The sequence below is a fragment of the Semicossyphus pulcher genome, unplaced genomic scaffold, assembly GCF_022749685.1.
Source record: "Semicossyphus pulcher isolate SPU_LCO1_2020_fin unplaced genomic scaffold, fSemPul1.0.p SCAF_15, whole genome shotgun sequence".
Lineage (NCBI taxonomy): Eukaryota > Metazoa > Chordata > Actinopteri > Labriformes > Labridae > Semicossyphus > Semicossyphus pulcher.
The window spans coordinates 28,327,501-28,470,000 of record NW_027211659.1 but is presented as its reverse complement, the minus strand read 5'-3'; the positions used below and the strand labels follow the sequence as shown (position 1 = coordinate 28,470,000).

General features: G+C 44.8%; 1 protein-coding gene across 1 annotated transcript; it reads right to left on the bottom strand.

Annotated features, from left to right (window-relative positions):
• Positions 1–39,304: 39,304 nt before the first annotated feature.
• Positions 39,305–96,224, bottom strand: htr2aa (5-hydroxytryptamine (serotonin) receptor 2A, genome duplicate a). The gene is made up of 3 exons (XM_069663621.1): positions 95,795–96,224; positions 59,200–59,400; positions 39,305–40,146 (listed from the first exon to the last, which is right to left on the bottom strand). The coding sequence occupies exons 1-3, from the start codon at positions 96,222–96,224 to the stop codon at positions 39,305–39,307; spliced, it is 1,473 nt and encodes a 490-aa protein (XP_069519722.1).
• Positions 96,225–142,500: the final 46,276 nt, after the last annotated feature.

The following is a 142,500-nucleotide window of genomic DNA, read 5'->3' as shown; positions in this document are numbered from 1 at the left end:
AACAACAACATCCTCAGTGTCATCATCATCAATAGCATCTGTTATAAACAGACTGAAATTAATCCTGATGTCTAAACATGACTTACAAAAACAAACCAGAAGATGAGTTTTATATATTTATGTTTAACGTGTGTGAGCGCTGCCACCAGGTCGGTGTCGGACGAGCAGATTAACAGCTGCAGAAACGTTTGTTAAAGAAAGCAGGAGGAGATTTCACCACTTACACATGTACAGGACAAGATCAGCAGAGAGAGGAGATGCACCGTCACTTTGGACAAAAGCTGCTAAATCAAAGTGTAACATTGTACCGCTTTGTCCACAGGGGGCGCTATAACACACAACATGACAGTCCACACTGGAGCTTAAATAAACTACAAAACACTGTTGAGGAGGCTCGTCTCATGTCAGAACCGTCATGAGTTGTTGGTTTGTGTTTCACTTCCTGTTTTATTTTGTTGCCTTGTGATGGTCTACTTCCTGCCTTTGTGTGTTTTCACCTGCTCCTTGATTGTCTCACCTGTGTCTGATTACCCTCACCTTCACAGTGTATTTAGTCTGTTTCATGTCGTCCTCCCCGGTCTCTGTGCCAGCTAGGCGTTGGTCTCTCGTCTGACCCTTTGCTCCTTAATGGACATGTTCCTTGTGTTTCTTTCAGTGGTTTTGATGCAACCTTATTTTGTCCCTCCTTCCCGTGGACTCTCCAGCTGTAAGCTTTTTGTTTTTCCTGTTTGTGTTTAAATCAATTCTTTGGTAAATCTGCGAGTGCGTCCTCACCCTTCGTCTTGAAATGTAAACGTAACATGAACAAGATAAAAATGAAGAGAAGAGACGTCTCAGGTTAAAGTAATGTGTGCAACCTTCTTCTCCAACACTCTTTGATGTGAGCTGACGCTGAGGAGGCAGGTGGGACCACAGAGGCAGCATGACACCTGAAACATCTGCACAGACAGATGTTCTCACCTGTATGTGGTGTGTGAACAACCAGCAGCCTGGGGTGAACACACACACACACACACACACACACACACACACACACACACACACACACACACAAACACACACACACACCATTTCATGTGAAGATGACAGATGGGGAATCAGACTCTCAGGGCTTCTTTCATGTTACACAGATCCTCGAGGGGTCATACGGGGTCATGCAGGGTCATGCGGGGTCACAGATTTCCATATTAGTGTCTTTTTTTTGAGGATGGACAAACCGAGGGCGCTGATTGGCCGACGATCCTGTGGGTTCAACTTCATGACCTCAGATCTGCTGGATGTAGACTGCAAGGTGGGTGAAATTATTAATCAACATTCACGTTAGCTCTCTGAATATCTCGAAATGATCTATAAAAGTAAATATTGATATACAAAATAGATTTCAGACGGTGGTAACAGAGTAAGAAACGTATTTGTCCTGCAGTGACAGTGCAGCGTCCAGGCTCTAACGTCCTCACAGAGTAAAGTAAGATGACATTTCTACTGGCTGTTTCTGTGCTAAGCTAACTGAAGAACAACACAGTGAAAATAATGAACATTATCATGACTTTAACCCCGTGTGACCTGAGCAAACAAAATATTTCAGAAAATCGATGTGTCGTTGCCGCTGCACAGAGACAAACATGCCTGTCAAACAGCTGCAGACAGATCAGTTCTGTTTCAGATGTCGACGTGGAAACCTGCAAAACTAAACGGGAACAAGTCCGGGAGCGTTACGTCCGTGCACGGAGCAGACGGTGTGTTCTGTCCACGAACACACAGAAGCTGTTTCTGCTGTGACCTCAGAGTGAACATCACAGTAACCTCCTCGAGCGTCTCCATGTCTGTTTGTTTACATCCCGCACATACAGTAGCTGCATACAGCCTGAGCTCTCTGCTGCGCCCTCTAGAGGTATCCTCCAGTAACACACGCAGTGCAGAGACACGTATGAGAACAGTTACGTTCATGCTGCAGACGGGTGTGTTCGAGAACGCGACGTTAAAAAGGAAGTATAATGAATGTTCTTACCAAACACTAGTAAACTCAGATCTGTGGTTTCTAGTGTTGAATGTGAGATGCTCACACACGCCCTCATATCATCCAGCATTGACTGCTGTATCTCTCTCTTCTCCTCACCCAGCATGTCGGCCCTGAATCGCCGACAGTCGATACAGAACGCTGCCGCAAGACTTCTCACCAGGTCAAACAAACGGTCTCACATCGGGCTCCCCGCTGCTTACAGGATCAAGTTCTAAATTCTCACCCTCGCTTCCCGAGCCCGACACGGTCAGGCCCCAGAATATTGGCAGAACTCGTCCACCCATACTCATCAGCTCGTTCTCGGTCCAACACGCTTCACCTGCTGTCCGTTCCTCGAACACGCCTGAAGACTCGTGCTGATCGTGCTTTTGAGGCTGTAGCACCCAGCCTCTGGTGCTGCCTACATCGATACCATCTGATGTCCTCTGTTGCTGGTGCATTTTCAGCATGTATGTTAACATGCAGCAGTGTACCAAAGTGACATAAAGTAGTCCCAGTTGCGCTCGGTACAGCTCACTAAACACACTAACAGCTTTTGAACTACTTGTGTGTGCTGTAGTAAACTGAACGGCTCTTCACTCGGGGTCATTTCCTTTTTATTTGTCAGACGGTTTTATAAAGACTTCAGAGACTTCACAGATAAAGAAAGAGAACGGGTCCTTTGAAGGCGTGACTCATCCCTCGCCTCCCTGAAATAGTCTTTCTATATCAGTATTCATCGCTCACACGGTCGTGAACTTCAGAGAGTTGGCGCTCTCGATTACTTCCTCCACCGCGCCTCTGTCACAGCTCCTCAGCAGGCCGAGCGGCACGCCTTCATTTTGGACCATTTTAAATTCTTCCTTTTTTGGGGGGTTAGAGTTAAATTTAGCTCCTCGGCAGCCAGCGGCTCCTCATTCAGGAGTTATTACACCCTGAAGCCGCTCAGCCCAGCGAGTCGACAGAGAGTCAGGAGCAGAGCGATGGTGACACGGAGGATTTGTCACAGACCTGCTCAGAATAAAAACGTCATAAAAACCTGAAGCACAAACCACCTGAGCTGCGTGCGAGGTGACGGACGGGATGTGAGGGTTTTGTCAAGAGAAGTCTGAAGTAGAAACAGACTTCATAAAAACACTCGTGTGTGTCGGCTAAATTTAAACATGTGAACACAGCAGCTCTCCTCGCCTGATTGGTCGTCTACCTGTCAAAGATGCTGCTTCGTCTCACCTGGTCAGACACAGACTCTCACATCCTCCAAACATACAGCTGCTGAATCTTGTGGAAGAAGCGCAGGAATAAATCCAGATATAGTACGAGCGATGTCACGAGGAGAGAGAGAGAGATTTTTCCTTCTGCAAATAATTAATCTCTTCTGTAGGCTCAGAACCAGATGTGAGTCCGGTAAGTGTTCTGGTGTCTGTTTGTAGTCTAAGCAGTATTGACCAATCACGTATCAGCAATTACGCTCAAGAGAGGAAACGTTCTGACGAAAACGTAAAGACTCTTCATTGACTAAAAACTGAACTAAAATGTTTTAAATTGTCGTCGACTCAAACTTAAAAGAGTAAAAATAACTTTTGTCTAAAGATTAAGACAACATTTAAATTAGCTGCAGTACTAACACGGCATCACTCAGGAAGAGCTGGTCTCAACCAGAGGGCTGTACATCACTTTTAGAGATTTACTTGCTTTTAACTATGTGTTCCTGTGCGCATGATGGCGGGGATTATCTTACGACGCAGACGGATAGTCAGGTAGCACTCTCGGATCCCATCGATGACGATGCAGCCTCTGGGCACGCCTGTGAACATGCCGGGGCATGTTGCCAGCGGTTAGCGATGAACAACTTCCTTTTCCGCGTGCTGCAGCGTTTACAGAAACAGAAAGACATTTTCTTGTGATCGACTTTAATTAACGGCTCTTCAGTTTGCTGAAAGAAAAACATCATGATGCAGATTAGTAACAAGCTTTGTCAGGTCTGTCCTCAGGAGGAGAAGGAAACGACTTTAACATGAGAAGTTTGTTGAACGGAGGGCGGAGCCATCATTTATGATGCGTTCCAGGAAGTCGGGAAATCTGAACGCTAATGGGCTTGCGTGACACAGCGTGAAGGGAATTTATCTCAAGTTGAATTTGAGCTCTAGAACAGATTGTAACAGAAGCTAAATCAGGATGTTATTCGGTGCAATGCGTTCCGCCTGCTTTAATTCTCCTCACAGACTGTTTGTCCTGCGTACACCGCAGCCTGCTGATACCTGATTGGTCAGTATTACTCGAACTACAAGTGTACTGCAAACGGAAACCAGAACACTTGCCGTCCCATAAATCCGCGTCTCCGCCTACAGATTCTACATTTGTACAGAGATTATTCAGGTATCAACATTCAGGTATCAACATCTTGAGGGAGCCGCCATGCGACTCTCCCAGCCTCATTATTCTGATTATTCTGACACCATGTTAATGTAGGGTTAATCACGACTTGAATGTCAAGCATATTATGAACACGCTCTCTGTTTCGTCACCTCGAGCTAATGACTTCCATTTGCATGCAGAGTGGTGCCACATTACTGCTTCTTGCAGCTGGTGGCGATCCCTCGAGAGTTTCCGACATGACAGATGAAGAGTATAGATGGTGTATGAGCAACACTCAGAGGAGTCAGAGGTTTAAACTCCGGACTCTTAGAAATCATGTTACTTCCTGCCAGCTTTTCATCCGTCCTGCTGTATCTGGACTCTCTCTTATCTCTCCTCCTCTCCTCCATCTCCGCTGAATGAGACACAAGTGTAATCGTGCTATATCTATTTCCAGCGTCCGCCCTGTGACGTGAGATATCACAGTATAATAACCTGCGGCGCTCCGTCTGGTTCCCGCTCCTCTCAGCAGATTGGCGGCTGATGTTTAGGATCTCATGTTTGTGTTTATCGGGTCGGAAGCGTTGTTGTTTCTTTGTTGTGTCTGTGTGACCTCGTTTGTCTCGTGCACGTCTCCCTGTTTTCTCTATATTATAATAACTCCTCCTAAAGGTCAGAGTCGAACATGCATATTCTGTTTCAGCAGACACATCATTTAGACCTACACTGGCGTCCAAAGTCCTCCCAGATACCTCCAACCCTTCCAAGCAGAACTCACACTCCCAGAATCCCCTGGGGAGCTTGTTAGGTGGCATTAAGCTCACTTTCCTCCGCGCTGACCTTTACTTGTTTCCCTGCTGGATTCTCTCACTCCTCCACACGACACACCTCCAGTTACACCTCCTGCTCTCTGAGGATGTATGATCCTGTGACGAGGAGCTTTATTTTATGGTTATCTTTAACATAATGAGATGTAGCTCAGGTGACGTTCAGTCCACAGAGATGTATCTGTGTAAAAGCTCCACAAAAACTTTTATAACATGTGATTGGTTTAATTTAAGACGCTGATGACGGCTTTTAAAGACTCCTTATAGCCTGTTCCCGAATTATATGAAGACTTGTTCACCGACTCTCTGCTCGAACATCTCCTGTGTGTCCCACGGTCACGGATCAAACTCACAGGAGACAGAGGATTGGTGAAACTATCTGTGAGGTATTCATAATTTTTCTTTCTAAAGTTCTCTCTTTGTTGCTCTCTATCAACCACTGATGGCGATGTTTTTCTTAGTGCGTCCTACTTTTTATATTTACCGTAAAATCTGGAACATAAATCACAGCAGAGTATAAGTCGCAGTCTGTTTTTGGGGGTGTCCCAGAGCGAAAAAGGTTCATATAACTTTTCATTAATAAAAACATGTATACAACTTATTTCAACACTATTTCAATTAATTTTCATGTGAAACACAAATTACAGCCCGCCATCTGTTTCCGCCACGTCGAGTGTTTTTACAGATATAATATGACTCATCACTTCTGGGCCTCTGTACGTGTGTGTGTGTGTGTGAGTGTGTGTGCAGACCCTTGTGAGACCCTTCCCTCTGCATCTGTTCTGTTGTTCTGCTTTGCACGGGACGTTTTCAGGAGGGGCGCTGTCGTGGTTCCCTGAGCCAATCACAGCGTACAGGTGAGTGTGGGAGTGGTTCCAATTAGCACCTGGGCCCCATTCAGAGCGGCGGACATGGTGAAGAGCGATGCAGAGTTGGCCTTCTTTCTGTTGGACAGGTAGGTGCCTCAAACCGGGTAGGACAAGCTAACCGACGGTTAGCATGCTAGCGTAACGCTACTTGCACAAGAGAGTGAGAGTGAGCTCCTGGTGACGAGAAGCCCAGGAGGAGGGGCCCAGTTTGAAAGGAAAACTCCTCCTTAAACCTTTAAATGTTTGTACAGGATGAACGTTAATGGAGCGACGCCTGCGAGCTAGCTCAGGCAGGCACCTCGAGCTGCTCTGATTTCACACTAACATGCGTCACTCTCCACAATCACCTGACAAACCTTCGCTCTCTCCACTCTCTCCCTCTGCTCTGTCGGTGCCACCGCTCCCCTGCACCAGTACTGCTCTCATACTTTCAGCCCCACCACCAGCCAGCATCCACCTGCAGGCTCAGCTGAACCCTGAAAGACGTGGTAGCAACAATCACCCTGTCAGCAGCTCTCCGTCCTGTAAACAGTCTTTAGCGTCTGAGCTGCAGCTTTGTGACCAATATTTAAAGTTAAAACGTCTTTTTAAGCAGCAGCAGGACGGTTAACAGCTCAGTGAAGCTCTCTCATCCTGTCAGAGCTGCAGGACGGAGCGAGCAGAGCGAGAGAGAGAGAGAGAGAGAGAGAGAGAGAGAGAGAGAGAGAGAGAGAGGCTCTGAATGCTGCGTTTAACTGAACAAGTGAACATTTCTCAGCAATCAGCATCAAACCCTGAAGGAGTAAACGGCCGTGAGAGAAGGTGAAAAACAGCTGCTTCTTTCATCTCATCAGCAGGTTAATTGTGAACGCACTATTTCAGCTCTTACAGCCGATCATCGCACGTTTAGCCTCTCTTAGGCCCAACAGGTGAGACTTTAACTCTTTCAGTCCCAGGGTACAAGCTACGTTTTCCTCCTAGTTACCTGTTAGCTTCGAATGTGTATTTATGGCACGTCTTCTCTTTCAGACAAACACAAACCGGTGTAATAGACGTGAAATGACCATGACATTGTTATACTGCGTCACAGATGTCAATGTCAAAGCAAAGAGGTCGTAGAAAGAGACACCCAAAGATCTTGGTTTGGCTCAAGATGATAACTTACCTCTTACTGATGTACTACTCTTACATACTTATTTATGTATCGTATTACGTTACATACGTGACAGGACATGAAGCCAGCATTAACTCTTTGTCGCAACAAGACCCAAAGTAACGAAATAAAGAATCACTTGGTTTTTGCAGCGTTCATGTTGGCAGCTATTTTAGTCTTCAGATGAATTTTAGTCTTTTTAGCATGAATAGTTTTAGTGGACGGAAACTCAACACAGTTTAGACATTACTTTTAGTTTTCTCTCTTTAGTCTGAATAAGCCTCACACAGGTGTCAGAAACTGGTATCAAGGTGACGGGTCACACCGAGTGATCGGTGAGGCACCATTTCTCTTCCTTAGCTCAGATAATCCAGCCCAGACTCTCTCCTTATTCTTCCACCTCTGTAACCACAGGCCGTCTCTCCGTCTCCTGTTGCTGCAGTGCATCGTTGAATAAAAGTGTGTCCATCTGATCTTTTTCACCACCAAACCCGTTTACGAGGATGCCGTCATGTTGTTGTCAAGCTGCCTCTTTGGGACATCCTCACCTGTACGTCTGGGTCAGACTCAGGGGGATCTGCACGGCCCTCAAATCCACCAGTTACAGAAGGCATAGCTTGTATTTTGACAGATTAGACGCTCAGTGGGGGAAAATGTGGGATTTAAATAGGGATGCATGATATTATCAGCTGTTATGTCATATTTTCCGCTGATAAAACAACGTTTTAATTCTGCCTTATTGCTCAATGATTCTCTAAAAAAGCTCGACGTAATGCTACGACAGTAACTCAGCGTGTGTGCGCACTGCCTGCACCACGCCTCTTCCATCAGGTGTGAAGAAGGGTGCAAGATGTCTGCAGTATGTCAGATGTTTTGCATCCATCCTGAGCCAACAGTTTTTGTTCAGGAAGCGCTCCTTCCTCTGCATCATGTCTGTGATTTCGGTGTGTTGGTGTCTGTGTTTGACTGACGGCCGCTTGCAGGCTGAGCAGGCTGAGCACCTTCAGAGAACAAAGAGACAAACTCGTACTGTAGCGTCGAGCATTGGGCACACTCTAGTTTTAGCAGTGGTGAAGAAGCACCTACAGTAGATGGACCAAAGTACGCGAGAACAAACGTTCCTGTTTACCCTGAGAGCAGTGCGTCCTCAGAGCCTCATATCTGAACATCTACTTAGAGAGTTTGATGAAAATGAAACATGCGTCTGTTTGCCTGAGGGTCCTGGTATGAATGATAGAGGAGGGTGAGTGGAAGTGAATCAGGATATAAGATTGTCGTGGTGTGATTGATCACTAAGGCGTGTGACTGATTTCCTTCCTGATGCATCAAAACGACAAACAATCAGTTTAAAGACGAGCAACAAGACCAGAGAGGCTGGAGACAGATCTCTGTCCAGCAGGCTTCTTCTTCCTGTCGCATGTTCTCCTTGTATCCACATGGGTTTGTGTTCATGGATACACCTTTAGTTTCCATTTTCAGCATCACAGGTTGCAGATAATTACAGTAAACATAATGTAAAGGAGGAGCAACAGAAACAGAAACAATGTGTGTGTGAGGACGATCAGACTTTGCACTCAGAGCAGAAGAATAAAAAACACAGAAGATCCGTTTAATAAACAGGCTAAGAAAACTAAATCATTTAGCTACGGCTCAGTCATTTGAAAAGTCTAAATTGGGGATATGTGTGCTACAAAGACAGACAGACAGTGAGAGCACACAGAATATAAAGACGAGAGTGTGATGAGGGACAGGTGAGACTAACGAGACAGGTGAAGCTGATCAGGGCAAACACGAAGGCGGGAAACACGAGGGCAGGAAGTAAGAGGACAGATTTATTAGACAGAAGTGCTGAAAGGAGTTCATGCGTAAGAAATGAAAGAAGATAAATCTGAATTAAGATTTAAAAGACAGACTTTATTTTAATGAAACTTTAAAGATTGTTTACCTCAAATTTATTTAAAGAGACGTTCAAACTCTCCGTCAGGCGTGAAGAAGGGTGCAAGATGTCTGCGGTTTCTGGCCACTACAATAAGAGTCGGCATGATATCAACTCCTCTACAGGAGACTTGATGTTCTCTGCAGGTAGGTGGGAAAAGCATGCGCCTAATATATCGGTATCGAAATCGGCAAAAAGTGTTAGAAAATATCGGCATATCAGATATCACCGAACAATCCAATATGGTGCATCCCTAATTAATACATTACAATACAGCAGCTTAACGATCGGCCAGTGTCCATGGTGACACCCTCGCTGTGTTTCTATCCTCCGCTGTAATGCAGAGACATTAAGACTCACACAGAGTGACACACATGAGCAGGAGACGTCCTCCTCTGATCCACTGAAGCACAAAGTGACAGAGTCTGTCCTCTGAGTCCTCCTGTCTGTCCCTGAGACGTCAGACTGCGAGTGTGAACACCCTCCATCAGATCCAGATTCACTCTCTCTGTAACACGACTCATTTTTCTGACATCAGACCACAGGGATGTACGTCCGTGGGAGGATTACGGTGATCCGCTCTCTGTGGAGGTGGAGGTCTGTGACTCAGCCGTCACCGCTGCAGGTGTGTGCTGCGTTACGAAAGGTCGAAAACCCCGCAGTCTGGACTGATCCTCATATGATCCTTTATAACATGCAACAGTGATGAGAAAGTTTTTACTCTCAGGAAGAATTCAGCATCAGTAAATGAAATGTGATTATTTACCTGAAACAGGCTGAATATGTTGGATTTAAAACGTTAGTAGAAACAAGAACACGGTGAAGACGGTCCTGCATTCAGAACCGAACATGAGTAAAAGTAAGGATGTATCGAAATAGGACAAAGTACCAAATGTACTTATTGTGTTATTATATTAAAAACATTGATGCATTCATGTTTTCATCACAGTAATGTTGCAGCTAAAGGTGGAGTTATTCATCCAGCAACCCACTGGATCGATTACTGGTCATGACCAGCCTGTCCACTAACCGATCCAGTGGGCTGCTAGCTTCGGCGTGCCAGTGATTGGTCAGTATGACTCGGACTACAAACAGAAACTCCTCATGCCAAAGTCCGGTCCTGTGTACGGATACATTTTCATTTGTAACTAGAGATTACTCAGTTATTTCCTTCTGACACACGAGCTACTTTCTGTCCGACTCTGGGTCTCGAAACATTCTTCATGTTGTTCACAGTGAGCCGTGTCCTGAGTCATGCAGGTGATCAGTGACCTGCAGTCTGAGTCACCACAGTCGATGTGAAGTCGTTAAAACTGATGGCACCTGAATGAGTCGTTTAAAAACTGAGGCAATCTGCAGAAATGTTTGGAAACAGTTTAATAAATACACATCGTTATTTTATTATCATTAAACCGCAGCTCCAGGTCGCGTAAGTGCTTCAGTCTAATTAGATCCAGACATCGTTACCGAGTCGCCCGTGGACACGGAGCTGTTCATTAGACGGACTCTTTAATGTTAAGATTTAAACTGTGTGTGGGAGCTGTAATGATATCATCGTCTGTTCCAGCTGTAATTGTTTCTCAGGTTCGCCGGAGCTTCAGGTCACGGCAGCAGCTCCTGCAGCCCGTTACCGTGGAGACCTCTGAGGCTGTGACATCACGAGGCAGGTAACGTGTCCGGGAACAGAAAAAAAACAAGAGAAGAAGAAAAGGCAGAGCGTGGAGTCAAAGGTTGTTTACCGAAAACAAGGACACATGAATATAATTAATTCATCTTTATCGTCCAACAGAGAGATTAACTGGTTATCATGCTCCCTGTGAAGAAGCCTTAAACAGACTGATGGATCGTTCTTTGCATTACGTTTTATATCCTTAATGTTTCCATGTCAACAAACCTTTAAACCTGCTCAGACTGCGACCGCCTCTCCCAAGAAGGAGCGGCCGCGTGTTTGCTTCTTGCTTTCAGTCACAGTCAGTTTGAAGGATGGATGATGTTGAGGTGTGGAAAGAAAGACTCCAGTGTGTCCAACATTTCTCTTCCTCTGCTCATCAGGAGCCGTGTCAGGTTGGCAGCAGGCTGAGCACAGGGCAACACTTCCTCCTGGGGGATCCCGAGGCGTTCTCAGCCCGGGGGGGGGGGGGGGGGTGTATTCCCTGCAGCGAGCTCAGGTTCTGCCCCGGGGTCTCCTCCCAGTGGGACGTGTCCGGAGGCTCCACGGAGGATCCTGATCCGACGCCTGAAGCTCCTCAACTGGCTGCTATCGATGTGAAGGCTGTCTGATCTCCATAGCTTCTCCTTCAGGAAGGGTACGGTCCAGTCCGGCTCTTTTTGTGTCCCGAGGTAACTTTTGTTACGATTTGCCACCAAATTAAATTGATCGATTGATTCTCTCTAAAGGCTGTATTTTTCATATGCGTTTTTTTATCCGTCATCTGATAAAAATCATGAATGCACAGAAAACTAGAGTCCGATGCGGTTTATTATTCTAGGCGTTTTTATTTTCTATCTGAGGAGCAGGTGTCGGCCGGACCAGAACCAGGAGCGGCATCCTCTGGCCTAACAGGATCTGGACCCGACGAGACCTCGGCCACAGGAGGTGGCTGGGACGCCGATGGAGAACCAGGATGGGGAATCCTCCGCCTGAACAGGATCTGGACCCGACGAGACCTCTCGAGCAGGAGAGGCTCCTTCAGATGCGGCCAACGCCGCTCGGCTTGAACGGGGGCTGTGAGGTCAGGGGATTTAGGGTAAGAATCAGCCTGGACAGCTGACTGGAACACAGGAGTCGGCAGGGCCTCCGACTGAAACACGGGGGCAGGAAACACAGGGGCGCTGGGCAGCGGAGGCTCTTGGGCTCTGGGCAGGGGAGATGGGCGAGGAACACAGGAGCCATGATGGATGCGTCTTTTCCTTCGGCCTCCACGGGAACCGGTAAAGATGGCCAGGCGAGTCCCAGTCCGAGGAGATCCTGACTCCTCACTTCCCTCTCAAAATGTCCTGCATGAACTTAATCTTAGAGAATAAACCAAAAGGATCAAAGTGTGCTGGGTCCATACTGGCTAGTTGGTTCTGTCACGTGAGGAGGATTCAAACAAAAAGGGAGAGGACCCTGATGCAGACATAAAAAGTTTAATCAACAAAAGGCAAAATCCAAAAAGCTTACTGAGAACGATCCAGGGAATCAATCGTCCAACAGAAGGCCAAACAAAAAGGTACAACCAAAAATCCTACAGGAATGGGAAACACAGGGAGGCACGAGGAAGGTCCAGGTAACAGGTAGCAGAGTTTCACGGTGATAGACTCCGCCAGAGTCAGAATGCGCCGTGATGGAGAAATATAAATAAGCAGCAGTATTTTCTTTTATTTATTATTTAATTTACAATAAAATCGATAAAGTGGCAGCTCTGTGCTGATCAATGTGCAGACAATAAAAATGCAAATAAAAAGGATCAGTAATCATGATGACACTGATCTGAACATAAAGACAATTGAATTATTCAAATAATTAACAGAAGTGATGCCACTTATATTCAGCCGTCTTAAATAGTTTACCGTCCGTCCGTCCGTCCGTCTATCAAAGACACTTCAGGGTTTCAAATAGTAAAGGAGCGTTTCTGTGAACATCCCTAAAGGATTCTCTCCTGGACAATTTGCCTCCTCGGTACGCGAGGACACGAGTGAGGGACGCAGGATGCACAAAGTAATGTAACGAGAAAAACCCAAAGACTAAGTACACTGTGAGGCTAATCGGGCACAGGTGAGACAATCGAGGGAGCAGGTGAGAACAATAAGGGCAGGGCACACAATCAAACAAGCAGGAAGTCAAACAAGACAAGACATACACGCGCCAGAACTACAAAATAAAACAGGAAATGCTCTGAACAAAGTAAAACAGGTCAAAAACATAAACAACATAATCTCATGAACAAACTCCTGTAAAGTCTAAAGAAACAAATTAAAGAAAGTTGTTTTGTGTCTCTAATGTAGGTCAGCAGGATTATCTGTGGGTGATAAACAAACTCCTGATGCATCTTTTCTCTGAGAAGTTGTGACTGAATCCTGCGATGGTGCAGAGACACGACATCACATCCTGTCTGATTAAATCTAACACGACAAACAGTTGATCTCTGGGCGACGTGTCTGCTGTGAGCGATGTCGACGCTCGAGGTGATTAAACCTGATGAATGAAGGGCCGGTCGTTGTTAAAACACAAACTCATCCATCAGACTCCATATCTACATCCTGTTCAGACATCAGACCGGCTTCTGCTGTCGCTGTGTGTTAAATGTCACCGTGGGAACGAGGATAACCGGCTCACACACACACACATATTACACCAGGGTGTCCCTGAGCTGACATTTACTGCTGGCTGACTCACAGGCAGGTTCTGAACCGCACGACCAGGAGACCCCGCAGGTGAAAATAACTCTTATTTAACAAACAGACAAACTTTAGTTTGAACGCGTGACCTCTCGTCGACAGGCGAATCGTGAACTTGCTGAAATCGCTGAATTCTTCGCGCCTTCCAGTGAAGACGTGAGACCGACGTGAGGCTGGAGGAGCAGAAGTACTGAGAGGTGACACGGTGACGAGCACCTTCAGACAAACACCTCGGTGCTTCGGTCTGCTGACAGCTCGAATCTGTCGTCGTCGTGTGTGAAAAAGAGCCCGAGTGACTTTCCTGTCAGAGTCACAACAGCAATCTGTCTCAGCCGACCTCCTGACATTTCAAACTTCCAACGCAGCCTGAACTGAATGTCAGCACATTAACAGAAGCAGCACAAGGTTAAATACAAGCAACTGTTTCACCTTTTCAAAGAGCAATATATTAAATTTGTCATTTAATTATAACTTTGTGTGCAAAAGGATCAGTTACATAACAAACACCGTGAAGGAGCGCAGATCAGAAAGTATCACATGAATCATCTTTAAATCCAAACTTTGAGTGTAAATCTATAAAACACTTTTTAATGATGTCAGAGGAAAAAGGACGTCGTTGTTTTTACGTGATTTTAAGAGCAGCACTTGAAGTAAACAGAACGATGCCGCAGCACACAGCTGAGATAAAACTCCTCCGCATTCAGCCGCCCCTTCGGCCCGCTTAATTGACTCACACAGCAAAGGACGAGCCATGAAAGCTGGTTAGCTTCGACCAAATTGTCACTGAGTCATCTAATCAATGTGACCGCTTAAAGGTTGTCTGACATTTCATTGTGAGCGGAGCTGCTTCTCCACAAACAGACAGGCAGCTGACGGACAGGATGAGTCAGCGCGGCCGCGGGGACAGGCGGGATCAAATGTAGTCAACGGGAAAGTAGCTCATCCTGACAGGTGGAGAGTATCAATGAAAATGGAGTAATACCACTTTAAATGTATTTAATGTAAGGTAGCTCATCCTGACAGGTAGACTCATCAGCTCTTTCCATAAGTAAATATTAACATCAAGTTTTTTACTGTTTTGTTTTATTTTTGCGGCTCCAACAGCACAAACACGGCCCAGAGGTTACGTTCAGTGACTGAGTTAGCTGCGGGGACACCTAGCAGACAGCTAGCAGCTCCCAGCTGTCACTCAAAGAGGCCACGCCCCTAACGCTGCATCACTTTAAGCCTTAATATAATGTAAACAGGTGAGCTGTATAAAGATTCTCCCCGTACAGTTGTCATGAAGAGAGAAATGAGCTATAGAGACCCAAACTGTTTTTTGTACCAGGCTGTAAACATGTTTATTTCTGCTGTAAAGTTTAACATGGGGCTCTATGGGGACTGACTCACTGCTGGAGGCAGCCTCGAGTGGACACCAGAGGAACTGCAGCTGGTTTTGGACAAATCCAGCATTAGTCGGACGATATCATTTACGATAAATGTAGTGTGTTTTTGTTAGCAGACTTTTTATCCACTGAGGCTGCTGTTGGGAAACCACAACAACAGGTGGTGCACCTGTAGCTCTTATTGTAACATGTGAACATGATCTGACAGACCTTAGTAGCCCTGTTACAGTGTGTTTAAAATAGAACAGAACATGAAGCACCTTTACGAGAGAGAAACATGAAATACCACACACACACACACACACACACACACACACACACAAGAGTACTACAGCGATTGTATGGAACCATCCTCGTCTCTTGACCTTTGCTGAATGTCACAGCGTCTCTGTCTCTAACACACACAGACTGCATGAAACTCCTTTATCCTGCATTAAAGATGTTTCTGATATTCTGTCCAAAGTAAAACAGTTTTAAATATCACGCAGCACCAACGAACACCTCGAGATGACCACAGACAGCAGCTGCTCTGTGAAGGCGAGTTCAGATATGAAACAAGGTGTGTTCAGGATGTAAGGACGACTCTTTAACTGAAAGGTTGTGAAAGGTTTTATTTAAAGACAGTAAAAGCAACAAAAACAGGAGGTGTGTTTTAAGCTGCTGAACGATTAACACAGTACAAGTGATTCCAGCATTTGTTTATGAAGTTCTAATGATCTAGACCGTGTTGCTGTACATCTGACTCGGTCCAATAGACAAAGGTGAGCTAAGGCTGCTCCTCTGTTCTAAACGCTGCTTATAGTTCAGTTTCCTGATTCTCCAGCTGTGTCCCACTCGAAGGCTGTCCCAATTTAAAGCCTCCTTCAGATGTGGCCAACAAATGGTCCTCCTTCTACCGGGCCGCGAAGGATCCATTGGGTGCATCAGGTGTATCTTGAGATTCATTGAGACGGCGGACTCTCAAGCAGCCGAGGAAAACACTTCAAATGGAAACGTTTTTTATTTCAACTCAATCGAATAGCTGAGATACAAATGTTAAAAAACGAGGCCTTGAAACAAATGATCTTTAAAATAATCGTTTAAGTTACCTGACCTACCTTTTTATACAGTCTGTGGTAAATTCTAGCAGCTGTTTTAGATTAGGCCGTAGACTTTAGAATAAAAGGCTGTTTAGTTTTAATCTGAGTTATTTTATCCTTTAACAAGTTTAGGGTGAGGACAACGCGTACACTTTCAGTCCAGCTTTAGTCAAAATGTTTTCTCCTGAGAAAATTAGAACCCAGTCTCCCTCATCCTGAGAAAGTTTGTAACCACCTTGATGATACCTGTCATCTCTAACTGGTGCTTCAGGCTTTAAAACATCATAGATGTTAAATGTCCGACAGCCCGCCTCCCGTCTTGACTCGTCTTTTTTTCACCATCAACGATCTATTTTTAGCTCGTTAACGTCTCGTCTTCGTCATGAAAAAAAGATTGTTGACGAACATTTAGCATCATAATTTCCATTAACCAAATGAACACTGTTTTCTCTCCGGCTTGAGAGGGCGTTCACATGGATCTAATTTTCTAATTCTCCTGTCACCACATGAATGCAGCTCTTCTATTAACCTGTTAAAATGTTTCTGTGGATCAATGTGCAGCTGTTATTCGCTTTGCTAATAAATATTCTGTCGAGTTTTGAAACAAACCCCACGGAGAAGCTTGGAGCTGCTCGACATGCGTTGGCTGACTGATTGTACCAGAGTTACAAGGCTGAAAGAAGCCTGTGCAGCTGTCGACGTCTCTCTGAAGACAAGGAGGAAAAATATATAAAATCAAAACAATATCTCCCAGAATCCTCTTTGCTTCACCTTGTTGACCTTCTTTCAGCCTTTATTTGTCTGTTTGAGCTCTGGAGAGATGATGTCGTTTAGTTTCACACAACAACATCGTGTCCTGCGTATCTGTGCTGATTGTGTGTTCGGCTGAGAGGAAACTTTCATATCAGCCGAAGACGCCCGATGCTTCTCATGAGGTCACCGCGCCGCCGAGCTGGTAAACACATCCATCAAAGTGAGGCGGAGCACAGAGAGAGCGACCCGTCATCAGAGCACATCAACACCATGAATCCACTCGCGTCTGCAGCACAAACACACGTCTCAGTATAAATCTAGTGTATATTACATGCACTACACTCTGTGTGTGAATGTGAGTCTGAACAGACGCAGGGCGACACATGATGAAGGGCGCCTCGGCCTCTCTGCCAGCTGTGACAAACACCAGCGTGATGGATGGATTTCTCTGTCAATAAAGATGAAAGTGGACGTCAGTTTGTGTTTGGTCATGATGGGATTCACTGCTTTCTAATACAAAGCTGCGGCTGTGTCTGTAGTCTGAGCGAGAGTGAAACATCCCGAACACTATGTGATGGATCACCATGACAGTCACGGATCAAGAAGGAATCCTCCTGACTTGGTGATCGTCTGCTTGATGTTTCTTCTTCCCTATTTCTGCATTGATTGTTCTTTTATGTCAGTTAACAAAGGCAGAAATCACGGTGTGTCTTTTCTGTTAAATCTGCCTTCTTGTTGTCTTGAGATAACTGAATAGCTAACTAGTGATCCTGAGAAAGCAGTATAAAAAGTCCTCCTGTTCTTGCTTCACAGGTCATTGAACAGCCGGTGTGTACAAAGACTCCAGCAGGCCCAAACGGTGAAATCTGTCTCTGAACGTGTGGAGGGATGAGATGATACAGGAAGCTGATGGACGATAACGACCACGGCCATGTTCCCATCTCACATTGTCTCTCAACCTCGGCCCAACGCGACCAGCTCTGTCTGAAGGGATCCTCTGATTGGTTTAATCCTTAATATTCATCCACACTACTACCTTGTGTTTAAACTATGAGCTGTATATTATTCATGTTGCCGCTGCAGACGTGTGTGTAAATCAAAATACGAGCTTCGTACCTTCTCAGGTTCCCAGTGGACGTGATTTTCAGGCTCCAAATGTAGCGTCATCCTGAAGCTCTGTTTACATCTGTGGGGAATCAGGTTTTATAAATGACTGTCAGACGTTTTCACTCACACAGATCGGCCATTATCAGCCCATGTTAGTTTTTTATAACTAGTAATCAATACCTGTACAGTCCATGATGATCAAAGATATCGAGAGCAAACAGAAACAACACACCGACTGACTGTAAGTCATGCTAATAGCTCTTTAGCATTTAGCTGTAAACACAGGCACTGGTTGTTTCTGTTAGTATTTTTAATGTTCTGATCACTTTGAATCAGCAGTTGATAAGTTAATAAATAATATACACCCTGTAACATCATTCATTTTGATATTAGACTTTGTTTTGATCACTTGAAGGTTTGATCAGACTTCCTGTTTCCCCCCGTAGACTCCAACCATGAAGCTAGCACTGTTAGCTTCACAGATACATTCACCAGTCCTCAGTCTAACGTGCTTTTTGAGCATGATGTCTGCGTCATGTCTCCCATAAAAAGGTTGCACTTATTAAATATTCTCTCTGATAATTTGCCACCAGGTTGGAGAATGTTTCCAGCTCTAAAGAATAACAGTCTCCTCCTGTATCCTTCCACCTGCCAGAGTCGTTTTATTAATGAAGCTATTTTCCAATAACCTGTGTGTGAGTGTAAATCACTTTGGGTCTGACACACTGTGACCTCTGTCACTGCAGGTGTGACGTTGGTAATAAAGGTTAATTGACGGCATAATTAGGTTCCCCACACGGAGCTGGGACTCCTTCTTTTGCCCTTAACAAGGTGAAGACTTCAGAGCAATAAAGCAACATGATTTTTAATGTGTCACATTCAGGATTTCCTCCTGTATTGTTGTTCCATGGTCTTAAAATCTGGTAATATTTTATCGTGTGTTCGTTATGTTTTCAGCCTCTGCTTTGCTATGACAGCTGAGAGAAGTCTGGATGCACAGGTCTGAGTGTGGCAGTGATTTAACCAAGATGGAGACAAACCTATCCTATTATACGACTGGGTCAGAGCATCTCCTGCAGCTCTTGTGGGGTGTTCCCGGTGTGCAGAGGTCAGGACCAACCAAAAGAGGTCCAAGGAAGGAAAACCAGTGAACCAGCGACAGGGTCATTGATGCTCATTGGGGAGTGAAGGCTGGCCCGTGTGGTCCGATCCAACAGAAGAGCTACTGAAACAATTAATGCTGGTTCTGAGGTGTGAGAACACACAGAGCATCACAGCTTGTTGTGTATGAGGCTGTGTAGCTGCAGAACAGTCAGGGTGCCCATGCTGACCCCTGTCCACCACTGAAAGAGCCTACAGTGGACACGTGGCCATCAGAACTGGCCCACAGAGCGATGGAAGAAGGCGGCCTGATTAATCACGTTTTCTTTTACATCATGTGGATGGTCGGCTGCATGTGCGTCTCTTACCTGGGGAAGACATGGCACCAGGATGCACTATGGGAAGAAGGCGAGCCGGCAGAGGCAGTGTGATGCTTTGGACAATGTTCTGCTGGGAAACCTTGGGTCCTGCTGTTCATGTGGATGTTACTTTGACACGTACCACCTACCTGAACATTGTTGCACCAAGTTCATGGAAACAGTATTCCCTAATGGCAGTGGCCTCTCTCAGCAGGATGATGCGCCCGGCCACACTGCAGACATGGTTCAGGAGTTCAAGGTGTTGACTTGGCCTCCAGATTCCCCAGATCTCAACCCAACGGAGCGTCTGTGGGATGTGCTGGACAAACAAGTCCGACCCATGGAGGCCCCACCTCGCAGCTTACAGGACTTAAAGGATCTGCTGCTCACGTCTTGGTGCCAGATACCTCAGCACACCTTCAGAGGTCTGGTGGAGTCCATGCCTCGACGGGTCAGGGCTGTTTTGGTGGCAAAAGGGAGCTACACGATATTAGGTCATAATGTTATGGCTGATATAACCGCCGTAAGTAGTGCTAGTTCCACTTAATTTTAAGTTCACAGGTTAAGGCACAATGTGACCTCTCATGTCAAAACTTGCTGGTTGTCATTCTGAACTCGAGACTCTAACTGGTCTCCATCACTGAGCTGCTGTTTGCTGAAGCTTCAAAATGTTCCACAACATTTGTTCAACTCCTTCAGTGTTACCGTCTGCGAGCATGGCTGTAGCCTGAACTTTCTTATGGATTTGAGCGTGTCTGTTGGTCAGCAGGATATCTGTGTGTGTCCCTAATGAAACCTCACACAGCTGAAGCTCCCGTGTTGCCGTCTCATTAACACAACATGTCCTCAGCTAAAGGAAATCACCTTTACAGCCTGCGTGCTGTCAGACTGACAGACTGTCACTCACCGGGGCCTCACAACAGGAGGAGGAACACAGCATATACAGCAGGACATAAAACCCACAACGTTCTAGACTTGAGCATTCTTTATCAGCTAAAACTAAATGTTAAGTTAAACCTAAAACCAGGAATGTGTCGAAACTTTGGACACTTCTGTGCGCTTATTTCACAGCGGGTAGCGTTCCCTTTCCTTTCTGTATTCAGCTTTACTTCCTGTCTTTTTCTTTTCCTGCCGGTGTGATTATTGTCCTCACCTGTGCCTCGTTGGCTCACCTGTGTCTGATTGCCCTCTCCTTCGAAGTGTGTTCAGTCTTTGTCTTCCTCTGTCTCTGTGCCGGTTTGTTTTCGTCTCCCCTCTTTGTGTGAATGTTTCCTGTGGCTACCCGTGTTTGCACTTGTTTTTCTGGATCCTTTATTTGTGGATGTTTAATTCCCACCTGCTCCGAGGGACAATTCATTAAGCCTTCTTGTCTTTCCCTTTGTTACAGTGCATTCATCTGCTGCTGGGTCCTCTCTCTTTGATTACACCAGTATTGTGCACTTACTGGAAATAACAACAGCAAATGGTTACTCAGTTCTATAGACTGGTAGAAAAGTTTCAGGGAAAATTCTGCAAAAAAAGGCCAAAAAACAAAGACGATGATACCGGTTCTGTTTAGAGAGTTTAATTGTATAGCACGTGTCTAAACCAACGTTACAATGTGATTAACTAACCTTAAAAACCAACAATAAAATGCACAACAACGTCAGAATGAAACCGGAAGACATGCAGAATATAAGAGGGAGACAATAGTTCACTAATAAAGTAATGAGTCACAAAAAATAAATTAAACACCATGTTTAAAATATAAAATAAAGGAGCGACCGACCCGATTCCTCCCAAGTTCCTAAAAGTTCAGATTTGACAGAGTTGGAGTCGTCTGCTGATAAAACCCACCATGAGATGTTCTGTGTGTTTAGTTTCTCATCTATCTGTAATTATATTTAGTCTCAGCTGTTTGTGTTTTTCTTCTTTAATTTCTATTTGTAGTGTTTGATTCTGTTAATTACACTCATTAAACTCCTCCTTTGTTCGGCGGGGCGGCTCAGCAGACGTGCAGCCTGTTGATAAGATGCATATTAATGCTGTTTGTGTGACTTCCTGAGACGTATTTAATCATCAGCTGAAGAGAAACAGAGGCTGAGGAAACATTTACTCTGTTGATTAATTTGCACAACAGGCGGCCCATTCAAATAAATAACAGCTCATTACTGTACTCATTAAGCACAGAAACAATCCCTCTAAATATGGGTTATACTCATTATTTACTGCAAATCAGTTTTAGAAATAGAAACACAATAAGGTCACGACTGTCGTAAACCAAGAGCAGGATTTAAGAAGGAAAGGTCAGTTTAACACGTGTTTTATTTTGTGTCCTTTTTGTTGGAGCTTAATTTAGTTTAGATGAATTTAATGTGATGATTTCTCCGTCACCAATCTGTGAACACGTTTAACATTTTTTGCAGTTACTCCAACCTGTTGGCCTGCTGCTACTTTTTCTAAAAGTTAAGGCTAAGATAGAAAACAGGTTAAACCACTGACTGCAAATAAAGATGGCCGACATGTGTCCACCTGCACTTGTACAAAGTGAAGCCTAAACCCCCCCAGAGCTTATCTGTACCCAGAGTGTGTGCAGTAGAGATCGGCTGGTGGAGCTGCAGTATTGACGTCCCGCCCCTTCCTCTACCCGACACACACCTGCACCTTGTGTCCTTGCTGTGTCGGAGCCCTCAGGTGTCCTTGCCGTGTCGGAGCCCTCAGGTGTCCTTGGCGTGTTGGAGCCCTCAGGTTTCCTTGGCGTGTTGGAGCCCTCAGGTGTCCTTGGCATGTTGGAGCCCTCAGGTGTCCTTGGCGTGTTGGAGCCCTCAGGTGTCCTTGGCGTGTTGGAGCCCTCAGGTGTCCTTGGCGTGTTGGAGCCCTCAGGTGTCCTTGGCATGTTGGAGCCCTCAGGTGTCCTTGGCGTGTTGGAGCCCTCAGGTGTCCTTGCTGTGTCGGAGCCCTCAGGTGTCCTTGCCGTGTCGGAGCCCTCAGGTGTCCTTGGCGTGTTGGAGCCCTCAGGTTTCCTTGGCGTGTTGGAGCCCTCAGGTGTCCTTGGCATGTTGGAGCCCTCAGGTGTCCTTGGCGTGTTGGAGCCCTCAGGTGTCCTTGGTGTGTCGGAGCCCTCAGGTGTCCTTGGCGTGTTGGAGCCCTCAGGTGTCCTTGGCGTGTTGGAGCCCTCAGGTGTCCTTGGCGTGTTGGAGCCCTCAGGTGTCCTTGGCGTGTTGGAGCCCTCAGGTGGGCTCAGTCTGCAGCAGAACAGCTTCTTGTGTCGGTCTGAAGCAGATATTCACGCTGATGGAAACTTCAATGACTGTAGTGTTAGTGTTAGTTACGGCTCCTCTCGCCGTTCCTCCTCTACTCTGCTACTTGGGAACAGAACGCTGCAGGAGCCCCATTTGTCGAAAGAGCTGTCAATCATGAGGCCACGCCCCCTTTTTACAGCATCAAATAACTAATTATAAGTAAACTTGTCAGAAAAATGAACACTGGGACATAAATCAGCATGATAAGAACTAACTATAATGACAGAAACCATGTTGGAGAAAAATTTATTTGACGTGTATTTTGATTTTATAGTTTGACTCATGTCCCATCTGTTAACATGGAGGAGGCGGGCTTTATGAGCTATACTGCAGCCAGTCAGCAGGGGGCGACAGAGAGGGTTTGGCTTCACTTTTAGGAAGCTGTCATGTCGGCCATCTTTTTGTACAGGATATTATACAGTTAAACGTACTAGCTATAGATCTGCATGTTAGTATTAGCACTTTCAACATGTTAGCAAGCTGTCGTTAGCATTTAGCTCAAAACAGCGCCGTGTCTGCAGACTCACAAATCTGCTAGCATGGCCGCAGACTCTAACAGTGTCTCCATTTAAATCCCTCCGTTCTTGATATTTTGAGAACATATGTTTGTTTACATTGAGAATAATGTCAAAATAATCTGCTCACACTGTCTGAACACTATATGACAGTGTATGTGGGGAAGTATCAGCATTAGTCTCATTAAGTAAGAAAGCACTGCAAAAAAAGAAGCCAAAAGTTTAACATGTTATGTTGTGTGATATTATATTGTATTATTTTATATAATATCTAGATGAATATGAGCTACATGTAGAAATAGTCACACAGGAGAAGGCTACATGTTCTCACACCCAGGAGAGCAGACGCTTGAGTGTGTGTGTGTGTGTGTGTGTGTGTGTGCTGATGTATTGTTTTGATTGCCCTTTATTTACAAGGCCAATTATCCAGCGTTTCCCAGCAGCCATTGCAGCAGCAGACTGAAAGCAGGAGAGAGTCACCATGACAACATGTCTCTCCTCCTTCTATAGGACCAGTCACTGTATCATTAACAGCACACACACGGCACACAGACAGCTGCACCTTTTCTAATAAGTGGATTCATCTGTTTCCTCGTCAGTCACTGAATCTTTGAGTTTCTTTCAACTCTCAGGATGAATTTCACCTCCTCACTGCTTCAGTTATTTATTCTCTGAGGACAGTGGAGATTTATTCATGCTCTGAATATTTTGTCACTTTTCGTGTCAATTAACAAAAATCGGATGTTTCCTCTTTTCATTTGTTTTTGTTGTTTTCTCTTTGATTCCTTTCTTCTTCTTCTTCTTCTTCTTCTTTTCACAAACCTGTTGAGTCTCTTCCTCCTGTTTTGTTGTTGTTTAGTTAATTAGCTTTTGGTTCATTCCATCTTCCCCTCTTGCTTCCTTTCATCTTTCTTTTCTCTTTTAGCCTTTTCTTCTTCTGCATTTTTACCTCCTTTTTCTTAATTATTCCTTTTGTTCGTCTCTTCCTGTTTAAAACACAGAACAGTCGGTACAGTCGTCTGTTTATAATAAACACTGCATGTGGGCATGCTGGAGTTTACCAAGCATTTTTTATCTGGACAGTGTTGGAGAGACACAGGTGTGCGGTAATGCTGTGGATTGTGGGTAAACAGGGAGTAAACATGGCTGGATTCATGTTTTCTGGAGGTAAATGACAGCAGGGTTTCTGCAGGGAGGAGGAGGAGGAGGAGGAGGAGGAGTGAACCTGCACTTTGAATTAAACACAGATCAGTAACATTTGAGCCACATGGCAGAAGAAATGAAACCACACAACCTGTTACCTGGAGCACATCAGAGCGTGATACAGCACGAGCGTCATCGCTGATTTGTGATTGATGCAGCTGATATTTTTAGGCCGAGCGTCCAGGTTGAGCAATTACTTCCTCCCATCCGTGCTGGTCTGACAACAATGTGTGGTCAGCACATTGCTTTAATGACCCAGCAGAAAACAGCTCTGCCATTAACCAACAGAAACCTGGCTGATGTGTTTTTCTGCCTCATGATTTCATTGTTGAGGTTTAACACAAAATGACAGCAGGTCAGGATTCATGATCCTCCTGCAGGATCAGGATCCAAAGGGCGTTTTTAAAAGTCACACTCACTGGGTCATATCTCAACTTAAACCAGACATTTGAAAGCCTTATGTACTGAGAGCTAACTCATAACGGCTAACGTTGGCTTTCAAGTAAATTCTAGCTAACAAAACTGTTGGCTAGCAGGCTAGCTAACAGTGCAGTTAGCGTTCCTATCCTATTTTGTAACACTATCAAATGATAGTTTTAGCTCAGCCGTGGTTGAACACTAATGTTAGCTGATGTTAGCTGATGAGTTATCAAAATATGACATGCAAACCACCAAAATGAGAATTTCTTTGGGTGGTTATTTAAGTTGCATTCGGTATTACATCACACATTGTTCGTCATTATTTAATTTATTACACGTAATGGAGCTTTTATTTTGAAGTGGCATGTTAAGTGTTGTCGTGCTGCTCTCACGTGAGTAAGACTCACAACACTTTCAGGAACACATGCTCCAGTAAAAGTTTCTGCTGGACACACCTGAAGACTGTTCCCGTTATTGTAGCACGCAGGTCATTTGTTTTGTTTGTCTCTATTTAACTTTGGTTAAATGTTATCCATGAGCTGTGCATGCTATTATTTGTGCTAAGCTAACATTGTCTCTGTATTGTCCTGTTTGTCCTGTGTTTAGTTTTCACGGTGGATTCTAAGAAGCGTCCAATAAACCAACAAGAAGGCCACCTGTGTCTGCCTGTGCCTGGAGGGAGCAACATCCTAAATGATGACAAACGACAACAGTTTGTCCGTTTATCTTTGGCAGTGTGACATCATAACCTTATTTGAGCTCCCCACCCCGAGTGTGGCATCAGGAAAATGTGAATATGTTGAACGGGACTTTATCCCCAGTCTGCTGAGGGAAAGTCGTGTGTCTCCAGCCGCCATCTAAATGACTTCATTGCTCACCTGGTTACCTGACTCAGGACAATCCTAACTGACTTTGTGTCGATCTTGTTTCTTGAAATGTGAACACATTATTTGATGAAGTTCATGGAGGTCGCTTGCAATTCATGTATTTCCATGGGACCAGGTAGTACATGAGTTTTGTATGTTTTTGTTTGTTATGATGGTGATATTATTGTGAACGTGTATGAAAATATGGATCGAGGATGATGTGGAGCAGCTTCAGGTGTTGCTAAACAAACCTCTCCAACATGGAGACCTGGAAGAGGAAAATATACCCAACAGAGGCAAAACTCAAGTACAGCGTTCACACACAGAGGAGGAGGAAACAAAAGGAACATGAAGTCTGAACATGAAAGTGACAATCAATCAGACGTGTTGGTGATGAGGAGACGTGAAAATGAAGGAACAGCTTTGTCTTTGTGTTTCTGGCAGAGCTCAAGAAAACTTAACCAACACGTCCTCTTTCTGAAACTTTTGCCTGTATGTGTGTGTGTGTGTGTGTGTGTGTGCGTGTGTGTGTGAAGCCCTGCCTGTGGGTGTGTTAGCGTGGGTGTGAGAGATATAGTTAAGCAAAGCGAGCTCTTTTTTCTTTTCGTATTGATGAGTTGTTTTCTTTAAGCTCGTCCGTCAGTCTGTCCTCCTCCCCCGCCTCCTCCTCCTCCTCCTCCTCGTCCTTCTCCCTCTTCTTTCTTCTTCATCTTAATAATGTAAGTCGAGCCTTGTGAAGAGGAGTTGTCTCCGGGGAAGAGATTTTGTGATATAAAAATATGATAATCAACACTTAAAAATGTCCTTGAGCCTCTTCCAGAAGTCTGATTTCACCAAGGACCATTTCCCAGTTTGGATATTTTCATTAAGCAGTTCAGCACAAAGTCATTGGAAATATTAAAACCAGTCGAGCAGCAGCTACACAAGACTTCAGCTATACATCACATAAAGTTCAGTGTCCTGCACAAACTGGGACAATGGAAGAAGATGATTTACAGTAAAAGAAGATGCCCGGATAATTATTGAAAAGCAACCTGCAGAGGCTGCACACAGACTTCCTCCAGACTTTATTGCACCAACAAGTGTACATGCTGTCATATTTCACTTCATGTTTTCCAATGGAGAAACAAGTCATGAGAATTCATCATAAAGTGGACGCCGCTTATGGAGTTCAATGACTACTGTTAGTGTTAGTTACATCTCCTCTACTCTGCTACTCGGGAACAGAACGCTACAGAGCTGTCAATCATGGGGCCACGCCCCCTTTTTATAGCATCAAATAACTAATTAAAAGTACTTGTCAGAAAAATGAACACTTGGACATAAATCAGCAGGATAAGAACTAACTATAATGACAGAAACCATGTTTGAGAAAAATGTTTTTGACATGTATTTGGATTTTATAGTTTGACTCATGTCCCATCTGTTAACATGGAGGAGGCGGGCTTTATGAGCTATACTGCAGCCAGTCAGCAGGGGGCGATAGAGAGGGTCATGTCGGCCATCTTTTTGGTTCGTTGCTAAACTTTACAAACAAAGTATTTCAGGGCTGCGTTGCTGTTCTTGGTATCGATTCAAAGGGAGACAGTGTTGGCTGAATGTTTGTTATTAATGCAGATACAGAAGAGACGAGCTGACTCACACTGCTCTGCAGATGGCACTGAATTAATCTCTTGTAGTCACAGATCAATTCTGTATGAGCGATGGAGGAACTCTCTCCGATACGTCCACGTCACAATGATGAAGAGCCGCTCAGAGAAAGGAGTTTGGACCGAGGGAGAGGCTGCTCGTGGTGCTGAGAGTAAACAGTGTAAAACCACACATGCAGATGGTGATCGATAAGCAGAGCCTGAACTCTGAGAGTGAAAGATAAAGAATAATCCCTGTTAGATCTCCTTGGGGAGGAGACAGAGAGGAAGGCATCAGGAGATGGTAAATGAGTAAAATGGGAATCAATTCTGTGTTATCTTCTCCTGCCAACACGCCCTCTGGTTTATTTTCATATCTGCTCCTCCTCTCTGCTGTTTACTCAGAAACATAACCTCAGGAGATTCATCAGAGCTACCACGAGGAGTCAATACTAACCTTAAAAAGCTTTTGATAAACTCACGACTGCAGCTACAATATAAGATTCGGTGAGGTTGAATTTATTAGTTTCATTTGTGGCCTGAAGGAGGATTGAAATGTGAACAAAAGCTTCAGAAGATGTTAAAACCAATCGTGTGTCATCGGTGGAAGAGCTGTGAAAGATGTTTGTTTTGTTTGGAGAACGAGCCGACAGGAAGCTCACAAACCGCACAAACAAAAAGAGAAGAAGAAAATAATCTCTCTGCTTTCACACTTCTTAGTGACTGTGTGAGTTCAGGATGTAATAGCGGCCTGTCAGTCTGTCAGGAGGGGGGTAATCAGTGGACATAAAGTGCCGCCATGTTGGAACGCTGACGGCAAAGAACCGACTTAAATGTCAGAACTGCTTTCTCCTCCTGCCCCGAAAACAAAGAGGTTCAGTTATCTGTTGCAGTGTTTAGCGTCGTATTTAATGACGACATTAAAGCTGCAGTAATGAGATGAAGTCAGCGAAACCAAGAGTCTACAGTCAGCTGCTCCGTTCAGGGCCGTACCTGAGTCACACTGTCCCTGTTGTTTCTCACTTTTACTATTTAACCAGATAAAAGATTTTAGCTAGCTAGTGAGCTAAAGTTAGCAGCCCCTCAAGCCCCTCCAAAGAGCATGAAAAGAGTGATATTTATCATTAAACTGATTCATTCAGCGTCTTCACCTGTTTTAATCACAGGATGTGTTTGTTCTGAAGAGGAGGAGAGCTCTGTGAATGATTCAGCTCCCTGCAAAAACTTTATTTACAACAACACATAAAGGCAAACTAAAGATGGAGCTCATTCTCACCACTTTACTGCAGAGCTTTCAAATGTATCCCTGGGGATCAGTTAAGTTGTTGTAACCACAAAACATCATTATTTATTTGTTCATTATTATAACAATAACTCTGCAAAGTAAGAAAAGTTATCAATACATATAGCCTACATCGTGTTTCAGTACTGAGAAAATAAAAAGCTAAGAAGGTGTTACGGCTGACGAGTGCTAGCACGGGTTGCTAAGGTGTTAGCAGGTAGCTAGCTGATTGTGCAAATTCACGTGCATTCACCCAGTCACTGCACAGTTTTTTTTGATCTTGCAATTTTGGAAAGTTGACGCAACTCTTTCCACAAATTTGACCAATCATCTTATTTCTCCCAAGCAGTCGTCAGGTACGTCGCCCTGCAGGTACGTGCACTGTCGTAACGAGGCTCCTGTGACATCATTTCCTGTCATGAGCTTCCTAATCCTAAACTAGTCTTTAAGGAGACTCTCTGTGAATCCATGATAATAAATCCAACACTCGATGTCTTCTTGTTATCAATGTTTCTGTTAGCCGTCCACTTAGCCACCTCCTGTTGCCTTGTGTTGAGTCTGATGACCAATCAGAGGCTGTGTCACTGATGTGTGCGTCAGGTGAGCTGAGCTGCAGCAGCTGACATACTGAGTGAAACAGACTCAATGTAATAAATATCATGCAGATTATCAGGCACTGAATGTGTACCTGCTGGGCAAGTTTAGTGTCGTTCAGTTTTTACACATTTTATTTGGCAGTTTGATGCAGACACCAACAGGAAGTGATGTCAGAAGACAAACAGCTCGCTCAGCCAATAGATGGCTTTATAGTCGTCTTTAACACCAACATGTCTTTTCATCTCCTTGTGAATCTTTGAGTTGTTGCTCGTGTTGCTTGCTCGTGGTGGGGACGTCGGGTCTCTTCTGTTGTTAGGTGCTACATAAATAAATATATCAATACAATTGAGTTGACGTGTCTCACTCTGCAGGGAACGACAGAAAGCATCTGTCACATTCAGTTCATCTGCTGGGAGAGGAGAGATGGAGTGATGGAGCGGAGTGATACAGGAGGAAAGAGAGGGGCCGTAAATACTGTCAAACATCTTTCTGACAAACGTATTACGTCTTGTTTACCTCCTCCACCCTCCTCTTCTTGTTTTTGACACCACCTCTCCATCTTTGTCTCGGTTGTAAATCTTTTACTTTTATGCTCTCACGTCTTTCCTCCTTGACCTTACATGTCATCACCCTCTCACCTCTCCTCCCTCTCTTCCTTTTGTATCCTCACATACCTCCTCTTTCCCCTCCTCGGACTCCTTTTCCTGTCCTCCTGTCCCGTCCTTCCTTTTGCCTCTTATTTTGTTATTCATATTTTGCCTTATTTCTCCAAACCCCTCTCGTTTCATCTCTCTCCTCCCTTCCTGTTTTCTCCCTCCTTCTCCTCGCTCTGATTTGTAATTAATCCCCTCTTCTTCCTACGCTCGTCTCTGAAGGGATTTGCGATGAATCCTTTAATTACCCGGCGCTCGCTAACACCACTTAAAAACTAAACTTTTCACCCTCAATGACAACTTTTCCTCAGATGACCTCAGATTGAGTTTTTGGATGAAACTGTTAAAATGTCCTCAATTAGCTGGTTTAAGGCTTCGACATCTCCCAGGAAGTGAACTCTTCTCTTTGTCGGATTTTTCCTGTTTTGCATGAGCGGAGACGTGATCGCATGTTTGAATAATTTATGGCTCGGATGGAGCAGGCATAAAAAAGAGGAAATAAGTGTGTGTTAAAAGGGTGATGATGTGTTCCCTGTGTGTGTGTGTGTGTGTGTGTGTGCGTGTAGCAGCAGGTGCACCAATCAGAGCGTTCCTGCTGACTGACATTTCACGACCATAATTTGCACACAGAAAGCGGGCTGATGGATTATGACCCACCCAGAAGATTATAAATTCACAGCCTTCACACACACACACACACACACACACACACACACACACACACACACACACACACAATGCCATCAGTGAGGTTTCACAGGGTGGGGGGTTCATTTCAGAAAGGTTTATGTCGCACAAACAAATGTGTAACGAGCCATTTCAGTTGATTTATGTGGGTTTTAAAAACCTACCTGCCAAAGACTCATGTGTTCACTTCCTTTTGTCTGTAAGGAAATACTACCTGCCAGACTTTCAGGAAACTTGGTGGACAGTTGCAGCACGAGATCAGACTGTCACATGTTTCTTTGTTGTGAACAGCTGGACGGGTGAGGAATTGTTGACTGATGATTCTGCGAAGGCGGGGCAGTGATGGGGAGGTTGGGGGGTAGAGTCAGCAGCATGAAAGAACGGGGGGCAGATAATATCCATATGTAAAAGGAGAGCAGAAAGATGATAGGCTAACGATGTGGGTGAGACGTCGTGCTATTGGACGAGACCTATAAATGACTGCCCCAAACGAGAACAGCGGGAAATGTGAGTGAGCATGCGAGAGAGAGAGAAGGATGAGAAACAGCCTGAGACCAAGAAAGAATGATGGTCTTCAGTCTGAACTTACGCGAGAGCTTCGTTTCACCTGAGCATTTGATATATTTATACATTTGTAAATGTTATTCCGGTTTTTCCTGCTTTTACAACACAGAAATTAAATGACTTAAATTTTGGAGTCTGGAAAACTTCAATGTCTCCCTTTCCTAAAACATTGTCAGATTTTTACGCCTTGTTTTACCTTGTTTTACCTTGTTTACGTTGTTTAGATAAGTGCTATATAGTAGATAAAGTTATTACTACACGATGTCCCCACAAGGCCTAAATGTCCTCACTCAGCAGAAACCTGCGCACTGTCCTTTTGTTTTTAAATGTCATTTTTCAAAGAATATCCATCCATCATCTGTACCACTTATCCTGTTCAGGGTCACAGGGGGCTGGAGCCTTACCCAGCTTTCTTGGGCGAGAGGGTTACACCTGGACAGGTCGCCTGTCAATCACAGGCCTGACACAAAAGCTGGGTCTCAATTCAGACGCTGCATCCTTCGCAGCACACGGGCTATGGAGGACGAGTCATTGAGTCGCCTGTGTAGATGCTGAAGCTGAGCTGGAATGAGGCGGCCTGGTCCACCGAGGATTTCCTGTTTGCGTCACCAGCTGTTCCCGCCCTTACCCTTACGTCACCAAACGTGGCTTCTGTTGCCTAGCAACAGGTAGCTAGCGGGCTAACTAGCTTTCGTAACTAACGTCGCATAACTTAACCTAATATTTTAAACATAATTTGTTTCAAGGCCCCTTTCGTTTTCTTAACATTTGTATCGCTACCGATTCGATCGAGTTGAAACCAAAAACTTTTACAATCAAAGGCCGTTTAAGAATCCGTCATCTTGCGCCTGATGGATCCTTCGTGGCCAGGAAGAAGGAGGACGCATTTCTCCACCTTATCTGAAGGAACCTTCTAAATGGGACAGCCTTTTACGTGCCGCTGTGATGCACTCGGCAAATACGTCCTTCAAAGGATGCAGCCCCTGGATTGGGACACAGCCGAAGAAATAGACAACCTTTCCCACTCACATTCACACCGACGGGCAATTTAACGAGCATGTCTTTGGACTGTGGGAGTAAGCCGGAGTACCTGGAGGTAACCCACGCACGCACGGGGAGAACATGCAAACTCCACACAGAAAGGCCCACTACGTCTGAACCGGGATTCAAACCAGGAACCTTCCATCTGTGAGGCGACAGCGCTAACCACTTTACCACTGTGCACTCTAGAATATTCCCACATTTCTTCCCTTTTTTAAAATGTCCTGACTTTTAAAAAATGCCTTTTTCCTTTGTGTCCTTTCTCCAAAAATATCCTCACTTTCTAAACGGTCCACACACTCACACATGTCCTTTTCTAAAAATGTCAACACTTTCCAAAAATATCTCGACTTTCCGAAAGTGTCCTTGCTTCCAGAAATGTTCCCTTTAATAATAAACTTTTGTAAATGTCACTTTTCAAAGAATATCTTCAGTTGTCCTAAAACATCTCTTAACTTCTTAAAAGTTATAACTTTTCAAAAATGTCTTTCATATTTTACAAAGCTGCTTTTCAACGATGTCCTCTTAAGGTGTTCAACATCACAGCGTCCCCACGAAGATAGAAGAACAGGAACACACACACACACACTTGTTGCTTGTTGACCACAGACAGAAATGGATCATCGTGTTTAGGTAACAAATATTTTTATTGTGTCCTTCAGGCTCAGATGATGTGACTTTGTAATTACTGATACTGTGTGTGTGTGTGTGTGTGTGTGTGTGCGCGTGTGTGTGAACAGCTCTCGGCTTGTGCTATTTTCAACAGCAGAAGACAGATGGGGCAAAGATAAATTCTTCACAAAGATAAATTGGATGGTCGGGCAGAACTTGCTGCGGGCCAATCAGATTAGTACAATATGACTCTCTCTCTCTCTCTCAATCTCTCTCTCTCTCTCTCTCTCTCTCTCTCTCTCTCTCCCTGACATGAATCATTAGTAATGAAACAAAGAAGTAATTTGAGTAAAAAGCCGCGGTGTGGGGAGGCGGTGCTCTCTCTCTGTTATAGTTAGAAAAGGACATTTTGTTATTCGTGTTGCAGAAAATAATACAATCTGTCACAGCTAACTCCTTATTCTTCATGTTCTGTCATTTTCGCTCAGAGTCTGAATGAACTTTACATCTGTACTCTGAAATGTTTGGGCTGCTGACATTTACAGATTTAGAATAACATTAGTCTTTATGTCGTCCAACGTTGCATGCATCGCATTCAGGATCAGGCGGCTATACAACAACACGACCGCAGTGTGATTAACATCATAGATAAAAATGTTTATTTGATACATACTGTAAGTTTCTGTTGATGCTCCTGGTCAACTGTTAACAGTTAAGTGACAAGAACAACAGTTTAGCTAGCATACGACTGTCGACATGACAGCTCCCCAAACCCTCTCTGTCGCCCCCTGCTGACTGGCTGCAGTATAGCTCATAAAGCCCGCCTCCTCCATGTTAACAGATGGGACATGAGTCAAACTATAAAATCAAAATACACGTCAAGAACATTTTTCTCCAACATGGTTTCTGTCATTATAGTTAGTTCTTATCATGCTGATTTATGTCCAAGTGTTCATTTTTCTGACAAGTTTACTTTTAATTAGTTATTTGATGCTATAAAAAGGGACGTGGCCTCATGATTGACAGCTCTGTGGACAAATGGGGCTCCTGCAGCGTTCTGTTCCCGAGTAGCAGAGTAGAGGAGGAACGGCGAGAGGAGACGTCACTAACACTAACACTACAGTCAGGGCCGGCTCTTGGCATAGGCGATATAGGCGGTCGCCTAGAGCGCCATCTGCTGGAGGGGCGCCGCCAGGCACCCTTGGCCTTGAGGAAAAAAAAAAATAAAATTAAAAACAATAAAAATAAAAATAATTTTCTATGCCCAGTCGCCCTCCTTTGTGTGTTCTCTCTTGAAAATGATTAAAATATTAACAAATAAATAAACAATGATGTTCCTAAAATGTGGTGCTGTCACATGACGGGTCAGAGGGATCAGAGGTCAGGTCACAGACAGGTGATGATTTTGTTACGCGATGAAAAGGCCGTCCAAGCCCTCGGGTGCGCAGAACAAAAAGAAGAAAAAAGGAGGAGAAGAGGAAGTTACAATATAAAGGTAAAATTAGGCTGTACCATTTTTTAATCATGCCATTTTGTGTGAAGACGTTTTATTTATTTCTGCTTGCTAGCTACACCGTGTTTAATGTGAAATGTGCACTGCATCGGCGCTGTTTATGTTTGTGATGAGTTTTCATTAGTTTTCTACACAGTTATCATCTCTGCCTGTATGTCCGGTCTGATTTGGTATTTTATTTCAGTTTCATCACGTCATCATTATGTTTGGTCGAGTTGAAAATTAATTTTACCATAGTCATCACTAGTATATTAACAACTGACAACTTACCTGAAAGTTTGCTGTTCTTGTTCAAATTAAACTGTTGTGATTGTTCATTTGGCTGGTGTAATTTAATCGAGTGTGTGTGTGTGTGGGGGGGGGGGGGGGGGGGGGGGGGGGCGCCGGAGAGTAATCTCGCCTAGGGCACTAAATTAGGTAGAGCCGGCCCTGACTACAGTCATTGAACTTTCCATCAGCGTGAATATCTGCTTCAGACCGACACAAGAAGCTGTTCTGCTGCAGACTGAGCCCACCTGAGGGCTCCAACACGCCAAGGACACCTGAGGGCTCCGACATGGCAAGGACACCTGAGGGCTCCGACACAGCAAGGACACAAGGTGCAGGTGTGTGTCGGGTAGAGGAAGGGGGTCATTCTGGTCCAATGTCACATCCGCTGATAGCTCTTAGTTTCATCATTCATGCTTTTCCCTTCATTCATATAATATCATTATCTTCCCTCATTTTGATCGTCCTCCTGCTGAATAATCAAATAATCCACTTCACCTGGGATTACCTGTCTACTGAAACACCTGCAGCCCATCCCCCAATCAGTCCCTCTGTGTTCATACCTTTGTGTTCCAGTCAGTCCATTATTTCCAGACGTCTGATTCCCCTGCTGCTCCTCGTTGCATCTCTTTTGACTTCTACCTGCCTGACCTGAAGTCTGATAAACTTTGTTGGAGCTGATTGTTTTTGTCTAAATCTTCTGAACATTAAAACAACCCTGAACATTCACAGCATCAGATGAGAAAGCACACGATGTTCTGGAGAGCAGGCCAGTGCAGTCGTTTTAATTAGGAGGTCTTAAAAACATATTAAATAAATAACAGACAGGTGCTTAAATCAGCAGAGATGAGGCCTCTTCTTTGCATCTTTCACTTATTCATTTCCTCAGGTTCGTATTTTTATGATTGATTTTTTTATTGTTGATCTTTGCTTTGTAGTGAAACTGCTGCACAATAATTTCCCTCGGGATGAATCAGGTTCTGTTTTCTTCTGTCTTTATCTACACATAAATATATTCATGCGTTTGAGACTTGAATAAATAAAACACACACACGGTCAGCGCTTCATCTCCAGTTTTTCTTTTTACTTTCATTTAAAAACAAGGAAACAAAAAACTGCTCCACACAGCTGACAGAGAAAACAAACTTTCACCATCAAACATCAAACTCCAAAAGAGACACTAGTTTAAAAAACACCTTCGAACCAGAGATACGTCGGGGAGCCAAAGTCACGTCAGCAGGAAGGTGTCGATGTTCTTCATGTCAATGCAACAGAACAAACAGAGCAGCTGCATCATCTGAGGGGTCCGGATCGATTTAAAGAGCAGACCGGGCCTGTTAGAAACACAACGACTGCAGACAGGACGGTCCTCTACCTGCCGAGGCTGCACTCACACTGAAGCCTGCAGCCGTGAGTGTTTGTTCTCACATCTTTCGCTTTATTTTCTATTTTTTTATTGATAAAAATGAACAGCTGTAGTTCAGAAGAGAAGGAACCTGAGCCATCACATGACAGCAAAGGTGAGATCAGTAAGTTTTGAGTCCAAGTGACCAAAACGTGTAAAAACTTTTACTTTGCTTCATTTTAGTTTCAGTTTCAAGGACGGTAGCTAGAGATGGCTACAGCTGCCTTAAAGGAACAGTGCAACATTTTCAATACAAGTCTTCACTTACTTGGCCAGAATTAGATGTGCCGATTGATTCCACTTTCATTTCTGTACGGTAAATATAATGCTAAAGCAGCAGCTAATTAGCCTAGCTTAGCATAAAGACAGTTAACAGAGAGAAATGGCTAACTCTTTCTGAAGGTAACAAAATCTTGATATTAGCACCTAAAGAGCTCACGGATTAAACTCTTAAATCTGGTTAGTTTGAGTCGTGCGAATCCTCCCATAAGTCCTCAGACAAACAAAATATGACATGTTAGCTTTTTTAGCTCATTGTTCCAAAAGCTAGTCGATAACCATAACAAGTTTGTATAAACCTCGTTTGTTAATTCTGCACAAAAGCTGATTAAAAAGGGAAACACTTTCCCTGTTTCCTGCCTGGAAGCAAAGCTAAGCTAACGTGCTAAAGGCTCCAGCTTCATGATTTAACAAACGGGCATGAGAGAGTATGTGAAGCGTATAATTTGGATGTTTGGGTGAATGACTGTGTTTGATAAACTGAGCGATGACCTGTCGTCATTACACGATTTATTAGCTACTTAACTTTCACTTATTGGACAAAGGAGATGGTGTGGCTGCTCTCACATCTGGTCTGTGTTACTTATTCAATACTTAAATCGTTTATCTGAACAGACAGAAGCTGAAGACTTTTCTGTGTAATCACAGTTTGTGACTCAGCAGGTGGAGGAAAAACATCTGTGCTAAATGTTGCTGTGAAGCTAACAGCAGCCTCCTGCTAAGCTAATATTTCTCTTCCTTTAATTACTGCTGTTTGTGAGCAGCTTCATAGCTCTGTTGTCTGCATCCTGACAGCTTCCTGCTGAACACTTTGGCTTTCAAATAAAAAGCTTTCCTTCCATTAACAGACCTCACAGTCACAGCATGTAGTGCAGCAAGCATCATCTGTTTCTTTACCTCCTTTTCTCTACACCCTGAGCTAGCTTTACCTTCCTCCAACACAACTCCAAAAAGTGACACTTGTTGAATTTATAGTATAAAACTTTTACAAATGTCTTTACTGTTTAAAAAGGTTGTTATCACCTGGTGTAACTATAAACCCTTTACAAGCTTTCAGCTTAGAAATGAACTCCTCGTTACGTCCAAAGACCCGACAATCGGCCAACATCAGAGGAAATATAAGAGTAGAAATTTGCTTTAAATGTTCTTGTTCTCGCTCTTTACATTCTGCTTTGACTCCTCATTCATTTTCATGTCTGTCTTACTTCTTGCCATGTTTTAAGGCTTCTCAATATGTGGCAGTCCTTGACTGAACCATGGATGTATTAAAGGGGGAGTCTCTAACATATTTTGGGGTGTAAATAACGAATAGCTGCACAAAGCTTTGGGATGTCTCCAGTAGATGTGTTCATCCTGCAGCAGTGAAACAGGCTGTAATGGCTGCAACATAATCCTTGATGGGTCAAAGGTCGTCCACTAAAAGTTCTTGTTGTTTCCACTGACAGGCTCAGATTGTTCTTCTAAGTGTGTGACAACATGACAGAAAGGATCCCTACAGAGATAGACCTTTTTGTTACAGAGGAAGATGATTGTTTTTACCACACACAGACGTTACATCGCTCTCTGCACACACACCAGACTCCATTCATAAAAACACCGATTTTACCCTGCAGTAAATGGGAGTTACAGGTCTCCTGCTGACTCAATCGATGAGATTGTTCACGTTGTAGTGTGACTTAACGTTAAGTTTTGCTCCAACACAATATTTGTGTAAAAATAGCAACACAAACAAACTCAGAGATCGAGGCAGGGGTAGAACAGCAACTCCCAAGAACTGGGATGTAAAATAAGCATTTTGTCGATGGAGTCTGGTGCCGTAGGAAAGAGACATGTACCTTTGTCCTTTTATCTTAGAGAGCAACCCATGTAAGTCACAAGATTTACACACTGTCCAATAGAGGCAGTGGTTAACTAACAACTCCTGTGTTGTGCAAGGTTCAATTACTCGCACAGATGCTTTTGCCTTGATTTGCTTGACTCGTAGGATAAAATACTTTTAGGCCGAGTTTGTATCAAGCTTGGAATCTTAAGAGAGCGAGTCAGAGTCTACGGTTCTGGTCCGAACACGTCTCTATAATACATCCATGGTACAAGCCTGCCTTCATGTATGAGAGCAGCTGCTGTGCGTCATCAGGGTCTTCCTCTGTTCAGGCTGACACAGCAGATCCCTTTAAGCACATTTTAAAACAATATTTAAACATGTTGACCGTTTGTTACACGTAAAAACACCTCAAAGGGTCTGAAATCCCAGCCTGTGCACTGGTCCGACAGGAACACAATAAAAAGTGACTTTTACAATAAACACATCTGCAGTGAAATCCTCATCGTCTCCTGCTGACGTCTTCTCAGGTACAATCCTCGTACTGCATCGTGTCAGTGACAGTTATCCTCACTTCACTGGTGAATTACAAATCATTATAACCTCAACAATCATGAACATTTATTCACAAATATCTGCACAAAATACAAATATAGATTTATTTACGTGGTTTCTTTTGCTGTTTGTTTCAACAGAAAACACAGAAGCAGCAGGAACCTCTCCTTATTTATACCGTCCTCTGCAGGAGTCTGGAGTCTCGGCGCGTCAGCCTCATCCTGGATCCTCTTCCCCGACATCAGGATCTGATAAGGTGGCAGGAAATCCAGTCTAATCCGTCCTGATCCACCTAAACGGTGCGAGGGGAGGTAGAGGCCACCTGACTGAGGAGGTGAGGTGAGCTGAGGTCACTGCAGCCGAGCAGCGCAGCATCCGAGGAAAATGAAATGATGCGAAGAATCTACAAACAGTTTGTTATAGAAAGCGTCTCACATCGTTTGGCCTCTTTTATCTGTCTCACTCTCAGGCTGGGAGATACTGACTGACTCAGTGTCTAAGTGAAGAATAAACTGCATCAGAATCTGGGTAAACAGAAAGCTAAAGGCAGTTTTGTTGTAACAGGGAACTTGATTCAGCAGATCTGGATCCTGTTAATGAAGAACAGAACCTGACTGAATCTGTTCATCCATTTTAAGACTATATTTCAATTTCCTCATCAGTTTTAAAACTCCTGACCTCAGTGTTTCTAAAATCCTGACTGGGAGGCACTTTGTCTTTGGCACTTTGACTTTAAACCCCAAACGTTGTGGCCACAGAACTTCATATAATCCTTTAATTTCTCAGGACTGACCTGGAGAGCATGAAGAGTTTTATTCAGTGTCAGACAGGCTCACACGCAGCTCTCGTCCTTCTCTCCGTGGCTTTTGTCCGGCCCACACTTCTCTGTTTCCTGTCCAGGTAAAGAAAAGTCCTTCACTCCGTTTCGTAGCCTCCCGACGTCGCCCAGCGGCAGCTGTGTGGAGCTGTAAGCGAGTGGCGGGATGGTGTTCACCAGGATGAGCTGGAGAGGTTTTTTCTCCGGCGTGTACTGACAGCGAACGTATCTCAGGAACGCTGCTCTGTACGTTTTATTGAACAGTGTGTAGACCAGCGGATTGACCGCCGAGGACAAGTATCCCACCCACACGAAAACGTTCAGCAGGCCTCCCATGAGCCCTGCGTCGCACACGGCCGGGTCGCACACCACCACCAGCACGTTGGTGATGAAGAACGGGCACCACATGACCACGAAGAGGAAGAACACCACCCCGAGGACCTTGGACGCCTTCTGCTCGTTGCTGATGGACTGCATGGTGCGCCGTCCAAACAGCGAGCCGGTGACGCTCCCCCGGGCGGCGCTCAGACCGCCGCTGCTCCCTCTGCCGCCGGCCTCGCGGCTGATTGAGCGTCTGAAGAGTTTCTCAGAGGACAGCGACGTCTGCGGCAAGAAACTCAGGGTGAAGGTCGTGCTCCATTTGGGCCGCGGGACCAGCTGGTCCAAGCAGAGGGTGGCCTCGTTCTGCAGCGCGTTGATGGTCAGGAAGTAGGTGACGACCATGATGGTGAGCGGCACGAAGAACGCCACGAAGGAGCCGACCAGCACAAAGTTGTTATCTGTCAGCAGGCAGCTGCCATCTTTGAACACCTTGGAGTGATCTCTGAGGCCCAGCACGGGGATGGGCATGGAGATCCCTGCAGAGAGGAGGAGACACAGGTGAGGAGACAGGGACAGAAAAGTCTCAGGTTCAAACCAGCTGGTGACAAGAAATCAGCTGTTTCCTGCAGTGAAAGAGAAAATTAGCAACAACAATGTGAAAGTCCTTTATGACAGAAAAGAAAATGCTTTTCACTGAGAAAAGAGAGTCAGACACAAACACACTAAATCTAATAGAAGTACAAAACTCAGAGAGCATGACACTCACAGTACAAGCATGGAGACAGAATGCAGCCTCTGCTGACTAACAGCCATTTAACCTTGCTGTTGCTCGTCTGCTGCCTCCTGTGTGTCGTTGTGTGACTCAAAGCTCAGTTTGGATTCAACACAAAATTATAATAAAAATGAAACCACAAAGAAACACAGCGATCGAGGCGGGGGTAGAATCCAAAGTTTAAAGTGGGATATTGTCAGTGGAGTCTGGTGCCTTAGAGAAGAGAGATGAACCTTTTTGTGAAGGATGCATGTTGAAAACAGAAACAGCTGTTACATCACTCTCGTCAAAGCCACCAAACTCCACTGACAGAAACATTTTACTCAGTAAAACTTCAAACTCCACAGGTCAGTTTGCTCGTGTTATTGTGTGTGACTCAGATATTATGTTGATCCGAACAACCCATGAAAGAAACCAAATGTACACTACTTAGAACATTTAATCAGAGCTGGAGTGTCTCAGACTAAAACTACACTTTACAAGCGGGTCAGTAATTACAACAAGTGAATAATGAAATTCAAACAATCGACCCAACAGGTTTTTATTTCACTGAAGACCAAAAATGTCCTCTTAAACGTGGCTTTAGATAAAAAGGAGAATTTATCCTCTGTTCAAATTCAACTTGAGATGAATTCCCTTGACATCAATACAAAGCTTAATTTTTACTTCTTACAAATCTGCATCATGTTGAAGTTTGGGCGAAGGTAAGATCGTTAATAACGAGTACATCACAAGAGAACGTTTCTCTTTCTGTAACAACGCAGCACGCGGGAAAGGAAGTCTTGACGGGAAGTCGATTATCGCTGTCGTCCCCAGAGGCTGTATCGTCTCAGACTGTAGCCGATAGGATCCCAGATTGCCAGTGAACCTAACGAGCATGTCTTTGGACTGTGGGAGGAAGCCGGAGTACCTGGAGGACCCCCGGGCATGCACAGGGAGACTCCACACAGAAAGGCCCACTACGTCTGAACCGGGAATCTAACCAGGAACCCTCTAACTGTGAGGCAACAGCGCTAACCACTGCACCACAGTGCAGCCGACCATGAATGTCCATAAAAAAATTGTGCAAAACCATCAGCTGATGTTGATATACAGAATGTTACCTGTGACCTCTGAACTGCTGACGGCACAAAACTAGTGGAATCAAGAGGTCCGTCCTCTGGGGAACATAAATACATCTGTCCTGAATATGTGTGATAAGTTTAACAACAATCTGTGTTCTGAAGTTGAACAGCTTTCTCATTAAGGCTGAGCTGTTATAAACAAACAGATAATCACGTTATCGGCATAAAGTACATCACAAGTGTAACTCCCTGTTTGTTGCCCTGTGGTCTCCAGCAGGGGACAGCAGGCAGGGCAGGTCCAGTCTGTCACATATGTCAGCACACCGCCTCGACCCTTCACTTTCAATGTGTCACATTCTCCATTAATCTGAGGCTAAAGCTGTTTTTGCATTTGTCTGTCTGTCACCATGTGGGAGCAGAGTTTTCCTCCCCTTGTGTCAGCAGCGTCTGAGGGTTCAGTCTCAGGTGTGACTGTATGAACCTCCACCTGCCGTCACCCCACAGGTCCAGCTCTGATTGTTTTCTGTGTAGGTCAGACACCAGAGCCGCGCGGTCGTGATCTCCATGCTGGTGATGAACCGTGCTACTAATAATACAGAACATTCTTACTGTTGTTGCCTCTGCAGACACACGTCGAGATGAATCTAATAATAAATTGGCCAAAAAGTTTTGGACGAGGGTAGGACAGGTGTAGAAAGGAGCTGGGTAGGAGGTGATGAAGTCAGCAGTCTTCCTCACGCTGAGTTCTCATTACCTGCTCGTCACAAACAGGAGGGAAGTGAGAGAAGAGGAGGAGGAGGAGGAGGAGGAGGAGGAAGGAGAGGGCAGCAGGTCTGAGTTTGACAGACACAGCGAGGGTGGACAGAAATTGTCGCAGCCCGTCGGGAGCAGAGGAGGTCAAAGACGGATCATTCTCATTAAGTCCTGAAGGTTTGACAGAAAAGCTGCTGGAGCGCCTCAGGCTGAAGGTTTTTCAGGTTCCAGACTCATAAACAAATTTCCTCCTGGTCTTTGGCCTGTTCTTACTCTACATAAATACATCTCCTGTTTTCCTCGTGGACGCTGATTTGTTAACTTTTAACAGAGCGGGTGGCCCAACGGCAGCACCTCAACCAAACACCTAGGCCTACCGTAAACCCTGATGTGTTGTCATGTGTCCCCTGAAGGATGTATTTATAGCAGCACAGTCACTATGGAGTGATTGCAAAAGTAAAGGAATATAAGAGACTGTCTGAAGTCCGTCTCTTTGATCCTGACACCCTTCTGTGACTACACACTTCTTTTTGTCACTTACAACATGACGGTTACTTTAAAGAGAATATAGGCTCCAAAATGTTATAAAGTTTTGTATTTATTGTATAAAGTTTTGAGTATATTAAAGATCCAAGGCCAAACAAAATGCAATTGCAAATCCATCGTCTGCTACTTCAGCACCTCGGACAGCTCCTCAGATCTGTGCTGATATAGTACAGTCAGGCTGCTGATACTTCAGCATCATGGTTAGGGTCATAGATCCTGCACATCCATACATCCTGCACAAACATTAGTCAGGTAAAGGATCAATACAAAAGGTAAATAAACAACAACATCTCTGTCTCTGGCCTTTCACTGTTGTTAGGGGACGGGGGGGGTAACGAGGGGGTGTATTTTGGTCATATTGCTATGGGTGCTGTCCCTCTCAAAGCGCACACTGATAATAGATCAATAGTATAAAGAGAAGACGGGTCATATGGGGAAGCTTCACCTTTTGGCAGCAGGAGTGATGCATGACAAAACAAACAACTAACATATCTTCAATGTAGATCAATGTTCTACAGTGTACGCTTAGTGTCTGATAGTATACGTATTATAAATGATGTTTTAATTGTGCTCTGTAGGGAGAGCCCAATGCTAACAATGCTAAAAATGCTAACAATGCTACCTGAGCTGGGGAAACAACCACAAGCAAAGCCGTCTGACTGGATCTTTACCAAGTTCTCTTGTGACTGCCAAAGGTTGTCTGTCTCTGTGTGTCAGCCCTGTGATTGACTGCTGACCTGTCCAGGTGTAACCCCGCCTCTCGCCCAATGACAGTTAGGATAGGCTCCAGCCCCTCCCGTGACCCTGAACAGGATAAGCGGTGTGGATAGTGGATGGATGTTGGCACTTCCTCGTAGCTGGCAGAAGTCAGTACTTCTTTGAAAGACAATGATAACTGTGTTTAAAGATTTTTTCTTAGAGAATTACAGAACATGAAGGCAGCAGGATGCAGAGATAAGATCCAGCAGCAGAGCAACCTTGGCAGCATGCACTTACAGAGTGTTAGGAAGAAAGCTCACAGGTGATGAGCACAGGCATGTTATGATACGACACTGACTGCTTTGATATTGAATAAAACTTATAAACATGAAGATTGTCCGGCAGGTTCTGCAGGAGGATTCAGTGATTTCTAACTATGTTTTCTAACATGTCCTTGGAGCTGGATTTTAAAATGAATGCACCTGTGTGTTCAGATTTGACTGGTTCATGACTCAGAGAAGGAGTGTGCAGTTTGATCCAGATTACATCAGCAGGTGTCTCTGCTGCAGCGCCGCCTGCTAACCGTTGTTGAGCAGCAAAAAACAAAAAGCCAAACTTCTTTCTTAAATCTCTGTCTTCATCCTTCCTGCTCACATCAAAGCAGACTCCTCGTCAGGCAGGAGGATCGTACGTTTTTACTTCTCCTCCACATCGAACAGAGAACAGATCCAGACAGAAATGACTCCTTTCACAGAATGATTGCAGCATAATAAAGAGCATTTACCTTTGAGGGATTCTGTAAGAGCTGAGATTAAGTTTGCACTTTAAATTGAAGAGTGTGGATATTTGGGAACACTTCTCAGGCTGCAGAGGTTCTCTTTAAATTACAGCCTAAAAGCCTCCATCTCCTCTCTCCCTCCCTCCCCTTCATCTCTTTGTGTCTCCCTCCCTGTGTTCTCTCTCACTTGATCCCCTTTCATCCTCTCTCCCTCTTCTGTCAGGTTTTTCTCTTCCATATTGAGCCTGTGATTTCATGTATTTAGAGCAGAGAGTTTCCATCAGGGAGGAGAGAAGGAGGAAGAGAAGGATCCAGCTTTTGATACCCTGATTCTGTTGGAGTTGGAGCTGGTGGACTCTCAGGGGGCTTATGAAGAACAAACACTTGAATCAACAATGTCACTTTGACAAACAACATCTGATCAGCTCGATATGAAGCAGGCGGCAGTTTAAAGGGGATCCCTGGTATTTCAAACCTTTGCCCTGTTGTTAGATGCAGTGGGGTCCTAAAGACTTTGGTCAAAGGTCAAATAAAAGGTGAAGAAGCACAGGTTGAGTCTTTAACAAAGTGTTTTACAATCATACATACGAATCATTTAAATACAGCATCTAACTTTATATTATTACTTTTTATTACACGGCTGCATTAAATACTTGATTCTGATTGGTTAATCACAGCATTCTGAGGTGTGCTATTTCTTGATAACAGACCGTTGCTATGAAGAACAGACCGTTGCTAGGGATTTGGCTCTAATCACACTAAATGTGATCATATCAATCCGCCCAAAGCAGTCCAGTAGATTTGATGTTGCTAGAGTTAAGCATTGCTATGGACGCAGCTCTCACTGTGAGTGGAACAGATTGTTTTTAAATAAATAAAATCATTTCTTAATCAATAATTTGTCAAAGTATTGATTTCCTGATTAATTGCGATGTAATAAGCGGGATAATGTCAGCAGGTTGTTGTGGGCTCACTGTACACGACGCCTTACATTGAGTTTATGTTCGTCATCATCCCGACAGGTGACTGAATCACACCACCAGGCTACTTTTGTAATCCCCTTCAGATACATGGGTCACATGTGGGAAGTCATGATGACATCATTCTGTTTCCTGTGAGAAGAAGAAAATAAATTAACTTTAATTTTGCCGCCTCGATGTACAACAGAGCATCAAGTCTTCAGAAGCCTTCAGGCTTTGTGTACTTCTTCTTTAAAGTCAGGCTCAGGTAAATATCCTGATGAAACCTGATGTCTGCCACGTGTGCTCTGACCGCGCCGTCTGACGTCGAGTCCCCCCCGCCCTGATTTCAGCAGATATTCGCCTGTTTTACTCGTCGTGTCCCCTCCTGAAGGCCGACAGGTCGCAGAATGTTTTGCTACTTAAGTCCGACTGAGGGGGCGTGTTCAGGTGTGACAGGGGCGTGTTCAGGTGTGACAGGGACGTGTTCAGGTGTGACAGGGGCGTCAGCACATACGCTCTGTCTCTAAAAGGACAGTTAATGATAAAGTGTTTGTTTCACATCGCTGGACACAAACAAACTGATTCAATATAAAAACTCAGACAGAGTTAATGTCCAAAATATTTTAATGAGATTAATATGAAGCATCTGTTTGTGAGGCAGAGCAGACAGGCTGAGCTCATTACTGCGTGTGCGTGTGTGTGTGTGTGTGTGTGTCTGTGTGTGTTTGTGAAAGAAGCATTTTAGTTTTATACAAAAGTGTGTGTGTGTGTGTGTGTGTGTGTGTGTGTGTGTGTGTGTGTGTTGGTCTCTCTCCAGTGTCTTGATGAGCTACAGTAACGCTCCCACTGGGAAACACTGAGCCGTCTGTCTGCCTGCACACACACACACACACACACACACACACACACACACACACACACACACACACACACACACACACACACACACACACACACTGTTTTGGCTGCTTGGAGCACTGTGATGACCGTGGCGGCCGCTCTGTGTGTTTTGATGTTGTTATCGATCTGACTCTCTGCGCTGCTCCCTGCTGCCTCCATCAGCAGCTGGTGACATGAAACACACAGCTCTGATTCAGTCTTTGTACTGTGTTGTTAATGTAACTATCAGACATGCTGGATACACACGAGGAAAGGACACAATGACTTCAATCACAGTGTGAGTCTTTAGTTCCCTCTCCTCTCCTGATCACCTGTTCAGATGATCTCAGGTGAAACCCTCTGCAGGAAGTGAGACCTGAGACGTCACAGCGGACTGACGCAGGTGTTTCCTTCAGGCTTCATTGAGCGGAAAAGTGAAACGGAAACAGTTTGTAATGACGGCGCTTTGTGTTGGAAACGTTTCCTCTCCAGTGAATCGATGTGTGGAACAGTGTTTACACTCTGAGCTGCAGGAACAGACGGGCTCCAGAACCAGCGCTTCACACGAGAGCAGACCGAGTCACAGCTCAGTTAACATCTTTCTGCTCTGAGCCCCTCCTTTACTGCCCTCTGTCATCCATACTGCCTCTGCTTCCTGCATTTCTTCTTCTCTGGTTTTATTTCCTGTCTTCCTGTTCAAAAAGATGATTTTCCTTTTCCTACATTGATCCTGATACTTAAAGAGATAATCTGGAAGATGTTCATGTAAATAAATGTCTGTAAGTCTCTCTCTCTCTCTGAATGAGGTAACACATGGTGACTGACCCTATGGCCCACTGATGAAAGCCTTTGCATCTGCAGTATATAGTATTATTATGGGCTGGGTGTCTGTGGCGGCGCCCAGTTAGTGACGCGTTTTCCATCACCCAGCAGTGGTTGGTCTGCCAGAGAGGGTAGGCGGAGCTAAGCGGCTGCTTTTCCGCTCTCTGCAAGTGTTGCGAGTAAACAGTAATCTACTATGGCTGAACAAACAAAGAAAAGATGGATGACTACAGATACAACTTCAACAAGAAGTGAAAATCCAAAGAAGAAGAAACAAACTCGACGCTCAGATGAAGCAAACAGTCTGAAAAGGAAAGCGACCGTCAGCCAGGAAAATCAAGAGTTACAACCGGAGCCGACCGTGGACGTCACACATGCAGCACTGTCTGGATATCTGGGAAGTGTGCTCCTGCTGCCCTGCACCAGTACTGCACTCTTACTTTCAGCCCCACCACCACCCCAGCATCCACCTGCAGGTCCTTTAAGATATTATCTCATCACTCTTCAATTTCTGCATGTAAAATCAATCAGCAAGGAGTGATGAGGTCGGAGCCAGACACAAGCTATGTTCTGCTGCTGCAATAATCATTTCAAACTACAACAACGTGAGTCGCCTGACTGAACTACCGTCTATCGCCACAGGTGCCGCCAAAGAGAACGAAACAGATCTTTGAGATTACAACTTTAAGACAACATGAGACAGACCTGTAATAACCCAGAGGTGAAGTTGTTGTACGGTCGCTGCAGTATGAAGCACAAAATAAGACATTAAATATCAACGTACAAAAAAAATCCAAAATACACTTGATGCCAAAAACATAAACAAAGTTCACATCATGAGTCGTGTTTGGTTCTTTAAGTTTCAAGTTAAAGTTATTTATTCACCACTGAGACAAACGACCACATATGTTGTGTTACAGAGGTAAAATCAGTGTTTTTCTGAATGGAGTCTGGTGTGTGTGCAGAGAGCGATGTAACGTCTGTGTGTGGTTAAAACAATCATCTTCCTCTGTAACAAAAAGGTCTATCTCTGTAGGGATCCTTTCTGTCATGTTGTCACACACTTAGAATAACAATCTGAGCCTGTCAGTGGAAACAACAAGAACTTTTAGTGGACGACCTTTGACCCATCAAGGATTTTGTTGCAGCCATTACAGCCTGTTTCACTGCTGCAGGATGAACACATCCACTGGAGACACTCGGACACCATTTAGAGCCCAAGATCCCCTTTAAATAACTCAAGATAATTTATGCGTAACGAACCCTGACCCCCCCCAGCACTGACTATACACACATTTTTACACATAAAAAACGATGAAGAATTCATGTTTTCAACGTTTTCAACAGAGAAACATATTTATGAACATGTGTGAGAATGTTTCAGTCTGAATTATATAACTTTGGAGATGTTAACACACACACTCACACACACACACACACACACACACACACTATCATTATGCATTCATGCGTGTCTGTGCGTACTCCCTCTCTCCTCTGTGCAGCTATGTGTAAGTCCTGATGTTACGTCCAATCAGATCAGAGCAGAACCACAAACAGGCTTAACGGCAGCCATCACACTCCCACAGGAAGCATCCGCGCTCCTTCCTCCTCCTCCTCTGCTGACCCTGAGGACTAAACGAGGCGGCGTGTGTGTGAATAAAATGAAGAATTAACCCGAGTAGTAATCCCTGACATAATCTCATTGGGCTGGTGGGCGGCGGCGCAGCGTAGCGTGCTGCTGAGGAGTGTTTGGCCGGCTGTTACGCGCCTGAGGGCGGGACCTGCTGCTCTCCACGCTGACATCACATTATTCAACTCTCACCCTGCTGTCGACTTTGTGCAGCTTCAGCTCGGTTGCATCATGAATATTTTTTAGCTTTAGCCTCCAGTTATTTGCATATTCATGTTAAAAACTGCAAATACATGTAGAAAGATTCAGTGTGGGAGAGGTGAAGTAAACGCTCACATCTGAGCTCTTCAAGGGAGAAGATTAAAGTAACCTGTCAGTGAAAACATCAAACTTAACTCATTAAACTTTCTGTCTGCAGCCGACACAGAGAGTGAGAGCTGCCTCAGGAACCTACTGCTGATTCCACCCGCTCTCTGGTCAAGTGAAGAACACTTCACCTTTCAGATCGATGTCTCACCTTCCTGACAGACTCTCGTTTTAGTTTCTGTCTTCATTTTCAAGAGCTGTTTCTGCCAGGGCTGCACGCTGCTGCAGGGGTCAGCGCGAGAAGCCAGACAGTTCCTGGTTCAAGTCCCGGTTCAGACGTAGTGGGCCTTCCGGTGTGGAGTCTGCATTTTCTCCTCGTGCATGCGTGGGTTCCCTCCGCGTACTCCGGCTTCCTCCCACAGTCCAAACACGTTAGGTTCCTTAGTGAATGAACACATTTTAATGTTCAAAGAGAGCGTCGTACAGTTTTCCTGTGATTTGAAGTCCACTTGTATCCTGAACCAAAGAGCACCTCAAACTAGCTCTGTCTGCAAGCTGTGCTCATGTCAGTTATTTAATATGTTCTTTGTTTCTCCGAGTCTCCAAGAATTGGACGTAACCTCCTGGTTCTAAAGGTAAAGCCAGTGCGCAAGTGCCTCAAACCTGCATTCTATCTATACAATCAGACTCCAATGTCTGATCCTATAGAAGTCTATGAGAAAATGCTCCTCCTCCTCTCCTGATGTATTCCCTCAGTAAACATGTTCCTAATGAGTTTATGGTCTCAGTCTCTAGTTTCAAGTCTTCTTCAACACAGCATGATGTTCATTTAGTCACTGATGCTCCCATTGAGAGTCACACAGACCAGAGAGAGGGGAGGAGCTAGGGCGGGACTACCTGTGAGTGACAAGTCACTACCAAGGTTACCTAGCAACCAGAAAGGAACAAAGCTTATTCATCCTGCCGTCAATTTTGGCTCCAAAATGAGAGACAAATTGCCAAAGTTGAGGCTTAAGTTAACAAGACTGAGAGTCTTCTTTAGCATGCTAACATGCTAGTGACGATGGTAACACGTTGATATTTAGCAGGTGAAACAGCAGCTAATGTGTTAGCATGCTACTGTTTGCCTATAAGTAGGGATCCACGATATTATCGGCACATTATCTGTATCTGCAGATCACATTTTCTGCCCATAAAAGAACGCTTTAATTCTGCCTAAACGTCGATGATTCCTTAAAGAAGCCTGATGCAATGCTACGACATTAACTGGGTGCGAGTGTGCGCGCACTGCCTGCACGACAGTAAAAACGTGACTGTACCATGTCAACGTATTATTTATCATCTCTTGCATCCATCAGTGGAGCAGAGACGATGTAACCAAAACTACATCACATGTAAGACATGATCGATGAAGCAGTAAAAGATAACATGGTGCAGTTAGCCTGCACGCAGCGCTCCGGCTATAGCTCATCCTAATGATCACAGATATCCCAGCATGCATTAGTTAACTGAGAGCATGACGGAGGTCCCGGCTGAATGCTAAACTGTCTGATGTTACATCACCAGATCTCACTGTAACATCTCGAGTCGTTTCTCTGCAGGCTGAAGGAAGAACACCGTTTCCTGTCAGAGCGGAAGAGACGAGAAAAACAACAAGGAAATACAATGTGAACAGGGAGGACAGGCTGCAGAGAGACTGTCAGCATACGAGCGTTTATCTATCAGACGACACACGACAGCTAACTGACTGCAGAGTCTGTCGCGTGCATCCACAGTTTAACACTTTATTCATTAAAACCGGCTTTAATTACCGAGGGAGAGAGAGAGAGAGAGAGAGAGAGAGAGAGGGATATTCATGTGATGTGAAGAGTCAATCACAGTTTAAGGAACTTCCACATCATTATGTCTGATCAGTGATGTCAGAAAAATCAGAGACTCAAAGTTACAATTAAAAGTTGGACGTTAAAGTGACACAGAGACGACTCAGAGGGAGAGGATGCAGGAGCTCAACGACTTCCTGTAGTGATGGTTTGAAAAGAGAAAAACAAACTGAAGGTTGCCAAGAGTAATGCTGCCCTCCAGACAAACTGGGATCAGGTGAAAGCTCATCCTTGTGTCCAGCTCTCTCCAGGTGTCTTGTTTGAGCCTCGAGGTGCGTGCTGTGCTGCAGGTCCTTCCCACATGATGGCCGTGGTTTGGTGGAGTATGTAGTGTCGCGCTCTGACCCTGCTGCGGTCTCACAGTAATCATTCAGATTTTAATGTTGAAAATATGTTTGAACAGACTGATCTGTAAACTGCTCACATGACAGCCTGTGGAGGTGATCACAGTAATCAGCCGGAACCTTGGACCCGGCCTGGGGCTGCTTTCAGCCCCGATCTGTTCAGTTCTTCTCTTTGTTTTGGTACCTTTAATTGTAAATATATCAGAACTGCTCTTCCATTCGATCACTTCAGTTAAGTGCTTGATGCTGGAAGTAAAACCGTCTGCAGAGCAGCTGGACATTACTGTAAACCAGATCTGAGATAACAAAAGTGCATCAGCCTGTGAACGATGAGCGAGTCCGTCTATCTGATCTGGACGAGGAAGGAGGCTGAATTATCTCCGTGACACGCTCATTAGCAGCTCGCTGCAGAACGACGGAGCTGATGGAGTGAGGCGACAGGAAGCAGACGCAGACCTGGGGGCTGCAGGGCGGCTCAGAGGACGACTCTGTGTGAATGATTGAGGCCTGTTTTCAGTCAATAAAGTTTAGAAGAGAACTCAAAGAGAGGACGGAGGGCGAGACAGGAGGAGACAGGAGGAGGAGACGTGTTTCTTTTCTTTCCTTCTCTGGTTTGTTGCTTTCTTTTCCATCCTCACAGGGTGGACCTCAGCCTCCCACCTGACCCCCCTCTGACCCCCCTCTGACCCCCCTCTGACCCTCCTTTGAACCTCCCCTGACCCCCCCTCTGACTGTGAACAAACTAAAGAGCTGCTGTTTAACTCATTCTTTGATCTTCAGCTGGTCTTATTCTGACGTTGCTGTCCGTTCAGCAGACTTCAGCTGTTCTGTGAGTTTGTCTCAAACACTTTCCCCATGAACAGTTTGCATCATTTTCTCTTGTGATCCTCGTTTTGTTATATTTGGTTGTTTAGTTTTATATTTATCTTTGTATTTAATTCATTGCTTGTGTTGCTTTACCTCCTTTGTTTCGTTTCCCGCCTTTGTGATTGTGGCCCCGCCCTCATTGTTTTCACCTGTGTTGATTAGTCTCACCTGTCCCTGGTTTGACCTTCAGTTGGATTCTTCAGTAAGATTTTGTGTTCTGCCTTTTGAATCTGCCTTTTGGTTTGTAGCGTAAATCGATGAATTATTTAATAGTTCATTAGTGGCAGAACGCCTGCACTCTACACTGACGAGTGAAAGTTAAAGTTTAACTTTAATGAAAAGGATTTAACCTGTTGTAAATGTTGCACCACTCTATTTTGACAAAACAGGGAAAACTTATAATTAGTTACCTGCTTAAATAACTCATTAAGGAAGTGAGTTAGTTACGCAGCGTGCAGAGGTCAGAGCGCAGGATCGGAGCAAAAGGAGCTGCTGTCTTCAGCTCTTGTAACACAGGGCTGGAACAGCTGGAGTTCAATTGGAGCAATGTCTTCAGCGCTGAACAGCACACAAGGGCTTTAGGCCTCCTCGCGTGGCAAATATAATAAGGAAAGAAAATGATGAAGAGGACAAGAGAAGACAAGAGAAGACAAGAGAACAAGAGAGCGACCTCGGGGTGTTGTCTCTTTTTTAAAGGACCTCTCTTCCCGAGGGCAGTGTGCTAAGCAAACGGCGTGAAGCTGACCCCTCCTTTGTTTGAAACCTTCTCATTAATTAAACTATTTCTTCTTAAACTTAAAGTAGTAAATCTCATCTATATAACCCCCCACATCTGTGTAGCTTCACTCACACACATTACTCTCAGGCTCGTGCATGTAGTAAACGTTATTCTCTCTGACAGTTAGCCTTTATCACTCATCTTATTTTGCTCCACATCACTTGTGACAGCAGAACCTCTTTGCTTCCCGACAGATGATTCGGTCCCTGGACGGTTCACAAAGCTCATTCACAGCCTGCGAGCTCCAGCAGCTCCCAGAGGAGCTCCGGGAGCAGCTGTGTGCTTTAAAAACAACATTATGTAACAACCTGACCTTAAAATAACAGATTCAGACTTTTTAATGCCACACTGGCTCAAAACAGAGAGAATGGAACCGCTTTTATCTCCATTTCATCTCACATCACAAACCGAGCGTCTTCAGCTGTGAGAGGAGGCGAGCTCGGTGTTCTCATGTGAACATCGAGGCGGAGGAGACGAAGAGGACGTTTACAGAGACGGGGACGTCTCAGACTGGCTGTTAACTCATTGGTGAGAGCGTCACGACACGAAGTGTTGTGGGACGAGTGAGTGATCTTAGATATAAATAATATAAGCTGTATATTTGGATATTATCATGCTGCACAATCCATTAACATGTTTCTTTGGCTTCTGACGTCGTCTCTGCTGTTTTCAGATCCTGCAGCTTTCACACTCTGAATCTGTGGAGGCTACACGTCACAGAAACACTGGGAAATTAACCTGATTAACATTTGTAACCGCAGTTACATCGGTCTTTCGTCTTGCACAAGTATGTTTGAAATCACTTCTGATAAAACAGAAATTTCACCTTTGAAGCTCCCCTGTCTTGATGTCAGCTCGGCCTCTAACCACGGACCAAAGTGATGCCTGAGGAGCTTTTGGATAGTTCAGGTTTTTTGAAGTGTGGTTGTATGAGGTACTCATCAACACTAAGTGAACTACATACAGCAGATAACAGTCAGCACGGCTCCTGTTAGGAGAAGCTGGCCGGAGTTCCTACACGGCAGCTAAGCTAGTGCGGCTGCAGACGGGGTCAGGAGCACCACGAACTTTAGCCTCTTTAAAGAGTCCTTAATAAACACACATTTTAAGTGTGCGCTGTGTTTTAGTTTTTATCACTGCTTCACATCGACGTCAGACAGTCCTTTACCTCTGCACCGTGTCTCACTCTGCACTATGTCTCACTGTGCACTATGTCTCACTGCACCGTGTCTCACTCTGCACGATGTCACACTCTGCACTATGTCTCACTGCACCGTGTCTCACTCTGCACTATGTCTCACTCTGCACCGTGTCTCACTGCACCGTGTCTCACTCTGCACTATGTCTCACTCTGCACCGTGTCTCAATCTGCACTGTGTCTCAATCTACACCGTGTCTCACTCTGCACCGTGTCTCACTCTGCACTATGTCTCACTCTGCACTGTGTCTCACTCTGCACCATGTCTCACTCTGCACCGTGTCTCAATCTGCACGATGTCTCACTCTACTCTGTGTCTCACTCTGCGCAGCGGCCCTGTATACCTTCCCATGCAGCGCACGGGGTCAGGGAACTTTCCCTTTAAGCAGAGGAACTCTCCATGGCTGCTGTCACATGGTTACATGATCTTATATACATTTTTTTTCTGCAGCATGTGAAGAATATGAAGAAGAATATGAGCCAATCAGAGCGATTCCTACTCAGTAGCCTAGCGACATTAAGGCTAAATATAACCCATAATGCATCACTGTGAGCTACCTTACAGGCTTTGAAGTGTTTGTCTCTTTAAGGAGGATCACGATGAACCTCTGAATGGCTGATTATGAATGGAGTGCTGACCTTTACTGACCTCTGAGTAATGTGTCTGTGGAGCCTCCTTCACTTCAGCATCAGCTGCATTAAGGAGTCTTTATACGTTTGTTTCACTGAAAGGTCATAGAGACCGTCTCCCTTCTTTAATGCCTTCTCTCTTTCTTTGAGAGGTCCTTTGAACACTTCATGCATCTATACCTCATACTGTTCACAGATGACAGTTTGTTCCCTGACAGCAATAAGTGCTGGTGCAGGTGCTAAACCCTCTGAAAGTCAGGAAATATTCACTACATGTGGCAAACATGTGGAGGCATGGACACAAACCGTCTTCCTGTCGTGTCCTGGATTCACTGTTATCACTGTGTCCTCTGATAATGAAAACAACTACAAAACAAGGCGAGTAAAACACGAGACGGCTAAAGAGTGAAAGCACAGTTCAACTGTCAGACTGACTCTGAAGTGTTGCTAAATGTTTATGCGTGGATAATCTCTATTTACAGATTCTACATAGAAATGAAAGCAAATGTTCTGTTTGAGCTACGCTTGTAGACCGAGTAATATTGACCAATCACGTATCAGCAGGCTGCAGCGTATGCAGGCAAAACAGTCCGTGTGGAGAGCAAAAGCAGGCGGAACGTAATCCACACATCCCGGCTCCCATCAGTGTGATCTGACAGCGATTTAGCTTCTTATTAATCTCTATAAACAGACATCGGCATGCTAGCAGCTAACAGCTAACAATCTGTTCTAGATCTACAATTCAACGTGATTAATTCCCTGACGCTGTGTCACGTAAGCTGGTCACTGTTCAGATTTCCTGACTTACTCAAATGCATCATAAATGATGGCTCCGTGATTTTAAAGTAGTTTTCTTCCCCTCCTGAGGACAGACCTGACAAAGCTTCATGTTGACTTGTTCCTAATCTGCATCACGGTGTTGAAATTCGGCGAAGGTCAGAGCTGTTAATTAAAGTCAATCACAGGAAAAACAGGTTCTTTAAACGATGCAGCACGTGGAAAAGGAAGACGTTTATCGCTAACCGACGGCTACCTGCCCCAGCATGTTCATCGTTGTGCCCAGAGGCTGCATCGTTGTCAGACTGTAGCCGATGGGATCGGAGATCGTAGAGGGTTTGGACCTCCTTGTCTCACCACTCTCTGCCTCCTCTCCACAAAGGATCGTGGTGCTCTTATCCGCCCTCGTACAGAGCGTTTGATGAGAACATGGAAACAGTGTCATGTCTGCACACTAAAGGCTGGCATCGCGGGGACACAGCTTGACAAAGTTTGAACACTGATAACACTGTGGTTTATGAGGGGTTATGTGACCAGCTATCTTCATGGACTCTGTCCTTGCTGCTTGCAGTCATGTGATATAAACCAGACTCCAGGAAGCGACACAAGCTGAGGACATACTGTTGTTGTGTCCCTTTGGTTCATTCAGAGTTCATGAAGACGTTTAAATGTGTTTGTTGTCCTTTTTAGTCTCTCTGCAGTCGTGTTCCTGTCGACACGTTGAGCCTCCTTTTTCACTTCTCCAATTATTGTTACAGCACATTATCCTAAATGTTATTAAAGGAAACCATTCATCTCAACCTGAGGCGCTGGTTCTACCTCCCTCAAGCCAACACTGTTCTGTTGCTTTGATTTTAATTGCTTTTAACTAAAGAAATGATTGAGAGGGATTTGTCCAGCAGAGACACGATATCAAACAACAACAACAACAATTCGTGATGAAGACGTCCCTACTTTTAACGGACCCCCCGAGCACCTGGGCCTGTGCACGCTCGGCCCCACTCAGTGATCCGAGCACGCAGAAGTGATAATAATTCTTCATCTTTTTAATGCGATGAACTTGTTCTGTTGTTTTGGCATCTGCATCCCTCTCCTGAGCAAACAGCTGCTCGTCTTTTCATTAAGAAGGCCAAACAGCAGCGATGGTGAGCTCTAATGTTCCTGCCATCCATCCACCTGATCACCTGAGGTCTGAGCTCTCTGGCACCTGGAGAAAAATCATCATAACACCATTTCTCTTCTTAATGACCTCTCTGTGCAAACATGTCGAGCAATAACGAGAAAAACGAATCATCGGACAGAAAAGTTTTTATGAATTCTCCTCCAATCACAGCGAAGCCGTGTTTGCTGCAGAGATGAACCTGTGATGCATCATCGTCACCCTGCCAGTGTAAAGCGTCCTCTCAGATCTGATCTCTGCTCGTCCCGCCCTCCGCCTCCATCAGCGCGTCTGCAGCCCCGTCATTACATTTCCTGCTCATCAGCTTTGATGACCTGAGCAGCTGGAGACCGGCCAGGCAGGCAGGAGCCAATTATCAGCAGCTGATTGTCCCTCGCCTCCATCACCATCACACGCAGTCATAAACGTCACTCCGGTCCTCAGCACGGGGAAAATTACATGTCATGAGCGGCAGCCGGCCCTCCTGCCTGCACGTTAGTGCTGCTCTGCTCTGCTTTCATCAACTGTTGGGGGGTTAGCCGTGGCCTCTCACCACAACATTTCATATTTGAATCCTCAAAGAGCAGGACTTATATCACAAAAGCACTGCAGACGTTTGCAAGCTGCTCCACTTACAAAGAAGAGAGCGTGACAAAGAGCGAGGACGTTTCAGCCAGAGATGGACCGCATGATTTTCATCCTGACCGCAGAACACAGACTCTTTGTTCACAGCCTTGGACTGATGCATTCACAATGTGTGCTCATTTCGCTCTGATGAAACCTTCAAAGCCAAACAAACACACAAACCTTTTCTCAGCTCATGTTTTGAATCTCAAACCAAACTACAGATGGAAGTGTACAGCCAGTTCCTGCTCCCAGCTCATCAAATATGGCCGCTTGGTCAGTGGCTTCAGACTCTTCGGTATCCTCTCGTGACTTATGAACAATAAGATCCTCACAGGGAGAAGGCAGAGGGAGACGGAGGGTTAAAAAGGATTTAAGAAGTGAAACCAAACATCAACATTAGTTGTGTTTAAATGCACGGCTCTGGTGTTTACATGCACCGACAGATTGAATCAGAACAGCTGTATGACATAACCAGGCAGTCATCTTCCTCAAGGACTTCCTTTCAGCACCGACCCATTCAGCAGTCTGTCTTTGTCACACGTTTGATCAGCTCTGCTCAGGGCCGTAGCTACTCTTCTTGTGTTGCTCTTTACAAGCAGCAGCTCAGAACAACAGACATATTTCGATGTGAATGCAGCCAGGAAGTGATTTTATTAAATTCTTAACACGGTTACGTTTTTGTCTTTGGTTTATCACAAAGTTCAGAGTTTTATCAGGACGCCCCCAGGATTGCCCGGAGGAGCGAAATCTAAAAATCGGGCCAGTTATCCTCCAGTGTGCGGCCAATGTCACAAACCCTGAAAGCTAAAAACTTTAAAAGAAGAAACTTTAAACTCTTACTCTCCAACCTCTTAAAATTACAATAAGTTTGGCCTGTTTGTTCTGACTGAGGTGTTTATATGGAGCATTTTTAGCTTGCTTGTACGGTGGCCTATGAGGGCAATCACACTGCAACAGCCCAAACGGTTTCCATTAGAAGAAACAGGCTGCAAATTCAAACAATTCAATACATGCGTCCAAAACAAATTCATTAACATCAAACGCACTGCAAATACAGAAACACACAAACCCAGAAAACAAGCAAAGAAGAGTGCTCCAAGCCTGTAGGGGGCGCTCACAGGTTTATTTAATAAATATAATTTATTGATTATCAGACTTTGTAATGTTAGATGCTGCTGGAGCGGAGCGTCTCCTAACATCATTTCCCAAACCATGATCTTCTCTTGAACTGAACCAGAGACCGACAACCGTTTCTAAAACAAAGCCGTGTTTTAAATTTAAACAGTCCAACCACTTACATTTCAGAGGTGTAACTGGACGTTGACTGCAGAGTCCAGCACTTCATGTTTGACATTAGTCCATGTTTAGTGTAAACATTAACACATCATATACTATAGAACAGGGCTCTCCAACAGGTAGCTACTGGATTTTAGCTCGCCAAGAGGTTCACAGAATCTGTACAAAAAATCCTACGACAGTAAATGCACCTTGAAAGCCTCTTCCCACTTCAGTTCAATCACAGATGTCCCGCCCCCTCCAATACAACATAATAGGATAGGCCTATTAGCTGTCAATTAAACATGGTGATGCTCCTGGCAGGTTTGTAAATGTCTGAACATAACCAATCACAGCAACGTAGCATCCTCCATCGACAGGTCGGGTCAGTGATGCTGTACACTCAAAGTGAGGAGCTCGGTGCTGTTAGCCTGTTAGACAGATTTATGATGTGCAATGAGGCGCCCACAGCAAGAAAAGCTTAAAATATACGATTTCCACGGGGACTGGGAAAGCAAGTTGTTAATCACGCATGTGAAGGACAAGTGTGTGCGCCTCGTCTGTGCTACCAATGTGTCAGTTGACAAAAGAATCAACACGGGGCGCCACCAGCAGGTACAGCGATGTGATGCAAATAGCTCTTGGCCACTTTCATACTCCTGTGTTAGAACATGAGGAGAAGCATAACTGAGAAAACACATCAGTGACCACATGACACACAGACAAATCATGAGCTCTAATGACACCAGCAAGTCTTTCATTTCAACATGTACAGCAGGTCTATGTGTGTGTGTGTGTGTGTGTGTGTGTGTGTGTGTGTGTGTGTGTCTGCGTCCTCACCCACTGAGATGGTCCACACAGCCATGATCTTGAGTCGGGCCTTGGTGTGCGAGTTGAAGCGGCTGTGGTGGATGGGGTTTCTGATGCCGATGTATCGATCCAGAGAGATGGCGCACAGGTGCATGATGGACGCCGTGGAGAACAGCACGTCCAGGTAGATCCAGATGGGACAGAGTTCAGAGGGCAGCGGCCACCCGTAATCTGCAGCAGGGATGGAAAGGTAAGTCAGACACTGGTAGCTTCCTGGAGCCGACGTTTCCCACAAAACTTTCAACAAACTTCAAGAGGGTCAAAATATCTGACAAAGTGAACATGAGAGAGATCTGCTCGTCTGAACTCTTCTCTCTGTGCCATCATAACCCAGATCTCTGCTGCCCTCTGACCCCTCTCTCTCTCTCTCTCTCTCTCTCTGTCAAGTGCTCTTTTTAGTTTTTTTTTTCCCCACAGTGTCTGATGTGGCAAATGTGATGCTGGCCACAAGCTGAGAGTGTGAGTGTAGTGGAAGTGATGTAGAGACATGACCGCTTTGTGTTTCTCTTTATGATGTTTGGTTGGAGATGGTCTCTTTAAAGCCTGTCCCTGCTGTCCTGGAGCTGTCCATGGTTCTGAAACATTTTTCAGCTCCAAGGTCTGATGAGACCATCCATCCATCATCTGTACCACTTATCCTGTTTAGGGTCACGGGGGGCTGGAGTCTACCCCAGCTGTCATTGGGTGAGAGGCGGGGTTACACCTGGACTGGTCACCTGTCAATCACAGGGCTGACACACAGAGACAGACAATCTTTCACGCTCACACTCACACCTATGGGCAATTTAGAGTCACCAACGAGCATGTCTTTGTGGGAGGAAGCCGGAGTACCCGGAGGGAACCCACGCATGCACGGGTAGAACATGCTCCACACTGAAGGGCCCACTACGTCTGAACAGGGACTCGAACCAGGAACCTTCTGTGAGGCGAGAGCGCTAACCACTGCCCCACCGTGCACCCCAGCTTCCATTAAACCCTGTATTTTGATTATATCTTACTCTTTGTGTTAAACATTCTACAACACATGTAACACCAGGTAAGGAAGGCAACAACGAACTTTCACCGTGAGGACATTAAAGATTCAATCTCGAAGATTTCAGTGGCGTTATCTATGGCGATATACAGTAACTGTGGGAGTAAACTTTCTACTTTACCTCTGGCTCCCTTTGTCACGGCTGTAACTCTTGATTTTCCTGGCTGACGGTCGCTTTCCTTTTCAGACTGTTTGCTTCATCTGAGCGTCGAGTTTGTTTCTTCTTCTTTGGATTTTCACTTCTTGTTGAAGTTGTATCTGTAGTCATCCATCTTTTCTTTGTTTGTTCAGCCATAGTAGATTACTGTTTACTCGCAACACTTGCAGAGAGCGGAAAAGCAGCCGCTTAGCTCCGCCTACCCTCTCTGGCAGACCAACCACTGCTGGGTGATGGAAAACGCGTCACTAACTGGGCGCCGCCACAGACACCCAGCCCATAATAATACTATATACTGCAGATGTAAAGGCTTTCATCAGTGGGCCACAGGCTCAGTCACCATGTGTTACCTCATTCAGAGAGAGAGAGACTTACAGACATTTATTTACATACAAATCTTCCAGATTAAATCTTTAAAGACAGAAGCTTCAGCTTGTGTTGCTAAAATAAATGACTTCTTTAATAACTTAATTGTATTTAAGAAGATTAAACAGGATTCTGTGAACAACAGTTTCCCTTGGCCGGTTCACGACTCTAAGTCTTTTCATTGCACATAACATCATGAAATTACTTCAATAAAGATACAACGTGATGATCAACAATCTGGATGTCTTATTTATTAAACAGCAAAAACACCAAAAAGAGTTATTATAGTTTATTTTAGCTCCGTTTAAACAGGATGATGTGATATTCTGTTCAACCTGTTGTTTTCAATTGTTTTTTGTTCACTTCCTGTTTTATTTTGTAACGCTGGTGCTTGTGTATGTCTAGTTTTACTTCCTGTCATTGTCAGTTTCCCGCCTGTTTTTCTTCCTCGTGTTTGCCTGGCTTTAAACTCTGACTGGCTCACTGTGTGTGGCTATTAGGTCGAGAACGTTTAAGAACGTTTAGGTAGAACTTTTTCTGACTGAGCTGGACTCTGCGTCTGAGTCCCAGTTTTTGGTTCTGAATAAGGTTGTTGTTTCATGGAGGGATGGAGGTTTTAATAACATGAACACAGAGGTAGCAGAAGGGAAGAAGAATCATGTTACATTAGCATTTTTTTTACACCAGAAGACATAAATAAACTTCATATATTTTACTCCTCTTTGTTTGTCTGTCAAAACTGATCTGAGCTAAAATGCATGAGAACAAATAAAATCATTGACATAAAAAAGTTTAATTATTGTTAGCTGTGGTTTTTCGTTTCAAAGCTGCTCCCTTTATTATGAACACACACTAATCTAATCCTATCTATCCTATCTAATCTAATACTCTATAACAATGTTTTTGTCTGTACTAGTTCTGCTCTGCTTTCATAATGAAAAGCATGAGCTGCATCACAGCGATGTTTTCATGGACCTGTTGCCCATCTGTCGTCTGCAGGCTGATCACACAAACACAGTGAGTCACACACATGAAACATCCTTTAAAACCTGCTAAATATATCCACACTGTCTGCAGGGCTGCACACACATGTTCGCCACACACACACACACACACACACACACACACACACACACACAGCCCTGCAGCAGCGTCTCTAAAAATAGTCCCGTAAATTGATCCTGAAGGCACTCAGCTGACGACAGGTTATGATTTTATACAATATTCTGACTATGGACGTGAACGGGAGCAGAAAGGCTTTTATGATGTGTACATGACGGTGAGGTTATTTAGAGAGGTGATACTTACACAAAGCAGTTCAGAGGCAGAGAGCAGCACAAACCACAGAATAACACAATAACAAACAACAACAAACTGTTTTCTTTAGAAAGAGACTCTGAGAGTCTGAAGCACACCTGAGGACGAAGTGTTTACAGCACAAAGAAACAGGTGATCTTTATCACTAAAGGGACACAAATGTAAAGTTTGTCCTGAAAAAGGAAAGTTTACAGGAGGTAAGTCCTCTCTATGGTGGCCATTTAGGGAAATTTTATTCCAGGTTCGGGTGGCCTTTTGGTTTTAACAGGTAAGCCAACGCAGACGTGTCTTAAACCTGCATTCTGTCCTGCTGTATGTCCAGCAGGGGGCGACTCCACTGGTTACAAAAAGAAGTGTAATTGTACTGTCTTTGAATACATGGTCCTCCTTCCCTCCTGATTTATTCCCTCAGTAAACATGTTCCTAATGTCTAATCTTCAGCACAGCATGATGTTCATTTAGTCACTGATGCTCCCATTCAGAGTCACGCAGACAAGAAGCAGGGGAGGCTTTAGGGCGGGGCTACCTGTGATTGACAAGTCGATAAGACGTATACCCGCCCTCTCGTCCAAATATCAGATACCTCACATCTTCGGGGTTGGGCTGATGTCATGTAGTCTGATCTGCCGTTGTGCTCAAACTACTGAAGCTTTGTTCACAAAGCTTTTGCTCCATTGCTTGTCGACCTGGTTTTGTTGTCGTGGGTTACATGTGTTGATGGTCTCCGCAGGATAAAAGAGTTTGGGGAGCGGCCTTACTGATGCTGTGCAAAAACACAACTTAGCCTAGCTGTTATATTAGCTGAGGGATTCAGGGCTTATGTGTGGCCCAGGAACAGCTGTTACATCGCTCTCTCCAAAGTCACCAGACTCCATTGACAAAAACAGTCTTGCAGAGTTACTGGTCTACTGCTGCCTCTAGTTTATAGTTGGTTTATGTTATTGTGTGACTTTGTTGTTTTAATGGTTCATTTGGATCCAACACAATATTTGTGTAACACAATAACAAAAAGAAACTAACCTATAAAGGCAGCAGCAGAGCAGCAGCTCCTGTCCTGTGAGGTAAAATCACTGTTTTTATGAATGGAGTCTGGTGTGTGTGCAGAGAGCGATGTAACGTCTGTGTGTGGTTAAAACAATCATCTTCCTCTGTAACAAAAAGGTCTATCTCTGTAGGGATCCTTTCTGTCATGTTGTCACACACTTAGAATAACAATCTGAGCCTGTCAGTGGAAACAACAAGAACTTTTAGTGGACGACCTTTGACCCATCGAGGATTTTGTTGCAGCCATTACAGCCTGTTTCACTGCTGCAGGATGAACACATCTACTCCACACATTCTAAACGTCGTTAAAATTCGTCACTATTGTCTTCAGATCAGACGGTTGTAATCATACAGAAATGAATGTTATATTATTAAAACCTCAAAAGTCCGAGCAGGCAGATCAACAAAAAACTGAATCTGGGAGATTTTTCTGGAACCATGTCCTCCTCAGAATCTCCCCGAGGGAATGGACAAAAATAGACCCTGAGCCGAGGGGATTAAGGAGAGTTCATCGAGGGCGTCTAGGAAGCATTTACGCACCCTCCTCCTCCTCCTGCTGACTCTCACTCCTACCCTCCAAACGACAGGTGAGGGACGACCTGATCAAAGATTTTATTATTTCGGAGAAGATGACTCATCTGTTCTGCTCCATGTCACCATGGTCACCGCCACGCTCCTCAGCGTCATCGTCATCGTTCCTGTTCTGTGATTTCCTCTCTTTATTTTATCGTCCATCATGGCTCAGATAGTTTTTTTGTCCTTCTGTCTCCGTCTCTGTCACCTTCATTTGCGTGTGTGAATAACTTTCACTCAGTCACAAACACGCGCTCTCTTTTTTCTCTTCTTTGTCACCCTCCTCTTCTCCAGCACTTTTTAATCAGTCTGTTCAGTTTTTAGGAAACTAATCAGAAACTCACCTACTTTTCCTCGCTGTAAACAACCACAGTGACTCCAAATAAAATGGAACATGACTGATTTTCAAGCTGTAATAAGGAGGAACTGGGCCCCTCCTCCTCCTGGGCTCTTCATCACCAGAAGCTCACTGTCACTCTCTCGTGCGAGAACACGCCCACCACGAGCGAACACCGACAGCATCATGGTTACCTTTGCGCTAGCACCCGACCCTGCAGGGACTGGGGGATGAAGTACTGTCTCTGGTACTTCATTAAGACCCGTGTCCCTGCAGGAGAAACAGGAGTTCCTTTATAGGAACCAGAACCTGGGAAAGTTTCTGCAGTGGAAAAGTACTTTCAAACATTTCCAGTTAAAGGTAGAATCTGTGTTTCCTGAGGGAAGGGCAGCGCTGCACTCATTTTTTTTAATGCAAACTTCTGCTTATTGAAATACCTCGATGTAAATGCAATGAAATATCAGTTCCACTTTAAACTTTGATTGTCAGAGTGTGTCCACTTTGCTGGATTAAACGTGTGAGCGTAAGCAGGCCAGGAACAAAGTCTATCGGGAGATTAAGTCAGCGTTTGGCTGCGTGGACGAGAGGAGATTTTTAAAGCGCCCGCTCTGTGTTCACTCCACATGTTTCTGCTTTAAAACCTCCAGCAGGGAGGTTTCTCTGCGGCTGCTCCTCTGCTGTCTGTCCCCCCACAGAGAGCCACAAAGACACACGAGAATCTCCCCTCGGGGACTGATAAAGTGTCACATTATCGGCTGAACAACCTCTAATGGTGATGACCTGGAACCAGACTGGATCCTCGCTCACACAGAAATTCTTTCAGCCCGCACACAGGAAGAGAAAAGCCCCCAAAAAGCTCCCGGAGGACCTGCTGAGACGTCTCTGTGCCCTCTCCTGCTGCTGCAGACTCAGGCGTCTTTCTCGAACTGTCGCTGAAGTTTTACACTCCACATGTTCCCCTCAAAGAGCCGGAGACGATGTCTCTGCTGCTCCGTCCTGTAGAAACCAGGACAGATTCAGAGCAGAGGGAGCAGAGAGGCAGCGACATCACTCTGACACCGTGTCTCAGGAGCCGACACCAATTAGAGGCAGTCAGCTGTGCAGCAGCTTCAATCTGAGGAAGACACTCGACCTTCTTCCTCTGCAGGTTCTGGAGCCATGTTCAAAGAAGAACTCGGTCCGGTCTCAAAGTCAGACACAAAATGGACCATTTACAGGATTATAGTTCAAACACTCAGCAGCTTTGAATTCTTGTGGACATCAGGTGTGGATGAAATCTGCCTGTCTGTGTTATCCTGCAGAGTGCCTGACAGTGTGTCCTGATGGGACTGAGAGGAAACACTCACAGCTGCTATATATTAATACACCTATAAACCAGCCTGTTTGCCGTCATGCTCACATTTCTTTGCTCACATTCAAACATAAATCTTTATGCCTGAAAACTGGAGGACGTACAAACTTTACCTGATGAAAACCGTGTGACGACAGACGTAAGAAGAAGTTTTACCTACTTTTAATATTTTAACTGTAAGAACCCACCAACCTGACAGTTCAGCCGAGACGCAGGACCGGACACTCTGCGTGTTTAGACTTCAGAGCGGTGATTCGAGGGACTAACCCAAACTTACATAATCAAACGTGACCTCAGGAAACGAGATGGAAGCGGACGTATCTGCAGCTCGTTGCCCCTCTGTGCGTGCGTGCTTTGTTTTGCACAAAGAAAGTAAAGAGAAGTTGTGTGTGAGAGGACAGACTCAGCGTGTCTTTCATGCAGCAGCGTGAGCCGGAGGTGAAGTGGAAACAACATCTGGTTGTTGAGACTCAGTCAGCTCAGATTAGAATCATTCTGATTGTAGATCTGTGGATGTTTACATGCTGTGGTCCGACACAGTCTGGTGTTTACATGCACGGATGCATTTAATAGGAACAGCTGTGTTACATGCACACAGTGACGAACACATGTGGAACTTTCTTCCTCAAGGACCAACAAGACGTGGCTCAGGAGGGGGGCGTCTGGGTCAACGTGCTTAGCCTGCTTCCAGCGACCCGGCCCCGGGTGAGTGGGAGAACATGGATGGGCAGAAGGACATGGATCCTGCTGTGTGAAACTACGGACTGAAATGAGATCGACTGCAGAGGAGTTTGAACTTTAACAGATCCAAATAAAGTTTGTACCGGATCACTTCCTGGCTTGTTCTTTCTGCTCAACATCTTTGTCTTGATGTATAATCTTTAAGATGTCGTTGGGAACAGAAGTTGTTTTACACTGCTGCTTGATTCAGAGCAGCACAATCACAGGACCTCCTGCCCTGAACAGACGATGGGAATCTTCACAGAGCTGATCAAAGACGATTATCAGCAACACATTTAGATCAATCAAAGAAACCCTGAAGGTTTACAGGTAAATGTGACGTTAAAATATCTTTAGGTTGGGTGCCTCTGCCTGTCTGCATGTGGCTCCTCAGTCTTGTCCCTTGTACGTATAAGACAGAGCCAGAGACCCAGTGAGGAGAAGCAGCACCATTCTGCCGTCCTCACTGTCAAACTCTGAGGTCAAACTCTGAGGTCAAACTCTGAGGTCAAACTCTGAGGTCCTCTTCAGGGATTTGATGTTTGCAGAGAGTCGTCCTGCAGCCGAACGGAGCAGAGTATCGATCAGCTGACGGATGAAGACACGTGCAGACGTTTGATCCCTGTGTGGAGGTTAAACGTGGGTGACTGCTCGCCTGCTCACTGTTAGCCTCAGCGAAGATTTCATGTGACACAGCCTGAACTCTGTCAGTCTGAAGGACCTCAGCTACCACAAAGCAGACAGGAAACGTTTCAGCTGACAGATACACAACAACACGTCTCCGTGAGGCTGCAGGTTACTGAGGATCTGCTGTCTCAAACTTAGAAGCACAGTGACTTTCAGTTTGAGCAGGTGCTAAGTGTTTGTCACACCTGACTTTATACAAACTGATCTGCATGAAACTTCACTGTTCACATCTTTAAACTGGTTGAACTCAAAGAAGCAAAGACGAGTCTGACGCTCAGACATTTATCTGTTACTCTCCTCAGTCCTAACCGTTCTGTGATTCATTGTTAAATGTCAAAGTGAAAAGGCAGAGATTTTATAAAAGGTTTGTTCGAAGATGATAATCCAACATGGAGAATGTGAAAGTACAAATTCAGTCTCAAACACAACTTCCTGTTCCTGTTTGTGCTCTCACAGTCACAGAGAAAGTCCACAGAGCTCACAGGACATGTGACTGAACAGGAAGAGCACAGGTTTTAGTAATAACATTCACACGGACAGGTGACAGCGAGCGGTCACAACATCAGGTTACTGCTTCTCCTCATGCACTTATAACAGGTCCTTTCCTCTTTATGTCAACACATGTGACTCATGTTAGTTAACTATCTAACTAACAACATCAACCCATGCATTCGCGTGCAGTCAGACTGTAGGTCTTAAAGTTTAAGTGCACAGTAAGCATCCTGCTGCTACGGGGACTCGACTCAGGCAGACAGTGCATGGACAAGGTCATCTCAGAACCCATCGGCTGTCATCTGACGACGATGTATCCTCTGGGAGAAACAGTGAGCATGTCGGGCGTGTCCGGTGTATCCAGCGTTTAGCGATAAACGACTTCCAGCCCAGACGTCCTCCTCTGTGCGCTGCATTGTTTACAGTCCAGTCAGCAGCTGTCATCTCTCGGTTCGTCCCATCCCCCGGAGGAGCGCCCGTTCATCTGTCTGTGCTGAGTCTCAGTCTCACTGTAAACAGGAAGTTACACAGAGGCTGCACTCTGGCTTACTGCAGCGGGATGAAGCCCAAACAGAAACAGATTTTCTTGTGATCGACTTTAATTAACGGCTCTTCAGTTTGCTGAAAGAACAACATCATGATGCAGATTAGGAACAACATGAAGCTTTGTCAGGTCTGTCCTCAGGAGGAGAAGAACACTACTTTAACATGAGACGGAGGGCGGAGCCATCGTTTATGATGATCCTTTCTGTCCGTTTATAGAGATTAATAAAAGATAAATCATCGTCAGATGAAGCTGAACTCCTGTACGCCTGTGTCTGCGTGCAGAGACTGGTCATCCTCCAGCACTGAATCAGAGCACCGAGCATGAGAACAAACTTCTTCTGTCTGCAGCCGAATGTGCAAAAAGTCTTCAGAAATGTTTGTTTGTGATGTTTGTGAAGAAGCTCGAGACCGCGGGGTTAATGCTGATGAAAAGGAGAAGAGAAGAACTGTTCATATTCGTCTTTCTAACACTGAGAGGAAACACAGCATGAAGGCTCAGGGCCCGGCGTGTGTGGCCGAGTGTGCGCACGCTTTGAAAAGTAAAGAAGAAACAAGAAAATAATTGATAGAAGAAGAGTGAGAAGAGAGAGAAAGAGAGAGAGAGGGAGAGGGAGAATGAGCTCCCAGGAGGGAAGAGGCGCTCGCAGAGAGGGAGGACGGCTTAATGAAAGAGAAGAAGAGAAAGGAGTGAAAAAGAGGAGGAAGGCAATCACACACACACACACACACACACACACACACACACAAACACACACACACTCTCTCTCTCTGCAGGCGGTCTACAAACAGTGACTCGCACATGAACAACATGAATCTGAATCACGGCACATTCGATTCCCAAACGCTCACACAGACTTGGCTCGGCTCGAGTCTCCTCAAACCTGACTTGTTTAACTCGTCAGAAAGGCTGCCAGGTGTCAGAAGATGGAGCCAAGAACACACACACGCACGCAAGCACGCGCACACACACACACACACACACACACACACACACACACAGACTTCAACAACATGATCAAGCATTCGTTGAACTCAATTATAGATCTGGAGTGTCCTTATTTAAGATGAAGTCAGATTTATCATTTATATATATTTATATTTTACGTGTCGTGATCAATAATTCAGACGCACAGACCTGACAGATCTGATATCAACACGTCACTGATCCAGATGAAATCCTGTGTGTGGTGATCTGACGTATTAAAACCCTCCTCTTCAGTGCATCGTAGGCTTCTTAATGTCTCACATGATTCTGGATCATTCCTGATCATGTTGATCAAACACACTGTTTGACTCTGGATCACCTCTATCTACACTCAAAGTAAACATGTTTTATCTGTTTGATTAAACCGAGCGTCACACGTCCTCCGGGCCTTTGCAGGCGCTCTGTCATCAGCTGAAGTCTCTCTGGGGTCAAGGTCAAAGTTCATGATCCCCATCAGAGTGGTTCTGGGGGCTGGGCCTCACTAGAGTTCTAAAGTTGCGTTGGTGAAACTGGATCATATTATGTGGATTTGTTTCCCTCTGATGTCTTCTGCTCTGTCTGAACTTTTACACATCGACAGATTGTTCATTTGTTCAGTTAGCTCAGTTAGCTCAGTCAGCTCAGTTAGCTCAGTCAGCTCAGTTAGCTCAGTTAGCTCAGTTAGCTCAGTCAGCTCAGTTAGCTCAGTCAGCTCAGTTAGCTCAGTTAGCGTCCGGACTTGAAGCTTCGAGCACCAGGGGAGTATTATACAGCTTTCCCACTGAAATAAGCGCGTTGTCGCAGGTTCTTCAGATCCGGGAAGACCCGCTTATAGATGCTGATTGTGTTCTTTCCCATTGCCAGTGAAGTATCTTCCTGTCGGTCTCTTTTCTGCTGCGTCACCGTCTGACGTCACAAACAGGAGACAGGGTTAGTAACCAGTGAGGATGTTACGGTGGTTAGGTCTTTATTGTATCTGTTACTCATTCAGTCTGTTCATCAAACTCTGCGCCTACAAATCTGGAACCATGTTCAAGTGCTGCTCGGACGGAGACAGGCGGAGTTTGTAGCTAACAAGGAGTCGCAGAAGTTACTGACGGAGCATAGCATCGCGATGGAAAGAGGGCGGAGATTAGCATGTCGACACGGGATATGTGTTCCCATCAATGCCGATCGGAGCCGAGGCGATAATTACCCGGGTTTGAATGCCGATTGTGACCTTTCCCACAAAGCAAAAAAGCCGGGTGTTAGCGGGTGTTAGCGGGTGTTAGCAGGTGTTAGCGGGTGTTAGCAGGTTTTTTGACCAGTTAAAAAGCTGCTTTAATGTTTTAACCGCCATCGCAGGAACTCTGGTCCTCCAGGAGTCTTAATTAGCAGCAGTACTGACAATATACTCAGAAGCCTCCAAGTGAACAATGCCAGGCAGGACCGACTGAGGCCAGTAAAGACAGCATCACCCTGATTCACAGTGGCTCTGAAGACAGCAGGTCAAAGGTCAGAGCGGAGGTTATGGTGGGGTCTGCCCCTCCTGGAGCGGGACTTTAAAGCTGCCACAGGTACTTTGTCACTCTGCGTGTGCTTCACGAGAAAGACGTCACAATCCAAAGGCAGTGGAGGGTCACTCTGAGTTTAGGTATAAGAGGATGTTTACAGTCTCCTCATCGCTCCGCACAGCTCTGATGTTTCCAGCTCTTCACTCTATGACTCTATGTTATTCACTAAGTCGTCTTAACATCGAGCTCTTACACACACGCAGCAGGTTTCATATCGCCTAACGAGTTTATTTCCATTGATTCACGTTTTTTAATGTGTCTCGGATTGTGCAGAACAAGAAGTGGATGGAAACACACCTGCTGTCAAACGTTGCAATGACAGGGAATGTTTTATTATAATGATGAACTCAACTTCTGCTCTGTGTGTCTGTTTGTTTGTTCGCCAGCCGCAAAAACAAACTGAGTGGAACTAATGAAACTTGGTGTACGGACACATCATGTGCCAAAGAATTATAATGATCTCATTGTGATGGAAAAATATCCTGACGATGGTTTCAGGTTCAAATATTAGACACAACCTGATGTCTGAGTTCCCTCACCTTTCTGTGAGTTCCACATCTGCTCCTGCGTTCTCCTCCGACAGAATCTGACACCAGAGACATGTTTATTTTTTAAATCTAAACTGGAAGAATGAAAACACTTTGTTAGTGCTGTGGCTGAAGCATCACTGGTTCAGGTTTGTATCTACAGTTACAGTCTGCTGACTGAGCTGCTGAACGTCTTCACATTCAGAAATCAGAGGGGAAGAAGCTGATCTGAAAATATATTTCCTAATTGTTCCCTCTCTGTAATCGACGGCGCCCTGCAGAGCTGAAAGATGCTCTGCAGGGTGCCAGTAATTATTGCTCAAGTGTGTTTTTTTGTCATGAAATCCGTTGTGTTGGATTTTGAAGCACGCTCGGGATGACACTGTGCAGACGACACAGGAGGGAAGGAGACAGGAAGAGCCGGTGTGCTGCTCTGTGAGTTAACATCACAACAGCTAGAGGATGAACACAAAAGATTAAAAGGTTTTAAACCATGCAGATTGTTTCTAAACTCAAACAATTCAAAGATTTTAGCCAGAAGAGAGGGACGAAGTGTTCGGCCTCTTATTAAAGGAGCACTCAGGTGTTTCATCTGAACTAATCCGAGGTTTGTGGGTCTCTCAGTGTTTTCTGACTTCCTGTTTGAGACGCTCAGCTTCAAGCACATTGGTTCCTACTTTAAAAACACCGCACAATAGATAGTGTGATTGTGAGCTGCCGGTCTGAAGGAGTCAGAACTGACATATAGCTCCCAGCTGTCACTCAAAGAGGCCACGCCCCCTAATGCTGCATCACTTTAAGCCTTAATATAATGTAAACAGGTGAGCTGTATAAAGATTCTCCCGTACAGTTGTCATGAAGAGAGAAATGAGCTATAGAGACCCAAACAGTTTTTTGTACCAGGCTGTAAACATGTTTATTTCTGCTGTAAAGTTTAACATGGGGCTCTATGGGGACTGACTCACTGCTGGAGGCAGCCTCAAGTGGACACCAGAGGAACTGCAGCTTTCAACACTTGTTTTTGATCAGGACAGCAGCAGAAACACAACCTACAGACCATAAAAGTACTTAATAAATATGCAAAATAATTATGAACTAACACTCAAAATTGTTTGAATATAGAGACAGCAGGAATAACATCCGCAGGCTAACAGGCTAATGAGCACCATGTGTCCTGTCTGAGCCCCGGAGTACAGAGCCTCCTCCTCTGTAATCTCGTGCACGCAGGACGCCTGTGGCCCGTTGAAGCTAACGTGTACAGGAGCTACAGTGTGTGTGTCTGCAGCTCTGGACTCAGCAGAGAGCATGTTCAATAACAGTAACACCTGAGGGAGCCACATGTATCAGTCAGTCACCAGCCGCACTGCTTTAAGCTGACCTTTTATCATTAAAGGCTGTTGCTGCACTTCACTGAGAACCTTCACTTCAATGAGCATGTTCTGCTCAGTCCAAGAAAACAGCTCGAGCTCAGGAGCAGAGAGGAATCAAAAGCTGCAGGTTGTTTTTATTTCTCAAACACAGCTTCCTCCTAATCTGATGACAAATGTGTGGAAGTTTGTTTTAATGCATGAAATGTAAAACACCAGACAGAACAGCTAGCTAATGATGTATAATGTATGCACAATGTTAAAATAGCTAGCATTAGCGTTAATCGTTCATCACAAGCGTTTGCTAACCCCTCGCTCCTCTCCAGCTTGAATCAGGTGTTGATTGCATCATTAGCATATTTCCCCAACGTGAACATTTAAACGTGGGTGACAGGTCTGTGTGAAGCTGTTTGTTAAAGCCTTTCAGCATCGAGGTTCTCCTGATGTCCCGATGTAGCATCAGAAACGCTCAAACCAAACTCCATTCAAAAAATGAGCATTTTAAAGTAATGTTCTTGTCGTCTTGCAGACAGACCTGACAAAACATGAACTCTGACCTTTTCCAAACCTGCATCCTGATGTAGTTCTCTCAGCATCCTCTCAGCCTGTTTATTGTCATTAAATCTCAGTAACATCTGTTTGTTTTGTGTTTGGTTTTCTGATGTTTCGCGGAGGACGAATATCCGGTTGTGTTTAACTAACACAAGTGATGTTCTGGTTAAACACGTCTTTGCTTTCAGTCTGAACACAGCTTCACTTTTCATCCTGACGGGAAAAACTTTGAACTTTCATCACAAACCATCCACAGCTGACGGATGGACCCCGCCCTCTCTAAAGCTACACCAGAGGCCGACAGCGACAGCATCCTCCTCTGCTGAACTTTAAACCACTCTGCCACGGAAAAGGAAACCCCGACTTTCCGGACACACCACCTTTTAATTTTCTTCTCTTCTTCTGAAACGTTGAAAGGTATCAGACAGGCTGTAAGAAGTCTGAGTGCAGAAGTGGAAATGATTCTCATTCCGCTCCTGTCCTGTTCGCCTCAGCGCTGACACTCAGGGATCAGTGTTTGACATGAGCACAGCGTGAGCCGGACAGACGCGTCATCGCCACGTTGAGTCGAGCTGCTCTGCGATATTAATCCCTGAGAACATCCAGATGAGCCTCTCAGGCTCCTGTCCTGCCGGCTCTTTGTGTGTCTGAGTCGCTCTCTGTGCGGATGTCTGACCCGCCCTCGCCTCTGTTTTCTTTCTGTGTGAAGCTGCTTCAAATCTCTTGTATCAAACGCACAATTTGTGTTGTTGCTCTCGACTTGAGCAGCTTCGACGGAGAACAAAAGGCTAAGACTCATGGGAAGTGCTGCTGCTGAATGCTAACACGCTCCAGTATGCAAATGACAGAGGAACAGAGGAATAAAAGAGTCTGTTCTTAGAAACAATCTGCAGTAAAACGTTTGTGTGTTCCTCGTCGTGTGAAACACTCGGAGCTGCCGGCTTTAATGGAGCAGTGCTGGAAAATATCTTGTTATATCACGGCTCATTGTTTGTTCTGGATTATTTAGTTTACTAGAAGATGTAACTTTGTAGTCCTCTACGGTGGCTCGAAAGGTCAAAACAAAAACATTTCAGCCAAAAACGACTTTAAAAAAGTTTTTTTCCTGAAATGTTTTCAGTTTAAAATGTCTTTTGTTTGTTGTTTCCTTTAATGTCGTGTTTTGTTGTTTAAAGTGAAGCATTTTGTTTTTGGAGATGTAGATTTTGACCATCAGGACCACGGCATCCGCGGCGTCCGCGGTGTCTGCGCAGCCTCGGCGTCTGCGCAGCCTCAGCGTCCGCGGCGTCCTCTGCGTCCTCAGATAAAGTCAGTCCCTCCAGGAAGTTGCAATTGACGCAAATTCAACCAATTGCCACAACTTTGCCACAAATTCCCGCGCATGTTTAGTCATTTACGTCACCGAACTCAAAGCCTGTGATCAATGCGTGGAGGACCGTAGCCTCTGTACGCGGGTCGCATCTGAGCTGAGCCAGCGCCCCATGTTTACATGGTGAAAACTTTTAGCCGTCCACTTAGCCACTTCCTGATGCCTTGTGTGGAGTCTTTGCACAGTAACATAGTAACCCCATCTCTAATCAACTATACTGCTGCAGCTGAAATAAAGGTAGCCTTGAATGTGCACATGCAGTGCTTAATGAGCATTTCATGACACAGATGTGACAGAATCTTGACACAGAAATCAACCGGCAGTGATGTCAGAAGTCAAACAGCTCGCTCAGCCAATCGTTGGCTTTTTTGGAGCGTCTGTCGCTCCCGGAGGATGTGTGACGTGTTACACAGAAAGAAAAGCCTCAAAACTCACAGCTTACATGCAACTTGTGAACACAGACATTTCAGGCTGCAACAATCACAGAACAAGCTGCAAAATCCTGGAGAAGCTGCACAATGTATGTTTTAGTTTTTGTGACAGAATGACTTCAGATGAGCTCCTCACTCCCTGATCGTCTTCCCTTCTTCCTGCATTATGAATAAGAGCTGCACTGGTACGCCTCGTACAACAGCGTACGCTCTAATGTGAGGAGAATCACGCTGTTCTTTCAGGTCGTTCTGTTCCCAAGAATAATGTGAAGAGGAAAACGGACAGTTGACAAAAATGAGACTCGTTATGATCCATGAGCCTGTCCTCCTGTGCACGGCGCACAGGTGCGGGCAGGTGCTCTGTGGCTCGTTAAAAGTTGTTTCCTCGTCCATGTGCAGAAAATGTTGAAATTAACAAACGATTTTAACGCTGATTTAAAAGCTGCTTTCATGTTGAAGTTCTGCAAATGAATTTTGCATTATAGCAACATATCTGTGACGCTGTCTGCACCACGACGGCTTCAATGGTGGTGACAAATAACGTGCGCGGACATCCCTCAGTGCTTCTGTTGTTCCTGTGAAACCAGGTAAACACTGATGCGTTATTTAAACCTGACCTTCTCTGAAACTTTACACAGTAGTTTTGGTGCCTTTCAAAAGTTTAATAATTTGGTTATTATTATTATTATTGTTTTGTGTTTGCCTTTATTTGATAGCAAGCTGAAGAGAGACAGGACATATGGGGAGCAGAGGGTGGAGGATGACATGCACCAAATGATCGGCCGTCAGTTAAACCTGCGATCAGTGCGTCGAGGACTGTCGCCTCTGTACGTGGGGCAGTTTGGCTATTTTTACACTTTTGGAGTGTAAAGACCTGAAAGACCTGTTCTCATCATCAGACTCCATGTAGACTCATCCAGCGGATGATATTTAACTTCCCCTCAGTTAATCTACCAAAACCACCATGTAAAAGAAGCACAGGCTGACGAACGTCTTCCGGAGGGCTTCCTCGTCGAGCATGACCTCACAGACGCTCTTTGGCTGAACACAAAGTCCCACACATTTAGAAACATAGTGAACTACATCCCAGGATGCTGCAGTCACGACCGCGCAGTGAGTCAGCGCTCAGTCAGCATCACACAGATTCGGTTTAAAGTTTTTCTCTTGATTTATCACAAAAACTGATCAGCACAGCTCTAATTAACCCGATTAGACGCAGAGATAACGACATGAGGCTGAAGTAATGGAGTTAAGAGTAAGAACATCTTCTTCAGCACACACTGACGCTGCTCTCGGCTCAGCTCCTCTGAGACCAGCGTGCTGGAAACAACGTTTAACTGCATTTTTCCTCCGTTTTCCTTTTAAAGTCATTCAGTAACTAAGTTGAGATTTGAACCACGGCAGTCCGTCACATGGAGACACCAGCTCTCTGTGACTCATTAACTTTCTGCCTCTCTGAACCTGAAGTTAAAGCGAGTGTGCTGAGAGTTCACTGCCCACTCTCTCTCTCTCTGTGTTAATGTAACTGCACACATCACGGCTCTGATGACTGTAATCAGGCCGAGCTGCGTCTGCAGACACAACAAAGACGTGCAGACACGAGGCGGCTGTGATGAATGTTTTCCTCCCACACTGACCGTGTACTGTACACACAAGCGCTGCAGCGTGCACTTTATTCATCACAGAGGACCGTCCTCTGAATGCTAATCAAGATAACATTTTGATTTGCTAAACAAATGTTTTGTTGTCATGGTGGATTTCTGTGAGCAGCTCAGGTTGGTGCATTTACTGTCTCAGTCTCACAGCTCGAGGAAGCAGCTACCTGATATCACACTTTATGATGAGTGCAGAACAAATTACAGAATTCGCACAAGGCTACTGAAATCGATGAGTCATTTTTATATTCGCTTGATTCGGAATTTTTAAACTTGTGTGAAAAGTTTGCGTGACCATGAGAGCAAAAGACTTTCAGTGTTAAGGTTCCTCTGATGTCACCGACACTCAGGAATGCAGGAAGAACTTTAGCAGGTAAACTTTCAAAGTTTCAACAAAATGAAGATGCTGATTGTAGGCGTCTGTGGGCATCCGTCTTTAACGTGCGGAGACAGAAACACAAAGAGCAAGGGAGACGGAGGAGTGAGAAACCACAGGAAAGATATAAAGCATGTGTCCTGGATTCCAGCTGTCAGCTGTACCTCACTATCAACAATGTTAGCTTAGCTCTAAAAGGACACAACATTAGACAGTAGAATCATGCTAATTCCAGCGTGCTAACATGCTAATAACGGTGGTGCTTAAATACAGTAGTTTCAGCTGAATCTGCAGCTCCCAGCGGCTTCACAGAGACCGAGTGAGTTTCAGCTCAACTCTACTGGTCTGGTTCACTTTCAGCTCTCGTAGCTTCATTTAGAGATCCATCTGTAAAAGGCCCAGCGCAGTGTGGCACCGAGCGCTTCTGATTGAAGCTGTGGTCTTCCATCTCTAACAGATTTCCCAACAAATTAAATGTGTTGCCTCAGAGTGAGGTTCATGTCATCCTCGGCCTTGTAACAACAGCAAACATTAGACAGACTTATTCTCCCACTGACATTTAGCGTGTTGACGCAGGTTTTTCAGACCCGGGAAGACCCGCTTATAGATGGCGATTGTCTCTTTTCCCATTGCCAGTGAAGTATCCTCCTGTCGGTCTCTTCGGCTGCGTCACCGTCTGACGTCACAAACGAGCCGGAGGCAGGGTTAGTAACCAGTGAAGATGTTACGGTGGTTAGGTCTTTGTTGTGTCTATCACTCATTCAGTCTGTTTATCAAACTCGACAAATCTGGAGCGATGTTCGAGCGCTGCTCGGACGGAGACGGGCGGAATTTGAAGCTGAGATGACGAGGAGTCGCAGAAGTTACAGACGGAGCATTGCATCGTGCTGGCAAGGGGGCGGAGATTAGCGTGTCGACACGGGTTTTGTGTTCCCATCGGAGCCGAGGCGATAATTACCCGGGTCTACTGCAGAGTCATGTGACCCGGGTCTGAATGCCGACTGGAGCCTTAAGCCTGAAAGCGGCTTAAGGTAGAGCCTCGATGGATTTAGCAGCTAAAGAACGTATTTCCTTCAGGAGGTGGAGCCCAAAAACAGAGCTAAAACAGTTTTAGACTCAGATTCATCAGTTGGACACAAACCTGACTCCACCTGAATGATTAAGTTGCTCCATGAAGCTTAACGAGGAACTGTTTGCTAACACGTTGGGTTTAAGACTTGCTAACGCTGCCCCCAGGTGGCCAAAACTTCAGGTATTGAACATTTAACCAGACTTTACAATAAACAATTAAACCGAGTAGAAGAGAGTAACAGAGATGCCAGCAGAGTTAAATATTCACATTAATCCTGCAGTGAAGCTCAGGTAGTTAAAGCTCTGTGTCTCTGTGACGTCCTGACAGCACGTCGTCTCTTCCTTTCATCACATCACTGGCTCCATAAAAGGCCGAGTCGTTGCTCTGTCAAGTATACGTCTCTTCTGATGACGTCAGTTTGGCTTTGTTTCAGCAGAGATAAAGACGATGAGGTGATGTGAAAGTCATTCAAGGATGAGAGGCTTCAGCAGGTATTTTTCTTCTTCTTGGAAACACCGCCGGAGCATTAACAGCTGGGTTAAGTGGCTCGATCGTTGGCACCATAACAGAGTCTGAAGGCGACTGACAGATGCAGTAGTGTTACAGTTTTGGGTAGGAGCCAGATATTTCCCTCCAGAGGTGCTGTTAACTAAACAGCATCCTCCAGGGCAGACTGTAAATCAGCAAATGTTTGCTAACGAGTGAGCGCTGCTAGCTGTTGATAATGTTGTCAATGTTAATCAGCTCGTGTTCTGCCTTAGTGACCGAACATCACATCATGCAGCTCAATAACTGCTCTCAGATCTTAAAGGCAGGGTGATCCTGCTGTTACATGATGACCTCTGTGCTGTGCAGGTTTTAAATCAGGAGACATTTGGAAGGTTAAACCAGGTGACTTCATCTCTTTCTTCCTCTCCCCCTTTGTTTCCTCCTGAAGCTGGAAAATGCATTTCCTCTCTGCAACATGACAGGCTTCACTATCGCCCATGGTAACGCCGCTCACTTCATACAGCTCTCACAACCTTCGTCTCTGTGGACCCCGGGCCTCGGCTGCAAACACGACCATGAGTCACACGGCTGCAGGGGCCACGTGACTCCTGCTCTCTGCTGCTCATGACACTGGATTCACCTGCATGTATGTACGCTCTGTGTGTTTAGATGGAACAGGTTAGAAGTGTAAACATGCAGTCATATAAAATGTGGTCCTTTAACTCAAGCTGATGATAACTGGACGACCAACAGAGGGAGGAATGTGTTCTGTAATCTTTTTGGACCCTGAAGGAGCCCAGAGATGGAGATGACATGTTTGTTCACACGCTGTCAGAGCCCAAAGTGACGCCTTCAAAGTGTTCTCTCTAACAGAACTGTGAACCGATCATCACATTAATTGTCTCTAATGACAATAAAGAAGCAACATGTACTAAGCTGCAAATACACACAGCTGCATGGCTAACTTAGACCTATAGCTAATGTAAGCTACACTTAGCTGTTCCACCGAGCGCCCCCTACAGGCCTGGAGCACTACCATTGTTCTGAGTGGATTTGCAGCGTTTTTCTTTTGCGTGTTTTTTCTGGGTTTTCATCGTTTCTGTATTTGCAGCGCGTCTCCGTCGCACACTTTCACGCTTGCTTTGCTGTCGACAACATCCGAACAGCGAGCTAACAGGTAAAACATGACGGTAAAGATGCTGCCCTTTCCTCTCCTTCCTCCTCCTTGTCTCTCTTCCTGTGTGTGTGTGTGTGTGTGTGTTTCTGTGGAGCTGCAGGAACTTTGTCATCATGGCGGCTGTAATTGTCTTTGCTGTCGAACATTACAGAACAAAACAGCCAAGATTTAAATAGACGTTTAATTAGGCGAAGGAAATGTGTTCTGCACATGAAAAGGTTTGGCAATGAACACACGGAGAGATCACACACACACACACACACACACACACACACACACACATAAACAGGAAGAGGAAATCAATGGTAAATATGAATAAAGACCCTCACACTGGAGGGCTGGTTCACCTGTGATAATAAATACTCAGATTGATCAGACGGTTCATTAAACTGCAGACAGGAAGAGACGCTCCGCTCTCCACATGCTGAGCAGAGAAGACGGACGGTTCACACACGGCAGCTGCTCAGGATTAAAGGCTGCGTCTTTAAACTGGGACTGATTTTACATATTGGCTCTCAGTGACTCACAGGTACACACAGTGTGTGAGTGCCTCCAGTAGATCTTTGATGGGTCAAAGGTCGTCAACTAAAAGTTCTTGTTGTTTCCACTGACAGGCTCAGATTGTTATTCTAAGTGTGTGACAACATTATCATCAAGCTTTAAGTGTTTAGTGACTGCCACATGACCAGAATTACAGGAAGAACATCTCAGTGATGTGAATAAGATGTCCCAGCTGTCATTGGGAGAGAGGCGGAGTTACACCTGAACAGGTCACCTGTCAATCACAGGGCTGTCACACAGAGACAGACGACCTTTCACACTCACACTCACACCTACGGGTGATTTAGAGTCACCAATGAAGCTAACAAGGATATTGACTGTGGGAGCAAGCCGGAGTACCCGGAGGGAACCCACGCATGCACGGGGAGAACACGCAGACTCCACACAGAAGGTGTGCCCACTACGTCTGAACCGGGATTCGAACCAGGAACCTTCTAGCTGTGAGGCGTCAGCGCTAACCACTGCACCATCATGCAGCCCGATTATTAAAGAGAAATACAGACATGTGATTTATTTGTGTTCATAATGAGCTTTAAGAAGCAGCTTTAGAAAGAAGTGGAACGAAACATTACGAAGGCATGAATGAACTTTTCAAACAGTTTGTGCTCTTTAAGATAAAAACACTGAACACAGTTCTCTGTTCCACATGAAATGAGTTCAAGGCTACCTGCTCTAATTAACTCATTAATGAGGACTAATTAAAAGAAGCAGATAAACAGGACGACCTCAGGTTCACCTCCGACGCCAAGCTAATCACCAACAATGAAATACAACGTGTTCGTTTCTGCTCAAACAGACGGAGGAAGGTGTGAGGAGAAACCACTTCCTCGCTGTCGCAGCTTCTTTAATCATAATGAACGGGCGGCTGACGGCTGCTGTTTGAGCGACCACAGAAACACTAAAGCACAATACAGACCAACAGGGGAGCACCAACAGCAACATAAATATAAACCCTGTTAATAAAACACCTCCACGTGTTTAATAATGCATTCATGTTACTTAAAAGCGATTGAAGCTCTGTTTAGACGGCTGCACACGTGAGGAAGAAGCTGCAGAGTTCTGGGGCGTCTTAGAAAAGTTTCCTCCCCTGAGACTGAACCGAATGTGCCTGATCCAAATTACAGCGTGCCACAGCGACGTGTCATCATAAGCCCTAATTATTCACATTAATTATAAGCTGCTCGCAGGTCTGAGAAGGAAACTCTCCGGAGTGAACGTCCAACACTACCCAAAGAACGGAAGCAGAAAGTTTGTGAGTTTTTAAAGGGACAGTTCACTGTATTAATACTGTTTATATTTGATTTTTGGACCAATGGTTGGAGACAATAAATCTACAAACCTGGATCAACAATGTAAGAACATAAACTAAACCCTCTTTGTGACTCGTTCCACATGTGTGTTATATCGTCAGGACGGCGTGCAGCCTGCTGTACGTCTGCCTCTGAATGTATCGACTCTACCGTCACTGCGTCGCCTTGTTCACGGCCCATAATCTGTAACTCTGCAGCCTGATAACAGGACTGACAGACGCAGTATAACCTTTACAGCTCTTTGTGATGCTAACAGTCTGACAGTGAACTGGGCAGAAGCATGCAGTGTTAGGCACAGCTGATTCCATCACAACAATACAACACAGGCTCTTAGCCCCACCAGTGTTGTGGAGCTGTATTTAGCTGCAGATGCTTCTTCACGTTTGAAGACGTGCATTGAAAAATAGTCCTGGAAATGACACAACTATTAAAATATCAGTATAAGAGGAGGCACTGGGTAGGTACTCAAACTTTAGCTCTGTACTTGTGTGTTACTTTTAAACATCGATTTAACTCCAGTGAATTCTATATGTTAGCTCTATAAAATAATCTCTTTTGGCATTTTACATCCACACGTTGACCTTTTGCCGTCCTGTTTGACATCTGGTCAGCTCAGCCTGATAATGGCTCTGCCCTTTGGTTTGCATCTGTTTCATTTTGTTCCGTCTGGTCATGCGAGAGAGGAGGAGGAGGAGGAGGAGGATGAAGAGGAGGAGGAGGGGGCCGCCTGCTTTGTGCTTGGCTCTGCAGCTCAGAGACGCACAAAGACAAAAATCTCCTCTATCTCGTGCAGCTGAGCACAAATGGATGAACAGTGAGGACTCTCTCTCTCCTCTCTCTCTCTCTCTGCCCTCGTCCTTTCTTCATCCCTTCTTCTTTGGAGAGAGGAATTAGAGGTTATTTTTGCTCCAAGTGGTCAACTGCCTCATTGAGACAACAGCGAAGCCAGAGTGTGAGGAGCCCCTGCAATAAATACACAAAAAGTACGGCTCTGTGCGAGGTGGTGACACGTCTCTATGTGTTAAAGTTTACATGCTGGATCTTTGAGGGATTCTGCTTTGAGATATCTTTGTTAACAGACTGGACTCGGGAGACAATCTGGAAACATGGACGGACTCAAGAGCAGAAACAAGTTCTTCATCCCTATGTGACCTCTCTTACATCTTCTGTCTCATCTGTGTTGTTGTTGATTCACCTGTTTCACAATCGCTTCTATAACCGCCCCCCTGCAGCGAGGAAGTCTCCAGGTCCTTATATAGAGGAGAAGTACAAACACCACGCCGTTAAAAAAATACAAGTTAAAGGCCTGTGCTGAAAATGTAACCTGCGTAAAAGTGACCTTTGACCTTTGAACCAGTCCCCTGATTAAAGTCTTTGTCAGGCATTCCTCAGATATTTTGTTCACAGGAATCACTGAAAAGAGCTGACCTTTGACCTTTTGGTTAAAAAAAATGTAGTCACTTCATCATCTTATGTTTGTCGACATTTGTGTATTACATTGAACAAGAAGCCATACACATAGGATGTTGGAGCTAACTACCTAGCCTAGCAGCCTAATGCTACATCACACGTTGGTTGCTCTGCACCTGCTGAAAACACCTCTTAGAAATCAGGTTTAAACAAGATACTGAACTTATTCGCATTTGCTAATCATTCAGGCAACGCCAGTAATTTTGGAAACCGTGGAAAAACAGTTTTTTTATTTGTTTGTTTGTTTGTATTATTTCTTATTACACCTGAGAGTTTTTCTTCGTGAGGAAAAGGAGCCGTCCTCCCAGCACAGAGCCGTGCACACACAATAAGAGGAATGTGCGTTTGATGTGCTCGTAATGAGTCGCTGGTTGCTGTTTTGAAAGCAGCTTTTAAGAGCGAGCTCCATCTTCAGCTGCTGCTCTCGGCTCTTTGTCTCCTCCATCACTGTAAACAATGTGCAGCAGCTTCTTTGGTGAAGCTCTTCTTTCACCTGCATCGACACACTAATGATCATATTTGAGTTAGTCCGGAGAACTCAGGCGACCAAACCTCGTTTAAAGGACATCATGACATTTTTAAAGGGTGTATTATCAAACAAAGTCCATATAGGCCTTTAACTACATTATCACTATGTTCACCATCAATATTCACGGTCTTCAGAGGATAACTGTTCTCTGCCAGACCTCCTGAGTTTCATCATCAGTCCAAAATGTTCACTGGTTCAACAGAAACATCTGCATGCAAAGATTTCACTTCCAAGAATATTACTAAGCACCTTCATGCTCCCCGGAGGATCACTTTCTCCAGAGGAGACAATCACAGCTTTCTCCTGAAGCTGATCTAATAAAATCTACAACATTTTACAGCTTTTGTTTTAAGGGTGCATTCCACTGGAAGTGTATCTGATAAATCAAGTACACATTAATGCCATCTTACACCAACAGAGCCCAGTCACGCTCCCCAGAGGACTAACAGAGCCACCGTGGATAATCACAACTTTCTTCTGAAGTCAGTCTAATCAAACATGCAGAGCATTTTACAGCTTTTATTTTCAGATGCACAGGAAGTCATATTCAAAAAATAAAGTACATATTTCTCAACATGCGAGCTGAATCTCCATCATGTTTGTTCACGGTTTTCTTTGACATCTGAGGACATTCCTCTTATAACCAACATCAGACTGAAAATCAGACTGAACTGCCGACTGGTGCGTGATGTCATAATCTAAAGATCAGATTGGCAAAGTCTCTGTGGAACACATTCATGCTCCCATGAGGAACAATTCTCTGCAGTGTGGATAATCACTACTATTATATGGCGTCAACTTCATGCCAAAGTGCCATTTGTGTACCATTACACTACAAGTAATAACACACGAACAAGTCTGTTGGTGTTCGTGGTCCTCAGAGGATAACGAGTGTTTTCTGTTGATGTTTGTCTTACAACAACATCAGGCTGAGACTACCACTGCACACAGGATATATCCAAATCCAACGAGTATGATTGCCCAAGAATTACAGAGCACATCCATGCTCCTTTGAGAACTCTTTTTTTACGTTGTTGGATGTAATGAGCATTTCTGCCTCTCAAGGCCTTCAGTCCTGAGTGGGACTTGTTGGTTCAGATGTGAGACACCTGCAGTCTGCAGGGCGTCATCTTTGCGTGGAGCCCTGCTGTTTTTCAGTCGCTGATATCGACTCTGACGAGCTGAAAGTACAATCAGCTCTTTTGTAATGACTTCGGCTTTTCATCCCTGTCTTGATGTCAGCTCCCTGCATGAATCACTCCTTTTATTGAAGAGTGAAACACTGAGCCAAGCAGAAACATTAGACTACGGAAATGATGAAAACTATAATATGACACAATCAGGAGGGAAAACAGAGGAAAGACGAACTGCAGCCGTAACTGTTCCCCAAACGGCAGCAGCAGAGATTTAATAGCACAACGAATGGCAATCTTCTCTTGGCTCACCACATACAGTTTACTGACTGTGCTGCAACATAACAGCTGAAAACGACTTCAAACACGTCCTTCCTGCTGAGCCTGGACTCCAAAATAGAAACGTTTACATCAGCAGAAGCGTCTGCAACTAAATAGACTAATAAACGTATGATTCACTTTATTGCACTGGTGTTAAAGCTCCTGTTGTATAAGAAGTACAAACACTGGAGATTATGTCAAGCTGGGAACTTTGGGCTTTTATATTTCATGTTACAGCCAAGCGGCAACTGGAGCCAGCACAGATGTCCCACAGCTGCAGTTCCTCTGGTGTCCACTTGAGGCTGTCTCCAGCAGTGAGTCAGTCCCCATAGAGCCCCATGTTAAACTTTACAGCAGAAATAAACATGTTTACAGCCTGGTACAAAAAACAGTTTGGGTCTCTATAGCTCATTTCTCTGTTCATGACAACTGTACGGGGAGAATCTTTATACAGCTCACCTGTTTCCATTATATTAAGGCTTAAAGTGATGCAGCAATAGGGGCGTGGCCTCTTTGAGTGACAGCTGGGAGCTGCTAGGTGGAATTTCTTTTTGTCTTTAGTATGTTCCCTTCGTTGGTTTGGAGCTGAAGTGTTTTCCTGTTTCCTGAGCGACCCGCTGTGTGTCTAACAGCTCCTGTGCCGATGAGGAGAGCCACTCTGCTCCTGATAATCAATATGACCAGATTGAGTATTTTATTCCACTTAGCTTTGTTTAGCCGATGCACACAGAGGCTCAACACAGAAGAGAACAGGAAATCCATCACTGTGAAATACAACAATTGGAATTACAAAGGATGCTACTAAACTAAACTAAAAATATAACTGGACTGTAAATTAAAAACACATTTCCTGTTTTTTCCTGAAAAACTTCCGAGTCGTGAATTTGCTTTGTGAGTGAATCACAGAGAAGAAACAGAGTCTAATCTTTTAAGTAAATCTCATCCTGCACAGCTGCCCGTCCAAAGAACGAGGACGAAACCCGAGGGCTTTGAAACAGAAGTGTTTGTTTCCTTCTGTCATACAAACTCTGAGAGGAAAGCTAACAACAAGAGAGAGAGGGAGAGAGAGAGGGAGGGAGGGAGGAGTGATGGATGGATGCTGTGGTCTTCAAAGTAAAAGAAGGAAAGACATTACCCGGCTGACAGACTTCAAAGCTCAGAGAGGAAGGAGAAAATGAGAAGTTGAACCCAAACTTGAGAAAAATCGATATGACATTAAGTTATTTCTGCGCCTGTAAACAGCCGAGGTGGAATCAGAGCAGGAAAACGAACTCGGCAGGCGTCCACCGAGCTCCGACTGAATACTATGTTCCCACAGGTCCTCTGTTTTCCACCGTTGCCGCTGGAGACCAAAAGGCTGAGAGGCTTTCCTGCATTGATCACCGAGCAACTGCATCACAAAAGCCCCGACCCGAGAGGAAAGAGCAAACACAGGAAGCAAACTGAGCTCCCGGTTTGGAGGTTGTTTGAGTGTGAAGAGGTTCACGAGTGCACATCAAACAGACACGCTCATGTCCAGGTCACTTCAACCACTTTATGTGTTTGTTTTCTCCTGCAGCCGACAACTCAGGGTGTCAATCAACCCACGCTGACGGGAGCTGAGTGATGAGAGCGCCTGAAGGTCACTGCAGAACAACAGAGCTGCAATAACTCATGTTCACTTCACACTTCCTGCAGAAACCTGACGGCAAAACAGGAAATGGGATTTTAGAATTAAGAGAGAATAGTAAGGAACATGATAATCCTGTAGTGGCACTCGGTGAATCGGAAAGCTGCAATTGAAACAGGAAACAAGGTGAAGTTGAACAAGCTTGGTCTTAGATGGAAAACCAGGCAGTAATACAGTTCAGTCAGAAAACAAATCCAATCAGGGAACAGGCAGAAGTCCAAGAAACAAGAAAAGTCAAAAGTAGAAAACAAGACTCAGAAGTTGCCGGAAAGCTTTGAACCAACACGGAGTAGCAGAGCAGGGTTGATTTCGACTAATCTGGGGCAGGTGTGAATGACTACATGTGCAGGTAATCGAGGGATCACGCACACGAAGGCAGGAACTGACAGGAGATGTAAGTCCTTCAAAATAAAACAGGAACGTCACATCCAGAGATGAACTGAGTCTTATAAAACCTTTCTAATCGATGAAGAATAACTTGATTAATTTAAAAAAACATTATTATTGGTGAAAACCATCAAATAGGAGATTTTGAGATGTGATGAACCACCAAAAACAGGATGGTTTTAAGAGCGTCCTCGAATCTGTGACTACGGCTGAAGCAAGAGAAGCTCTGCTGTTCGGTGAAACATGAATCTAATGCAACACGAAGCCAGCGTACTTAAAAATACAAGTCTGAATAAAAGGCAAGGACGGGACATCTGATGGGTCATACGACTAAAATGATGCTTCTTTGAAAGGTACTGATATGTTAGCTTCTGCATGGCTCATTCTGGCTTGGTATGTGGTGCTGAACGGACAGCTCCTGTAAAGACACTTTACAAACATCTTTTAATCTGTTGCCGCTCTTTGTCGCAGTGAATGAGGTTGTATTTGTTTTTATTGTTATAAGAATAAAGGACACGTTGAGGGAGGAAATGTGCAGTCTTTGTTCTGAGAAAAAATACAGTATTTTATACATAATATAGAGTTTATTTGGGACTTTCTAGCTGTTTGCCTCACAGCTTGAAGGTTCCTGGTTCGAGTCCCGGTTCAGACGTAGTGGGCCTTTCTGTGTGGAGTCTGCATGTTCTCGTGCATGCGTGGGTTCCTCCGGGTACTCCGGCTTCCTCCCACAGTCCAAAGACATGCTCGTAAATTGTCCATAGGTGTGAATGTGAGCGTGAAAGGTTGTCTGTCTCTATGTGTCAGCCCTGTGGATGACAGGTGACCTGTCCAGGTGTAACCCCGCCTCTCTATCCCCCCCGTGACCCTGAACAGGAGAAGCGGTGTAGATGATGGATGACACAGTTTTTATTTTATTTTCATTGATGTTATTTCCTGTTTTATTTTGAAACTCAGCCTTGTCTCTGTCTTCTCTCTCCTCATGTGTTAACCCCGCCCTGAGTAGACTCACCTGTGTCTCATGTCCACCTGACTGTCTGTGTATATGTACCCTGTGTGTCTTCCCTGTGTGTCTGCCCTCTCGTTGCCAGTTTGCGGTGCATTCCTTCGTGTCTCTGTATTCCAGCATTTTTCTCGTGAGGGATTTTTCAGTGTTTAACTTCAGCCTGATTGCTGACTTTGCCTCTTTGCCTGCCCCTTTTGGATTATGACTGTGATTACCTGTGTACCGTACCTGGACTGGACATTAAACTCTGCCTTTTTACCTTTACCTGCCTCGTGTGAGTCCTGCATTTTTGAGACTTTGAGACTTCAGCAGTCAGACTGAGAAATAGCGTGGTCATGTTCCAGCTAACTTCACCTAACCACAGACGAGGTTAGGTAAGAGCGCCCACACTGGACTCCACTTGCTCCTCTTTGCTCCACTGGCAGCTGCACCAACAATCCCACTGACCTTCCAACATAATGAATCACCAGCGTGTCTATTTGTGAGCTTCCTGTTTACAATTCAAGTTTGCCAATTAGCTCGGTCTCTGTGTTCAGGATTCTGCAGCTCTGTGTCCCTAAACTTTTCACACTGCAGTAAATTTAACTCGACTGTGAGAGATTATTTCTGCTCCCACAGCTGCTCTGCCTCTCACCAATGTTGACATTTGACGATAACAACTGTGATGAAGTGCACCAGTCTGCTGTGTGCCGCCCCGGGCCACGGGCTGACAAAGTGCTGTGGGTCTTCACCTTAAAATGAACAATTGTGTTCCAAAGTGCAGCCGATCAGCAAAGAGATCTCCAAAATCTGCAGGACAAATCTGCAGGAAGGAGCCGATGGCATTCATCTCCTCTAGATATTTCAAATTGATGACCTTAACGGCATGTCTTTAAATATCATAGGTGCAAACTCTAGTCAAGGGAGGCTCTTATTAAAGCTCTTTACATCCGTGACTGTGGTGTCAGGAGACGCATCAGTCTCAAGTTCACTGTGACAGCTCGTCCTCGGAGAACGCGCGACAAGAACAAGGCAGGACGGAGGAGAGAGAAAGAGGAACACAGCAGGAAAAGTGCCTTCCTTCTGTTTCTTCATGTATAATAGATGGAAACAAGCTCTTTGCCCAGAGAGCCACAATGCCAGGTTAATCCCAAATTTCCCAGGACACTTGAAATGTTTGTTCTAGACGGATAAATCTACAGAAGAGAGCTGGATCTCTGCATCATGGCCGGGCGGCCTGCCAGAGAGACCAGACGAGACCGACACATCAGCCCGACGCAGAAGCATCCTGTAAGCTGCTGTTTAACAAGCTCACCGTGCAGATATATGACTGTGCGTCCTCATCACCTCATTACCCTGACAACAACACTCATAATGTGTTACAAGTGAGGCTTTAAACAGGGAGGAGTAATTCTGGTCCTTGTCTGACGAGAGAAATCGCTTTAATGTCTGAAACATTCATGAGTAAGCAGCCATGCTAGCAGCTAGCAGCCTTTACTTACACACTGGGATGCACTGAGCTATGACAGGCAACGTGGTGCTCAAACCGGGATTATTTCTAATGTCCAGCAGGGGGCGCTCAATTGGTCTGATTCTACAGAAGTCTATGAAAACATGCTCCTCCTCCTCTCCTGATGTATTCCCTCAGTAAACATGTTCCTAATGACTTTATGGTCTCAGTCTCTAGTTTCAAGTCTTCTTCAAAGCAGCATGATGTTCATTTAGTCACTGATGCTCCCACTGAGAGTCACACAGACCAGGAAGCGGGGGGAGCTTAGGGCGGGGCTACCTGTGATTGACAGGTCGATATCTCACTCTGAGGAGTCTGTGGTTCTTTTAGGGGTCTGTGTGTTATTTGTTAGCTGCTTTACAGTTCCTGTAAAGGAGGTTGTACCTTGCTAACCAAGCTAGCATTAGTGTTAGCTAACACCTCACTCATCTCCAGCTCCACCCTCTCTTCCAATTCCACCATGGCGCCAAACTGGAGGAAAAGGATGATCTCTCAGTGGCTACATGCACTTTTTACCTACTGTCTATTATCATCCAGCTTAGTTTAGGATATTAGCGTGCTAAAATGTCTGGAGAATAACTTATCTATATATTATACAAGGAAAATAATTGTTCTGTGGTTGATTTGTGAACAGACTGAGTCCCGTCTTTCTAGCGGACCATGGCCCGGTGGTTTGGTCCGCACCAGAGTTTGAATGCGTGTTCTCACCTGTCCAAACGGACCGGACTTTCAAAGTAAAGTCTGAAAGTCTGGAACAAAGCTGTCAGGTGTGAAAGCACCTGAAAGTTTTAGGAACAACATGTGAAAATCCACCACCCTGCTGTAAAGACATTTCTGTTTGGTCCCAAGTCATCGAAGATCATCATGTCAATCCTTACAGCCATAAAATAAGTAAAGTAAACATTTTTTCTTGTCACCTGTTTCCATAATAGGCTGCACATCCAGCGTTAACAGAAGAAAATGTCCGTCAGCAGGTGCTCGCTTTATATTTCACAGCCTCTAACAGCGACACTGGACTGTACAGGCTCCATGTAAGGTCTGAAAGTGCAGCTCTTTAAGTCAGTATTCAGAAAATGTAACTCCTGCTGCTCCACACTCAGAGCGCTACAAAGACACTGAGTCTTAATTCAGAGCGCACAGCAGCAGGAAAAGACAAGAGACGGACTGAACATGGTTTTCTTTGTAAAGAAAGTCACCGTGTGGTTCGTTCCACCGAGCTCCGTTCATGTTTGTCTGCTCAGTCTGAATCCTCGTCTCTGACTCGCGCTCAGCTGAAGGCAGTCCAGAGGATGACATGTAAAGCAGAGCACGTGTAGGAACGTGGAGATCCAAGGAGAATATTAGATGACATTGTTGCTCTTCTGGAATCAGGAAAGATGTGTGGACATGTGTGTATGTGGGTGTTTTGACTGGCATCGCACACCGCTGTCAGAAAAGGAGGAAATAGTTTCATTTAAGGTGACTCACAGTTGGTTTGAAATATTCTTGAAGAAAAAGTCAAAGTTGGGGGCGACTATGTCTGAAATCTGACTTTCTGCAGCGCTATGAACCAAAAATAGACAAATATACTTTAATACATTTAATGATGATAAACTGCTCTAAAGGATGCTGAAATAACAACACCATGATGCTGATTTGTAAAAAGTCTGAGCTCATGCTTTATCACGTCTGTCTGCAGGACGACAAGAAAGCGACTTTTAAAATGTTTGTTTTTTGAATGGAGTTTGGTTTGACCATCTTTGACACAACGCAGGACGTCAGGAGAATCTCATTAATGACAGGCTGACAGAAAAATCAATCGCTTCTTACAGCGCTAATTCTTCTATTGAAGTGTTTGCATTGACTCTGATTGTAATCACACTTCAGCTGCATTTATGAATCAATAAATCCATTAAAATAATCACCAAATCAATACATCGTTCTTAGTGATTTTTCAAGCAGAAATGTGAAACGTTAATGTGAGGATCTATTTTGTGAATATGAAATCTTTGGCTTTTAAACTGTCGACAAAAGCAACAATCTAAAGAGACGAGCGTTTCTCACAACTTTGAAAGACCAAACGTTTCGTGGATAAATTGTCTACCTGATAAAATACCTGATCACTTTACCGAAATGATCACTTGTTAATTATTTCATGTATAAGCCACACCTAATCTAACTGGTGACCCCGTTATTAATCAAATATTATGTAAGCACCAACTGATCCCTGACCTCTCTGATAACTTCACATTTCACCTTTAACCTTCTCTTTGGCACAGTCAGACACGTTCCTGGTGCAGGGTTGTCCCTTGTCACCGATTCTGTTTGTGATTTTCACAAGCAGGATCTGAAGCCGCAGCCGGGGGGGAGGAGGGTTTCCGGTTTGGGGACGTCAGAATTTGTCGTGTTGTCCTGTTGGTTTCATCAGGCTGTGACCTCCCGCAGGCTTTGTTCCGGTTTGCAGCTGAGTGTGACGCGGTTGGGATGCGAGTCAGCACCTCCAAGTCTGAGGCCATGAGCGGTCAAATGTTGGATTGCCCCCTCAGGGTGGGGAGTGAGTCTCTGCCTCAAGTGAAGGAGTTCAAGCATCGCGGGGTCTTGTTCATGAGCTAGGGTAAAATGGATCGTGAGATTGACAGACGGATCGGTGCAGCATCAGCAGTGATGCAGGCGTTGTACCGGACCGTCGCGGTGAAGAGGGAGCTGAGCCTGAAGGCAAAGCTTTCTATTTACCAGTCGATCTACGTTCCAGCCCTCACCTGTGGTCACAAGCTTTTGGGTAGTGACTGAAAGAATGAGATCGCCGATAGAAGCGGCTGAAATGAGTCTCCTCTGCAGGGTGTCTGTGCTCAGCCTTGGAGAGAGGGTAAGGAGCTCTGAGATCCGGAGGGAGCTCGGAGTAGAGCCGCTACTCCTTCACATCGAAAGGAGCCAGTTGAGGTGGTTCAGGCATCTTGTTAGGATGCCTCCTGGGCGCCTCCCTGTGGAGGTATTCCGGGCATGTCCAGCTGGGAAGAGACCCCGGGCAGACCCAGAGCTCGCTGGAGGGATTATATATCCCGTCTGGCCTGGGAACGACTCGGGATCCCCCAGGAGGAGTGGGAAAATTTTGCTGAGGAGAGGGACTCCTGGGTCACCTTGCTTAGTCTGCAGCCACCGCGACCCGACCCGGATAAGCAGAAGATAATGGATGGATGGATGGATGCATGGATGGATGGATGGATGGATGGATGGATGGATGGACCTTCTTTCTAGCATCAACAACAACCTGACATGCTCCGTCTCTCTCTGAGATACCTGAGCTGCTGTGACATCATCACGGCGCCCTCCCACCCTGACACTGTTTGCTCTCTCTGACACAGCAGGATATAACTGCAGCGTGTGTTTGTTTTCGCCGTCGGCCTGGCTAATGACTTCTTTTGTCTTCTCATTAAGGACGGAGGGCGACGAGTAATAAGCTGTGCAGGTCGTTCTTTCAGGAGGCGCTCGTTCCTCCGACTAATTCTCACCGCTCGTTCTCATGCAAATGAAGTTTGTGCTTAGGGCTTAAAGCTGCTTATGTGCGCGGCGGCTCGTGACATTTACAGACACAGAGGGAAGAAAGGGGAGGAGGCAGGCTGCAGGGGAGGACGGAGGAAGGTGTGTGTGTGTGACAGAGGTTATCTAAGTGTGTGTGTGTGTGTGTGTGTGTGTGTGTGGGACAGCGGCAGACAGATAAACAGAAGAAGAGAGCGAGCAGAGGAAGCTGTCTGAGAGAAGCATTAATCAGCAGACACCTGAAGCAGCAGCAGGGTGACAGCAGAGTTCAGACTCAGCTGCAGCTCCTCGACGTCTCCTCGCTGCAAATATAAACTTTAAAGATTTATTTTCATTCTGTCCGACACAAACATGAAATATCTCCACAGATATGTGAAAGATTATCATAATATTCTGAGTCACAAGAAGACGAGTCCTGAGACTCTTCATCCTGAGTGCCATTCGTTTTTATGACACGGCTTTGTTAAATAATCGAGTCTTATTTCAGAATAAAAGATTGTAACTACAGACACAGCTCTGATCACAGGAGGACTCACTGCAATCAGTTCAACCCACAGAAAGAAGTCTGTAAGTTTAGCATCAGTTCGTTTACTGTGGCAGAACAGACACGAAGAATCAGCTTCAAAACCCTGCGATTAAAACACAAAGAGAGCTGGAAGTCAGACGATTGAAACCAGAACTGAACACTGCATCAATATTTAGTGTCAGATTATTGATTTCTTTAGTGAATAGCTCTTTAAGGAGGATAATTACCAGCGTGTGGGTTGTTAGGTGGGAGAAAAGCCTGCATCACCCTGTCAGGGTTCATACTTTGATTGTCTTCAGCCAAAGAGAGACAGGAGAGGTGTTGGGAGGGAGAGGCCGACATGCAGCACACCAACACGTCCAAACAGAAATACATGAAGTGAAACATGTTAAGCCCCTTTCACACCTGCACTCCTGACAGCTTCCAGAACATCTGAAGACAGTCTGCCCCGAGCTGCCCACATATGTCCCTCACAGCAGGAGGTCTCATGAGGAAGGACATGACGGCCGTCGGCCCTCACAGCCAGAAGCTCCTGGAGCTCCTCCTCTCTCCAGCCTGCAGACGTCTCTGCTGTCGTCTTGTAAACGATCCGATGTCACTCTGCTGGTTTAACAGCGGTCACATGATATAAACGTCATCACCCCGCCCACTCGCTCGCGGTGAATGTTCGTGACTGTTACCTGCTGCGTTCGCACATCGGCCTGCCCCGGCTTCTTGTAGAGGCTGCAGGAAACAGTCTGCAGAAAGTCGGGGTGAAAGACTTTTACCTGCTCCCACAGATGCAGAGCGGTGACATTGATGCTGCCATCAGGAGATCTCTGCCGGCCATGGAGGCCTATTACAGATATTTGCTGCCATCTGTGTTACGATTAAGCAGCGATGGAAGAAGTGTTCAGATCTTTACTTAAAGAAAGAAGAAATACCAAAAGCTAGACATGTGCTATCAGTACAGATCCAGGGCCCAGCTGTTAGAAGAGTTTAATCTGGATCAGAACGATCCGATCACTGGATCAGATCATTCTGATCATCTTCTTCCTGTTCTGGTTTTTCAAAGTACAACTGGATCAGAGCAACCTGACCAGATACAGACTTTCCAAGATTACTAAACCCAAATTACCGGTGATCTAAATGGGATTACATAGTACACACTTTGTCCACAGGGGGCGCCAAAATCCACACAACATGAAAGTTCCTCACAGGAGCTTTAAATCAAACACTTGATGTTTGATGTTGATGCTGTTCGGTGGATTCTTTTATGGGGGAAAATCCTTAATGTCTAATTTATCTAGATACAGACATTCAAGTGTAAAATATAAAAACATGTCTACAGTCTAAACTACACTGTAAAAATGTTGTTTTGTTTTATGACATCAGCCTGCGTCCTCCTCCGCTGGGATCAGGATCATCCTGATAGTTTCCCAATCCCGCTCAAAAGTTTGAACACAAACTTGGAGGTTTGATCGGATAAAAACTAAACTCAATAACGTGATTCTACCCGATCTGAACTGATCCGACAGGCGATGTGCAGCACGCAGACCAGCAGCAGGCCGATGTTTATGTTTTCACAGAAGGTAGAACGACAGTTAAAAGAAGGCGGGAGATTAATCGTTAGAAAACACGACTTACGCATGCTCAGGACAGGATCTGTCCACAGGGGGGCGCCACATCAGCTCCTCACAGGAGCTTTAAATAAAAGTGCTAAAGTATTAAACACTCAATACACTGTTCATTGTTTTATAATCTTTGAAGCAGAACTACAGACACAACGTCAGAGAGGCGTTCAATGACCTCATACACGAAGAGTTGCTCAGTTCAGCATTATTTTATCTGCACCAATAACATCACATCAGACTGTATTTGCTGATTAAACTTGAGGTGATGTTTTAACGTGAGTATAAAGTATTTCCCTTTGAGATGTGGCGGAGCAGAAGTAAAGAGATGCAGACAGTAGAGGAGAAGTTCTCGAGTACAGGAAGCTCAAAATTAACTCAACAAAGATGTCGCCAAAAGTATGAAAACTTCAACACAAAGCAAACAGCAGGTGTTACATAAGGAGGAGGCTGGTGTCGACTTTTAACTGCTGTAACAACCCCGAGTTTTATGGACAATTTGTGTTGTTTTAAAACCTGAATATGCACCCAGTGTGTGAGCAAAGGAAACACAGAGACGTAACTTCCTCCTGCTGGTTTAGAGGCTTTTAACATTTACAGAGCCGACACATTGTTCTGTAGCTCCTTCATTCATTCATTCATTCGTCTCTTTTACAGCCACTTTCTGCCAGCAGCTCTCAGAATAAACTCGCTGCACACCTCCATCACCGCTGCTCTCCGTCTGTCAGCCGACTTCAGACAAACATTCAAACTACATGAGAAACAGAAAACATCCGATCCAGTGAGAAAAAGGCTCCAACATGCAGGCTGGGGCCGTTTGTTTGAGGCAGCGTCACACCAAATGTCAGCTCAGTGAAACCCAATAAAAGTGTCACTCATTGCTTACCGTAGAGAATGGTCACCATGGAGACAGGCATGACCAGGATGCCAAGGAGCATGTCAGCGACCGCCAGCGACATCAGGAAGTAGTTTGTGGCGTTCTGCAGTTTCTTCTCCAGAGACACGGCGAGGATCACCAGGATGTTTCCCATCACTGTGACGGCGATGACGACCAGAATCAGCAGCGCCGCCCAGTTCTTCTCCACCGCCATCTCGTGGGCGGGGCAGGGAGAGCCGCCGTGAGCTCCTCCTACGGTACGGTGGGACCAGTTTCCTGACTGTGCGTCATTCCCGCGACACCCCGAGCTCGTCACGTTATTGATCCGGAGGGTGATTTCCTCAGAGCCACGTGCAGGCCAGGTGTTGGACTCCAGAGCGGTGACGGCTCGGAGCGTGTTAGAGATCAACTCGGACAGGTTGGAACCTCGTAAGTTCATGGTGTCACCGAGACCACCTCAGGACCGCTGCCTGGAAAATGGGTCAGAAGGGAGAAAGAAAGAGGAAAGTCGACTCATGTTTTCTCCTCGGGGTCACTTCCATAAATAAAAGCCCATCTATCACTTTAGTAAAGAGCTGTCACTCAGTTATTTACTCCAACATCTCAGAGGAGACTCAGGCTGCGGTCGTCCGTCACAGGATCAACAGATGATGGAGTCCACACGCCGAAACTAAAATAGCATCTGCTGAATTCAGCGGCACAAAAAGAGCAGCTGTTCAGCCTCAAAGGACGAAGCTGAAAGGATACAAATTAAAGCGCTCGGGTGAAACCGTCCCTGTGAGCAGCACGGGAAAACAAAGAAGAAGAAGAAGAGTATCCAGAACAAAGTGTCGGAGAGGTTTGGACTCACATGTCTTCAGTCATTCATAAAACAAACCCTCTCATCTTCTCATCATAGAATCCTCTTGAAGCCGGAGCGACGGGGGAAACCGCTGCAGGTTTTTCATCCTTGAAGTCCTTCAGAGCTGCACTCATGATAAAAATATAAAATCCAAGTGAAGTCCAGAATCTTACAAATCAGGATTTCATCTCCTCAAAGTCTCTGTTTCTTTGTCACTTCAATCTTTCGTGATGCAAACAGCCGAGAAAACAGAACGCACGAATCTTTACATTGTGACCCTGAGAGGTCTCAAACTTACTTTAGTTGTAACGCTGCAGTTTTCCAGGTATCCTGTGTTAAAGGTGGTTTTGTCTAAACTACATACCTGCACACACGTCATTCCTCTGTGTGTGCGTGTTAATAACCGTGTGTGACAATCCTCGCGTGTCCTTGTCGTCTTGTCTCGGCTCACCCCTGCACCTGTGCGAGTGCGTCGGCGGCCGACAGAGATTGATGATGAACATTATCATATCTGACGTGTGTGTGTGTGTGTGTGTGTGTGTGTGTTACTAACTTTCCTCTTACATCTGGTCAGTGATACGAAAAGTCCTGACTTCTGAGGAAAACATTCCTTCTCCAAAAACAACGTCAGCTCTCCAGAGGTCCTAAATATTCCTTAAATGTTCCCTCCTCCTGCCTCGGTTGGAAAATGTCAGTCACTTTCCAAACCCTCTAAAAACAGTGTGAGGATTCCTTCAGCTCCATAAATCTGCAGTTTGTCGTCTGTTTCCACGTCTCTTCTGTCACTTTCAGGAAAGAAAACACAAAAAAAGAGAGAAGAAGAAGAAGAGGGAGAGATCTGTTCCCTCTGTGAACCTCGCGCAGACTGAAGAGGGCTCGTGTGGATTTCCAGAGAGCGTCTGTAAGTTGTGGAGTCGTCCTCAGTGATGATCAGGAGCTGAATGATTTCCTGCTTCCTCTCCTCACGCTGCCTCTCTCTCTCTGTGCAGCTCTCCCTCTCTCTCTGGGATCTCCTCTGCTCGCTCTCTCTCTCTCTCTCTCTCCTTTCACCCAGCCTCTCTCTCTCTCTCCTTCTGTATTGGCTCGCTCTCTCTTTAACTCAAGTGTTCTCGTTCCCATTCACTGCGTCTCTTTCTCTCTTTTGCTGAATCTGTAAGTCGTGTTCTCGGTTTTTCCTCTTTTAAAGGGGAATACGGGTATTTAAAACCTGTGCCCTACTTTAACACACTCTGTGCTCTACATGATTTATGGGTACAGAATTGTGTGACTGTCTCCAGTAGATGTGTTCATCCTGCAGCAGTGAAACAGGCTGTAACGGCTGCAACATAATCCTTGATGGGTCAAAGGTCGTCCACTAAAAGTTCTTGTTGTTTCCACTGACAGGCTCAGATTGTTATTCTAAGTGTGTGACAACATGACAGAAAGGATCCCTACAGAGATAGACCTTTTTGTTACAGAGGAAGATGATTGTTTTAACCACACACAGACGTTACATCGCTCTCTGCACACACACCAGACTCCATTCAGAAAAACACACATTTCACCGTGCAGGAGTTTCTGGTCGCCTGCTGCCTCGATCAGTTTCTATGGTTGTGTTTTCTGATTGGGGCAGCAGTACACTGAAAAATGTCACTTCAGTAGCCAATCAAACAATAGCAAGGACAAATTCCATGTTGGGTAGTTTGAGATATAAAGGCTGTGCTTCTACTGTTTATGTGGTTATAGTAGCCTCAAACCATAAAATAACTACAGGGCGCTGGTTTAGCTCGGTTGGTGGAGCGGATGCCCCATGTACAGAGGCTACAGTCCTCATCGCACTGATCGCACGTTCGACTCCAAGTCTGACGATCATTTGGTGCATATCGTCCCCCACTCTCTACTCCTCATGTTTCCTATCAGCTGTCCTAAACATCCATTTTCCTCCGCTTACCTGGGGCCGGGTCGCGGTGGCAGCAGGCTCAGCAAGGTGACCCAGGCGTCTCTCTCTCCAGCAACATTTTCCAGTTCCTCCCAGGGGATCCCGAGGCGTTCCCAGGCCAGATGGGATACATGATCCCTCCAGCGAGCTCTAGGTCTGCCCCGGGGTCTCCTCCCAGTTGGACGTTCCCGGAAATACTCCACAGGGAGGCGCTCAGGAGGCATCCTAATCAGCTGCCTCAACCACCTTAACTGGCTCCTTCTGATGCGAAGGAGCAGCAGCTCTACTCCGAGCTCCCCCCGAATGTCTGAGTGCCTTACCGAGCTCATTTCGGCTGCTTGTATCCACGACCTCATTCTTTCAGACATTACCCAAATCTGTCCCATACAAGATAATTAAAATTAAAGAAAATAAATATCTATAAAATCACTACAATCATTGATCATTACTTTCCAGAATTGTAAAGTCCTGGTGCAACATGATTGTTCAAACTGAGAGCGGTGAATATAACGTTGCTGGATTCAATCAGTGAAACAAGCAGCCTATATTTATCATGGTTTATTGCACCTCTAACTGTTAAGGCATTAATGCCTCATATTCTGACTGGAGGATCTACTTTGTATTTGACCAGTGAAGCCGGTGACAGCTGACAGGAGATGTTATTCCAGCTACAAACTATCTGATGTTCATTTTTTTGTTCAGCTGACATTTTCCTTTCACTTCCCTTGATGTGAATAAAAACCTGTTTAACGCTCCAGAACAGCTGCTGAAGTAAAAATCCATCATCACACCGAAGACCTTCAACGAAGCAAAAAACAGTTAACAGAGAATCACAAAGAAGATGATCAAACATTTCCTCTCTTTCTCCGCGGCTCGTTTTTACTCTGCCGTGCCTCTTTTCTCTCGCTGACGTTCTTAATGGATGTTACGTGTGCTCCCGGTGGAACAGAAGCAAAGTTTATTTCCTTTTTAACCATTAAATATTTCTGTGTTGTGAAAGAAAAGAACCCTGGAAATAATGACTGACTTTTAGAAACATGGATCAAGTTACACACCTTCTCTACTTTGTACATTTTTGGCTGTAGCACTGAAACCCTGAATATTTTCCTTTCTTCCACTCCTACAAAGAACACACGTGTGACGCTATGAGTCAGACTGATCCTATATGGACAAATGTGCTAATTTGATTCATTGACCTCTTAGCCCTCCACACCTCCTCCTCCTGTCTAATGACCTCCATGCTGACACACATGACCTTTGTAGGAGAGCAGGAGAGTCCACAATGGAGGAGGCTAATGTTGCTAATTAGCTGTGTCTCACTGTTTAATTTAGCCTCCTTGTCCGAGTATAAAAAGAGAGAATTTGATTGAACATGTATGAGGCAGGAGTCGATGGTGTCAATACCTCTCTCCTGTTAGCGACTGAGCTCATCTGTGGAGTGATAGTTTTTCTTTCTGACTGTTTGACACCTTGCTCGCCGTGAGAGCTTTAATTTACCACTTAAGTAACTTTTTACTAAATGAAGTGATAAACAATGGTGAACAAAAAAAACAGGCGAGAATAAACAGAACCATTTAGAGAAAACAGAGAAGACCAAGAAGCTACTCTTTGAATAGAACACCCAGCTAGTTAGCGGTTAGCTTGGTAGCCAGAGCAGTTCTACCAGCCCTGAAAATATTATCAGTAAAAAAGACAAATTTCATGAAGACACACAGATTCATTTCACTGTGAGCTAACATTAGCATCATTAGCAACAGCTGTAATTAGTCGTTCATATAAAGGTTGGCTAATGTTAGCTGATGTTTGGCATTAGCTAACATCTTGTGGATGCTGATCTAGCTTGAAATAGTAGTTTAGTGCTAACTTGATGCATAGACTGTGATGGTCATTAAGCAGTGACTTAAACATCCCTCATGACTTCCAGTTAAGAGCTGAAAACATCAGATCTGTGTGGACAATGAGGAGCCTGTAAAGGTTAGCTAATGCTAGCTGATGTTTGACATTAGCTAACAAAGTCGCTAGTTATGAATGAACTTTGTGTTTCCCAGGTGGAGATTCTGTTTGTGGTGGTGACTGACCGCAGGTGTTCATTTATCAGACTAAAGAAGAGCGAGCGGCGGGGGAACGATACGTACCAGGAAACGTAAAATAACCGATCTCCTCATCACTACGGTCCGCTACGTAAGCTCTCCGGGGAGAAGTGACCCAGCCCCTGTAACTTTATGCTCAATATAATTAAAACAGGCGAGTTGTATAAAAATTAACCCCATACAGTTATCTTGAATAGTAACATTAGCTATTTATAACCAAACCGGTTTCTGTACCAGGCTATAAACGTGTTTATTTAGAAGCCATTATTGCCATAACATTATGGCAGATGTAAAATCTTGCCCATTTTTACAGCAGATTTTAATTTTTTTAAATTTTATTTAAGCCATATTTTAACAATCTCATTTTCAAGGGAGACCTGGCCAAGACAGCAGCATAGAAGTTACAGACAAAACACATCAACAGCAATGAAACACAGAAGATGCACATTTGTGTGGCAAAACATTGAAACACTTTGTTTTTAATGACTTACCTGCTAAAATATGGGTTACATCAAATTAAAAAAATACAACATTTCTGCTGTAAAAATGGGCATTTTCACATCTGCCATAATGTTATTTCTTGTCTTCTGGAGCCTCAAGTGGACACTCGAGGAACTGCATTTTCTTGCACTGGAGGTTGGCACTTGCCCATACCACAGTTAGCTGTTAGCAAAAGCATTTAATGTTCGCTGAGATGTCCAGCTAGCCACACCAGCTGTACGTCCCTGTTTCCAGTCTTTGTGCAAAGTGATGCTAACTAGCCTGTGTGTCGTTCATGCTAACCTCCCAAAACACCGAACTGTTCCTTTAAGTTAAATGTGACTGTGTTTACTCACATGTAGGAGAAAGTCTGTGTGTTTTTGTTCCCATTCTCATTGGAACATTTTGTCTGTATGAACACAACAATCGAGTGAACCTGTTGCATAATCGGCTGGAAATTAAGATGAGTGCATAAACCAACATGAGGGAGTGTCTGGTCTGATTTACGCTGAATGAATGAAATAGTGAGAGTCTCCTCGGCTCCCTCTCTACGTTCTGCTCCCTCTCCGTCAGAGGGGTAATTACTGTCTCTGAGTCTCTGAGTGTCTCTTACGCTCGCCATCATTTACTGAATCTCTCCTCTCTCTCTCTGACTGTCTGTCATCTCCTCTCTCCAGCTCCGTCTCTCTACATTTCTGTCCTCTTATTTGTTTCCTGCCTGTCTCTGTTCTGCAGCGACAGCAGGAATTACACCACTAAAGAGCCTCTCAAAAATACTTTATCGACGAATCACTCAGCTGCGGTCTCGTCTGTGGCACTATTTGTGTGTGCGTGTGTGTGTGTGTCTGTGTGTCTGAGTGCCAATTCACTTATAAAACAGACTTTAGAGAGCATAACACAAGTTTTCTTCACATTAGTCTGACTTCTGAAGTGTTTTGAAGCCTTTTACGTGTTGGAGCCGCTTATGGAAAGTTCAATGACTGTAGTGTTAGTGTTAGTTACGTCTCGTCTCGCCGTTCCTCCTCTACTCTGCTAATCGGGAACAGAACGCTGCAGAGCTGTCAATCACGAGGTCACGCCCCCTTTTTATAGCATCAAATAACTAATGACAGAAACCACGTTTGAGAAAAATGTGTTTAATTTAAGAGTTAAAACTCAAGTTTGCCTTGATTTCAGAGCGAGGTATAAAAAGACATATTAAACAGATGCTGATTCTGTACTCTGGCTGTCTCCTGTAAGGCCGGGGAGGCTGCGTCTGGCCAAAGCGATGCTAAAGATAAGCATCCGGGATAGACACGCTGACCTGCCTTTGTAACATCAGGAGGGGAAACAGAGATAAGCAGGAGCGAAGGCGTGCAGATAATTCAGCAATAGATACACAACAGAGATAAACATTCAGAGTCAGCAGGAGGGAGAGGAGATAAAGAGGCAGCAGACGTTTGTTTTCTGTCCTTCGCACAGAAACGGTAAAATCCTCCAGACGAGCAGCCGTGAGGAGGAACACACACACACACACACACAGAGACACTTAAACAACAGATGTACTTTTGACATAGTGTAGTGTACAGAGGCGTGTTTACATTAAAGAAAAAGGGAAACACATTTTTTGTGGAGTGAAAATCTCTCGACTTTGGTTCTGTTGATTTTCGTCTGAGGATTACACGCTGGCATTGTTGAAGGGATTCTTCAGCCCTCAGGCGCGTGAGGTTCTCCCAAAGCCAAGATGGATCCGAAGAAGAATGTAAACTGAAAGCTCTATTTTTCTTGGTTCCTGAAAACGGACATTTTGCAGGTGTGTGTTTTAATATTAGCAGCAGAATATTACTGTCAGTATCCCGGCTTTTGTGTTCTCTCTGAAAGCTGTTGGTTTTACATGGTGAGAAAACAAAGCTGAGAACTGTCAAATTAAAGCCGTGTAACTCTGATCATCATCACATTAATAAGTGTATTTAAGGATATCTGAAACAAAAGATGCAACTGCATCGTTATGCTGAGCTCCAGGTCAGTTAGAACGGGCCCGTCCATGGCCTGATGATAAAGGTATGAACTGCTGAAGGTGCTGCTCATCCTGCTGTCATACTGTGCTCAGCCGACCTGGACAACAACATGTTCTGTGCTCTACAGAGCTCCACATCTAACATCCAGCCAGGAGGCATTCAGGTTGTTCACACCTGAAGTCCGTTCGTTTGATCCGAATCAAAGACAACATGTTTCCTAAAGTTTGGGTTGTGTTCACACGGCAGCTTTTAGCAGCGGACCAAAAGTTTTGATGCACAAGGAAACTGCTCTCTGATTGGTCCAAATTTAGTCCTGTAGTTTTTCACTGAACACTTTGAACACCTCTGTGTTCTCGTGCGTTTCAAGCATTTGTGAAATTGCTTAGTCAGCCCATATTTAACTATTAGAGCCCTCTCCTCGCCGTTCCCCCGCGTCTGTCCTCTGGCGTCTCTGCAAGTGTCAACACCTGTTAACAACCCAAAATGCACTATGTTTGGTTTGCTTCCTGTATTAGGTCCTTCTTTAAGTCCTTTTATGTTCTCACCTGAATCGAATAGTGTTTTTTTAGAAACGGACTGAGACCCGTCTTTTCTGGTGGACCATGGTCCAGTGGTTTGGTCCAAACCAGAGTTCTAATGCGTGTTCTCACCTGTCCAAAGGAGTAAAGTCCGAAAGTCCAGACCAAAGCTGTCAGGTTTGAAAGCAGCCTCAGACTTTAAATGAAAGAAGAAACTTGTACTGTAAACTTGCTCTGTAGGAAACAGACTGAGTACAACAGCAGGACGGCACACGCTAACACTCACACGGTGAGATGGCAGGGCCAAATGGGCCCTGTTACGTGCCGTAGTGTTTTGAATGTTTTCTTGTGTGTGTCTCTTGATCTGTCCTGTTTGCTCCTCAGGTGCTGCTCTCCCTTCCTGCAGTAGCTGATTAAGCTCACCTGTGTTAACTCACCAATCAAGGGAGAGCATAAAGAGCAGGAGAGAGGGGGCAGCAGGCCAGTGGTACATCTGGCTGTGTGTCAGATGTCAACATGCTCGTGTTTACTCCGTCTGTGGAGGACGGTCGTCTTTCTTCGAGGCCTTCGTGTTTTCTGTTGTGATTTTAGGTTTAATAGTCTTCTGACTCACAGAGCAGCTTCACGTTGTGTTCCACTTCTGTGCTTTAGTTTTTATAAATCCTCTCAGATTGTTATCACTTTGTTCCCGGGGTTTTTAATTTATTGTTACTCCCCTCACACCATAGCCCTTCCTGGGGAACGTAACAGGCCTGAATATTAAACACAACTCGTAGTGGATGGTGAGCAATACAACGGGCTACATGCCTTGATGAGATTACAGTTAGTTAGAGCGATGGCTTCTTAGTTATCACATTTGAGCCGAGGTATAAAGCTTGCTGACTGCAACCACAGCCGATGTCTGGACGTCACATGCACGTGTACGTGACAATCACAGCCAAGTTATGAAATCTGAAAATTCACGTTTCTTATTTTATCTTCATGATTTTTATTTTAACACACCTGCATGTTCGACGCTCTCCCATATTTATTTTTCATCTCGATTTCAAGTTTATTTGGCTCAAATTTGTGCCGTTAGTAAGAATCTCGTATTTAGTTTCTCTTTTTGCGGTTTTCAGCTGTAACAAATACTCTGGATTCTCTAATGAGATATATCTGTTTGAAGGTAAGCAGAGCCGGTTCATGCAATTACTTTACAATTACTTACATTTTTAAAACAAAGGAAGAAGTGCATGAAATGCATCGTATCACATCGCACCAAATCGATGCATATCGGATGATCTGAAAGGGACAGCTGCACGCCGCTGATGTTCACCGTAAAGACGTGGGAGTAAAATTCTGAACTATAAGACTTCTTTAGCACAAACATTTGCATTTTGTAACCAATCAAATGATTTTTTGGAGTATTAAAGTTAATATTTATATCAAAGAGGGAAAACTTAAACTCCTCCCTGCATGATGCAATATTATTTATGATCAACCCACAGCCTCATAAGTGATCACAATTAAACTGCTTGCATTAATAAGGCCTCATAAAGCGTGCACTCCTTCAGCTCTGCAGTGCTGCTATTGATAAACAACATTTCTCCATCAGGACCAAAAGTTTAATTTGTATTAACTCTGGAAACTTTTCACCTCCTCCTCTGCAGAGTTTAACTCTGTTTGATGATGAATTTCTCTTAAAGACAGATAACAGAGGCCACAGTCACTTCCTCCCGCTCCTTATTAATCAGCACCATCTCCCGTTTCATAAAAATACATTATAGTCATTAATAAGACGACAAGCCTCTTTCTATTAGGAGCTGTTCATTTCCTCACACATCACACAGACAACCTGCAGAGGGAAATAGCTTTCTGCAGCGTAAAATGCCTCTTTTGTAGAGTCTAAATTATTTTTGCAACATAAAACATCACAAATCACTGCTGTGTGAAGAAGCTCTTACTGCGACTTCCACAGAGACGCACGGATGGAGAGAAAAAGACTGTAGCTGTGTCTCAGTCCGGAGGCTGCAGCCTTCGGAGGATGTATTTGAAGGCTGATTGCGCCACAGTGGTGCGTCAAACGCTGTGCCATTTCGAAGGCTCCTTCAGGTGCAGCCGACAAATGCGTCCTCCTTTCTGGGCCACGAAGGATCCATCGGGTGCATCCTTCATGGTCAACGTATCTTGAGATTAATTGTGCACCAATTCAAGATGGCGGACTCTTACGCGCCCGGGGAATACACTTTGCGCTTTTACAAAGTTTTTGGTTTCAACTCATTCGAATAGCTAGCGATACACAGGTTAAAAAACAATGAAGCAGCCTTGAAAATGTTAGCTAGCTACCTGTTGCTAGGCAACAGGAGTGGTGTTTGCTGATGCAAGGGTAAAAACAACACATTTGATAACACTTTAGCTACTATTAGACAACAGCTAATGTTAGCATTGAACTCCCTTCTTGCTAACATAACATCATTTTGTTACAGCACACTCGCTGTATCATTGAACGCTAACGTTAGCTGCTCTCTCACAGGAGCTAACAGGTTGTAAAACATGTTGTTGTTCTTTAAAACATGACCTTCTGTCTCACTAGATGTTCAACACCCTTTGTCCTTTTATCTGATGATCTGAAGGTGGAACAATTACAGCATTTTGGCAGCTTATCACTGCGAGTCAATATTATTCTTTTGATAGCAGCTTCTGAGCGTCCCACCGTGATGTGTGAATATGATGAATAGAGATGTAGCTCTGTCTCTACTTTCTGGATGCACCGTGAAGCATCTAAAGGAAGATGAAAGCTGCGAGGTGACCATGCAAACAGAACAACTTTAGGAATGGATCCAGGAGATAAAGAAAAGCATGAACCTTTGTGGACGGGCAGGTGAGACTCTGACTCTCCGGGGGAATCGGTCTTACCTCGACCTTCACATCAGTCGAGTTCCTTATTAGACCAAACCTTAGCTCCGACTCCTCTGCTGCAGCCTCACTTTCTTTTTGGAAATGTGCAGATTTATTGCATTTACATTATTTTTCTTCACTCTGCCGCCTGAAGTCTGAACCAATTAAAGCTGTCAGTCAGCCAAACTGCTGACGGCACATTTAGCTCGGTGACGGGAACACACTCCATTAAATACAACACACACATTCATCTTTGGGCAGTGTGTACATGAGGAGTGTGTTTGCTCAGACATTTGCTCTGTGTTTGGGGAGTATGTGTCCTCCGCCTGGATGTGACTCAGGTTCAGGCTCAGCTACAGGAAAACGGTTTGTGAATATTGACCCAACATTTTCATATTATTTGCTCTTTTTTATTTTAAGGCCCCGACACTGAGCTTCCTCTGCTGCTGAGTAACCGCAGTGAGTCTCCCTGTTTTAACACCGAGCATGAACCTTCACTAGAAATGATCTGAACACTTCATGTCAACGCGACAACTCCTTAATGACCTGCATGTGTGGGATCTGTGCATGCAGGCAGATCACAGCAGTCCTCACATAATTAACAGTTCCCATAAAGTGCTTCCATATTTCAAGGGTGCTGTCGTTGTTTAGATAAATGAACAATAAAAGTCAGATAACACAGCCGAGTCGTGCCTGTGTCCTGCACCTAAATCATGTTTATGAGGTCGTTCAGCAGGTTTCTCTGAATCTCGATGTGTGATAGTTAATACGGTGATTCAGCCGGTGTCTATGTACTACTGACTGTAATAAGGAGGTGGGAATAATAATAATGAATCCATATGATCACCTCCATCGACTATATGTAAGTAAGTAAGTAGTGACCAAGCAAAAAAGTCAAGCCAAACCCTCTCTGTTGCCCCCCTGCTGACTGGCTGCAGTATAGCTCATTAGGCCCGCCTCCTCCATGTTAACAGATGGGATGGGACATGAGTCAAACTATAAATATTATAGTTAGTTCTTATCATGCTGATTTGTGCATGATAAGAACGCATGATGCATGATATGCTTTATGTTTAATTAGTTATCTGATGCTATAAAAAGGGGGTGTGGCCTCATGATTGACAGCTCTGTGGACAAATGGGGCTCCTGCAGCGTTCTGTTCCCGAGTAGCAGAGTAGAGGAGGAACGGCGAGAGGAGACGTAACTAACACTAACACTACAGTCAGTGAACTTTCCATCAGCGTGAATATCTGCTTCAGACCGACACAAGAAGCTGTTCTGCTGCAGACTGAGCCCACCTGAGGGCTCCGACACGCCAAGGACACCTGAGGGCTCCGACACGCCAAGGACACCTGAGGGCTCCGACACGCCAAGGACACCTGAGGGCTCCGACACGGCAAGGACACAAGGTAAAGGTGTGTGTCGGGTAGAGGAAGGGGCAGGATGTCGATACTGCGGCTCCACCAGCCGATCTCTGCTGCACACACTCTGGGTACACATGAGCAGGATGGCGGCGCCTGCTCCCGGGGGGGTTTAGGCTTTTGTTTGATGAGAGGAGGTGGACACACGTCGGCCATCTTTATATGCAGTCTCAAGTTCTCAAAACCAAAAGCCAGAATTCATCAGAATGACTGCTCCTTGGGTCAGGGCTAACGGGGCTAACAGGGCTAACCATCAGCTCTGGTGATATCTAACCTATGGTGATAACTTCCTCCTTGAGCAGGTCTCCTGCTCGCTCTGAGGTCATTGTCCTGACGCTATCATAATCCTTTGCCTCAGATAGACACCCTTTCTCAAACGCAAATATCAGTGTAGTCATTAAGCATATGACATACGACAATGCTTACTCTTACAAGCATCTGCAGTGTTGCACGAGTTTGGAGACTGTATAAAAACAGAAGAAAATGGAGCATGAAGCGTTCATCTCTCTTTTGCAAACACGTTCAGCTCTGTTCCTGCCGGTACACCTGTCAGCTTTCTGTCCCTGCATTACAAATATGCAGATATTGCAAGATGTGCTAATGCTAATTTTATCATATAGCCATCCAGCTAAGCCAGTCTAAGCTCTAAGAAAGCAGACGTGCTGTAGTTTAAACAAGAGCCATGCGTCTTAAATATGTGCTTAATTGCTAAATATATGCTAACTACTGAGGCTAACTAAACTTTATTAAGCACATTGCACCATTGACCAATGGCAAGCTGTTTTGGCAGCGCATCTAACCTGTTTCTTTTTTATTTAACCTCCTCCGTCAAATAAAAATTATTCTTTATATTAAGTAGAAGAAAGTTTCACAGCATAGTTCATTAGTAGCTTCTCCGGAGCGTTATATCATCACACAGGATACTGAGTAAGAGCAATTAAAACTGTAGCAGAAGGAGGAAGTAGCACAAAACCACTAATTGATCTTGTGGTGAAATAGTTTTTTCCGTGGTCGATATGTTGATATAACTTGTGTACGACTCTTTCGGAGTCATAAAGATCGTTATGACTCAGACTTTTTTAATGTTTTTGAACAATAAAAACCAACATAACTCTGAAATAAAGCGCTTGAGAGAGTTGTCTTTTAAGAGATGTAGTAAATTAAAGCGTGTGTGAGCGTTCAGTTACACACTGCAGAATGCTCTGGCCGAGGAAATACCCAAAGAACTTATTTCCTCACAGACAGAAATCTGCAAACACACTCAGTCACAGAGAAGATGAGTCAGTCAGCAGCAGGATCTGTTATCACTGTTAATACTGAGCTGACACCGTGTTAAGTCCTTAATGCTGCGGATACACGTCACTGCCAGCGTCTTCATGTGACAGAGGAAATCCACACGACTCACTGAACAGCTCTGAGCAGGACGACGTCAAGGAACAGATTACTGAATTATACTTCTTATATTTCTTTCAGTAATCTAAAGAAAATATATGAAGATCCGCACGCCAGGAAGCTCCAGTAACGTGCGGATCTTCATATACTTTTTTGGTATAACACATACACAAGCACAACACGGCCTGTGTGCTCAAGTGTAATTAAAAAACAGCTAAAAATGTTAGCTAACGTAGCCCATCATCTTCCTCGCTCTCTGAAGTGCGTCCTGTGTTTCACTGAACGACGGTCAGCTGATTAAACCACGGCGCTACCTTCGATTTGTTTGGATCAAAAGCAGGATAAAGGCTAAAGTTTGACAGCAATCATTTAAGCTCCCGTACATTTTGATGTGAAACAGTCGTTAGTTTTGCGGTGTTTCGGTCTTCTGTACATTTGGATCCAGACTGCGGTTGTGCTTCAACCTCAGGACAAAGCGGAGCCTCATTTCTGTATTAATCATAATCCCATCACGCTCATGGAACATGACACGGTACCATCATGCTTCATATCAGTAATCAATTCTCTATTACTTTGTGAGCAGAGGATTTAATTAAAGCAGAAATGAGATGAAGCCACAGAGGAAACGTCGAGCGACGGAGGCGAACGCCGAGACTGTGAGAGGAGCCGGACTGTAGCCGCTGTTGTTCCTCTCTGTCCTCCTCCTCCAAACTCCACCATGCTTCATCGTTATGTTTGTGCTCGGGTGGGTTCATCGGGTGCTGTAATTAGGCTGGCTTATTGATGGGGTGTCAGCAGGAGACTTGTTAAAACACAATGAATACTAAATGAGACTAAATAAAGAATCAATGAGCAACAAATCAGAGTCTCAGGATGAAAATGGAGATTAGCCGAGGCTGCAAACAAAGTTCGTGCTGCGGATCAGTGAGGTGTATCTGTGGTGTCTAACATACACAAAGAGTCACATCTGTACGATTTTCAGATTTTAAAAAGACTGGGTTTCATGCAGGGTCACTATTTACAAGACTACAACTAGAATCCTGTCCAAGTTATTTCCCATCATGCTCCTGGTGAAAATTCACAAGAAGAAAAACAAACAGAGCAGAAACAGACGCAGCTGTGTGTGCAGACATTCGTGTTATCTGCTGTGTGAGGCTGAAAAGTTAGCAGGGTTAGCTTTATAAGCTAGTATCACGCTAACGAGGCATTTCCTTCCTCCCTACGTCAAACGTTCACAGGAGCTAACCACCACCGTGCTAACACAAAACTCTGACGGCCTCAAACCTTTCAAACCTGCTCACCTGTGTCTCATTCCCAAATCCCAGAGCCAAATCATACACCAGCTCCAGATCGTCAGCGAGCCAGCTGAGGCCTAAACTACGAGGCGAGTTTCCATGTGCAGGCACACATAAAGGGGGCCGAGTCATCACTTCCTGTTTTGTCAATTTGACCCTCATGTGCAGCTTTAACTTTGTTTCCTTTCCTGCCTTTGTTTTCACCTGTGTTTGTCCCTGATTACCCTCTGAGTATAGTCTTTAGTTGTGTCCTAGTTCAGCAACTGCATCTTTTGAAGGCTGACTGCGTCACAGCTGTGCGTTGAAGGATCCTTCAGATGCGGCAGGCAAATACATTCTCCTTTTCCCGAGCCACTAAGGATCCATCGGGTGCATCCTTCATGGCCAAACGTGTCCAAAGATTCATTTAGCGCCACTTCAAACGTGATGGCGGACTCTTAAGCGGCCGAGGAACAATTTTAAATGTAAACGTTTCTGGTAGCGATACAAATGTTAAATACTAAAGGGGCCTTGAGACAAATTATCTTTAAAATAACAGGTTAAGCCAGCGCGCTACCTGTTGCTAGGCGACACAAGGGTAAGGGCAGGAACAGCTGGTGACGCAAACAGGAAATCCTCCGTAGAGCGGACCGTCTCGTTTCGGCTTTAGCGTCTACACAGCGAATGACTCATCCTCTGCAGCCCGCATCCTTCGAAGGCTGCAGCCCCTGAACTGAGTCAGTCGGTTCCTTCTGTCCGGCTCCTCGTGTGGACGTGTCCTTGTGGCTCTACTTGTGTTTGCACCTTGATTTTGCATATTGATTCCCCTGTACGTTACGCCGCTTGTTCTGCCTCTTTATTCAATTCATTTTTAAAGCCTGCATCAGGCCCTCTCTCTTTGTGGCTTCACCAAATGTGATACATCATAAGAGCAGTAAAGCTCTGCCTATAATCTGTGTTTGTCTTACACGTTCTTCTGTCGTACAGTATTACCTCGCTCTTTCAGCTCCAGCCTGTCAGTAACTTTGCTTAATAAGATAGCAGGACTCCTGCTGTCATCGTTTTGTTAAATGAACTGAGATACAAATAAAACTCTTTAAAAGTGAACAAATCTATATTTAATTTGAAAATAGACACAGCACCGAGGGTGTCTGTGTGAGATCAGATTCCACCTCCTGTTGTTCTCTAATTAATTTAACTGTAATCCAACACGAGATGCAGCTATTTACGGCGTCTCCACCAAACCCCTTTGAAAATGTGAATGAATTAATCTCTGCTCCCCCACACTGAGCTGCTGCATCGCCTTAATCAACATGTGAGTGTAAAACGTTTCAGTGAGGCTGACGGCGAGTCGTCGGAGTGTCTCCCCTCAGATCCACAAGTCTTTAAAGAAACACACCGGAGCTCGAACCAGGAGAAAAACAAGGACGAGGAGATCGAACCTTTTTAGCCCAGCTGACCGATTTTCAAAATGAAAGGTCGCAGGCCACATCCTGACACACACAAGTGATGCAGAAATCCTTGTCTGTTTGTCTTATGTAATAACTACATGAACATTTGTGTGTTTCTGCGGGGACCAGCCAGCCTCACTTCCCTGCAGGACCAAGAATAGATCCCAGCTGACACACATCTGTACGGCTCGGCCTTACAACACATCACGTCTCTGTGTCCTCTCTGACCCTGATTTAAAGGTACACTCATTATTACACATGCAAACACACGATTAAAGCTCTGATCTGCATCGTGGAAGCAAACATTACGTGTCCCATCTATTAAGCTCCGCTGTGACCGTGTTCTGTAATGTTGGGAACAAGAAGATCGGATTCATAAAGAGTTGGATCAGTTTATTGCTAAACAGTTTGAAGCCGAGCTAGCAGCCCTGAGAGACTGTCGGCCAACCGTCTGTTTCACCAGCGCGTTAACATGCTGATGTTTGGATTCTGTAAAACAGAACTTCAGGACAAACGAGAGCTTTTGTCTGGTTAGGAAACAGTTTCATCCTGATGCCTGTTTGTGAGCTACAAAAGTATGAAGACGGACTTTAGCCCTTTGAGGTGTTACGCTGCCTTTGGCATTCATCAGTGAACCAAGCACTGCCGGCACAGAGCCGCTCCGGTGTGTGTTCTTACGGCGTTCCGGCTCCGAGGAAGCAAAACATGCACAACGTGTGAACAAAGAGTGTGTGCTTCACATACGCACACACGGCGCTGTAACGCCGGCTGGCTCCTCCGTATACTCTAACGCTGTAAAAGTTCCTCTTTATGTTGCTGTTTTTTTGTAGTAGCTCCAGGGGAGGGAAGAGGGAGTTATTGTGATAACTTTTAAGCAGGAGTTCTGCGTTCTGGGAAGAAGAAGATGCGATGTGATGTGTGTCTTCCGGGGACGCCTCAACCTCGAGTTAGCTGCTGCTGCGACAGGGAAATACATCTGGGCTCTACTGAGCGAGCAATGCGCTCTTCCTCGTTCTTCCTCCATCCATCTAGCAAACAGCGTCAGGCTACAATCCTGATGCTGTTTCTTCTCCACCTCTGATGCCGACTCAGAGACGGAGCGCCTTCGCCCAACCATTCTGCCTCCGTGCGTTTTACATTAAAGAGGCGAAACAGTCCTGCCTTGAGCTGGCAGCGTAAAAGGGGCTTTTATCCAGTTAGTTATTTTTAACGCCTGTTGAGGCTGCTGTCAGGTCGGTGTCAGACGACAGCACGCTGCAGAAACATGAAGATTCACAGCGAGTGATACGTTTGACTGTGAGAGACTTTACATCAGAAAGTAATGCTTACAGTGCCTACATGTACCAGGATGCATTGCGTACATGCTACAGCCGCCTCGGCCTCGCTCCGCTGCATTTCATCGACTGTTGGACTCTGCATGGATTCAGCAGAGAGAAGACGCACCGCTTTGATCCACAGGGGGCGCCAACATCAACACAAACTGTTCATCTCAGTAGCTGCCACGTGAGCGTCCACTGTCAGGAACTCATGAGCGATGCTGAGGCTGCGTATCGGACTGAAGCTGCTGAAGAGCTTTATTACAGGAAATTTAGATCATTCTCTGAAACAGCAGAAAGTGGTTCAGGAAGCAGAGAGAGAAACAGATCTGTGAGGTGTCAGAGATGGCAGAGGTTTCAGGCTTTAAATTGCTCTTTAAGTACTTTCATACTTTGTGCAGAGCAGGCAGAACGTCAGACAGTCGCATCAGTCTGTGGATATGAAGCAGCAGATTACACTGTCACCTGATTAATGCATGAAGTTAACTCCAGGAAAACTTCTCAGCAGAGAAATACTCACACACACTCATTTCTTCTTCTCCTGCTTGTTTTGCTCTGCAGGAAGTGTTTGCTGTGTCCTCTGACAATAACTCTTATCAGCTGACTGAGACATCTCCCTCTAGTTATCAGCGTTTACTGAAAAACGAGGAGGGTTAGAGAGGAACGGGATGAAAAAGTGCACCCAGATAACATCCTCCTTTCTCCGCATTAACTGAAGAACGAGTCAGAGTGTGAGTGAAGAGACTTCACAGTGAAGAGAGATGAATGTTAAAGTCGTCTGAGGATAAAATGTGTCTGTGAGAGCTGATGACACCACCAGGAGGTCCCCGCTCTGAATCCTAATTAAAAACTGTCTGCAGACCATTTTCAGCCTTATCTTGATTCATCAGAATTACATGTAGAGTGTGAGAAAGCCTGCTGGTTCTGCAGAAACACTCCACATCTGTGTTCGTGTCTGCTGGAAATCTGTAGTTCTGACGTTTGACAAAGTTGGTGTCATGGAAGATTTCAGGTCTCTGCCTCCGCTTGTTTTGCAACCAACAGTGAAAAAGGCAACAAAATATTCAGTCGTATTCATTTCATGCAGAGGAAACAACCGAAGAAATGCAGCTGTGCAAGGCCGAGGCGGCTGCAGCATGTACGCAATGCATCCTGGTACATGTAGGCACTGCAAGCAGGAGACCGAAGCTTTCTGTCTGCTGACTACATTTACACAAGGCCTGTTGGAGTTCATCACCTTTAGTGCAGACTGGTTGTTTCAACCCATTTAATGAGCTGCATGCGGTCACTTTGGGCACAGCACTTATTTCAGGTTCTCTCTGAAATGTTTGAGCTGTTTTTTAATGTTTAATTTGATGCAACAAATGTAGTAAAATTTATTTGAGCCAACGAATGTTTAGTGATGGAGCGACGCATGCAAGCTCGTTCAGGCAGGCGGCTCGAGCTGCTCTGCGTCACTCTCCACAATCACCTGACAAACACTTCCTCCCAGCGTGGCGGCCTATTTATCTCTTCTCTGTCATCGCCATCGCTGCCCTGCACCAGCACTGTGCTCATACCTCCACCACCCCAGCATCCACCTGCAGGCTCCGGCTACAGGGGTTTAAGATATCATCTCATCACTCCTCAAGTTTCTGCATGTAAAATAAATCTGTGAGGAGTCATGAGGTCAGAGCCTCGACGCCAAACACAAGCTGTGTTCTGCTGCTGCAATAAACATTTCAAACGTGAGTTGTCTGACTGAATATTCTATGTTCTCTGAGGGGGAACCTGTGGTGATGAGCGCCGTTCTTTTGGACTTTGTCTGTAGTAACTGTTTGGCAGCAAAGACCAGGAAAGCTACTGCTTTGATGGAAAACTTTCAAGTTGTAAGAATTCATACAGCAGCATCTTTTCCTCAAGTCAAACTCGGTGGAAAGCTCGAGTGTTTTCATCCAAAGGACAGCAGGTTCACATAAACGTAAGCAATCAGAAAAGTCTTTATCAATTCACCACTGATGAACGGACATAGTGAAAATCTGGAGGGACATCAGGCCGTTCTCTAAAGGTAAAACAAAGTTTGACATTTCATTAGCTACTGTTAGCTAGCTACCATGTCAGTGTTACAAGATGAGAACCAGAGGTGAGAAAATAAAAGAAGTTTTATTTCACTCAGAGGACGCAGCTCTGTGATGACCGGAGGGTCCACAGGTTGTTCAGGTTGTTGTTGCCATGAGCGAGGGAGCGAGGTGCCTCCACATGTGGCCGTCTGACTCATACCTGCTGGCTGCATGAGTCAGGGGAGGAGAGGGGAGGGGGGAGGACCACAGAGCAGGAACATTAGTTTAAATGCAGAGTGCAGCTGAGTCTTTGTGGCCTAAAAGTCACAAGTGAGTCAATTTAACTGGAGACGAGGAGGAAGTGTTTTTCTGGCACGGCTGAAACCTGGTTACATAACTCCATCACCTACTGCTGCCGTAGGAACCATGTCAGAGTGGCTGCTTGAACATCACGATGAGTTCACCGACATGACCTCCGGAAACCATAGGTCGTGGTGGAACAGCTGATTTACATCATTTATGTGCAGCCGTCAAATCTGCAGCTCCTTGTGATCGTTCAGTCAGGAGGAAAATCTGTGAGGAATGTTTTCAGCACCGTCTGCAGGTCTGAGGGAAAAAAGGAAAGCAGGTAATTAACCTGTTTCAGAGTTTGTCCTGTGAGGTGTGTTTGTGTAGGCTTCTTATATTGTTATTGTCTGTTTCTATAAATGTTGTTGTTTAATGTTTGCATGTGTTACATCTTGTTCTGACGTTTGCAATCTTTTGTTCCGGCCCTGTTAAACTCTGAATTATAAGTTAGCATAAAAACAATCTTTAACCTTATAAAGATTAACAAGTTATTTACATTCTGGACAACAAGCATAACGCTTCACTGACATTGGTAGACCCATGTATAACATTAGCATTAGCATACTGCTGTGCTGTACTGAAACAAAACACGTTCACACACAGTCTGCACAAACTTCACATTATGTGTAAACACAATAATTAGTGTGATGGACATTTAAGCTGCCGTACAACGCGAATCGTCTCGGACCTGCTAGGTGTGAGAAAAGTAGGCGTGGACAGATTCCGCATTTTTACTATACAGGTTCCGGGGTGTACAGGTTCAAACCAGGAAACATGAATGAACTGGCTCTAGTGGCCACTTACAGGAAGGTTCACATACCTTACGAGTAAGTAAATAAACTTTATTTATAAAAAGTTTCCAGTGAGTTTATTTGTATACAGGTACAAATTCTTACTTTTTTTTTTTTTTTACCGTGTCGAGGTTAGAGACGTGGGATGTGTTTCCTTTAAGAAAAGATGTTCATTCATAGATAGTTTGATGATGCTTTAAGTAATATAGCTCTCTGTGAAGATCACTATTTCAGTTCACAGCTACTGTAAAACCTCTGCTGTTTTGTTTGCTGTTAAAAAATCCCTTAAATGGACTTCCTGTGCAATAAAGCTTTATACACACACAGATTATCTGTCTGATATTTACATGAACAAATCTCCAAAAGGCTCCAAGAGCACAAACACGGCCCAGAGGTTACGTTCAGTGACTGAGTTAGCTGAGGGGACTCACTGCTGGAGCCTCAAGTGGACACCAGAGGAACTGCAGCTTAATTTTCTTCTTTACTTGTTGTTTGTCTCTCTGCTGTTTCTCTGACGGTCAGCTAGAGTCATTTAGCTCCTTGTTCTCCTCTTGCATGAATCTTGTTGTACTTCTAAAGTCAAACTCATTTCTCGTCCGTTCTGTAACAGAAAGTGAAGCAGCTGACAGGGAGGCAGAGAAATCACTAAAGCTTTTAAGACTTTCATGCTTGTCATAAAAACTTTGGAGTAAATGGATTTAAAACCTCTCTTCATCCCTCCATCCTTCCCCTTCTTCATCATCCTCCTATCCTTCATCGTCGCCTCTCCTGACCTCCACCCTCTCTGTCTCCCTCTCTCCCCCTCTCCACCCCTCTACGTCTGCACCTTTCTCCCTCCTCTTTCATCTCAGCTGTTTCCACTCTCTCCTCCTCGCTCTGTCTTTGCTCTAAGCCGGTTGGCAGTTTGTCTCCTCAGCAGTAGGTGAAGCAGATTAAGTAGAATTAGTTCCTGGCAGACTCGCAGCACCTCCACCTGCATCGTCCTCTTTCTTCTCCCCTCTTTCTTTCTCCTGCTGTCACACTCCTCCACTTCTTTACCTTCATGTCGGTTTGTACAGCAGAAAGTTTTGTGTCACTTTTTCCGTCATTTAATGTCTTTGATTCTTTGTGTTCTCACTGAGTGCTGTCTCCCTGTAACACGGAGGTTTTTAATATAAGTCTTTAATTTCAGTCCAGAGTTTAATTTCTTGTTAGTTTATCAGAGACCAAATCAGATCATCAGATAAGATGAACCGTGTCTCCGCCTCCTCTCGTACAAAGATGAAGCCTAAACCCCCCTCAGGTGTCCTTGGCGTGTCGGAGCCCTCAGGTGTCCTTGGCGTGTTGGAGCCCTCAGGTGTCCTTGGCGTGTTGGAGCCCTCAGGTGGGCTCAGTCTGCAGCAGAACAGCTTCTTGTGTCGGTCTGAAGCAGATATTCACGCTGATGGAAAGTTCAATGACTGTAGTGTTAGTGTTAGTTACGTCTCCTCTCGCCGTTCCTCCTCTACTCTGCTACTCGGGAACAGAACGCTGCAGGAGCCCCATTTGTCCACAGAGCTGTCAATCATGAGGCCACGCCCCCTTTTTACAGCATCAAATAACTAATTAAAAATAAAATTGTCAGAAAAATAAACACTGTGACATAAATCAGCATGATAAGAACTAACTATAATGACAGAAACCATGTTGGAGAAAAATGTATTTGACGTGTATTTTGATTTTATAGTTTGACTCATGTCCCATCTGTTAACATGGAGGAGGCGGGCTTTATGAGCTATACTGCAGCCAGTCAGCAGGGGGTGATAGAGAGGGTGGAGCTGTCATGTCGGCCATCTTTTTATACAGTCTGTCATGGAGCCCCTCTGGTGACATCTGAGGAAAGAATTATAACACATGGCCACGAGATGATAACTTGGATAATTAACGTACTGACAACAACAAACATCCACAACAATTCCTCTTCTGGACGACCAACAACTAAATGACCTATCATTGTTATAATTAAGGGGTTAAATCAGTACACGGCTGTCCGAGGCTTAACCCCGGCACATATGAGTACACTTTCACCATGAGACGGTCTGGACCCTTACACACGACGTGGATGAGAGTGTTTATCTGGACGAGCTGCTCTTGCTGGCTTACTCCAGGGAGGAAGCTTTGTTATAAACTTGTATCACATCTGTCAAGACTCGACTTCACAATACATGGGAGGGACATGCCCCCTCCCCATCCAGCTCATCATTGTGTGTGACAGACTGGAGCTCCGTCAGGAGTGCAGCTCTGCGCAGCACAGAGTGGAGGTGCCATCAGACACAAAACAAGAGCAAACTGCACCGAGTAGAAACACGCGGTCGTGTTTTCGCTTGATAATCATGAATACAATCTGCTTTGTGATCGGACCTGGAGACAGAGCAGAGAGAGGAGCAATTCATGGTGCAATTAGTGGCCGCAATCCATTCTGAGTGGATTCATAGTAACAGCAGCTCATACCGATTTTAGAACATTTTACACTTCGAACAACAAACTTCACACCACAAGTTCCCACAGACGTGGCCTGTGACCAGTTCTTAGTTTATAATTGACAAAGCATTGAGGACACATTCAGGTGACGAGATACGCACTCAACCCGTGCTGGAGCTGTTTATGAGACACAACACGTTATTATTTTTGTCCCCTGTGTGGTTCAAACCTTCCTAATACAAAGTGATTAAAGATATTATGTGAAGCACTTATGATAAAGCTTTAAAGATTGCCTTTTATGTGAGGCTTAAATCCAGGCCTGCAGAAGTATTTAAAGATTACTGTTGTATTTTAATATCAGTCTGTTTTTACACGTAGCTGCTGGAAGAGTTTAACGCTGCATCACTTTAAACATGTTTATCTGTATCTGATTACCAGATGTATATTACAGTCGTGTTTCCCCTGAAACGTTTACAGTCATTTTGCACAGATTCGACTCCTGACAGTTCTCCAGATCTCAGCTGATGACTTTAACATCATTAACAGGTTTGTGTCTGAACGTCTGACCTGCCTGTCTGTGGGTTTATCTGCAGACAGCTGCTCAGTCTCACTGACCGACATGTCTTGGTTTCTAATGAGCACATGAATAAGTAATGAACATTTCCTGATTCCCCCTGCAGAAGATGGAGCGGCGTTGTGCTGTACACTTAACAGGAAGCAGCTCATTAATGGAGTCAGAGACACGTTATTCATATATGTTACGTTTTAATATAACATATTAAGATTCATGAGGTCTCTTTAAGCCACATTAAACATACACTATAGATACACTATTGTCTACAATTCTGTAGAGTCTCGTTAGCGTATTTCTTTTATTCAAACTATTCAAACTGGGTATGTGTGATGCGTTCAGGTTCTTCACTAACTAGCAGGATTCAGGATGTTAACCCTTCAACCCGACCGACTCCATAGACAACCTCCACAATGCAAAGTGTAGAACTTCATACTCTAAACAAACATTAGGCTACGATTACATTTCCCAGGAAACAAAATGATCAGAGGCTTAAGGCCACATCCACCAGCAGTACTGTGCAGACCCACTCTATGCCAACTGGCTTGTGGCAAGCAGCTGACTCGCTGAACAAAGCATGCCGTTAGACCTGGAGACACAGACCAAGCTGCTTGTGTGAAGAGAGGACGTAAAGATTAGGAAACACAAAAGTTGCACACAGAAAGACAAACCAGCTGCAGCACAAACTGAACAGCTGATCAACCAGGAGAGCGAGGCCGACGACTGAACCATTGCAGTCATATCGGTGCTGTGTCTTCAAATAGATTAAATAACCACTTTTAAACACTTTATTAATTCAGTATCCCATTTTACAGAAAATGTACTGTTGATTATTTTGGAATAAAACAAGCACAAGTTGTTTGGACTCCTCTGCAATGAATTGTGGCATGCAGGGGGCCTTCCCCATTATCCAAACTAGTGTTACTTAATAACGCGGTACATTAACAGTAACTGGTTTTCCACCTTCCAACATTTCCGACTTTGGGAAGTACTTGTGCACCTGTGAAAACAGTTATATTGAGCCATTAGTGTCTCCAGAAGCTCCAGAGTGAAGTCTAGTAAGTGATGAGTCAGCGTTGGTTTGGACTGAAGAACAACTTAGTAAAAGAAATAAACCTGCGAGTGTTGACTGAGAGAGAGGTGAGCTCACCAGACCTCTGCAGCCTGCTGCTGCTGCTCAGGATGAAAGCCTCAGGATGCTGTAGCTGCAGCTAGCAGCTGTCAGGGCAGAGCTGCATGGTAGGTAGTGTTGGCGCTGGTTTTAACCAAAACTAATGAATAAAAAGAGGAAAGAAAATCTCTTGTTCCGCCCGGTGATTTCCTCCTCTATCGTTTTAAACTACCATCATGAGTCTGACAGGGTTAAAGAAGTGCAACCCTGCAATCATCTGTTCATCGTCATTTCACATTTCTGCTCATCAATGAAGAAACACAGGTGATCTTCATTCTTCAGGGCTGCCTTCCCCACATGCACGCACGCACACACACACATGTAGTGGATGGGGAGGGGTCAGTCATTATTCTGCCAGTATGTCAGGATGTCCAGTTCAATCAGACTGAAGCAGAACCCAATAAGCTGCTAATGGCCGGGAGGGTCCGATGTATGTTAACTATGTTAGGTGTGTGTGTTCCACTTATATAGATGATGTGTGTCAGCTCCAGTCAGCTCCATTTAAAGCCAATAGACTGCAGGTAATGAGAGGATGTATGGTGAACTTAAGCAGGTGTAGAGGGTGGAGCTGGAGAGCAGCGAGGGGTTAGCAAACAATAAGCTAACGGCTAACACTTCCCTAGCCTGTTTAGAAATGTGCATCCGCACTTTATGTTCACCGTCGTAGCATCTTGTCAATCACAGGTAGCCCCGCCCTAACCCCTCCCCTCTTCCTGGTCTGTGTGACTCTCAATGGGAGCATCAGTGACTGAATGAACATCATGCTGTGTTGAAGAAGACTTGAAACTAGAGACTGAGACCATAAACTCATCAGGAACATGTTTACTGAGGGAATACATCAGGAGAGGAGGAGGAGCATGTTCTCATAGACTTCTATAGGATCAGACAACCAGTGGAGTCGCCCCCTGCTGGACACTAGAAAGGATGCAGGTTTAAGACACTTTATGATAAAGCCCATATCACAGATTACGGCGTGTTGAAGAGAAGAAGAACAGAATCATTTTTTAATGTTTGCATATAAATAATAAATGAAAAATAAAATCTCATAAAAAATGTAACTTCATTAAGTTTGTCAATTTCCTTATTATGCCAAATGTTGAATGAATAATTTAATGTGACACATGAACTTCTTAATGCATTCATTTAAATGCACATATTATTAATAAGTTTATAATTTATTTTATTAAAATGTTAAGTTTACTTTTTCAGCATCACCTCACATTAAAGTCATTATTGCATTACTGCAGACTTTATCTTTGGAGTCTGCAGTCTGCAGAAATGAACCAACCAGGCTGAACGTTTGGACTGAAGGGCTGTGTTGTGTATTTCACACCTGAAGGCACCGTGTTCCTCTCCTGATCTGACTGACAGCGTCCTTCATGGAGGATTAGGGCGACCAGATGAAAGTGAAACTCAGGACGGGGGAGTTCATGGTGACGTCCAAGGCTAAACACTTAGCAGTGGTTACTTAAGCTGTCTGTCCATCGGCCCAGACTGTATAAAAAGATGGCCGACATGACAGCTCCCTAAAAGTGAAGCCAAACCCTCTCTATCGCCCCCTGCTGGCTGGCTGCAGTATAGCTCATAAAGCCCGCCTCCTCCATGTTAACAGATGGGACATGAGTCAAACTCAGGATTCAGGAGAAATTCAGGATTATTCCAGGACATTTGGTCATCCTACGATCAAAGACAGAAGAGGAAACACTGTGAAGAGGACGATGTAAAGATGACCCTGTAATTGCAGTGAGGTCATGTCTGTCAGAGTCGATGTGATGTGTGATGTGCAGTGGAACAGGATGCGTTGTGTCGCCATATTATCAGAGCCATGCAGCCTGTGATGCGGCACGCTACGCTAATCAGATTGGAGCTAATGCTAAATGGATGGAGCCTCCTGTCTGAGCGCTCGGCTCGGCCCGCTAATTACATGTTCCAGCATGATAATCTAATAAGTCACTATCACCTCAGCAGCAGGAGCCGCAGGCAGACGCAGGGCTCAGGGTTTTACATGCACGGGGTAATTTGCCCTCGTCTCTGGCTGCAGGAATATGAGACAGATAAAAGATGTTCTCCTGTCTCGACTGTTAGCGTCCTGAGGGTTTAAGGCTCTATTATCAGCCAGCTCACTGACTTCTCCGCCTCAGGTCACTCACTTTTATTCAAATATGAATACTTTTCAATTAAGAGGAGCATGCAGAGGAACTCCGCCAGAGGAGGTGATAATATGAGTCAGAATAAGTTCTGTTCAGCACATTTCATACAGCTAATACAGATTTACTCACTCTCTGCAGGATTCGTGCCTAACCTCCAGATATCCCAGCAGAACTCACATCACAATAAAAGCTCTTCCTGTCCTGATTCCTGTCTGCATGTGTTCCCAAACTTCCCTGCAGGAGTTTGTGATGCTCAAGTTGGAAGCGTGTTCAGAGCTTTCATGCTTTATCAAAGACCCCCCGCTGTGACTGGAGAGGCGGGGGAAGCCTGAATCACTCATCTCTCCCCCGAGGCGTCTGGAAGATCCTCAGAGCGGAGACGATCTGAAGGAGGAAGCGTGCAGACGTCTTCACACTGAAGCTGTGTCCATCACTCTGTACAGCACGTGTCTTCCACATGACTATATTAGTCTGTTTGGGTTACTTCTTTGTATCAGTTGCACGCAGTTTGAGTAACCATCCTTTACTTGTTTGTACTTCTGCTTAGCATGTTAAGCTCTTTTAAACGTGCAATGCACTTAGGAACATGTCCCCACATCGTCCGGCTGGGCTGCATGTGTGAACACGAACAGCCAAACATTTCCCCCCGACTCTCTGCAGACTGTTTCCTGCAGCCTCCTGGTAAAATGTCCGCAAGAAGTCGAGGTGAGCCGATGTGTGAACGCAGCAGGTAACAGTTAGGGACATTCACCGCGAGCGAGTGGGCGGGGTGATGAAGTTTATATCATGTGACCGGTTTGAAACCAGCAGAGCGACGCATAACAGGATGATTGAAAACATCTGAGGCTGAAGAAGAAGGATCGTTTACAAGACGACAGCAGAGAAGTCTGCAGACCGGAGAGATGAGGAGGTCCAGGAGCTGCTGGCTTGTTGTGGGGAATGCAGTGTGATTTTTACATCATGTCCTGCCTCATGGGACCCCGCCCCTTCTTAATAACATACAGTTTGAAAAAGCATCCAAATCAATCATTCCATTCTTTGTTTTCTTACAATACTCCACCTCTCTGCCATCTTTCCGTTTTTCTTTCCTGCTTAATAAACTGCCAGCTTTGCTTGGCCTAAAAGTAAATTCAGCAGTGCCCCTTTTCTTCTATTTTTACCGCCAATATGAACATCTGTTCAGTGATGATCTCAGGAGAGGTTAATAAAGTGCTTAGTGTTCCTAACAAGGATATTAATCTTGATCATGGTAAAAAAAAAACAATGAAATATGGTGTCTTACTGAACAAAGAGGAGAGAGATTTAACAGGCAGAAACATTCACTGACACATTGTTAGAGACCTAACACCTAACAAGAGATCAACGCCAAAATCATGGCAGAAAGTTTAGTTAGTAACCCGTAGCTGAGGGGACACCTAGCAGACAGCTAGCAGCTCCCAGCTGTCACTCAAAGAGGCCACGCCCCTAATGCTGCATCACTTTAAGCCTTAATATAATGTAAACAGGTGAGCTGTATAAAGAGTCTCCCCGTACAGTTGTCATGAAGAGAGAAATGAGCTATAGAGACCCAAACTGTTTTTTGTACCAGGCTGTAAACATGTTTATTTCTGCTGTAAAGTTTAACATGGGGCTCTATGGGGACTGACTCACTGCTGGAGACAGCCTCAAGTGGACACCAGAGGAACTGCAGCTTTGAACTGATGCTTCTTGGGCATCACACGCAGGTGAGACTGTTGCAGCTTTGTAGGCTGTTGTAATGAGACTTAGAGAAATAACATCTGTGAACTAGAGCTGCAGGATTACAGCCAAAATGATGATCACAATTATTTATTGATTTTAGGGACATTTGTTATTGTTCTTCCACATTTAAATAAACAGAGCAACGCTTTCAGTTCCATTCTGTGCTGCATTCAGGCTCATGTACAACTTTCGCATCAAACTAAGACTTAAAATCAGGTTATTTTCCTGAATGTGGTGCATGATGGGTAATGTCAGTGTGTCTTGGTTAGAGTGTCGCCGACACAGTGTCTCTGTTCAGGATGTCTGACTTGACGCTGGACGAGGACGGGGAGCAGCTCGGTCTCCCTCTCTGCCTTCATACACTCATCATGCTGCACCGTGTGCTGTGTTTCAGAGGACCGGTGATTCAGTTTAACGAGTGACTTTCTCTCTTCCTGTTTCAGCCTAACAACAAGCAGCGTTCAAAACATGACAGCGTCAGTAACCTTCATGACATGTCGCACAAACAACAAGTCAGATGTAACAGAGAAGTTTATGTTGAGCTCAGAATGGAAACAACAGAGAGGCAATCACAAGGACATTCGGCTGACAGTCTCCAGTTAACATGGTCACTTGTTGAACCGCAACACCGTCTCTGTTGTTTACTCTTCCACCCGCTGATCACATGACATGCCAGCTCCCCCAAAAGTGATGCCCAAACCTCTCCACCGCCCCCTGGGGGAGGGGCTGTTAGTTTAGGGAGCGCTTGGTTTGATATGCAGCAGAGTTTTCTGCAGGCGGAGCTTTTTAATAGTATATGAGGTTAGCTTCAGTTAGCTTAGCACAGAAACAGACGCTAGAAATGTCCTTCAGAGGGACACGTCTGACTCCACACTGTGAGGACGTTTCACAGCCTGGACGCTGCACTGATTCTGCAGGACACTTGATTCATCAGAGTCTGTTGTTTCTCCAGCACTCTACACTCACTGTGGGTCCTGAAGATTTAAAACTAATGAATCATCCATCTTTGCCCTCAGCTCTCTACCTGCCTCTGACTTTGATAACTTGTTACCTTAACTCCTAAAATCAGGAAACACACAATCCGTCCTCCATAAAAGCAGCTTTCAGCGAGCTCTCAGAAATCACATCTGTTTACATTAAAGTGATGAAGCCCTCAGGCTCCGCAGTAATCATGAGTGATGATAATTATGAGTCTCGTCCATCTGGAGCAAACGAGGAAATAATGTGAAAAGTCCACAGAGAGGGGAGGCGGGACGTTACACACACGCTGCTGCTCACTCAGTGTCACACTGATGGTCACTGTTAGACTCTGTTACTGGATCAACATCTCTTTAACCTTTATGAAGTGATCTCTGTAGCTTTGTTAAAACATGAGTCATTTAAAGACTATTCAAAGAGACAAATCATATTAGAGCTGACTGATAGGATTTCCTGTTCATCAGCAGGTGTAAACTGATTTAAAGGTTAATTTCGGTATTTATTTAGTGAGGTAGAAGAACGTCGCAGGGTCCTGAATCCTCCTGTCAGACTGATTGTATTTAAAGCTCTTAGTCTGCTGTGAGAGCTTCAGATCTTCAGGCTTAACATGTCGATAAGTGCTGCTTAACAGTTCAGGGGTGAAGATATTGATTATTGATTCAGTGGCATTTTTAACAGAGCAGCATAGACGATCAGAAAGGTGGCCGTGGTAACAGTCAGGACTCTCAGGCTTTAGAATCCCCAGAAATTATATTTTTAAGAGCTTTTTATTTACGCTTTATTTTTACAATCGCACCATGTTTCATGTTGTTTCTTCTCTTTTGTGTTTTTTGCATTTTTCTTTGCAGGATTTTTCTGGATTGTGATGCTGAAGTGTTTTTTATTTAGTTCTTTCCATGTGAAGCTCTTTGTCTCATTGTTTTAAAAAAATGTTTTATAAAAGTAAAAAGAAAGAAAAACTTTAAAAACAATCAGAAATGATGAAACATTTTCTGAACTGATGTATTGATGAATTGATATCATTTATGATGCCTCTACAAACAAGAAATGTTGCAAAAATAAAATGTTCTGACGTGCAGCCGCTGAGATTAAGGTCTGGATCATTTTAAGCACAAAGGTGACTTCAGGGTTCAGAAAAGACCACAGGGCTAAAATGACTTCTTTGTTAACAAATTCACTTTTTGTGACTTTTTTAGGCATGGGGCTGCACAGTGGTGCAGTGGTTAGTCGCCTCACTGCTAGAAGGTTCCTGGTTTGAATCCCGGTTCAGACGTAGTGGGCCTTCCTGTGTGGAGTCTGCATGTTCTCCCCGTGCATGCGTGGGTTCCCTCCGGGTTCTCTGGCTTCCTCCCACAGTCCAAAGACATGCTCGTTAGGTTCACTGGTGACTCTAAATTGCCTGTAGATGTGAGTGTGAGCGTGAAACGTTGTCCTGACCTGTCTAGATGTAACCGCGCCTGATTGACATGACAGCTGGGATAGACTCCAGCCCCCCGTGACCCTGAACAGGATGAGCGTTACAGATAAAGGATGGATGGATGATTTTTAGACATTTGCTTGAACTACTGATGCTGCAGACGGCCTCACGAGATGAAGGTTGGTTTAATTTAATGCTGCGTTCAAGACCAGTTTAAACCTGAATATTTCCAGTCTCCTACCAGAAAAGAATGACAGTGAACGCCTCTTAAAGTCCTCTAAACTCTGTGCAAATCCATCCACCGCGACTTTATAGAGAAGCAGTTGGCGAGAAAAGATCATTTTCTTTATCTAATAAAAAGAATACAAACAATACTACCAAACAGTAAATCTTTTTCTTCATGCAAATCAAACTGACTTTGACAAAACTGAAGATAAGCTGCACAAAGACGACTGCGTGTCGCGCAGACACAGCACAACAAGGAACATCAGAGAGCCTCAGAGAGAATCTGTGAGGATTTCTGCTCCTTATAAGATGATTGATGTGTGGTGTTTGCCATCATCTGACCTCAGGGACGATTAGGGTTAAAGGTCCCTGCTCCTGATCCTGAGACGATCAGGTGTGTGTGAGCTGATCGATGCTGAGGTATCAATAGTTCACCAGCAGCAGCAGCAGGAGGAGGAGCCTATAAACTCATTTAAAGTGACATAGCTGAGACAGGCTGACAGAGTCATGTGATTCTGAGCTGTCAGGGGGGGATCTGTGGCCCTCTGAACACACAACAACAACAACAACAACAACAACAACAACAGCAACAGGTGTTTGACTGTAAGTCTTATTCAGCGAGGTACAGACAGGTTAACATGCCAGCCAGGGCCTCAAACGGCTGGTATGTTAACACTTCTTCAACACTGTTACTTAGTGACCCACCAATTCATGGAGAGCTGATCGCTGGAAGATGATTCAAGCCTCTCAAACCAGGGGTTCCCAACCCCCGGGCCGCGGACCAGTACCAGGCCTTGGGTTGCTTAGTACCGGGCCTTGTAACCCAACAGGTGTCTGTGACGTTCCAAACATACACGGAGTCGGAATCGTCACATGGGCTGTGCGAAGTGTGCGACCGCACAGGGCCTCACGGCTGTAGCAACACTTCAAAAGTCGCCCAATTCAGCTGGAAAAGCGCAAACCTGGCAACCCTGGCTTCGCATCCCATGAGGAGACATGAAGCCTGATACTCTACAGCTCCGTGTTATCAGTGGAGTATATGAACTACACAGCATGAGGACATATGACAGCACGGAAACACGGACAGATCCCAACGTTAGAACAGAACACACATAGGATCTGTGTCATATCTGCTCCTCTCCTGTCGTCCTTCTCCTCCCCGCGCTCATGATAACTCTGATAAACGAGGCGTGGATCACCTCTGCTCATCTCATTCACAGCGTGTGCTGGAGACCTGTTTTATGCTTTATAAAGGTTGATGACGATCACCCCCCGCCCCGGTTCTAGCTGCTGTCTGGTCCGTGTAGACAAAAAGGTTGGGAACCGCTGTCTTGAAGTGACAGCTGAGATCGCTGGTGTCCAGCGGTCTGACACGTCACATATTTTCCAGGGTCGTTTAACTGTGATTCAGCTGATGCTTGATGTCTGTCAGACCCGTTACAAAGTCAGTGCAGAGGCATTTTCTCTGGGTTTCATCATTTAATTCCAAATGATTGTATTGTACCCACATGTTGTAGTGTGCAGCAACACACACACACACACACACACACACACACACACACGCACACACACACACACACACGCACGTTGGGATCAGCTGGAGGGAATGGTTGAGCCCACCCTGGTGAGTTTGCTACGAGGCAGAGCATGAATATATATGAGGTTATAAATAATTCAGGCAGGATTTAGCACACGACATGGACTTTCTGTCAAATCCAAATGAGTGTGACTTCAAACCCACTGATCCTAAATTGCTTCATTATTCAGGCAGGAAAAGATTTCTGTCACACAAGATTACATCGCTCCAAAAACATACTCTCAATCAGGCAGATTGAACTGATTGGGAGAGAGGAGCATGTTTTGGGGATGAAACGCATGTTTTTAAAGTCTGTGTCAAACATTTATTTCTCTTTCACACAAGGACATCATGAATTATATATCACATCAGGTTTGTCATTCCTCCGACTCCATCTGTCTGAGGTAAAAGTGCTTTGAATGTGTTGTTTCCTCATCTCGGTCTGAGCGACAGGGTCACCTCCGACTGGAGCGATTTCAGCTTGGAAGACTATAAAAGCCGGATTAAAGAGCATTTGATTAATGTGACTGTCCTAGTGCTGAATGCTGTTAAGTTACTGGTAGATGAATTTCTTGCTTCTGTTGTCTGTTCTGTATTTGAAACGTTGATGTAAAAGAGAACTTGTATCTCGAAGGGGTTAAAAATAAATAGCCATAGAACAGGGCGGGGGGGGTTCGTGCAGAAACACAACCACCAGTGTCCAGACCAGAATAGAGGAACTTTCCGTGAGCTCGGATCAGTACCAGGATTTCTCTGATAGACACCAACTACTCTGTCTCAGCTGTGGAGCGCCTGTCCATCTGTCTCCGCTGAGTGGCAGTTTCACTGTATCTAACAAGTCACACGTGGGCTGAGATCTGTCTCACTACAGCGCTATGAAGCCACAACAAACAGATGTTACTGAGATTTAATGACAATAAACAGGCTGAGAGGATGCTGAGAGAACTACATCAGGAGGCAGGTTTGTAAACAGGCTGAGGTCATGCTGTGTCAGGTCTGTCTGCAAGACGACAAGAACAATACTTTAAAATGACTGTTTTTTGAATGGAGTTTGGTTTGAGCATTTCTGATGCAATCTATTAGAACCTCAGTCATCTAAATTATATGTATTATTAACATGTAATTGGCCATGTTAAAATTCTGCTTTGCTTTTCATATGAATTCCCCTTCAAATAGTGTTCAGAGGGATTTTTACTCCTACTCTGTGATGGGTCAAGATGTTGGTGTACTGTAATTGGTTAAGCATATGAGCAGATGCAGCACACATGGACAAGTGGACCAACAGTAAGGTCTAAACTCTCATGTCGTATAGTTGTATGTCGCTTTGCTATACAGCAAGACACATGACACCTCAGAGTTCCTATTGGCAGTTGTGTATAATTTCTGAATGAAAGTCCAGAATCCAGCCATCCACCAATGAAAGGAGGAATCTGGTTTGTGCCTGGGGTAGGGACAGATGCTACTCAGTGGCTCAACCAAAGACTTCATATAAAGATGGCCGACACGTCTCCTCCTCCTCTCGTTGTACAAAAGTGAAGCCTAAACCCACCGGAGCGGGCGCTGCCATCCTGCTCATCTGTATCAGGGTGAGTGAGATCGGCTGGTGGAGCCACAGTATCGACGTCCCGCCCCTTCCTCTACCCGACACACCTTTACCTTGTGTCCTTGGCGTGTTGGAGCCCTCAGGTGTCCTTGGCGTGTTGGAGCCCTCAGGTGTCCTTGGCGTGTTGGAGCCTCAGGTGTCCTTGGCGTGTTGGAGCGCTCAGGTGTCCTTGGCGTGTTGGAGCCCTCAGGTGGGCTCAGTCTGCAGCAGAACAGCTTCTTGTGTCGGTCTGAAGCAGATATTCACGCTTATGGAAAGTTCAATGACTGTAGTGTTAGTGTTAGTTACGTCTCCTCTCGCCGTTCCTCCTCTACTCTGCTACTCGGGAACAGAACGCTGCAGGAGCCCCATTTGTCCACAGAGCTGTCAATCATGAGGCCACACCCCCTTTTTATAGCATCAAATAACTAATTAAAAGTAAACTTGTCAGAAAAATGAACACTTGGACATAAATCAGCATGATAAGAACTAACTACAATGACAGAAACCATGTTGGAGAAAAATGTATTTGACGTGTATTTAGATTTTATAGTTTGACTCATGTCCCATCTGTTAACATGGAGGAGGCGGGCTTTATGAGCTATACTGCAGCCAGTCAGCAGGGGGCGCTAGAGAGGGTTTGGCTTCACTTTAGGGAGCTGTCATGTCAGCCATCTTTTTATATAGTCTCTGGGCTCCACAGTATAAATATTATGCCAACACTGAGTTGTTGTTAAACTGGGAACATCCTGTGCCATCAAATACAGTTTGTCAAAATGTGCGTATGAATGAGAGCTGAACTAAACCCAGACTGAGCTGGTCTGAGAGTTTGTGAGGACACTGCAGGTTTCATGTAACTGCCTCGATCTGTAAGGGTTGCAGTAAGGACCAAAACAGCTCCAACACTTAATAGGAAGTTCTGTTTTTGTTTGTTTTTACCTTCTTTAGCTAATAAAGCGCCTGAGAGCAGAGGAGTCTGATGGTTATTAGCAGTAATGAACGAGGATGGCTGTTTGTGCATGTTTCTGCAAACAGAGTTCACCTCAGAGATTGTTTTCCTCCATGATGCAGTGATATTGAGTTAATAACACGTCATCTTCATTTCCCAGGTTGTTAGTCTTTGATAAATAAATCAGCCTTACATCTGTGCGCGCCTCCCCGCAGCGAGTACAGATAGTGTTTGGTTTCACCACGCTCTGCTTTCCAAATTAATTTGTATTGTAGTTTCCAATTTCACTTCTCGCTGCAGGCGAAGTTAGACGTCTGCTGCTTTGAACAGTATACCCCGCTCATACAGTATCACAGTCTGTGGGAGGAGACGAGGACGCTCTATGTTTGGAGCCTCTGTCAGAGCTGCGGCTGCATCAGGACGACCGCACGCTCACTCAGTGAACATGTTCTGAATATTCGCGCTGTGTTAAAAGAGGATATCTGACTAAATGTGAGAGGGATGAGGGAGCCTTGTTCTATTTCCACGCAGCGTTTCCAGCTCAGCAAGCAGCTCTCCTGCAAAGGATATGAAGACGACTTAGACAGCAGCTTTTCAGACGCATGTGTCATTCACTCCTTCCTGTCAGGCTCTCATACTGTCAGGAGCACACACACCTTTAAACTTCCACATGCACACATCTACAGAGAAACATGTTTGAACCACATTTCAATGTGATCCCAGCAGGTTGTCAAATAGTGACGCTTTGTCACACATTCAGATACATAAGGTACTCCGAGCATCTGTTTCAAGGTTCCCCTTTAGCGTCTTTTTTGAGGGAACCTTTTTTACTACCCGTTTCTGTGTGAAGGTACCCATAAACATTCTGAAGCACTCTTTTGCAACAGTATTGAGGTACCCTGTTAGTGGCTGATAAAGGTGCTCTTTAACATTTGTCTTTAGACTTTAGCATATAGTCTAAGGTTCCCTTTATTGTCTTGTTTCAAGGTAACCTTAGCATCTATTTTGAAGCCTACCTTAAGTGTTTTTATGCTAACCTTTAGCATAGCATGGCCCGGCTCGTGAGCCATGAGAAAAGGAGGAAATACACGGTTGTTTTAACGTAACGATGTAAAGGTTTATAACACACAAGTTTAAAATTATCCAAAGGTCATAGGGGGTGTTAATCAGACTGTTGTATGTGTTGTATGCTGTGAAACAAAACTACAAAGATGGACAAAGCCAACCGAATAAAAGAAAATGCTGCCCGGAGCACGGAGAGTGAGATGAAGAGAGAACCACACACGGGGAAGGCCAGGTCTTAAAAGCACCTGCCGAGACTGGCCAGGTAGTACTCCCAGGTGCACGGAAGCCCCGCCTACCAGGGACCTGCGACACAGAAACGAGGAAACACACAGCAGGCCCCGCTAAGCATGAAGGACAAACTGTTTAGATACTAAGCAACTGTTTGTCCCGTCCCAGTTAGCTTAGCTTCAGTTTCAGGGTATCTATAGATTTTTTATGTACTTTGTTTTGTTCTGCCAGAAAACCTTTAGAACAACAGCCCGGCGAGCTTTAGGCACAAGCTTGTTTCGGGTTTAGAGAAACATCGTGATGTTCACAGAGGACTGAAGCTCTGGTCTCTTGAGTTGTTTCACACATGTTGTCAACTCAGAAGGACTTTCTTGCTCTTTCCACAGCGTCACCTGACTTCTGATGTGCTGGACATGTTGGGTTTATCCTCTTGGGATGACCAAGAGATATTTGAGTCTGGAACATGTTGGACACACGGACCTATAAACATGGCACCCATGCTGCTGAACTATGTGTTGAGCACTAGTTTTGATTGTGAATTGAATGAATGAACTTCCCTTTGGGGATCAATAAAGTTATTGTTATTGTTAATGCAGAGTAGATGCTCATTAAAGGGCTCACTGCCGTGTGGACCTGTGCAGAGGGATGATTGAGCTGGTGGAGGCTGCAGAGTTCAAGGTGGAAACTAAAGAAGGACTCAGGTCTCCACATGTGTAATAAAAAGCTTCCAGTCTATATTTATTCCCGAACATCCGCTGGGTTAGAATTCCTTCCTGTCGCCCGGTGTGATGGATGGTTTCTGAGCTTTATGAGCCGAAGGTGTGAAAACACGCGTGACCGCCAGCCTCCCTGTGTGTGAGCACATTCTGGGAAGTGTGTGAGCTTCTGAGGGGAAGCACTGAGCGTCCATGGAGCCGGAGTCTGTTTCTCCTCTTCTTTCCCCTCACTCTCCTTCCTGCTGATCCGGGTGTGACCGTCTCAGGATGCTAACTGGGTCCTAATGAACTGGGAGGTGGAGGTAACGTGGACTCCAGCCCGATGGGACTTGTTAAATCTGAACACACTCTCCTTTATCATTATGCTCCATACATCCAGCTGCTGTAGGAGTCTCTTCTGTCCACTCTTATACTACCATGATTAATGGCTGCTGCTGCTGCTGCTGCTGCTGCTGCTGCACTATTAAGGAGAGTCTGACAGAAATTATGGGAATGATGTGGCAGCCAGGGAGAGAAAGGACAAGAGTCATGTAGGAGCCATACAATTAAATTATAAATAGATACTAATACTTTCAAATGAATAATCAAAAGTACCACAACTGCAGCAAACCTGTCCCCTTTAAATGAAGACACTCTCAGGGCTCAGGTGTATACACTGACCTTAAAACAAGGTCAAGGTCAAAGCTGTTCGGGGCCGCATAAAAAACAAAAACATTTAACAGATTTCAGTTAAATATGGTCGAAAGTTTGGTACAAATGTCCCATATATCCCTTATTGTGGGTGTATGTCCCTGTGATACAGGTAATAGAACATGTTTCTATGTAATTTTCGAGGACACTGCTGTGGCGATGGCGGCTCCATCCGTCGGTCTCTCTTTTTTTTTTCCAGATGATTTTTTGGGGTTTTTATACCTTTATTTTAGAGAGAGGACAGCGGATAGTGGCAGAAATGGTGGAAGAGAGAATGAGGATGACACGCGGCAAAGGGCCGAGGGCCGCTGCATCGAGGACTGAAGCCTCTGCAGGTCGCTGCGCAGCTCTGGCTCCAAATGACATCACCAGCACAAGACGGCAACGGGGGCAGGATGGAGACATGTCGTCTATCATGTCATCTATATCCATCATCACTGCATAGCACTTAAGTTGTCATTGTTTTGCTTAACTGCCAGTTCATGTTTGTTTTTAGCTGCAGAAGCTAGCAATGCTAGTCTGTCAGTCACTTCGGTCCAGACTGAAATTCTCAGCAGCTTTTGGGTGAATTGCCATAAAATGATGTTAAAACATTCACGTTCCCCTCGTTAATAATCAGCACCATCATCATCTTTATGTTCAATACTTTTGTTCACAACCAAATATCTACAAAACTAAAGTTAGCATGCAGCTAACACACGACACTACTCTGGTTAACAGAGCATTGTATGCTTCCTCCTTTACGTCAGTATGTTAGCATTATGAATATGTTAGCATTCTGGTGTTTGCATTTAGCTCAGCCTGTGTGCAGCCTCCTCGTTTTGCGAGCAAACTGTTGAGTAAAGATGGCCGCAGTGATGACTGATGTTTGAGAGGACAATGATGAGGTGGAGAAATCATCTGTGTCTGCATGTGTAACTCTTGCACATGTGCAGAAGTTACCATGTCAACACTGGTAACTAATGTTAGCCCTTACCGTGATCTTGTCCTGAATCTAGGTTGTGAAATGATTGGAGTTAGGAATCAAAAGAACTTGGAAACGTTTAGGGAAAGTCACGGTACAAATCAAGTGAATTCTCTCTGCAGCATCAGGTAAGCCTCCTCTAAACGCACGCTGATCTAAGTGAACTTGTTTTCTGTTCTGTTTTTTTGTACATTATCAAACACATGTTGATCTGCACGCTTTGCAGCTGCTGGTAGGACTTAGTTATTTTTGGACGGAGCCGGTGAAGCTGTTTGCCCTATTTTCCAGTCTTTTTGCTGAGCTAAGCTGAAGACCTGTTGCAGAGAGTGAACCTGCGTTTCTCCCAAAATAAAATAAACACATTTTTATGTTTCAAAGTGCATCAGATTTCCTCACGGTGGAGTCAGCAGGATTAAAATACCGGCAGGTGAAATGAATGAATGTGGATGTGTTCTGGTGGTTAACAGTGCACACAGATGCAGCACTTCTGCAGCATGAATCCCTCACAGTGTCTCAGTTAGCGCTGCGAGCTAACGCTCTGTCCCACGTGTCGGCTGAGCGGTGAGGTGAATACCAGAGAATCAGTGCAGAAACATGAACTTCAGGCAGCTTTAAAAGGAGGGATCGGAAAGAAAAGCCCGTTAAGTTCTGGGATCATCTGACTGAAGTTTCCGTCAGTCTGCTCCTGATGTTCTCTCTGTCTCTTCTTCCAACAAAGGTCTGAGCGATGCAGCGACTGTTTCAGCAGCAGGATTCAGCTCAGCGCTCGCAGACGTAAATCTGCTGCTTCTGACTTAGGATTTCTTTTTGTTTCTTTTTCTTATCTTTCATTCCTTCTATACTTTCTTATCCGTCTGTTTCCCGATCATTCTGTTCTTCTTCTCTTTTTCTTTTCCCATATCTTCTGTTTCTTCTTTTCTCTACTCCTTCATTTTTACTTTCCTCTCTGGTCCTATTCCCTTCTCTCCTTCCTTCTCTCTCTCTCTCCTGTCTTTGTTTCTGTCTCTCTTTATTTCTACCCCTCCTTCTTTATTCCTTCTTCTTCCTCTTTCCTTCACTCCTTTCTTTTTCCTCCTTGCTCTCTCTTCTTCTTCTGTTTCTTTGTTTTTGTTTTTATCCTTCTTTCCTTTATTCTTTCAGTATCCCCCTTCTCTCTTTTTTCTTTCCTTCCTTCTCTCCATTCATCCTCTCTTTCCTTCTCTCTCTCCTGTCTTTGTTTCTGTTTACCTTCCCTTTCTATCCTCCCTTGCTTCTGTCTTTCCTTCTTCTTCCTCTTTCCCTCTCTACTTTCCTTCTTTCTCTCCCTTCCCTTTTCTCTTTCCTTCTCTCCTTCCTTCTTCTCTCTCCTGTTTTTCTTTCTGTGTCCCTTTGTTTATATCCTCCCTTCCTTCCTTTGTTACCTTCTTCCTCTTTCCCTCTCCTTTCCTTCTCACGTTTCCTTCACTCCTTACTCCTATCTGTCCTTCTGTTTCTTTCTTTTTGTTTGTATATTTCCTTTATTCCTTTAATATCCCCTCCCTTCTTTCTTTTCCTTCTCTCATTCATTCTCCGTTTGCTTCACTCTCCTTTCTTTGTTGTCTTTCGTCTTTTCCGTCTCTCTCTCTCCTGTCTTTGTTCCATCTCTCTTTATTACTGTCATCCTTTTCTTCATTCCTTCTCCCTTCCTTCTTTCTTTCACTCTACTTCCTCTTTCTACTTTACTTCTCTCCTTTCCTCCTGTCTTCCCCCTCTCTCTCCTTCTTCTGTTTCTCCTTTACTTTTGTTTTTCATCCTCTTTTATCCTCCTTCCTTATCTCTCTTCTTCTCCTCTTATGCCTTTCTTTCCTTCTCTTTATTCATTCTCTCTTCCTTCCTTTACTCCTATATTCTTTCCTTCTCTCTTCTGTCTTTGTTTCTATCCTCCCCTCCTTCCCTTCTTCCTCTTTCCCTCTCTACTCTCCTTCTCTCCCTCCTTCTTCTGTTGATCTTCCGTTTTTTATCCTTTCTTAACTCTGTATCCCCTTCCTTCTGTCTTTCCTTCTCTCGTTCCTCCCCTCTGTCTTTGGTTCTCTTTCACTTTCTCTCTGTCCTCTTTTCCTTTCTTCTGTCCTTCTTTGTCTTTCTTCATGTTTTTCACAGCTGCAGGCTTCGTGTGCGTTCGAGTCGTTCATCTTCCCGTCTTCACGTCCGTTTGACAGGATCTCTCAAACTTAAAATAAGCACTTGGCCCGCGGATGAACTGATTAGATTAATGTGGTCAGAGGTCAAAGGTTGCTTTGACATGAATCTGTCTCGTTGTTATAATGTGTGGAGGGATTTTTTTTACCCATAATTCTCGTTCTTTCTTTCCTCCTGTCTTCCTTTGATCTTTTTCCTCCTTTTCTCTTTATCTCTTTCTTTATTCTCTCAATCATTTCCTCTCTTTCTTTATTCTCTCAATCATTTTCTCTCTTTCTTTATTCTCTCAATCATTTCCTCTCTTTCTTTATTCTCTCAATCATTTTCTCTCTTTCTTTATTCTCTCAATCATTTCCTGTGTTTCTTTATTCTCTCAATCATTTTCTCTCTTTCTTTATTCTCTCAATCATTTCCTCTGTTTCTTTATTCTCTCAATCATTTCCTCTCTTTCTTTATTCTCTCAATCATTTTCTCTCTTTCTTTATTCTCTCAATCATTTCCTCTGTTTCTTTATTCTCTCTCTCTCCTGTGCAGAATATTTTCTTTGATTGCTGCGATTACGTCGAGTCTGAAAAGGACTTTCATTCTTTAAAAGCTGTTCAGGTGAAATGAGAGCTCATAATGATCGTCTCTGTGGGAGCAGGTGCGGGTCAGGAGGCAGAACAGGAGCGTGAGCTCGATTACAGTCGGATGGTTTAAAGAATAATTTCTCAGAAGTACATTGAAAACTAAATCATTCACAGGTATTTAAAAGTTTCTACTTCTTTCTTCTTTCCTGTTTCTGAAGCTGCTGTCGTAGAAACGTCTTAAATAAATGATTTCTTATGAAACCTTTTTTAAGTCACCGTGTTTGATGTGTTTCTGTTTCTTTATTTAATCTGAACTGAATTTTCTTCTTTGCTGTTTATCTGCACAGAAACTAAATATGAGAGTAACTGTGTGTTTTTAATTCCCAGTTAAATGAAGAAACATGTTTGCCTCGGATGGAGGTGAAGGGAGATTTTCTCTGACAGGCTGTAACAGTGGCACCTTTTCAGTTTGAATCCTGACCTTTTGTGACCTTTACCTGTCCCCTCTTTGTATTCATCTGAACTCTAACTGGGAGAACAAACTGGTTCCAGATGCTGGATTTGGCTTTAACCAGTGGAGGCTGTGGATCAGGAGGCAGGCCAGAGAACAGGCTGAACACACAGTGGAGTCATGAGAGTGAGAACGTGGACGTTTATGCCATAAGCAGCAGCTCTATAAGTTATATTAGTGAGACATTTTGATGGTTTTGAAGTGAAAACAAAAATAACCTGAATGTTATCTCTTATTTACTGATTTATGGTTCAGTCGCTCATCGACCCAGAGACCGGCAGCTGCAGCAGGAAGCTGATGTTTCCTGAGGACTCTAAAAACATGATGTTCAAACTGGCTTAGTTCTGCAGGATGTTGAGGTCCATGATGAAACAAACAGAACAGGAACAGCCCGTCAGATTCAGCAACAGGTCCTGGTTTGGGCTGAAATAATAATCCCTCCATCTCAGGAGAGTTTTGGTGTTGGACTTTATAGAGTCCGTCTAAATGTTGATATCTTTCAGGTCTGTTTAGTCGTCCGTATGTTCCAGAGTAATGTTCTGATGTGAGAATTCATCAAAAGGTAACTTTAATTTGAAAATCTACAGGAAGTCTGGTGTCAGTTGCAGCTGTGCAGCAGTAAAGGTACAATAAGAGTCTCTTCATGAATGTATGATGACAAACAAACACAGGATCATCTCTGTGTGAAGGTACAGTCAGGCTGAGCTCTGCTGGAGCTTTAACCTGCAGGTTACTATTTCACTAGCTTAGTAGTGGAATTCTGTGTTTTCTGGGAATCCCAAATTGCCTCAACAGACACCGTTAAACTGCTGTCCCACTGGTCAAACACTCGCTAAAACCCGGCTTGCGACGGGGGTGGGGGACGGACCGAGCGTGCTCCCAGAGTCTGGGCTAACGGCGCTGCTAGCATCGCTAAGATTAGCTGAGCTGCTGGCTGGTGTAGATTCACGAGGACATTTGCAATTAAGAAAGGATTTTTTTGTTTGAATAGCTCGCTTCCTCTTACCTGGCTGTTCATAAACGTTACACAACGTGTTCTAACGGCGAATAGTTTAAAAGTGAACTTACAAAATTACCGTTAGGCAATAATTATTTTCCCAGGTATCACCCGACCCTACTCTGCCTCTGATTGGCTCATCAGTCCTGCATAATGAGTACTGGCCAATGAGAGGCAGCATAGGGTGGGTCACGCATGCCAACATCCTATGAAAGATAATTGGGCAATTTGGCTTGCATACATGAATGTTGCGCATCAGAGGGGATTGAGAAGCGGGTATACGCAATGCTGACTGAAAAATGAGTGGGTATACGCCGTAGACCCGCGTATACCCTGAACTACACCACTGCGAATGCTGTGTCGCAGAAACACTTGGAACCAGCTCGTTCTCATTCCTAAAGGATCAAATAAAAACGCAGTGAAGCTGCTGTAATAGATGCAGGTCATAAACAAGCGTAGGGGAACATTAAAAGAGCCTGGATCAACCATTAAAAACTGGTTCCACCTTCCTTGAGTCATGTTATCAGTCTTTTATTGTGAGGGGTCTCTGAGCACAGAGAGCATGGACACATAAAGCGTGTCCTAGCCTCCCACCCTCACCTCCACCTGCCTCTGACCAGGTCTTAACCCTCTAACAGCCTCACTGTGTCAGTCTGAAGCGCAGCCCGGTCCTCACAGAGACAGAAGAACATCAGCAAACACTCGTCCAATCAGCAGGCTGACCTTTACTCTGGTCACTGAGAGCACAGTCCGACCGGCATGTCACAGCCAATTACAGCTGCTTCCTGTCCGACTGACGGCCAATCAAAGCCAATCACTGTCAGTCAGAGCGCCACATACACAGAGCAGAGTGTGTCTCTGTGTCTACTGTACGACACACACACTTCACGTGGAGTCACAGGAGCAGTTTGTTGTGCAGATGGTCGTATTTGCTCACAAACACTCACACACACTTCCTCCCTGTTTGCAGTGATTGACAGCTCCTCCCTGGCTCTGAGCGCGCTCCGTCTGCCAAAGCAGCAGGACAGAATAAAAAGGTATTTCACGATGTCGGCTTTAACGCTGTGAACTGTTAGCCCGAGCCGTCTGCACGCTCCGCTCGTCACGGCGTCACAAACCTGCCGCTCCCCGCGTCGCCTCAGGAGGGATTATGTCCAAATCTCTGCGACGCCTGGAACTCATTTTGGTCTTTACGTCCTCTCTAGTGTAAACATCCCAGAACACACCGGGCTCAGTGTTTCCCTGCAGCGAGAGGGGAACGCCGACGTCACTCTGTCATGTGACACTGACTCCATCTTCAGCAGAGAGCAGTCACATAGCAGCAGGTGGATGAGAGCGATGCTGACATTCAAGGAGAAGCAACTAAATGATGTAATGGCCCGTAAGGTGTAAATGAGAGGCGAGACGTTTGACATGTTTATGTCTTGAACCAAAGATCTGTCGTTTCATCTGAGTGAAAAACAAATCATGAAACACACTGAGGAGACGCCGCAGCTTCTTATGGCCGCTTATGACTGTCAAAGCTTCAGCAAGAGATCGTCTCGATCTCCCCGTACTCCAGAACCCGAGATCCGTACAGGATCCAGCCCGTGTTTTATTTTGATCATTTTGGGTCCAAGTTGCATCCCAGGTCGATTCCCTGTCGCATGTTATACCTGAGTGGAGGTATGACAGCTGTGCTCACTGTCAAGATACAAACACAAGAACTGTGTCAAACACTGACCCACTGCACCAGCCGGTTGGAGACATAGACTGTGATGGGCGTAGCCACCGTGCCGTCACCCGTCAGTTTCTCGACTGCGTAAATGAAGCCTCAAGTTTGGGATTTTGCCGCCGCCATGTTTGTTTCCTGCAGCCAGAAGTGACCATATTTGGATGTAAGGGCGGAGCTGGAGAGGAGCGAGGGGTTGGCAAACGGAAAGTTATCAGCTAGCAGCTCCCAGCTGTCACTCAAAGAGGCCACGCCCCTAATGTTGCATCACTGTAAGCCTTAATATAATGTAAACAGGTGAGCTGTATAAAGATTCTCCCCGTACAGTTGTCATGAAGAGAGAAATGAGCTATAGAGACCCAAACTGTTTTTTGTACCAGGCTGTAAACATGTTTATTTCTGCTGTAAAGTTTAACATGGGGCTCTATGGGGACTGACTCACTGCTGGAGACAGCCTCAAGTGGACACCAGAGGAACTGCAGCTTCTGACACTTTTGCGTTTGGCTTCATTTTTTATCACCACAGGTTAGAGACAGGAGAGAAGAGAGAGATGGATTCCTGAAAGAATGTAGAAGAAGATGTTCATATAGAGGAGAATTCCAGCTGCATGTTTTCTCCGTCATGTAAAAGTCAAAAAGTAAAATAAGCTGTTATGTGTAACCTTATTACTTCGACTGAATCTGTGAGGCTCATCACAGCCCGTCACAAACAGGTGAAAAAAGAATAAAATAGAATAAAAATCGAGATGTTGGTCGGGTCTGTCTCGAGCACAAACAGGTCGGGTATCAATATTCTTTGAATCGTGTCCGATCGGATCTCGGAACACGTTTCCCGGGTCTATCAGGGTCGGGGTCCATCATTTTGTACTTATTAAGAACTCTAATTTGAACCCCTTCAGGGATTTAAAAATCGAACATGCACCAAAAGATTTATAACAAACCTGGTCTCCCTTTAGAGGAAGAAATGAGGACCCAGCATTGACAGCTATTCTGCAGCTACAGTAATCAAACACCTGCAGCTGTCAATAAGCACCTCTGGCTGACGAGATACTCAACACCTATGGCAACTATAGATCATCAATATCTGTAGAAAGCCACACATCTGCTCCGGAGGCTCAAACCTGCAGCTGACTGTAGATTACCGGCTGTCAGCGCTCAACACGGCGGCTGGAAATAAACGTACCTGTGGGCGATCAAACACCTGAGACCCACTTACTGGCCGCCGCTCCAAAACAACTCTCCTTCAACATCCTGAACACGAAAACAACCAGCAAACAGAACGTGGCAGCAGCCGACCCCCCAAGGCCGACAACAGGACAGTCAGGACGGGGAGTTAAAGTGATGTAGAACTAAACCTGCAGGTCCTTCAGCACGCACACAGCTCATCTGATGCTCGACGCACAAACTCCTGACCTGATTTATCTTTTAAATCATGTGAAGGGTTCATTCATGTAAAACCAAACTTTAGCTCTACATGTTTAAATATTTATATTTTATTTATGACATATTTCTCTTTAAGTAAATCAGAAGGTTCAGAAGTTAAAGCTGTAAATCTGA

Coding starts and splice junctions, on each gene's coding strand:
- htr2aa (XM_069663621.1), bottom strand. CDS start 96,224: ATGAACTTACGAGGTTCCAACCTGTCCGAGTTGATCTCTAACACGCTC. Junction 59,401..95,794: donor CATGGTGACCATTCTCTACG/GTAAGCAATGAG, acceptor TCCCTGCTGCAG/ATTACGGGTGGCCGCTGCCC. Junction 40,147..59,199: donor TGTGTGGACCATCTCAGTGG/GTGAGGACGCAG, acceptor TCCTCTCTGCAG/GGATCTCCATGCCCATCCCC.